Source organism: Sorex araneus, chromosome X, assembly GCF_027595985.1.
Source record: "Sorex araneus isolate mSorAra2 chromosome X, mSorAra2.pri, whole genome shotgun sequence".
Taxonomy (NCBI): domain Eukaryota; kingdom Metazoa; phylum Chordata; class Mammalia; order Eulipotyphla; family Soricidae; genus Sorex; species Sorex araneus.
In genome coordinates this window covers 46,829,198-46,973,376 of record NC_073313.1, presented here as the reverse complement: position 1 = coordinate 46,973,376, position 144,179 = coordinate 46,829,198, and the positions used below count along the sequence as shown (strand labels likewise).

General features: G+C 39.8%; 1 pseudogene; it reads left to right on the top strand.

Annotated features, from left to right (window-relative positions):
* Positions 1 to 31,755: 31,755 nt before the first annotated feature.
* On the top strand, positions 31,756 to 32,357 carry LOC129399568 (transcription initiation factor TFIID subunit 11-like; annotated as a pseudogene).
* Positions 32,358 to 144,179: the final 111,822 nt, after the last annotated feature.

Sequence of the window (144,179 nt, the reverse complement as noted above, 5' to 3'; positions counted from 1 at the left end):
TTACCCTGAACCTGCCAGAAGTAATTCCTGAGTGCAGAGTGAGGAGTTAATCCCGGAGCGTGCTGGCTGTAGTCCCAAAGCCAAATAAATAAATAAATAAATAAATAAATAAATAAATAAATAAATAAATAAATAAAAATACATAAGGGTTTCTTTTTCTACACACCCCCACTTGACTGCACTTGTTTCTGGCTTTCTTGGTATACATTGTTCTCTCAGGTATGAGGTGATATCTTGTCATTTTGATTTGTACTTGTCTGATAATAATTGATGAGGAGTATTTTTCTCATGTGCTTGTGACCATTCATATATCTTTTTTAGTCAAGTGTCTACACAGCTCTTTTCCCCTTTTATCTTGTTCCAGAGATCCAACCGAGGATCTCACACATGGAAGGCTTTTGCTTTACGGCTCAGCAATACCCCCAGTTCTTTCTTCCTAATTTTAGATGGGATTGTTCGTTTTCATGTTGTCAATTCCTTATGTATCTTGGGTGTTTGCCAGATGCATAGTGTGTGAATATTTCCTTCCAATTTAGTAGACTATCTATTGGCTCCCCCTCCCCTTCTCTTCCCTTGTTGTGATGACCTGGGGTTATACACCCCTGGCAGTGGCACTCACACATTTTCTGTTGTTTGCTTGCTTGGGGTTGCACATTTGGCTGTGGAGCTGACACACTCTGTTAAGATACTTGCCTGGAGTTGCACGTCTTCTGGTGATTGTGCATTATGATTGTACTGCTCACCAGGAGTCACTATAGTGCTCACACACATGCTTGCCAGGGAACACACATCCTGGCTACAGAACTCAAACATGTGTGGAGCTCACTGAGGATAACATCTTTAGTTGCACCCCCCTCCCCCCAACACACACATGACGGTGGTGTATCTGGAAGTCATCTGAAATGCAGATGATCACAAGCAGCAGACTCCCGGCACAGAAAGCAGAGTAGTAAGGACTTCACTCAGCACAATATGGCAGCAGTGAGGATTGAACTCACAGCCTTATGCTTCCAAGGCTCGAAGCCACTGAACTACACTCTGGGTTCCTGTCTCTCTCTTTCACTGGTAGTTTCTCTCATGGTGCTTGTTAGTTTGATGTAATTCCGTTTGTTTACTTTTGCTTTTGTTACCCTTATCTTTGGAACTGGAAGGTATCATGGAAGCCAATACCATACTGTAGCGTTTTCCTTCGGTGTATTTTGTAGTTTGGTATCTCACATGCAAGTTTTTCCATGTATTTTGAGCTAGCTTTTGTGTTATGTACTATGATATGGTGATTCAGTTTTATCATTTTGCATGTGTTTGTCTAATTTCCTGACACTAGTTATTGAAGAGAAATTTTCTTCACTTTTTGGACTCTTTTGTTGTAAATTAATACATATACGTGAGAATTTAAAGCTGAGTTTTCATTTCTGTTTGTCTATTTTTATTCTACCACCACATTGGTTTGATTGCTATGGATTTTTTTTTAGCATAGTTAGAAGTCAGGGACTGTAATCTCTCCATTCTTCTTTTTTCTCTAGTTTGTTTTGGCTATTGAGTATCTTTTGTATTTCTATGTGAAATTCAGTATAGTTCTATTTCCTTGGAGAATGCTGTTTGTTTGTTTGTTTGTTTGTTTTTAATAGGAATTGCATTGAACATGTATATGTACTACTTTGGGCAGGATGAACATTTTAACAAGGTGACTTCATCTAATCCATGAGCATTGAATATCTCTTCATCTCCTTGGTTTTTTCATATTTCTGTTAAAACTAATTATGAGGGCTGGAACGCTTGTACAGCAGGTACTTGCATGCAACTGACCTGGGTTTGATCCCCGACCTCCCAAATATATGGTCTCCTGAACCAGACTAGGAGTGATCCCTGAGTGCAGATCTAGGAGTAAGTCCCAAGCACCACTGGATGTGACCCCAAAACAAACAAAAAAAACCCCATAAAAACTATCTTTTCAAATAAAAACTTAGAAAACAAAATATACACAGTTAGGGTCTACAAAAAATCTGAGTGAAGGGGAGAGCCAAACATACATGTGTGGAAAGGATGATTATGATCTGAGTGTATCTTCCTTTGCACTACAGGACCAGAGAAAGGAATCTTTTCCCTGGCCTAATTGTGTAACAGATTCCTTTTATTTTTAATGTGGGAGTACTGATATTTATTCAGCCACTGATTAAGCTGGTTGAATTGGGCATGAACTCCACATTACTTTTTAAAAATTTTTTTAAATTGAATATTCGTCAAATAGACCATTACAAAGCTCTTCATAATTGGGTTTCAGTCATACAATGATGCAGCACCACTGTATATCTCCCACTACCAATGTCCCTGCTTCCCTACCACCATTCCCTAACTCCCCCTAACCCCCAGCCACCCTCTATGGGAGGCACTTTCCTTCTTGCTCTCTCTCTCCCTTTCTTTTTGTGCTTTATGGTTTGCAATACAGGTGCTAAGAGGTCATGGTGTTTGTTCAGAGCATTCAGTACTTTTATCGGGACAGTAAGGCTGGAGTAACTTTTCAATTTGGGTGGCAGCTTTGAGGTGTGGATATAACTGCTGAGTTTTCTGGAAATACAAGGAGGTGGGGGGAGGTTGCCCATCTCGACCCCAAGAAAGCCTGGAGATTTCAGTCACGAAACCCACATACCCAAATTTTTGGCAGATTATATCTTGGTGAAGTACATCCTGAGACAGTGGAGTCAGGCCAGGGGTATGGTGGCTATTTTGAATTACGGCTGCTGGGGCCTCTGCTTGGGCGGGCATCAGGCCAACCCACTCCCCCTCCGGATTTATCCCAGTCTGTTCATCCATGTGCAGTTCCGAGATTAACTGCAGCTTTGGATCTCTTTTGAGATTTATTTATGGGTCTCTGAAATAAGGCCAATAAATGAGCTTATATAGCTGAGCCAGAGGTGGTTTGTGGGCGTGACTCCCATATACCTAACTTTTGGCCATTTAATTTCTTGGTAAACTTGGCCCCAAGTTGTTGGGGTCTGGGCAAAGGCACAGCAGCAATTTTTGGGGTATCAGGAAGCCTGAAGTCACCATCAGCCTGCTGATGCACTCGCCCTGTAACAGATTCTTGATGTGTGCTAAAACTTCTTGAGGACAAGTTCATGTCAATTACTATGCCCCTCAACAAATAAATATTTGGGGGGCATAAATTATGAATAATGCGAGAGGATCAACTTAGGTTTGATAAGGCCTTATCAATCAAAACATAAGATTAATTAGTCACATGCAGGTCTGTGTGCTGCTGCTAAATCAATAAAAATCAAGTGATCCTGAAATGGAAATGCAAAGGGACCAGAGCTGAAAGCAAACAAAAAAAACAAGATCAAATAAAGTTTTGTCTGTCTCAAATACCAAATGGTAGTTGTAACATTGGAGAGATAGTACCGGAATAAGGCACTTGCCTTTCACCTGGCCAACAAGGGCTTGATTCCCGGCACCACACAAGAGTGACATAGTAAAGTAGGTAAGGTGCTTGCTTTTCCTGTTGCTTACCCAGTTTCAATCCCTGGCACCCCACATGATCCCCAAGCCCTCCAGGAGTGATCCCTAAGCATAGAGCTATCAGTAAGTCCTTAACCTCCACACTGGGTCTGCCCCTTATGCCCCCCGCCCCATGCCAAAGAATGATCCCTGAGCAAAGACCAAGGAGCAATCTTTGAACACAGCTGGGTGTGGCCCTTCCAATAAAAAAATCCCCAAACTAAATTATAGTTGCAAAGAAGTGGGACCAAAACATGTACAAAAAAGCTCTTTTTGGATTTTGCTTCATGCTCCTGACCAAATTTTCTTATACAAGAATTTCACTTGGTCATCTCCTTGATATTTATGTCTCAACTGAAGTATCATTTCACTCATTCATTCAGCAACTGGTAAAAATAGAAGACAACCAAAGAGAAAGAAAGGTCGGTTCGGGCCGGAGTGATAGTACAGTGGGTAGGGCATTTGCCTTGCATGCGGCTGACTCGGGTTCAATCCCTGGCATCCCATATGGTCCCCCCAGCACTACAAGGAGTAATTCCTGAGTGCAGAGCCAGGAGTAACCACTGAGAATTGCTGGGTGTGACCCAAAAAGAAAGAAAAAAGGTTGGTGAGACTGACTATAAGCAAATAATTAAGTATCACAGGTTGAGTTTTCTGGGATATTAGCTTAGAGATATGCCAGATCAAAACTAAATTTGAGACATTAGAATGAACTGTTTCATAAACTGTTGGCAAGAAAACATGTGCAATCCATTTCAGCTAGGTTTCAGGTTGGTAAGTGTATATTTTATAGTAAAAAGAGGAAGTAATTTCTGATGGCAGGTGGGATTTGGGTAAAGGGGAATGATTCTAATTGGTTTTCAGGTACATCGAGTAGCCCTTGTTTGGAGGCCTTTGGAGATGTTTCAAAAGAGGAAGCACTCTTTAGTGTTAAGGGCAGAGGGTTTTCTGTGGCTTGCCACTTCCTGGAACAAGTGGCGATACATGTTGATTCTTCTGCAGTTAAATTGTCAAAATGGTACTTTTGGTGGGATGTTGTTACCAAGTCAGGCAGTTCCTCAGATGGAGGCTCAAATATATATATAAATTGCTCATTAGGACTGGAGCGATAGCACAGTGGTTAGGGCATTTGCTTGCACATGGCCGACCCGGGTTTTATTCTTCCGTCCCTCTTGGAGAGCCTGGCAAGCTATTGAGAGTATCCCACCCGCACGGCAGAGCTTGGCAAGCTACCCGTGGTGTACTTGATATGCCCCAAATAGTAACAAGTCTCACAATGGAGGCGTTACTGGTGCTCGCTCGAGCAAATTGATGAACAACAGGAAGACAGTGCTACAGTGCTCATTATGGAACATCCTTGGGATTAACCTTTGTGGGAGATGGAACAGCAAGCAGACATGGGCAGAGGAGGAGCCATAGTGTTTATAAAGGCCTTGAGCAACATTCTGTGTTTCTGTCGAATCAAAATGGCCCTCCAGAGTTGTCCTGAGTTGTTGGAATCTTTGTATTTCAATAGCAATTAGCCATTTGATGTAACTAAATTAACTCGGGCATCAATGTTTTTTAAATTTTAATTCTTCTGGGTTGCCTCTTTATCTGCAAATGTGGGAAAGGCTTTGCATATTACTCTGAATGAAATGGGCTGTGATTGCAGACTTTTGAACAAAATGTCTGACTCTTACAGGGAAATGATTTGCTGTACTTTAAAAGAACTATTCTGGCAGCAGTGCAGTCACCTGCAGGGATGCAAGGAGGGAAACGGGAAGCTGCTGAAAAAGCAGTCTGAAGGAAACCAGGATGGCACAGAGCAGGTGGGAGCAGAGGAGATGACTGATGGAGAGACTGATTCTGGATACATTTGAGAAGAACCACTGAGATTGGCTGTATTTTAAATGTGTGGTTCGAGAGGAATCTTGGAATACTTTAATATTTGGTGTTACTAGGTGGCATTTTTTATTTTACCAAGAAGGGAAACACTGAGAGGACCAGATTAGGGATAGGAAGAAAGGATTTTAGTTTGGAACATATTGAATTTGACATGACAATTAGATGTTCAAATAAAGACCTTGAATTGGTTGGCAGATGAACAGTTTGGAAATCATGAAAAGATTTGGAGGTGAAAATTCAGGAATTTTTCCTACAGGGTTAGCACCAGGAGGTTGGTGAATCTTGAGTCTTTTCATCATCCAGTTTTCATAATGACTTAGTTTCCTCATTACAGATGACCAATAAAGCTTCCCTTTCGTTTTTATATATGAACTCTTTCTTGTTTGTTTGACTGGGGGCCACACCCAGTGGTACTCAGGCCTTACTTCTGATTCTGGGTTCAGGTTCACTCATAGTGGTGCTTCATGAACCCTTTGAGGTGCCAGGGATTGAATTCAGGTCTGACGCTTGAGAGGCAAGTACCTTCCTCAGTGTACTATATAATTCTGGCCCTTGAACTTATGATTTTAAGCATAGCTAATGTTTTCACGCTATACAATTAGACTTCATATGGTGATATTGATGTTCAAATCTTTGGCAAGTGTGAGTTTCAGTCAGTTGGACTAGCTTTCCAATAAGTTATTGAATATCCAGTAAGCTCTGCTAGCTTTCGTACTTTCTAGTATGACAAGAGATTTCAAACTTTTCTTGTACATTTTCTATTCTAGACCTAGAATAGCCATTTCTTGAAGGAGTCCTTGTCTTTTTAGTATAAAATAGTATTTAGGGGTACGGGAGGGTGGAGAGATATTATAGCAGGTGGGCAGGACATATGCTTTGCATACAACCTACCTGAGTTCGATCCCTGAGCATTGTGGGGTGTGGCCCCCAAACCAAAAAATAAATAAATAAAATAGTATTTGTATTCTACAATCTTGGGACATTCATTGTTATCCAATTAGTCATTGCTTTTAAGCCTTTTCAATGTCAGAGCTTGGAACTAGATTTTTTTCCTACAGAGATAAATTACAGCTTGTGTGGGTATGCAGCACTTCAATATTAAATTCAGGACGGCAGGGCTTTACTTAAATACTTTTGCTATTAAGTCTGTATATCAGCTTATTCTCTCCAACTACACATTTTAGTTCTTGATTTTATCAACATAGTACATGAGACAGCCTCAGAATACCAACACAACACTACCACAAACATTATTGCTGAAAAGAGTTAAGATAGTTTTGAATTTTCTTTTGCATTTATATTCCACCAGGGATGCACAAACCAATTATTGTACTTAAAAAGTAAGTTGAAATAATTATTCTCTATGTGGTTTTTCTGCCAATTTGATAGATAATTTGGTTCATTTCTTTCATGCAGTTTTTTAGGGATTTTTTCCTTTAATTTTGTTTTCTAATTGGGTAAAATAAATGACTTCAATCAAATAGACACAACAAAATACATTCAGAGAAGAAAAGCTTTTATTCTCATTCCTCTGATTTTCTTTGCAATTAAAAAAGTGTTTCTTTTTTGCTTATCCTTCCATTTAAAACCAAAAAGCTAATATCTAGTGAACAGTCACTTATTGCTTTTATTCCAGGTTACCTTTTTAGGATGCTTGTACAGCCTAATGGGGCCTTGGAAAATAGAGATTAAATCTCTTTGGGGAGTATGATTTACTGCATATTATAAAAAATTCAGGTTCCTTAAGCCCAGGGTTCCTTTCCTGTAATGTAACCACTACATGTGCAACCATTACACGATCCACTGTACATCACCATTTAGAAACTGGGATTTGGGGATTGACTCAAACACCAATACTGGATCAGAAGTTCCCAAATTTACTTGACCAATCAACCCTTTTTCAGATTAAAAAAAAAAATCTCTGAGCTTGCCCTTGGAAATCTACTTTCTTTATGTGAACAAACAGAATCCCCACCACCCCCACCCAATTGCACCCACAGCTGCTATTACTGTGTCCTCCTCCTCCCTACCCTCAGGGGGGGTGGGGCACGGTACAACCACTTTTGGGAAACACAGCTCTAACTAGAACTGTTTCGAAGAGTAATAAATTCCTTTTTATCTTCTCTGTAATCAGAGGTTTTTTATTGCATGTCAAAGGATGGGGTGATGGTGACTTACATCTGGGAGTCCTCAGAGGCTATTTTCTGCTTGGTGCTTGGGGATTGTCCAGAAGTGCAATTGCCCAGAGGTGCTTAGGGATTGACCATGTGGTTTTGGGATCTAACCCAGGCCTCCTGCGTACACAGCAAGCATTCTAGCCATTTGAGCTATCTCCCCATCTCTGTGATTTTAAGTAAAGAAATGACTTGAATTTACAGCCACACAGTCTTGTGCTCTTTAAAAGGACCACTCTGACTTTACTGTAGACCTTAGCTTTTTTTTATTATTATTTTTACTATAATACTGTGGTTTACTAAAGTTGTTCATAACACAGTTGTTTCAGACACTGAATGTTCTAACACCACTTTCACCACTAGTGTGACCTTCCCTCCCACAATGTCCCCAGTCTCCCATCCTCTGACCAGCCTGCCCCTTTGCAGGGACAAACAAATTGACTCCACATTGTTGTTACAACACAAAGGTAAATGGAATTATCAAAACTCAGATCAATAAGTCAATTTGTGATAGTTGTTTTATCTCACCATGAGGCTACTAAAGTCATTATCTGAATATTTGCTGATACTGGTTAGTGCTAGTTGAGCCTTCTGTGTTATTGTTTAGGTTCATTGAGTTTGGTGGTCTTCTATGCAGCTTTCCCATCAGATTTGCTGCGATCCTACTGGTCTGACAGCGCTAAAGTTTTGTGGCCACACCGTCCAGGATCTAGAATGTTTTGGTGGCTTGACAGTTTGGTGAGGTTCAGTTGTGTTTCTGGGTTGTTTGCATGTCAGGGTATTGGGTGTGGCTGTAGGCTGCTATGCCTCAGGCAGAAAGGGGAATCTGCTGGCCCCCATTCCAAGAAAGTCCCAGAATTGTCAGCCTGAACCAGTCTGCCTGGGAAAATTTGGCACATCATGTTCTCTTTGAGATTAGTTAAATCCTAGCTTTTTTGGGGGGGGGAGTCACACCTAGCGATGCACAGGGGTTACTCTGGGCTCTGCACTCAGGAATTATTCCTGGCAGTGCTCAGGGGACCATATGGGATGCTGGGATTTGAACCCAGGTCAGCCGCGTGCAAGGCAAACGCCCTACCCGCCATGCTATCGCTCCAGCCCCTGTTTATGTTTTTATATCATACCCAGGATGTTCAGGGCTTATCCCTGGCTCTGTGCTCAGGGATCAGTCCTAGTGGTGTTTGGGGGACCATATGTGGTGCTGGGGATCAAATAGAGGTTGGATCGGTATAAGGTACCCATGTATTATCTCTCCAGCCCTGACCCTAGTTTCTTAAACTGAGGGTCATGACCCCATATGTGGTTACTGAATGTGGGAGTTGTGAAACACTTGGCAACATTAAAAGGTTCCTGGACATGCAATGCGCCAAAATTAGTTCAAAATTAACTCTCTAATAAATCCAAGGTGTTTCTGGCAGTGCTCACCCATGTTGTGATTCTCAGACAAAAAGGGGTTGAGAGTGGAAAAAGCTTAGGAAGGCATAGGCAATTAGCTGTAGTGATGCGAGGATGACTGTTGAAAAAGAGAGGAAACTGGGGGCAGAGACTCATTAGCATGGACCTACGTGGGAGTAGGGGCAGTAATGAGAAGAGCATTGATTCTGAATGCATTTGACACTCCTGAATTCTAATTACTAGGTGTATGAGATAAGAACTGTAACATTTAGATCATTTAAAACTTGTTTTACACTTAAGTTCATCACCTTCTTCAGTAGGTCTGAAATGGCACAAAAAAGCGAAGCAGTGTGAAGCATTTTTTTCCAATCTTAGTCTACAGACATCCAGTCTTTTCTCCAAAGAAACCAGTCATGAGTTAGTTAAATTGCTAAAAGAAATACACAATGGAATGACTAGACTGAAAAATCTTGTTTCCTGTCAGAATCCATCAAACTGTGCAGTCTAGCTTGTTAGATTGCAAGTAGGATGCAATCTCAGACCCTTCATAGTTCTTGACAATTCATTTTGTTGCATTTTTCATATTTTTGTGTTTTCCTTTACCTATTTCTTAGACACATGTTCTATAGGCACCTTTCTCATTAGGTATAAAGTACAGAACATTTAAAAGCCAGGGACTAGGTGATATCTAAGAACTGAATACATACCAAAAAAGAGGCCCATAGGTCAGAGTGATAGTACAAAGGGAAGGGCACTTTCCTTGCATACTTCAATACCCAGCACCACATATATGTTCCCTGAGCTCTGCTGAATAAAAGGAAAGCTGAGGGATAAACTCTGGGATAGTCTAATATTTGGAGATTGGAAAGGAAATTACCAGAGAAGACTGAGAAGAAATAGGCAGCGAGGTAGCTCGAGTGTTGGCCTAGTTTCTAGTAGCTCTCTTTGGAAGCACTTTTGGGCTAGGGCCATAGTGCAGCGGGTGGAGCACTTGCCTTTCATGTGGATGAACCTGGGTTCCATCTCTGGTGTCCATATGGTCCCCAGGAGAGATTCCTGAATGCAGAGCCAGGAGTAACCCCTGAACACCACTAAGGGTGACTCCCCACCACCCCCCCCAACCACCACCACCACCACCAAAAAAAAAAAAGAAGGAAGCACTTCTGAAAAACTCTAAAAGAGCATACTACAAACCAAGTTGCTCTGTATTTATCACTTGTATTTAAATATCTCATAGCATTTTCAGCCATCTGAAATGACTTTTACGTTTGTTTATTTAACTGCCACATTAGATCGTTTACTCCATTTATCTCAAGGGTTAGCACTATATCCTCAGGCTGACACACAGCAGGCTTCTACCAAGTAGGTGCAAAGTGAGTGAAGGTTTGAATGTACACACAGATGAAAGAATGGGTCCACCCCAGACTAAATTTACTTGGACAGACTCTTAGATGAGTCTTTTCCAAATTTGTTTTACACAGGGCAACTTGTAGTGAGAATCCAGCACAAAATAGAATTAGTCAGGTTTGATCATGTACAGTTCAAAGAATTTAAGGTTTCCGTCATTTCATTAGAGACAGGGCTCTTATTTTTGAGATCTCATAGCTCTTGTTTCTGAGCTCATAATCTGAAAAGGGTAAATTATGTGTGTATGTGCGTGCATTTTAAAAAGGAGATAAAGGATAATCCAAGTAATTAGGAATATTTGGGAAAATTACCAGAAAAATTATGGACCCATTAATTTTGTGGCATTTGAGAAAACAAAAATCAGTGTGGGGCTGGCATTATGAGCCCGTGGTGAGCATGTGTGCCAGATTGATTCTGTTCTCTGCTATGAGTGCCATGTCATGCTGATCCTGAGGAAGCAGAAGATGTAATCTATTCAGACTTCATTAAGGCTTGCATGTTTTCCAGTGTGCTTTTCTAATCAACAACGTAGACAGATAAGGTCTGTATCTACAGTGTTCCAAGAGACTTTTCTATTTGCCAAACATGTAGAAGAAACTCAATCATTTAATAGCCTTCAGAGAGAATAGAAATTAGGGAAGAGAGTGGTAGAGAAAATGGTGGTTTCATAAGGAAAAGGTCAACAAAGTCAAGGGAAGTGAAGGTCAGCTGATGCAGGTTTACCAGTTATCACAGGAAAGAAAATACTGTTCTCTCCATATGCTACTTGGACAAATACAATAGATGATGTTGGTCTTGTATTAGAGTTTTGATAGCAGATTTAATAAACATCAGGTTTAATAAGTAAATGCATTTTTATTTTATGCTTTGGTCTTAGGAATTGAACCCAAGTCCTCAAACATTTGAGGAATATACTTTATTGCTGAACTGCATCCACAGTGATAAATACATTTTATAAGTAAGAGATTTTGTTTCTAACTGATACTACCTTTAAAAAAGTGCTCTATTTTTTGTTTTGGGCCCACACTCAACTGTGCTCAGGGGCTTATTCTTGTTTCTGTGCTCAGGGATCACTCTTGGTAGCGCTTGCAGGGAACCATATGGGGTGCCAGGGATCAAACCCAGGTCAGTTCCTTGCAAGGCAAGCACCCTACCACAGTACTATCACCCAGCCCTCAGTATAAATTTTCGTATAAAACATAAGTTGGATTTAATAGTGGACACATATAGCAAATGCTATACAACTAAGTTGTATAGCTTTCTGCAAATTATTCAGAAGTGATTGAAAATACCTAAGAGGGAACTGGAGCTATAATGTTGTGGGTAGGACACTTGCCTTGCATTCGGCAGGCCTGGGTTCGATCCCCACCTTCCCATATGGTCCCCCAAGCACTGCCAGGAGTAATTCCTGAGTGCTGAGCCAGGAGTAACCCCTATGTAACGCTGGGTGTGACCCAAAAAAGAAAAAAACCTAAGAGACATTTAAAATAGGTTTTAAGTTTAAAAACTGTAAGAAATTAGAAAACATCTTACAGAAAAGCTGTAACTTATGTAAACTACTTAATCACTAAATACCTTGACCAGTAGGTCTCCCATTGAGTATATTAAGCAGACATAATTTGCCTATTTAAATGTCTCCAGTTTGAACTCATGTTTTGGAGACCTAACTGTTCTTTCTCATGATAACATTGCGATTGCTACATCATACATCTGTGTGAAATCTCCTAGTGACACTTTGGAATTGTTTTTAGTTAAGTAATTTTAGATATAGCATTATTACTGTGGATGCAATTTTTGGGTATTAAGTTATCAGTTTGAGGAAATAAATTTTGAGGATGTGTGGGAGGAATAAACACATTTTGTAAATTGTTATAATAAAGCTCATGGCTGACTTTTGACTGGTAGAAGTTCTAAGTATTGCTGATAAAAATCAGTAATGGACACAAAAGAGAATTACAAAACAGCTAAATGTGGGAGCAAGACTGGAAAAATAGTACAGGAGGGAAGATGTTTGCCTTGTCAACCCAGGTTCTATCTCCAGCTTCTCATATGTTCCCCCAAGCTCTGTCAGGAGTAATTCCTGAGTGCAGAGCCAGGAGTAAACCCTGAACATCACTGGGTGTTACCCCAAGACAAAACAACAACAACAACAGCGACAACAAAAATTATGTGAACTTAGCAAAGGAAGGTTTCAGTATACATTTTGTCTTTTTCAAATGAACTTAACAGAATAAATTACAGTTTGAGTGGAAGAGTCTATCTTTGTTGTTTCATATCTGGTTGCTGCTGTTTCCATTCCTTTGTTGAGCCTACATGAAATTCTAAGAGGTATACATTGAACACTTCTGTTTCATGGCCAAGACAGGATCCCAGGTCATGCATGGATACTGACAACTGATTTGTCTGTTTTCTTCTGTCTTTTCTCCATGACTATATCTACTGATTCATCTCGATTTATAAGCAAAACCTGTAAAATCTATAAGAATGATTGCTTTGTGGTGTTGTCAGGAATAGAATGAAAATATTGCTGTTGTTCTGGGTGAAGAAAATTAAGTTTTGTATCCTCAATTTCAAGCTAAATAAAATGTAAATTTTGTTTTATTTTAAAATCCATCAATGTTAACACTATTGTGACCATGTTACTTAAACTACAATAACAATAAAATAAAGAGATGCACTGAAAAGTCTTCTCAACCTAATTCCAGTCATTCAATCCCTTCATGGTTTGGTACAGAGATGGCCAAGTCCAAGAATCACACCATGAATAACTGGTCCTCAAAATGGCATAGAAATGGCAGGTAGAAACCCTGATCACAGAGACATGAATTTTTATTTTTATATCCAGCACATGAAAGAAATCACTCTGTGTCTGTCCCTCTCCTTCTCACTAGCTTCATTCAGCATCATACTCTATAGATTCATCCAACTAGTAACAAATTGCATGATTTCATCTTTTCTTAGAGCTGAGTAGTAGTTTATTATGTATATGTTCCAAAGTTTCTTTATCCATAGATCTGTTATTTTTTTAAATTTATTTTTCAATTTTTTTAATTGAATCACTGTGAGGTACAGTTACAGACTTACAAACTTTTGCGCTTACGTTTCAGTCATACAATGAGTACCAATCCCTCCACCAGTGCCCATTCTCCACCACCAATGAAACCAGTATCACTCCCACTACCCCCACCCCATCCCCCCCCACCTAACCCCGCCTCTGTGGCAGGGCATTCCCTTTTGATCTTTCTCCTTTTGGGTGTTGTGGTTCGCAATAGAGGTATTGAGTGGCCTTCATGTTCGGTCTGTAGTCTACTGTGAGCACTCCTCTCCCATCCTGAGCAGGCTCTTCAAGCACCCTTCACTTGGTGGTCCCTTCTCTATCTGAGCTGCCTTTTCCCCCAGAATATGAGGCTGGCTTCCAAGCCGTGGAACAATCCTCCTGATACTCATCTCTACTATTCTTGGGTGTAAGTCTCGCATTCTGTTACTTTATATTCCACAAATGAGTTCAGTACTTCTATGTCTGCCCCTCTCTTTCTGACTCATTTCACTTAGCATGATACTCTCCACGTTGATCCACTTACATGCAAATTTCATGACTTCATCTTTTCTAACAGCTGCGTAGTATTCCATTGTCTAGATGTTCCAGTTTCTTTAACCTGCCATCTGTTCTCGGGCACTCGGGTTTTTTCCAGATTCTGGCTATTGTAAACAGTGCTACAATGAACATACAAGTGCAGGTGTCATTTCTACTGTACTTTTTTGCAGCCCTGGGATATATTCCTAGAAGTGGTATTGCTGGGTCAAATGGGAGCTCAATTTCTAATTTTTTGAGAAGCATCCATACTGTTTTCCAAAAGGGCTAAGCCAGTCGGCATTCCCACCAGCAGTGAAGGAGAGTTTGATTTCCAGTGCTGTTCATGTACAGAGAACTAGGTTTCCACACGTCTGCTGTTTGGGACCCACCACAATAGAGAATGTGATCTTAAGTCCATAGCAGCCAGGTACAGGGAAGCACCACAACTAAAATATAGTGTGTGTCACACCTGATAGACACAACCATCACAGTACCACAGCCAGGTAGTGTGTGACTCCTGGAGATCAAAACAACAGAGGGAAGGGAAAAGGGGAAAGAACCAAAAACCAAAAAATCAACACATGCACACAAATATATTTTATGATGTGATCAGAGTGATAATTAGTTACCAAAATATCCATTACATCAAGTTATAGGTAGAATGTGGTTGTTGCATCAAATACCAAATTTCCAAATCCTCTTTTATCTAGAGTGGTTGAATGACCAATTATTGTTAGTCAAACAGGAGTGGAATTGACACTTGCCAAGTGCATGCTGGCATAAAATCTGCAAAATCATCTCTCTCTTTTTTCCCCTGTTCATTCAAATTATTTATCTTTTTTATTGAATCACTGTGAGCTACACTTAAAAAGCTTTCATGTTTGAGTTTCAGACATACAATGATTGAACACACATCCTTCCACCAATGTACATTTTCCAAATCAATGTCCCCAGTATCACTCCTGCCACCCCCACCCCATCGCCTGCCTCTGGCAGACAATTTCCTTCTTACTTGCTCTCTGCTTTGGCCTCTCAGTATCTGTATTGCAAATCATCTCTCTTTCCTTCCTAAACTGAACCACTGAGTATAAAACTTTTATTGTACTTCCTTTTATTGAACTTTCTTCTCTTGTAACTTTTAGTTTCCTCTTTAAACATAATTCTGTACACATAAAACAAAATTGGGAGCTCATTGTATACACAGACTTGATTGCTCATTAAGCCTTATAATCTCACTTCTCTTCCTTGTTATCAGATGCTTCTGGAAAGCTTGACTCTCAAGCTTGCCACTGTGGTCTGTAACAACACAATGTTGGACACAGGGGAAGACTCTAATAAATGTTAGCAATGAATAATAAAACAAAGAAGCCCTAGAATGATAAGGCAGGAATGGAAAAGTTACAAAGTTTACCCACCTACTCCTCTGACACCTGCAATCTGAATGAAGCTGCCTCCACTTTTGTCTATATCTGTGATAATTTCCTAAGGGTAAAGTCCTATAGGTAAAATTAGTGGGACCACAAATAAAAGCATGTTTAAGATTCTTCACACAAACTGTCAAATTGCTTTCTGGAGAGATTGTGTCATTTTGTAATCTTCACAATTACCTTATAAAACAGGGACTACTGTTTTTATTTATTTGATCTTTATTATTTTTTATAGTTGATTTTCTGGAAGCACATCACATATATGAAAAAGATCACACATCATCAAGTAAACAGATCGCTGACTTTTTTCTTTGCTACTTGAATATTCCTGTAAGCCTCACCCTGATTAACAAAGACAATACTGTCATTATGCTTGTTCCTTATAACTACGCACTTGCCATTATCACTCCCACAAGACAAACTACTAGCCTGATCTCTAACTTCATAGGTTAATTCCTTTGTTTGAAAATTTGTTTGTTTGTTTGGAGGGTCACACTCAGCAGTGCTCAGGACTTATTCCTGGCTGTGCTGGGAGGTGGAAGGAGCACTTTGGGGGTGCCATATTGAGCCAAGATTATCCATGTTCAAGACAAGCACCTTAACCTGTTCTACTATATTTCCGGCCCTAATTCTATTTTTAATTAAATTAATGGACAGCAATTAAATGCACTAGGATGAATAAAATTGATAAACTCCTGGGGAAGGCTTCTCATATTAAAAAAGGAAGCAAATATGAAATCAATCAATATCAAGAATGGGAAAAGGAACATCACTACAAATCCCACAAAATAGAGGTAGCAAAAGAATGCTAGTAAAACATTCAATGTAATGGCATGGCATATCAGATTAAATGATGGAGTCTTAAATTACAATAAAAATAACTTTATTTGTGTGGTGCCAGTGGTCAAACCCAGCTCTTGTGCATTTAAAGCATGTGGTTTACTGCTGGGTCACCCCTTCAACCCTTAAAAATCATTTTTTAAAGGACAGTAAAATGCTACCACTGAAAAATGAGTAATATTGAACTACCTACTATATTTTTTCAAGAAACAATGTAGCACTATAGCACTGTAGCACTGTCGTCCCATTGTTCATCAATTTACTCGAGCAGGCACCAGTAATGTCTCCATTGTGAGACTTGTTGTTACTGTTTTTGGCATATTGAATACGCCACGGGGAGCTTGTCAGGCTCTGCTGTGCAGGCAGGATACTCTCAGTAGCTTGCCGGGCTCTCCAAGAGGGACAGAGGAATCGAACCCGGGTTGGCCATGTGCAAGGCAAACACCCTATCCGCTGTGCTATCTCTCTAGTCCCAAGAAGGAATAGAATAGAAAAAATATTATCTGAAATACAATCCTAAACTATTCAGCAAAGAATTAGGACAATATCATCTACTCACAAAAGAAAATTAATGATGACCAACCTTGATTTGAACCTAATGTTGAATAGCTAAAAAAAAAACCCTGCAAACATTTATTACAACTGTATTCAATGATGGAATGGAAAAATATGCTAATAATAATAAATGAATTTATATGAAATCTCAACCAAAAAGTACATTTAAAGAGAACAAAATATAAATTTTAGAAGTGAACAATATGATATCTGAAATTTTAAAATTCTCTAAGCTTGTCAGAATGAATACAAAAAGGAAAGAATCAATGTATTTGAAAACAGTGAGTTTCCACTATTAATCTCCTCTCCTATATTTTATGTTTTTTAGATAGTTTACTACTTGCAAGTGGGCTTCCTTTACCTTTCATTAAAATCTTGTAAGTGTTTCTTGGAAAGTCAGGTCAATAGCTGTTTACTCCTTTAACTGTCTGAAAATACTTTACTCTTTAAAATCCAAGTTACAATGTAGCTAGGAAGGGTATTTGTGGTTAGTGTTTTCCATTTAAGGCATTGCATACATACATCATGCAACTCTCTTCTAATCTGGAGTTTCTGTGGAGAAAACTGCTCATAGTTTTTTAGAAGTTCCCTTATTATTCTTTGCTTCTTTCTTTTATGATTCTATCTTTGTGTTTTTAGGAATCTATCTTTGTCTTCGATTTTTTTTTACCACTTTCATTTTAATGTGTCTTGGTCTGTATGTGTGCTTTGATTTATTTTGTTTGGAAGTCCTTGAGCTTTCTTAGATCTGGGTATCAAACTTTTTTCCAGCTTGGGAATGTTTTGGCTATTTTATCAAACAAGATTTCTAACCCATTCTTTCTTCTTCTTCTGGAACCCTTGTCTTGTGCATGTTTTTCCTCTTGATTATGTCATTGATTAGCTCTAATGTTATCTTCATTTAAATTTTTAAAACATTTTTCTAATCTTTTTGGATTGTTTTCAGCTTTGAGCACACTGCTTTGATTTTGACTTTCTACATTATGCTGTTAAGCCCCTGTATTGTATTTTATGTGTTTGTATTTCATTCATTTTTATAGATAGTTCACGGGGCCATCAGTCAGGGCTATACCTGTCAATTTGGAGGGTGGGGACAGGGCCTTGTGGTTTCAGAGCTCAAATTTAGGATCCTACTTGTGCCAGGCATGTGCTCTGTCAATCGAGCTGTCTCCCTGGTCCTGTACTGTATATTGGTTTGTTTTGGGGGTTCACACCACATAGTGCTCAGGGCTTGCTCTTGGCTCTGTGCTCAGGACCTCTCCTAGTGGGGCTCGGGGTACCATATGGGATACTGGGAATTAAACCCTGATCAGCCACTTGGAAAGCAAATGCCTTACTTGTTGTGTTATCACTCTATTTCTTTCTGTATTTTAAGTTCAGTTAATATATTCTTTAGCCCTATGATTTCTGTTTGAACTTTCCTCAAATTTCCTCTCTCACTTTTTTATGCACTCTTTTGTTGATATTCTCTTCCACTGATCTCCTCACTTCATTTTTCTTTTGGGTCACTCCTGGAAATGCACAGGGGTTACTCCTGGCTCTGCACTCAGGAATCACCACTGGCAGTGCTCAGAAGACCATATGGGATGCTGGGAATCAAACCCGGGTCAGCCGAGTGCAAGGCAAACACCCTACCTGCTGTACTATTGCTCCAGCCCCAAGATCTCCTTACTTCAGTGAGCATCATTAAGACTGTAGCTTTAAAGTCTTCTTTGGGTAGCTTACATAGTTGTATAGTTTTAGGAGATTTTTTTCAGGTTTTTTTTTTCTTGATCCATTGGTATCAGTGAATTTCTCTGTTCCAATCCATCTGGGTACTCTCCTTCTCTCACTTAGTATGCGAGTTTTGTTTCTTGTAGTTTCAGGTGGATTTCCCTGTACAATAATTCAAAATACTTTGGTATAGCTTTGCTATGATTATGGAAGGAGGTAAATACAAGTTTTCCTTATTTCACCACCCTGACACTTAATCAATTATTCCCATTTAATAGATCAGCTAACTAATGCTTGGAGATTATGAAACTTGTTCCAAATCACTGCAAATGCCTGAAGTCAAATATAAAGTTATTAATCTATTTTTAATGTACATTGGGGCTCACATTTCCCTCTCAAAATGAACACCAGAATTGCAAAACTACTGGTCAACTTTCAGTGTCATAAAAGACCAAAATCCAAGGAAAAACAAGTAAGAATCTAGCCTACTAGAGAAGACTAAAGACACATGTAATGTGTGATCCTTGATTAGAAACTGGATTTAAATATAGCTCTAAGGGACATTCTCACCAAAGTTGAAGAAATTTAAATATGAATTAGACAACAATGTCATACCAATGTTGAATTTTGCAGCACAAACAATCACATGGTGGTTATACCAGAGAATGTTTTTAATGTTTCAAGTTACATATTGATACAATAGAATTAAAGTGCTATCTCTGCCAGAAACTCCCAAATGATTTGGAAAGAGAAGAAACTAGAAAAGAAAAGAAGAAGCAAAGAGAAAAAAAGTTAAAAAAATTAATATATGGTGAATGAGAGAGAGGTATAGAGGGAGAAAATAAATGTCCAATGTATAATGGAACTTGGTAAAGTGTATGCAGGTATTCATTTACTTGTTTTTGCAACTCTTCTGAAGGTTTGAAATTTTACATAATAATATGCTGCTAAATTCAAAAAAGTAAACCCACACATGATATTGATATTGGATCATTGAAGTAATTTTCTTCAGTCAGATTTCTTTTCTTTCTAAAGCTTTTGGGAAAAATGCCTAGAAGAGAGCCCAATAACCTTTAGACTCAAGGGACGATAAAGAGACTTCCCCACAGAGCTAATTTTTAGTCTGTTAAATGATCGCTGCTGACTCATTTGCTTGTGGTCTCTGGATTTTGTAGTTTAGTCCTGTGATTATCGTTGTCTTGGTAATTAACAATTTCTTGCATAATCAGAGCTGGATTTTGTGAGTCTCTTTTCTCTATCCCAGGGGGCAATTATAACTCATCCCTCGGAGGACCATAAGTGTAAGCACCAAGGAGTGAGAAAGAATAGGATTCTTTTCTATAATTTTATCCTTTTTATTATAACAGCTAGTAGAATCTGTCATAATAAATAGTTTGAGAGGAAATTAAAATCTTAAGATGCAGCGCGTGTTTCTGATACACTTTATTTTCCAACCTAAAATATGCTCTCTAAACTATGCATAAACTATGCATATTCATTGACAACCATTGAGATGTAGATTCTATAATAGAAAATTCTATTCACAATTATATAAAGATACACACTACATTTTCCTTTTTGAGGGAGAAAATATTTTAAAACTCAACATTAAAAACCTAACTGTTTAAAAATGAATGTCATTTCCCTTTTCTTTTATCTAAATAAACAGATTTAATTTTTTAATGCTAACATTATCAAATTTCTGCAATACTAATAATGTTAGTAGAAAAAGAGTTGGAACACCCAAATTTCTTGATGAATACTTTAGTGTAAACACATTTCTGGGGTCTGGAAGGAGGCATAAGTCTCCATGAATGCATCTTGTTTCTAGGTGACTTCTACTTAAGAATAATACTGAAATTAAGATGTAAAAGCCTGATGGGGCTGGAGCGATAGCACAGCGGATAGGGCATTTGCCTTGCACGAGGCCGACTCAGGTTCGATTCCCAGCATCCCATATGGTCTCCTGAGCACCGCCAGGAGTAATTTCTGAGTGTAAAGCTAGGAGTAATCCCTGTGCATTGCCAGTTGTGATCCCCACCCAAGAAAAAAGATGTAAAAGCCTGAGTAACGGGTGTACCTTTAATATTTTTATTCTGTTTCTGTCTCTGCAGTTATCTTTGAGAAAATACAAACCTCTTAGAAGGTAGATTATTTAGATCAGTGTAATGTATCTTTCTAGCAACACCCCTTGCAGATTTGAATGTGAGAAACAAGGAATCAACATTCACTTGGTATGAAATATTTGTGAAAAAACTTAATCAAAAGTCTTACAAACTTTGAGTTGAATTAGCATGTACATAAATTGGGATGTGGGGCTGAATAGTTGGAATCCCAGAGTTGCCAAAATTGCAACATATTTTTAAGGTTTGGGTTTATTACATCAGATTTATATTTTTATTTTGAAATAGCTTAAGTTTCTAGATGAGTTTTATTTATAATAAAATTGTGTGAAAAACTTGAGTACATCCTTGACCCAGATTTATCAGTTGTTAATATTTTGTAATGCTTGCTCTATCACTTCAATCAATTTATCTTTTACTCTGTTCACATATATAAATCTTTCTGTCAATTTAAGATTCCAGGGTAGGGTTTTCCCTATATGTAATATTAAGTATATATGCCCATATATAATATATAATGAATCTATATATAATGCATTCTATTGTCCAATCTTTAGGTCTCTGTTTAGTAGAGTATCTCTCAATTTAGGTTTGTATATGTTCTCATACTTGGTTTCATGTTGTGCATATTCGTCCAAAGCATCAGGGAAATGATGCATTCTTTTTTTTCTCTGTTTTTGTTGATATGTTCTTAGTACATGAGATCAGGGAGTCAATTCAGTCCCATTACTGATGATTTTAAAATGTATTATTAGGTTAAAGAAACCCCTATGTGTCTCCATAGTAGAAATATCAATTTTTCTATTTAATACATTAATGTCGAAATACTACTTAATATAACAACCATGGGAATAGCAGAGATGGAAAATAGTGTGAAGTTAAGGGTCTGGTACAAAAGCAGTAAAGGCAATTCTGCTATTTCCAATAAAATTTAGAAATATTATTATTGGTTGGCTTTTGTAATATTATTCTAATACTAATGAAGCCTTGTGTTTGCCTCACATTGAATTGTATTATATGATTATTTGTCCTAAGAATTTTTGTCAACAAGCTTAATTTTATGTCTAGTCTTACCCTTGTTAAGATACTCTGTAGATAACGAATAGTTTGTATCAATTATAATTACATTTTATATGTTTATTTTATATATTTAATTTGGGCTATCACAACATTTATGTTTTTTCAATAAGCAAAGTAATTGAGTGTCTCTTTTTAATGTTTACCTGAGAAATCTTGAAAGCCTAAGCAAACATGATGTTAGCCATAGACACTCAGAACATCTTAAAAAGAATGGATGGAGAAAAATGCTTCTATCCGTCAGTGTTGAAAAATTTTTATTCCCTAAATGATCTCACACAAGCCAGGCAACCATCCAAAGATGATAAGCAATTATTAGTAATAGCAAGAAGCATCTCTGTGGGCCCAGGCCACCCACAGCCCACACTGCACATCATTAGGGCGCCCCTGATGTATTTCTTTGAGGTTTCTTTTCCCTGACCACATCAAAGTGTGAGGCAGAATACAGTGATTTAAAAAGATAGACACAGTCAATGTACTGACCCCTGAAATTAGCTGCCTGCAAAACTGGCAGCTTCTTGTTTTGGAAACCCTTCTTAACAATTCTGTCTCTTAATTTCTGTCTGGTTGAAATTGCATTTCAATGGATTCTGACTATGTTGGAGTGGAGAGTAGAAAACTGCCCCCTTGGATAATGAGATTAGAATATTAAACTTCTCTTTGTTTCAGGATTTCAAATCAGCATCATTTGAAAATAGCAGTACATATTATCATCCTCTCCACACACAAAAATGACAATATATAGAGTTCTTGAGTTAGAATTCATTTTTCACTTTTATCAGACCATTGATCCCCTTTTCTTCTTAAAACATGGGAAAGATAATGCAAAACATCCACAACCTTCTAAAGGACTTGTCCGAGAGGTGAGTTGGGAATTTAAGTAAAATTGTGCCCCATTTTATCTGGTCTGTGGTAATGCAATAATTGTTTTAGAGGTTTTGTTTTTTTTTAAATTTAGGCCCTGTGATTCACAAACCTGTCAACGATAAAATTTTAGATATACAACGATCCACTGCCAATCACATCACCCATGTGAGCCTCCTTCCACAAATGTCCCCAGGTTCCCTCCTACCCAGCACACCCCCTCAGTAGACACATTTTAAAGTTTAACTATTGTAATTTGGCTGCCTGTATTCCTTCTCATGCTTTTCATGTGATTCCCTCCTGTAGCGGCAGGTGACTCAAACCTCTGACTTTTCCTCCTGCTACACCTCTCCTTAGCTTCAGCCTTGGGAGTATTTTCTGCTTTTAAGGACTAAATGTGATAAGTTTGGGGCCCACTTAGCAATCCAGAATAATCAGCCAATTTTAACTCCATAGTCACATCTGCAAAGTTGCACAAGTCCCAGGGAATGAGGTGGGACATCTTTGGGAGGTCTTTTTTTTTTTCTGGACTACACCAGTCAGTAAAAACAAACCAGACTAGATTGAGGCTTTATCATGAATTTGGAATTTTAAAACACATATAAGGGCTGTTTTCTTGAAGTTGTACATAGTACCTAGGGTAAAGCATGGTATTTGGTGCACTTTTCCTATTTAGCAGGTGAAAACAGGTGTTTGGGGACTTGGAAGAGGAACAATACAGTCTAACAAACATGGATTAGTTAATCAAGAACTTCAGGCTAAAGATAAGGATGAACTTCCCTGATCACAACAGAGTGGTGACCTTCTGGGAAAGACCTAAAAGCCTCTTGTTTTCTTTGCTGATCTCCACAAGAGCAAAACGGCATCAGTAAATCTTCTGTGAATGTAGGCAAATGGAAAACGAAGTTAGATAGTCTCTAGTTACTTCTACTTGCTAGTTTTCGGTTGAAATGTTAAAACATTTAGCATGACATTAATAGCTATAAATTTTCATGATCATTTTAGTTCAGGTGAATATAACAGCCAATTAGCATTTACTGGAATGGTATTATAAATAAAGTCAAAGAAGATCTTCACTGAAGAGAAGAAAATAACTTGAAGTTTTTTTCCTGAAAAAAAAAACATAAAGAAAAAAGGTCTGTTAAAAACAAGCTTTTTACAGGCCAGGGAGATAGCTCAATGGGTGGAGTACATAGTTTGCATGTGGAAGGCCAGGCTTGAATCCCTGGCATCACATGGTTCCCAAGCCCCCTCCCCCCCGCTCCGGGAATGATCTCCTATCGCCCAGCTTTGAATAACCCCTGAGCACTTCTAGGTGTTACCCAAAAACAGAGGTGGGGGGTTGAGGGAGAGGGAGTGGAAGAGGGAGAAAGATCTGGAAAGAGGGAAATTGGGGGCATTGGTGATGGGAAATGTATAGTGGTGAAAGGACAGGTGTTGGAACATTGTATGACTGAAACTTAATCATGAACTACTTTATAACTGTTTATCTCCTGGTGATTTAATTAGAAAATTTTAAAAAAGACTTCTAGGACCTAAATAAATAGTACAGGGGCTAAGGTGCTTGCCTTACTTGTAGCAGAACTTGGTTCAATCTCTGGCATCATATATGGTCCCCCAACTCTCTCAGGAGTGATCCTTGAGCACAGAAGATAAGGCCCAAGCACTGCCCAGCGTGGTTCAAAATGCAGGGGAAAAAAATTCTAACTTTGTTATCAGCTAAAGGCTGTAAGATCCTTTTAAATATTTAAAATTGTTTTGCAGTGCCAGAGATTAAACTAAGGACTTCCACATTTAGATTTCTTTAATACTCTAAACTTGTTGACAGAAAATCCAGCCTTAAAGACATAAGTAAAACCAGTAGACTGCTAAATAAAACACATACAAGGGCTAATAGTTTATTTTATTTAAAATTCTTTTTTGGTGAATCAAGAAAGTTTTTGTTGAATTTTTAAAATTTTACTGAAATTGTTTAGAAAGATCTGGAGAGGGAGAGAGGGAGAGAGAGAGAGAGACAGAGACAGAGACAGAGACAGAGAGACAGAGAGAAGGAGGGAGAAGTACATGTTACGAGTCAAAACACAGGGTTCAGAATGGAAACAGACAAGCGAAGAAACAGAGACAAGTTAGGGAGGTAAATGTTCAAGAGAGAATATGGGCTTGAAGAGCAAGCCAAGTACTTTTACTTAATACACATTTAATACCATGTAAGAATATATATGAAAACATATATCAGAATGGCAACAGTGACTATCTCTGAGTGGTAAGATTATCAGCATTTAATTTTTTTTCTTTGTGGTTTTCTTTGAGTTCTTAAATTTTCTTCCTTGGGCATATGTTACTTCCATAATTAGGTAGAACTATATAAAAATCAGGCAGCAAAAAAAAATATCAAACTCATGATGAGAAGAGTGTGAGAGGGGAACCATTCAAAAATACAATTCTTCATGCTCTTATATATCTTTAGTGTACTGGATACTTTCTCACTCTTTTTCTTTATTTATTTTGGTGTTTGACCCCTGCCCAGCGATGCTCAAGGGTTATTTCTAGCTCTGTATTTAGGAATTACTTCTGCTGGTCATCAGGGATGCTAAAGATCTAAGCCAATGCAGCCTCATGCAAGGCAAACACCCTGTATCAAGGCAAAAACCGCTGTACCATCGGTCCGACCACTATTTTTCTCACTCTTGGATGCTGTGCACCTTTTGAATTGCTTCCCGTATCTAGGGATTTCCCTGAGTCAAATTCTCACTTCCTCAAGGTAGAAAGACAATGGCTTATTTTCCCATCTTGCCATGCAACTAAGGCACACACCTTTGATCTAGACTCATTTTGAACAGAAACAGAAAAAGAAGTGAAACTACTGTTCAGAAGCCAGTGACTTCCTTCTTCAGAGACTGAAATCCGAATGGGCTTGGTGGTATAGGGCCGTCAGGTCCCCAGATACACAGTCCTAAGATATGGTTTGGATCTTGTCAAACCTCCATGTTTGAGTCTTCAGGTGTTTTTTTTTTAAGAGTCTGTGAGTTGCTTAACATTCTTTTATAAGTTCCATTTCTACTTAAACTACCTAGAATGAGTTTTGCTCACACCAAATAACCCAGAATGTTATAAATTGAATTGTTTTTCTCCCTATGAATACGTTGAAGTTCTAACAATCCAATCAATACTTGAGTTTGTGACATGACCTTTAAAGAGGTAATTCAGTTAACATGATCCATTAGGATAGATGCTTAGAATCCCTATAAAAATAGAAAGAGACACCAGGGGTACAAAAGAAAGACCATGTGAGAACACAGAGATAAAGTAGAGCCATCTGCAAGCCAAGGGATCGATCTCAGAAGAAGCCACTTCTGCAGAGACCTTGATTTTGGACTCTCTATATAAACACACATTTCTGGGTTTGTTTTGTTTTGTTTTGTTTTTTGAACCTGACCCAGCAGTGCTCAAGGCTAATTCCTGACTCTGTGCTCAGGGATCATTGCTGGCTCTTGGCAGTGTTTAGGGGTTCAAACCCTGGGTTAGCTATGTGCAAGTCAAGCACCCTATCCTCTGTACTAACTTTTAAGCCCCCAATTTCCTGTTGTCGAAATCACCCAATTTGAGGTATTTTGTTATGACAGCCCAAGCAAATATATACACTAAAAAACAAGGACCAATTAATAAATGAAAGTACCCCAATCTACACTTCAATTCATGCTTTCACATTGGCAATAGTCACAGAGACTAAAGCTGGGTTGGGAAAGGCTGTGAAAAACCGCAATCAGAGGTCAATGGAAATATGGGGTTGACTGGCTAGTGCCAGGAAAGCTAAAATTCAGAAGCCAGAGAGCAATTAAAGCACATGCAGACAATCCTTGGTCAAAAACCAAAGGAGTCTGCAAGAGACAGAGGCAAGAGGGACTGCAGAGATAGTACAATAGGTAAGGCTCTTGCCTTGGACACCGCTCACCTGAATTTGATCCCCAGCACCCCATAAGGTACCTGGAGCACTGCCAGGAGTGATTCCAGAGTGCAGAGTCAGGAGTAAAGTTCTGAGCATAGCCCCCAAATCAAACCAAAGCAAACCAAACAAAAAGCCCAAAACCCCAAAACCAAACAACAACAAAAAGAGACAAAATGCAAAATACCTGTCCAAGGGTCAGTGTGATGGCTCTCAGTGAGGACAAGAGTGGCTGGAAGGCAAGTAACAAAAAAAGGATATCAACTACAAAGAAAATTAATTTAGACAAACTTGTTTTCCTTTTGTTTTAAATAGCAGGTTCTAAGAAAATTATAAGCATATTATAGAGCATTCAAATATATAAGGGAAATGTATATGTGCATAAAAGTAAATCTCATCAACAAGCCTCATACATAAAGAGAAGCACTATTCAAGTTTCCTTCTAGTCAGTTTTCTATATATTGTAGATTCCAAAACATTCGACATTGAAATAAAATAAATTATGACTGAGGCCAGAGCATTAGTACAGCAGGTAAGACACTTGCCTTGTATATGGCCTAACTTGGTTTGATCCCTGACACCCCATATAGTTTCCCGATTACTTCCAGGAGTGATCTTGGAGTGCAGAACCAGGGGTAATACCTGAGCACTGATGGATGTGGCAAAAAAATCATGACTTGCTTGTATGATGCAGTGCATTCCTATTGTACAATTATTTATTTAATATAGTAAGAGAAAAACCCATGTCTGAGTGTTCAAGTGTTCATATTTTCCCCCATGTTATTTAAACACCGTGGTTTACAAGGTTGCTTATGATAATTTGTTATAGGCATTCTATATTCCAAACACCAATCCCAACACTACTATTATCTTCCCTTCATCATTATCTTCACTTTTCCAACCACCCCTCAGCCTTCCCCCATAGCAGACCCACAATAATTTATTTCATATTACTTGTCACAACTAAATAGCTAATGAAATGATAAAAAATATTCTTGCAGAAGAAAATTTGTGAAAATTGTTGTATTTCACTATGCAGGTATTAAGTCTTTGTCGAAGGGTTTACTAAACTGTTGTTTCAAGTTAAGCCTTTTGTGTTAATGTTTCTGTTAGTGGAGATTGGTTGGCTTCTATATTACATCCTATCTAATCTTCTATGCTACTACTCAGATGTCAGTGTTACAGAATTTGGGAATGTCACATTCACTACCACATGCTCCAGAAAATCCAGAATATTTAACTGGCAGTCCACGATGGCAGCTTTGGGGCATGAGCATAGCTTCGAGGGCTCCTGGAAGTATAGGGGTCTGAGTGTTCTTATATGAGCCTCAGCTTTGTCTGATCAAGATGGCAAACAGAAGGAGAATATGACTCAACAAATTTGGTGGGGAGTACTTGAACCTGAAAATAAGAGTATGTCCTATAAATAAAATTAATATGCATCAACTTCATTTAAGAAGTCTTGTTATTTATTCACTGCCTGCATTTGGAAAAAACAAGTCTCAAATTTTAGAATCCATAATTTAGATTTTAAAAACAATCTTATTTGGGGCTAAAGCGATAGTACAGCGGGTAGGGCATTTTCCTTGTATGCAGCCCACCTGAGTTTGATCGCTTGAACCCCATGTCTTCCTCTGAGCCCTCCAGGAGTGATCTGTGAGCATAACAGAGCTAGGAGTAAGCTCTAAGCATTGCCAGGTGTGGCCCAAAAAGCAAAAAGCAAAACAAAACAAATTTTGTTAGATTGCATCATGACTTGTTGAGTTTAGAAATTCAACAATAACTCTGCCTCCAGCTTTCTTAAGCTTAGAGCTAAAATAGCCTGAACATTTTCAGAAAATTACTACAAATAACTTGCAAACCATTTGAATCTGTCTCCCCCACCCCCTTTTTTTTTTTTTTTTTTTTTTTTTTTTGCTTTTTGGGTCACACCTGGCGATGCACAGGGGTCACTCCTGGCTCTGCACTCAGGAATTACCCTGGCCGTGCTCAGAGGACCATATGGGATGCTGGGATTTGAACCCGGGTCGGCCGCGTGCAAGGCAAACGCCCTACCCGCTGTGCTATCTCTCCAGCCCCCCCCACCCCCTTTTTGCCATCAAATTGGTCAATTTCTGAGCAGCAAAGAGGAAAGAGGGAAAAGATGTATTGGCAGCAACCAATGCTGCCCTGAGATCAACAATGCTTTTTAAATCCAGGGCTATTTGGTAGGAGAGATGAGGCATTGCAGCCTTATATAACAGTTAACTAACGTTTTTCAAACCCTAGGGGAATAGAGTGTGCTTTCGTTGATTTTCATTTCTGTTTTAAGCACAGAGTTATAATTCTTCATTGTGCTGGGCCAGTAAGGAAAACTGGTAACTTCACTAACCAAATCTAAATTTGCATCCCAAATAAACATTTTAAATCACACTCAAGCAAATTGGAAGCACTTATCTTCTGGCAAAGCTGGGTTCCATATATTTTAGAAGGTGGTTATAACTCTCTACATTTGGGATTGAACTTGTCGACATTTCTATGGTCACACCCTGATGAGATCCTTTTTGTTTGGTATGGTTTTGGAACCACACTAAATTGGGATCAGTGCCAGGGCGCAAACCCACTCCTTCTGCACCCAGCCAGTTAAGCATTCTCTCTGGGCCTTGATGAGAGCCTTTTTGATTTTCACTTCAGACTAAGTAATCACCGGTCTGAGGTGTGTGTTTAATTAGGGTAAGATAGACATTAAGATATCATTATATCATTTTATTTTTTTTTGTTTGGGGGCCACATCCGTCAGTGCTCAGGGATTATGCTTAATTCTGTTCTCAGGAGTGACCACTGGTGGTGATCAGGAGGACCATACGTGGTGCCAGAAATTGAATTGGAGTCAGCTCATGTAAGGCAAGCCTCTTTAGCCCTGTGCTAACCTCTGGTTTCTTTTAAAAAATCATTTTATTTTTATTTTTATTTATTTATTTTGTTTGCTTTTTGGGTCACACCCGGCGATGCACAGGGGCTACTTCTGGCTTTGCACTCAGGAATTACTCCTGGCAGTGCTCAGGGGACCATATGGGATGCTGGGATTCGAACCCGGGTTGGCCGAGTGCAAGGCAAACGCCCTACCCGCTATGCTATCACTCCAGCCCCTTAACAAATCATTTTAAACTGGCATTTATTTCATTCATATTGCTGTGCAATCCAAAGTACCATCCATCTCCAAAACATTTGCATCATTCCAATGGAATTTCCAGACTAATTATGCTTATTATATATTAACTCCTCCAGCCACCCTCCCTCTAGTTCTTGGCAACCACCATACTACTTTCTGTCTCTACTTAACTACTTCATATACTTCACACAAGTGGACTCATGTGCTATTTGCTCTTTTATACTTAGCTTCTTTTAATTGGCAAATGTGTTTAAAGATGTGTTCATATTGTATTATGTACCAGTGTTTCAGTGTTCAAGGCTGAATATTTTACTGATTGTGTCTGCCATATTTTGTTTAACCGTTTATCATTTTTTCTTTGTTTCCTTTGGGCCACACATGGCAGTGTTCATGGGTTACTCTTGGTTTTGTGCTCAGATGTAATCTCTGGTAGTGCTTTGGGAATTATATGTAGTCAAGGAATAGAACTTGAGAAAGCCTCATGCAAGACAGGCACGTTATCTATTCATGTACTATCTATCCATGTATCATTTGTCATTTGATTGTTTTTTTGTTTGGAATGCTCAGGGGTTACTCCTGGATCTGTGCTCAGAAATTACTCGTGGTGGGCTTAGGATGGCTGGGATAGAACCAGGGTCGACCGCATGCAAGCAAGTGACCTACTCACTGTACTATCTCTCCAGCCCACTCCCACCTATTGAGTTCTGTGAACAATACTGTTTTATTGGGGGAGAGGGGAGGACATATGGTGATGCTTAGAGGTTACTCCTGGCTCTGTACTTGGGAATTATTCCTAGAATCGTTGGGGGACCATACGGGGCCTCAGGAATCAAACTCCAATTGGCCATGTGCAAGCCAAGCACTTTGCCCACTGTACTATCATTTGTTTGTATGTTTATGGACATACTCAGCAGTGCTCAGGGCTTGCTCTTGGCTCTGCGCTCAGACATCACTCCCAGAGGACTCAGAAGATCATATGGAGTATCAATAATTGAACTGGGTTTGATTGTGTGCATGAAATGCTCTACCTGATGTACTATCTCTCTGATCCCTGTGAATAATGCTGTTATGGTATATAAACATAGGTGTACAAAATTTTCTTTCAAGTATATACCAACAGTAGAATTGTTGAATATAATGACAATCCTGTCTATTTTGGGGGGAACTGCCATATTCTATTCCACAGTGGTTGCATTATTTTATATTCCCACTAGCAGTGTGCAAGGGTTCCAATCTCTTCACATGTGTTTTATAGCATACACATTTGCATCACCAAACAATCATTTTTATTGACACAAGATTTAAAAAAATTATTCCCCCGGGCTGGAGCAATAGCATAGTGGGTAGGGCGTTTGCCTTGCAGGCGGCCAACCCGGGTTTGATTCCCAGCATCCCATATGGACCCTGAGCACCGCCAGGAGTAATTCCTGAGTGCAAAGTCAGGAGTAATCCCTGTGCATTGCCGGGTGTGACCCAAAAGGCAAAAAAAAAAAAAATTCCCCCCTGAAACCCCATTTTCCTTGTAGCATTATTTGCAATACCTAAGACATGAAAACAATCTAAGTGGCCATTGATTGATAATTAGATAAAGGAATTGTGGTGTAATGACCAAAGATAATAATAAAACCGAGTTTATCTGAGAGAGGTAGAAGGGTGGGTGGGAGGGACCTTTGGGGCAGTGATGGAGGGAATCAGGCACTCTGGTGGTGGGAGTGGTGTTGGATAATATATGCATAAAAGTATTATTAATAATATTATAAATTACAACACTTCAACAAAAATGGGGAAAAAAGAAATTGTGGTTTATATAGATTCATAATGTTCAGGGAGCCCTGCCATCTGTGATGACATGGGTGGATCTTGAAAACATGCCAAGTGAAATAAATCAGACAAATATAAATATAATGTAATCTCACTTTATATGTGAAAACTTTAACACACACACACACACACACACGCATGAAACTCAGAGGTCCAGAGAACATATTGGTGGGCATCCGAAGCCAGAGATGGGAGAGCATGTGGGTGTGGGAGAAATGGGTGGAAAGAATCAAACGGTATTTTTATAATGTTATAAAAATATTGTAGGGATGTGAGTGCTGTGAGTTGTCCCCTCTTCCTCTCTCAGCGATGGAAAGGAAGTGCAAATCTCCTGCGAAAAATGGTGAAGACACAGGGGAATCCGGTTAGGCTGACATGGACAGAATTCCAGAGACGGTGATTCACAAGCTGTGGTACAGGAAGGCAAACTCAAGAGTCAGAACGTCTCAGATTTACCGGCAGTTGAAAGGGATTCATTATTTATGCCTGTGGCCAAACACTGAAAATAGGAAGGAAGGAAGGATGGATGGAGGGAAAGAAGGAAGGCAGAAAGGCAGGAAGGAGAAGCAGAAAGTTGATGAAGACAATGAAGATGCAAGTCCTGGTTTCTTTTGTTTGTTTGTTTTGTTCTTAGGACCAGCAGAACCACTATGAGATGTATCACCCCATGGTCAGGCAACCATTAAGAGGCTAATTCAGCCCATCACCAGCACCTCTGTGTCTCAGAACGCTGTGATTGTGATGTCTGGTATTTTCAAGGTTTTCAGTGCAGAGGTAACTGGAGAAAGAAGCACTGGATGTGTGTGAAAAATGGGGAGTAATGGCACTCCTGCAACCCAATGACGTGCAGGAGGCTGTTGTGAGTCAAAAGGCAGATCCCCAACCCGAAATACAAAATAATCATCTTTTAGCCAAAGCCTAGAAAGGCCTGAAGAGTTCAGTTACAGGCTTCCTATTGTATGAGATTTTCTGTGCTGGTGCTACAACCCTCCAAGGAATTCTACCATGTTTTAATGCCTCTCAAAACTTGGATGTTTACTACCACATCTAGAAGACATGCAGCTTGTTTGATATTTGGATATACTAAATGTTGTAAACTTTGGGGCATTTTGAGGTTCTATTTCTTGACTTGATGGAAGAAGCACAGTGCAAGGGCTTTAACCACCTTCTGGACAAGAGAGAAAAAACCATTGCCAAGAAAGCATTGACAGATTCACTATGAAACTTTAAGTTCCCACGACTTGGGTTTCTTACGTCTGGTTTGAGGTAGGATCAACCACTAGAAACTTTTGACTTTGTGATACTCAACCATGAAAAATACAGTGGTAGCAGGAGTAGTAGAATAGTTTATCCCAGTAAGATTTTAAGATTCCTCCTGTGTATTTTGGTAAGTGATAATTAAGCTCTTTTGTAACTCGTAAATAATAATAATAATAATAATAATAATAATAATAATAATAATAAAGATATTGTGGTGATATGATGTGTAGTATGGGGACTATAATAATACTGTATCATGTAGTTTAAAGTTGCTGAGTGCAGATCATGAAGGTTTCCATAATTTGTAAGTATGGAGGTAGACATTAACCTAATGTACTTTGTACTATATTCATATATTGATTCATGTTGTACACCTGGAACAAACAGGGGGTTGTATATAATTTAAACCTCATTTTTTTCCATATGGGGGAGTTTGAGGGTGGGGGTGGGGGGAAACACACCTGATGGTGTTCAGGGGCTATTACTGACTCTATGCTTAGGACTGATCAATGTGCTCAAGGAAATATATGTGATGTTAGGGATCGAACCAGGGTCAGCTGCATGCAAAGCAAATATCTTACTGTCTGTACTCTTTCTCCAATCTTCAGTACTTAAGAACACTAAGAAAGTGGTTCTCAAACACTGGATGGCTAGGAGTTATCTAAGGAATGTGTTAAAATGCAGATTACTGGTCTCTCCCAAAGATTCTCCATGAGTCTTTTTAATGGTGTCCAGGAATCTACATTTTCATCTAAGTAACTCCAGATGGTCCTGAGTGAGATAAGTCCATGGGCTACACTTTGAAAGAGACTGAGATAAAAGGACTAAATTCAGAAGTAAACTCCTCAGAAGTCAAAGCTTGAATATTTGCCTCTGTTCAAATACAGTCTGCTCTATAAGTTTTTGGTCTGGGCTTGAGTGATTGTGTGTAGCCATTGTTAAGAAAATTGATTACAGAGCTTCAGGAAACAGTGCCTTATAGAAGCTACTCCCGGACCTCTTCAGCTGTCTACATCTTAATCATCTTTGACATTTTCTCCCATTTATGCCTTTTGGTATTTCCCCAGTTGCCAACATTAAGCCAGCATATCTTTTATAATTAGAAAAACAATTCTCAAATCGTTAAACCAAATAAAAATTCTTTAAAGGTTCAAATGTTTTCTCTGTGAAGTCTTTTTCAGCAACCCCTGTCCATCCTCCTAAGACATATCAATCAATGTGAGTCCATAACTAACTGACATTTAGTTGATAACTCTCTAAGAGACGCTACATTTCTCATTGAATGGCAGTGATTGTATTTACTAGAAACGTCAGAAAAGAACCCTGATGACTGTTTCAAATAAGGCCTCCTGGGTGATGGGATTTGCCAGGGAGGCCAGGACAGTGCATTGAATTTAGAGACAATGAGATTGGGGACTGGTAGATTATTGGAGACTCAAATACTAATTTATTAAATTATAGTATAACTAGAATATATTTTTATTATAGAATCCTTACTACAGAGTATAGTAGCAACAAGTAAAGAACCATTTATGACTTGATGGACACATTGTGGAAAAGAGCACAGCTGTTTTCCTTGCAGAAAAGTAGTCAAATGAGGAGACCTAGTAAGTCTACCACTGAATAATTCTTGGTTGAACTTGGGAATGAGGCCACAGGAAGTCACAGTTAAAATGGCTGCTGTCATGAAGCTCCTGTCACCTAAGAGACCCATTTATTTCCCAGAGTCTTAGTTGCCACTTCTAGAGTTTATTTATTTATTTATTCATTTTTTTTATTAATTCACTGTGAGGTACAGTAACAAAAATCTCATGTTTGAAATTTGATCATACAGTCAACCACCCATCCTTTCCACCACCCAAATCCCCACATACCCCACCATTCCACACCCCCGCTGCCTTTATGCCAGATAACTTGCAAAATATTCTTTCTCTACTTTAGTTACCTTAGATATTTCAGGACCAGTCCTACCACCCCTCATACCTGCCAAAAATGCAGTGCTAGAAAATATGCTTTGTGTTGCTTGTTATGGGTATAATATAATGATGGGTATAATATAATGTCGCTCAAGGAATTCTAAGTTTTTAATAATTAGGGTTTGAAGAAATCACTGCAGCAAGTTGCTCAGTTCCGAGATTATTCTTTGTGTCTCTAGATCGTGGCCACGTGGGAACTTAAGTAGACGGTGGGCGGATGTGACATCATCTTGGCATCCCATGGGGCAGGGGAAAGGACGGCCCACTCCTCCCCAGTTCCGGGAGACTTGGGATTTGCCATCACTGCGAACTCGTACCTGGTGCTTCTTGCTGGCTTCTAGAAAATGGCGCCCGCTGGAGCTCTTAGGGGACAGGCGGAGGGACAACACCCGCCCCTGTCTGGAGCAGCTCAGTGGAGAAGGCCTTCTGCAAAATCTAGGGCCATCTCTGCCGCAAGTAGCTCAGGGCCAAGATTCATCTCTGTGTCCATTTCTAGAATTTATTGACCAGAGGCAGAAGGATAGCTCATCTCTGGTCCATCCGGTGATCCACAGACTTGTCCTTTTACTTGATTCCACACTCCATTTAGAATATTCCCTTTCTATTAATACATCATTCAGTTCAGACCACAGAAGCAAGCAGGTTAGCCACATTCCTCAGAGGCTTTCTGAGGATACTTCCTCATTGTTCAATATGCATGGACTCCCTGAGCAAGAAAAGAGTGAGCTGTTTAGTACAGAGACAAGATCTGGGCTAAGAGGTAATGCAAGATACTGCAAGAATCTGCATAAAATACCAGATACTATTTCCAGGAAAAAAAGCCCTACAGTGAGTATGACAGAAACTAGATTCTGAGCCAGAAGGTGAAGGTGATAAGGTGAAGGAAGACTGAGAAATTCCCTGAGTAGTCCCAGTTTGCATGATCCAAGGTCAGGGATGCAGAGACTCTTCTTAGAATTCTCAGATTTAGTCTCTTGGATATTGTCTCCCAATAAGGGCAGAGACAGAGAACTCACAGCCTGTCTCAGGCCAGATTATGTTATTGCATTTCACTCATAGTTTCCAACTGTCTACCTACAGCTAATTTGTAAAGGATATATTGGGCATGGTGGTTTAGACATATGGCTAAACTCACCAATTTTTTTCTTTTTGGGTCACACCCAGCGATGCTCAGGCATTACTTTTGGCTCTGCACTCAGGAATTACTCCTGGCGGTGCTTGGGGGACCATATGGGATGCTTTGAATTGAACCCGGGTCGATCACGTGCAAGGCAAACACCCTACCCACTGTGCTATCACTCCAGCCCCTAAACTCACCAATTTTTACTCAGATTGACTTTCAGCTAAGCTTAGTAGCAAATCCTGAAATCATGTTATTGGTCGGTGTAGAAGTTACTTTTATGTCTGACCATCCTGTCTCATGAGTCCTATTTGTCTGTTACCACAACCAAAATAAGCATCTTAATGAAATGAAAAGTTCAATAAATGTGGTGACTGAGTCTGGAGATATGACTTAAGTGGTAGAATACATGTATGTGCAATGCCCTGGGTTTGATCCTTTTTTTAAATTAATAGTTTATTTTTAATTAGTGAATCAACGTGAGGGTACAGTTACAGATTTATACATTTTTGTGCTCATGTTTCTCCCTTACAAAGTTTGATAACCCATCCCTTCACCAGTGCCCATTCTCCCCCACCAGTAAACCCAACATCCCTCCCCACCTCCCCAGTCCCGTCTCCCCCCACCCCACACTGCCACTATGGCAGGGTATTCCCTTTTGTTCTCTCTCTCTCTGATTAGGTGTTGTGGTTTGCAATAAAGGTGTTGAGTGGCCATTGTGTTCAGTCTCTAGTCTATATTCGGCCCGCATCATCTTTCCCCCACATGACCACTAACCACATTTTACTTGGTGTTCCCTTCTCTGAGTTGCCCAGAATGAGAGACCAGCTTCCAAGCAATGGAGACAACCTCCTGGTACTTATTTCTACTATTCTTGGGTGTTAGTCTTATAGTCTATTATTCTATATTCCACAGATGAGTGCAATCTTTCTATGTCTGTGTCTCTCTTTCTGACTCATTTCACTTAGCATAATACTTTCCATGCTGATCCACTTATATGCAAACGTCATGACCTCATTCTTTCTAACAGCTGCATAGTATTCCATTGTATAGATGTACCAGAGTTTCTTCAACCAGTCATCTGTTCTAGGGCACTCGGGTTTTGATCCTTGATGCCACATAGCATGGCCTTCCCCAGGACCACTGGCTGTGGCTTCTTCTCTCCAAAACTGGGAATAGAAGAAAAAGTCAATGGCATTACTATTCATCCCTCACTCAGTTCCCATAGCACACTCATATCATCATGATATACCAGAGGAATTGGGGGATCTAAATATTGCACGAATTCTGTTAGCCATAGTGAGTAACAATCCACAGAAACGGAAATGGATAGGTCTGAGTGTGCTATGGGAACTGAGTGAGGGATAAATAGTAATGCCATGTAGGGTGCTTGCCTGTCATGCAGCCAACCTGGGTTCAATTCCTCCTCTCGGAGAGCCTGCCAAGCTACTGAGAGTATCCCGCCTGCACAGCACAGCCTGGCGAGCTATCTGTGGAGTATTCAATATGCCAAAAACAGTAACAAGTCTCACAATGGAGACGTTACTGGTGCCCGCTCGAACAAATAGATGAGCAATGGGATGACAGTGCTATACAGTGCAGTGCTACCATGACATACAACTCACTCATTTAAAGTATACAAGTGAATGTTTTATTTTTAATACATTCACACATGAGTGCAACTATCACCACAATAAGTATTAAAGCATTTTCATCACTTTAAATACATTCTCATCGACTTGGTACCCTTTGGCTATCGTCAGCCCCTGACCTCAGTCCTCTTAAGAGACCACTAATCCACTTTCTGCCTCTATAAGTTTGCCTATTTTGTATATTTTATGTGGTCTGTCGCTACACTGATCTTTTATTTAGCATAATATTTACAAATTAGTTCACATTGTAGTGTGTATTAGTACGGCGTTCCTTTATATGATTGAACAAAATTCCATTGACAGGACAGACTACATTTTGTTTAACAATTCATCAGCTGATGGTCATTTGGTCAGCCTTGGGCAATTATGAATGATGCTGCTATAAACACTTGTGTACAAGTTTTTGTGTGGTTATATATTTGCGTTCTCCTTGAGCACATAACTAGAAGTGAAGTTGTTGCATCCTATGTTTGTTGGACACGGAGCGGGGCAGGAGCAACTCCATCATGCCTGGTTCCTGGTTTAAGTTTTTTTTTACTTAATCCTTTTTGTTTTTCTTAAAACCCCACTTCTCCTCCCTGGCCATCTGTGAGGGGAGGACAACTGGGCTGAAAACTCGGCCTTTGCAAATAGTTTCATAACTGCTATTTACTGTCTATAGAAGCCACCCAGACACAAGCAGGGTGGGTAGCTGCCAGAATGTTCTGAAAACATGTCTAGATCACCTATCTGTAACTGCTTGTTTGTACTATTTGAAAGTATTTTTTTCTGAATTATGAAACTTGCATTTTCATTTCTGTTTTTGTTAAAATTCATAAGTGCAGGCTATGACGTAAGCACTGAGTATAAAATGTGTGGCTTTTCCCTTGTTCGGGGTCTTGGTAGGGCCTAAGTGCCTAGAGGCTTGACCCCAGAGAGCTGGCTTAATAAACTTCGCTTGTGTATTACATTACTGGCTGAACTCTTTGTGTGGATTGGGAGAGGGGGAAATTATCGATACCGGACCCTAACAATGTTATTTCTATGTTTTAATATTTTGAGAAATCACCGAACTGTTTAGCAAGGCAATGAAACCACTTTGCAATCTAACCACTTTATAATCTAACCAGTGGGATCACTGCTGGCAATTCTTTGGCCTGGCAGTGCTTGGGGACCATCAGGTATTATTACACTTGGTAATAGCACACTTGGTAGTGCTCTGGGAGCCATATAGGACCAGGGATTGAACTCAGGGCTTCACGTATGCAAAACATGTGCTTTACCACTATAATCAGATGGCTAGTCCTTCATTCTTTCTGGTGCTATTGCAAATTGAATTGTCTTCTCAGTTTTATTTTCAGATTGTTGATTAAAACTGTAGAAAATATATTGATTTTAGTATATTGATATAATGTCTTCAATTTGACTAAAATAATTTATTAGTTAAAACAAACCTTTAGTGGACAATATATAATTTTTTTCCTCAAGAGGTTAGCTGCGAATGCCTCCCTCTTTCCAATCTGATGCCTTTAATTTCTTTTCATTGCTTAACAGTCCTTGCTAGAACCTCAAGTCAATATTGAATAAAATTGGCTAGAGCAGATATCCTCATATTATTCCTTATGCTAGGAGAAAATCTGTCTTTCACCTATATAAATTCCTTTTATTTCTGTAAGCTGATATTAATATCTCCTCTTTCAAATCTATTTCTGGCAATGTGAGTTTTTATTTTATTCTTGGTCAATGTAGCCAACGGTTTGGCAGTTCTGTCAATCTTTTCAAAGAATTAGCTTTTGGTTTCATGATTTTATCTATTGCTTCTCTATTTTCTGTTTCATTAATTCCATCCTACTCTTCATGATTTCCTTCCTTCAGCTTGCTTTAGGTTTAGTATTTTTTTTTTAAAAAAAGCTTTTGATCATACTTTACAGTGCTGAAAGCTTACTCCTGACCAGACACCCAGGGATCACTCCTGGCATGCTATAGGATGCCAGGCATTGAACCTGGGTTAGCCACTTGCAAGACAAAAGTTGTACCCTCTGTACTATTGCTCTGGTTCCTAGTTTGCTCTTTTTTCCCCCTAACGTGTTTTTTTAAAATTTTTTAAAATTTTTATTGAGTCACTGTGAGATAGTTACAAGCTTTCATGTTTGGATTATAATCACACAATGATCAAACACCCATCTCTCCACCAGTGCACATTCCCCACCACCAATATTCCCAGTATACCCGCCCTTAGAAAGAAAAGAAAGAAAAAGGAAAGGAAAGGAAAGAAAGTCATCGACATCCCATTGTTCATCAGTTTGCTCAGGCGGGCACCAGTAATGTCTCCATTGTGAGATCTGAAAGTATTGTTATTAATTAAAAATGTAGATCATATTTATTTACATATTTATTTATTTTTGTGATGCTGAGAATTGAACCCTAGGGACCCACACATGCAAAGCTCATTCTTGCATGTGTGAGAACTGAGTTATATCCTTGGCCGTTACCATGTTTTAGAATATAAGCATTTATAGTTATAAACTTTTCTCTGAACATTATTTTTGTTGCATCTCATAAGTTTTGATATGTTGATCTGAATTTTCATTAATCCTAAAGTATCTTCTAATTTTTAAAAAATTCTTTTCTTGAACTTATAGACTTTCTAAGAGTGTAATGATCAAATCCTAGACCTTTGCTATTTATAACAGTTATTGATTTTAAGGGCTGGAGCAATAGCACAGTGAGTAGGGTGTTTGCCTTGCATGTGGCCGACCCAGGTTCGATTCCTCCATCCCTCTCGGAGAGCCCTGCAAACTACCAAGAGTATCATGCCTGCATGGATGAGCCTGGAAAGATACCCGTGACATATTCGATATGCCAAAAACAGTACAAGTCTCACAATGGAGACGTTACTGGTGCCCACTCAAGCAAATCGATGAACAACGGAATGACAGTGCTACAGTTTTATTGATTTCAGATTTCATTTATTGTGGCTAAAAAGCATACTTTATTATTTCTACCCTCTAACATATTTAGATTAGTATATTTAAGTTCATGACCTACCATATGATTTTTCCTGGAAAATATATCATTTGAACTTGAGAAAGAGTATATATTCTGTTATTGTTTAGTAGAGTATCATGTAGATATTGGTTAGGGAAGGCTAGTTTGTTGATAATGTTGTTTAAGTCTTTTATTTCCTCTTTATTCTTTTTTTCCAGCTATTTTAACCATTATGGAAAGTAGGATATTGAGGTCCTCAGCTATTATTATTGAATTTGTATTTTCCCCTTTACTTTTAGTTTTTTATTTTCTATTTGTTTGGTTTTGATTTTGGGGCCACACCCAGCTGTGCTCAGGGCTTACTCCTGGCTCTGCACTCAGGAATAATTTCTGGTGGTGGGCCGGGACCATATGGAATGCTGGAGATTGAACCCAGGCTGTTGCTATGCAAGGCAAACACTCTACCTTCTGTTCTATTATTCTGGTTCTTATGTTTTGGTGCAGGGAGGGGTGTTTTGGGTCACATCCTGCAATATTCAGGGGTTATTCCTGGCTCTGCATTTAGGAATTACTTTTAGAGATGTTCAGGGGACCATATGGAATACCCAAGATGGGATCCTGGTCAGCCGCATGAGAGGCAAGCACACTACCTGCTGTACTATTGCTCCAGATCCTCTAGTGCCTATTTTTATTAATTGGTTTTTGTTTGATTTTTGCTTTAGGGGTCATACCCAGCAGTGCTCAGGTCTTACTGTTGGCTCTTCACTCAGAGGTCATTCCTGGTGGGGCTTGGGGGACATTATAGAATGCTTGGGATGGAACCCAGGCTGGCCACATGCAAGGCAAATGCCCTACTTGGTGTACTATCACTCCAGCCCTTTTGTCAGTTTTTGATTTTTTTAATGCTCTGTTGTTAAGTGCATATGCATTCATAATTGTTAGTCTTTCTGATGAATTCACCTTTTTTCTATTAGAAAATGTCCCTTTTCTGAAATTGCAGAGAACTAAGATTATCAGAGAGTCAAGAGAGGACTGTGTAAAGAGGTATTGGTAGTTTGGTGGTGGGTGTGGCATATTAACAGATATTTTGAACAGGAAAATTGTACCCCTCTTAAAACATATGCACCAGTGACTGAGATCTCCAAGACCGCTCGGACCGGGACTGGGCCTCCTCCCCTAAGCTTCCTCAGTGTTCCAGTAGCTTGGCAGTCACACCCACAAACTGCCCCCAGCGCCATGTAATCACATCAATGGCCAAGATTGAGAGATTATAAACTAAAGCTCTGGGAAGAGAATGCCGCAGAATGTCCTGACCCCGCACCAGGCTGTCTTCACCAGGGTACCTTGGAGGGGGGCAGGTTGAGTTTCCTTCCCCACCCCAAGCAGAACCCTAGCAGCCAAAAACCTCCAGAATCCAACCTGTCGCCATTCTCCAGGCCACTCTCCACATGCTTGGACGACCTCACCCAAAAGGGAAAGAGCCTCACCCAAGACAGGATGAACCACACTCAAGAGTGGACCAGTAATAAAACCCACTTATGCAGGAACCTGTGACTGAAACCTCCAAGCCCACTCAGACCAGGACTGGGCCTCCTCCCCCAGCTCCCCAGTTTTCCATCTCATCAATGGCCAAGACCCAGAGACTATAAACTAAAGCTCCCAGAAGAGAGAGCTGCAGAATTCCCTGGACCTCTTACACTCTATCTCACTTATCAAAAGTAGCACACATTTGTTTGGTTTTAACATACTTGCTTGTATTCTCCTGTATTGGGGCTTAAATGGCTCCAGAATGAAATACAATCTTCACACATTTCCCTCTTATTGTGGTGGGAAGGTCCTCGGTGGTGGGATTGGTGTTTGAATATTATCTGTAATGAACTATTGTGAACTACTTTTATGAAAATAAAATATATATAAATGTCCAAAATAAATAAAATTAAAGCTATTTAAAAATAAATAAAACATATGCAGCCTTATAAATCAATATTTCCCCAATAAGAAATAGAAAATGTAAAAAGGAGGCCAGGATATGCCCTTAGGTCTAAAGTGCCTGCTTTGCAAGACTAAGGCTGCGAGTTTGATGCCCTGTGCTGCTTCATGCACCAAATGATATCCTGGCAGCTCCGGCTTTCGTGTCTGAGAGCTGTGCCTTCTGAGATCCTACCATGCAAGCAGTTTCTCGTCATAAAGCAGCCAAGTGTGTGTGAGCACAACTAAAAGGTTATGAGCAAGGAAAGCAGTTAAGAAGATGAGCAAGCACTGTGGCCAGGAGTATGCCTCTGGTCAGCTCATTCATGAGCACCACAGGAACCCCTAGCAAGCACTGCAACCAGAATGTACATGAGCACCATAACTTGAGTGCCACCCTGAGCAAGCACCCATGTAAACACTGTAAATAAAGAGTGCAGTCCCCAGCAAGCGCTGCTGTTGTGTGTGTGAGTCCACAACTAAATGTGCAAGCACTGGAAACAAGTTTGTGTGACCCTTTACCCACCGCTGCCATCAATGCAATAATATCAACAGAGGGAAGGGAAGGAAAGGGAAGAGAAGGGGATGAGAGGGGAAAGGAAAGGAAGGCAAGGGGAGGGGAAGCAAGGGGAAATTAAAACAAATGAGAAAAAAAGGTCTACTTATCTCTAATAACATTTTGGTTTTAAAGTCTGCTTTTTCCCACAGGTCTGGAAAGATAGTACAGGATATAAGATGCTTAACTTGGATGTGGATAGCCTGGGTTTAATCGCTAGCATAAGAGTCCCTAAGCACCTGCCGGGAGTAACCCCTGAACACAGTCGGGAAAGGTTCCTGAGCACTTCTGAGTATGGCCCAACCTTCCCCCACCCCTGACAAAAAACAAACAAGGAAGTGGTCAATGGATGGTCTTCTTTGAATATTCTTTTCCTGGCCTTTCTTCCTGATGGAGCTTCTCTTGGAGGTGGATCCAGCCTTCTCTAGGTCTCTTGGTGCCAGGAATATCTTATCAGGACTTAATTCCTGTGCTCACAGGTGAGCCCTTTTTCAGCTTCAAGGCTATTGGTTTTATTATTTCCCAGGAGTTCCATTGCCATGGGCCCTTTCCTATCCCTTTGCCCGTCTTACCTCTACTTAATCTAATAATGTTTTGGTTTTAAAGTCTGTTTTTTCAGTGCTAGAGAGACAGTACAGGATATAAGACGCTCACCTTGCATGTGGCTGCCCCTGATTTAATCCCTAGCATAAGATCTTCTAAGCACTCACCAGGAATAAGGCATGAACACAGTCAGAAAAAGTTCCTGAGCACCTGAGTGTGACCCAACCTTCCCCCACCAAAACCAAACAAGATACCCCAAACTAAGGGGATAGAACTAATATCAGCTGGATGCAAGGCCAGCGCCTTAACGCTTGTACTATCTCTCTGGAACATTGCTTATTTTAAGTAGCATGTTGGATTATTTTGTGAAATCTATTCTACAGCACCCCACCGCCACCCCTCTTCCGACCTACAAAGTCTCTGATATTGTTTTTATGGAATTCAGCCTTGAGAATATGCCCAAATTTATTCTGGGGTGTTAGTAGTTTTTGTAAAACTCTGAAGGGCTCTTCTTCATTGCACCCATCTGTTATTCTCCACTGACTGCCAGCTGATTGATTTATTATTTCCAACAGTTAGCAAATGAAGGATCCCACAGTAATGCACACATGCACTTGTCCTGGAGCACAAATTGCTATGTTGACCAATCTAATCAGATTCAGCATCCTTTGAAAGCTTTTGAGGTCAGTGCTTGACATTTCTTTTGATCCTAGTGCTACAGCAATAGAGGGAAAGGAGGGAAAGAGGGTGAGATTAGAATATTCATTGCAGCACTGTTCACAATAGCCAAAATCTGGAAACAACCCAAGTGCCCTAAAACAGATGACTGGTTAAAGAAACTTTGGTACATCTACACAATGGAATACTATACAGCTGTTAGGAGAGATGAGGTTATTAAATATGCTTATAAATGGATAATCCTCTCCATTGCCTTTCTGGAAGATATGATAGATCCATCGGGTTGTCGGAGGGCAGTCTTCAACTTCTACTCGGATCTCTTTGACAGCCATGTCTACCTGCCCACGTACCAAATTCCACAGGATGGATATGTAGTTCCCAACGTTCTCCCTTCTGAAATCCGACACGCCATTTCTTTGGTAAAGATGCATACAGCACCTGGTCCTGACAAGGTCAGATGCAAACACCTGAAGAATCTGCCACCAGTACTCATCAATACACTGGCTCGACATTGCTTTAAGGTAAACAGAAAGGACATTGCTTTAAGGTAAACTAAGTTCCCTGCGGCAAGGCTGAAAGAATAAACCCAATGTTATCCTACAGTGGGTGGTTATACAAAGAAAATTACAAAACACTACTTCAATAAATAAAAGAGGACACTAGGAAATGGAGACACATCCCCTGCTCATGTATTGGAGGATTAACATGGTCAAAATGGTAATACTCTCCCCAAAGTATATACAGATTTAATGTGGTCCCTATATGAATACCCATGAAATTCTTCAAAGAAATAGACATATTCTCCTGAAATTCATATGGCACAATAAACCGCCATGAATAGATAAATAGATAAAGCAAAAAGAAGAGGATGGCATCATCTTTCCCAACTTCAAACTGTACTACAAAGCAGTGGTAATTAAAACAACATGGTATTGGAATAGAAACAGGCCCACAGACCAATGGAACTGAGTTAAATATTCTGTCACAGACTCTCAAATATACTCACTTAATCTTTGATAAAGGAGCAAGAAATGGGAAGTGGAGCAAGGAAGTCCTCTTCAACAAGTGGTTCTGAGAAAGCTAGATAGCTATCTGAAAAAAAAAAAAAACTCTGACCTCTGTCTAGTGCCGGGCACAAAAGTCAGATCAAGATGGATTAAAGATCTCAATATCAGACCTGAATCCATAAGGTACATGGAGGCAAATGTAGGCAGAACCCTCCATGACATTGAAACTAAAGGCATCTTTAAGGATGAAACACCACTGACCAAGCAAGTAGAAACAAACATAAACAAATGAGACTACATTAAACTAAGAAGCTTCTGCCCCTCAAAAGAAACAGTGACTAAAATACAGGAAGCCCACAGAATGGGAAAAATTATTTGTCCAATACCCATCAGAAAAGGGGTTAATATCTAGGATATATAAGACATTAGTAGAATTATACAAGAAAAGAACCTCCAAATCCATCAAAAATGAGGAGAAGAAATGAACAGAAACTTCCTCAAAAAAGAAATACAAATAGCCAATCGGCACATGGGAAAATGCCCTACATCACTAATCGTCAGGGAGATGCAAATCAAAACAAGAATGAGATATCATCTCATACCACAGAAACTGGCACACACCAAAAAGAACAAGAACAACCAGTGCTGGCGCAGATGTGGGGAGAAAAGGACTCTCTTTCATGTTGGTGGGAATGCCAACAAACTGGTCCAGCCTTTCTGGAAAACAGTATGGACATTCCTTAAAAAAACTAGAAATTGAGCTTCCATATAACCCAGGAATACCACTTCTGGGACTATATCCCGGGGGTGCAGAAAAGCACAGTAGAAATGACATCTGCACCTATATGTTCATTACAGCACTGTTCACAATAGCCAGAATCTGGAAACAACCTGAGTGCCCAAGAACAGATGACTGGTTGAAGAAACTTTGGCATATCTACATAATGGATACTATGCAGCTGTTAGGAAAAATGAAGTCATGAAATTTGCTTCTAAGTGGATAGACATAGAGAGTATCGTGCTAAGTGAAATTAGTCAGAAAGAGAGGGATAGACATAGAATGACTGCACTCATTTGTAGAATATAAAATAACATAATATGAGACTAGACACCCAAGGACAGTGGAGACAAGGGCCAGGAATATTGCTCCACAGGTTGGAAGCCTGCCTCATGAACTGGGGGAGAAGGCAGATGGGATAGAGAAGGAATCACTAAGTCAATGATGTTTAGAGGGATCGCTCGGGTGGGATATGTGTGCTGAAAGTAAATGAAGAACCAAACATGATGGCCTCTCAGTACCTATACTGCAAATCATAATGCCCAGAAGTAGAGAGAGAGAGAGAGTAAGAGGGAAATTATCTGCCATAGAGGCAGGGGGAGGGGTGTGATGAGGGTGAATACTGGGGACATTGGTGGTGGAAAATGTACACTGGTGGAGGGAGGGTGTTCAATCATTGACTGAAACTCAAACATGAAATCTTTGTAACTGTATCTAATGGATATTTAATAAAAAATATGGCAAGAACATATTTCAGGCAATAAACTGATAACTTATATGATAAAAAAAACAGTGGCTGGGAACTATGGTGCCCTTTAACGACACCCCCCTTTAAGACCCAAGTTCCTGGGCCATTGGAATGATAATCATAGATATTTTCAGCCTCCTTCTTCCCAGTTGGAACTGCCTTGTAAAATGGGGCATAAGTGATTGGGCCTCAGTAGTCTCAGCAGTGATGCATCAACAACATAGGACCTCCACCCCACTAGAGAGGGCTGATGGAAGAAGGGAGTCCTTATCTCTTGGGTTTCCTTCTCTAGAATTTAGAAACAGATTGAAATAGGCAGGCAGGCAAATAGGAAAGGTCCCTTCCCCACCCATTCACCCCCATGGCAACAAGTTTTAGGGACAAAATGAAACCAACTAGCCCTAAGGCTGCCAGTACCTATTTTCTGGACACAGGATTTAATGACTTTATCTTTTCAGCGGGTAGGGCGTTTGCCTTGCAGGCGGCCGGCCCGGGGTTCAATTCCTCTGCCCCTCTTGGAGAGCCCGGCAAGCTACCGAGAGTATCTTGCCCACACAGCAGAGCCTGGCAAGCTCCCCATGGTATATTCAATATGTCAAAGACAGTAACAAGAAGTCTCACAATGGAGACGTTACTGGTGCCCGCTCGAGTGGATCAATGAGCAACGGGTTGACAGTGACAGTGACAGTGAGAGGAATTAAGGCCTGATAAGACCTTTACCTGACATCACTGCAGGCCCAGAGAAGGCTCAACCTCCACTCCATCCAAGAGAAGCTCCAGCAAGAACAAATGCCAGGAAAGGAATATCAAAGACCATCAACTACTCCCGACTCTACCCTCCCTAGCAACAGATTCTTACCTAAGTAGAAAGCTCCGTCTGGGCAGCTTGGGAGAAACCCTATAAAAGCCAACTTGGAACAAAGGAAGCATACACACGTGCTGCCTATGCCCATGTGGTGTCTGAGGACATGTGTCGCCCACATCTCCCCTCTTGAAATGTGTACTGTCATACTTTTGTGCTGGGATGTGTACTGGGGCTCTCTTCACTCTGGAAAAGCCAGCATTCTCTACTGAATGCATTACTCTTTCTCCCCTCCCCTTCCTCAGAACTTCTGAATAAAATTTATTGTACGTTACTACTGTCTACGCCTGAAATTCTTTTCTGAGAGAAAGGTGATGGACCCGAAAGGCCTGCGTAAGATCTATGACTGACTTTCTTTTCCTGAAAGGAGCAAGGTTTACAATTGACTCTTACCAATCCCAGATTTCCCCAGTTGTTCCTGGGGTAGCAGAGGTAGGTAGAGAGACAAAAAATGTAGATTCTGTACTTGGGGCTGCCATTTCTCTCCTCACTTCACATAAGTCACCTGGGGACCACCACAGGCATCATGATCATGGGGGGGGACAGTGATACAGGAGTGGTGATAGCAAATCTCTGTGTTCATCCATGGTTCCCAGGTACATTAATATTTTCAAGAATGAAAATATTAATGTACCTGGGATGCTCTGACTCAGTGTTAGAAAAAAAGGAAAGTTTATTGGAAAGCAAGCAGAAGAGAAAGAAACTTTCCAGCAGGGGAAGATCTTCGTTTAGGACTAAGTTAAAGTATGACTCATTTTGTGGGGGCTTTTATAGGAAAACTGGATCTTTGTACCTTTTAATCTAACAAAGTATCAGGTTTCTCATTTGTTTACCAGAGAAGTCTTGTTAATTTAGGGCCCATCTATGTTGTTAAGATAAGAATAACACCCCCTATGTAGTTAGGGCCTTTTAGGTTATTTATTTGACCATCTCCCTGGGTATTGTCCATTATCTTGTTCTTCTGTGAGTTTAAGAGCTGGTGCAGAATTTATGGTCTTGGGAAAGTGTAAACTACCCAGTTTCAGAGAGAGTCTAGGGATTTGCAGAGATGTCTAAAATGTAGACTTAAGTCAGCTAAAATGGAGTTGCAAGCAACAGTGGGCAAAAGGGAAACTGTGGCTTCCTCTTTCAACTGCATTAGAAAATTGCACATTTCTGTCCCTTCCAGAAATCTAGACCTCTGACCAAGAACTGAATTAGGAACTGTATTTTCATCTGCAGCTATCTAGAATGCAGTTTCCGTCTTCCTGAGCTGAGAGGCAGAGGAGAGAACAGACGATATATAGGTCTAATAAGTACCACAAGGGGCCAGAGAGGTAGTATAGCGGGTAGATATTTGTATCTCATATGGCCCCAGAGCACAGAGCCAGGAGCATCACTGGCTGTGGCCAAAAAATAAGTACCACAACACTATCTCTCTTTACCTAGTTTTAATAGATTCTCTTGAACATGTGTTTCTTCATTGATTGTATTGTAGGGTGATTACTAAAGCTCTGAATAATTAATAAATTAATAAATTAATTTTTGTTTGGAGGCCATACCTGACAGTGCTTAGGGCTTGCTTATTCCTGGCTCTGCGTTCAGAGACCATGCCTGGTGATGTTCAGGAGACTAAATGCTGTATCAAGGATTTCAGTAGCAGTCTGGTGCTGCATGCAAAGCAAATGTTTTGACCCTAGCCCTAACTCTTAAGCTCTATGAATTATTATTTTAAAATGTAAATTTTACCAGTTTTCTGAGGAAGACTCTGTGGAGCTCTTGACAATTTCATACTGGAAGTGGTAATCATTGCTTTTGATTTCTATATTTTATCAGTGATTACTGGTTTTATGTAGTTTTTCCTTTGGACAAAAGTCAAGGTAATGAATTGTATGAGGCTCAATTATCTTGATAGTCTAGCAGATTAGCACTGTGGTCCCGTTGTTCATCATTTTGCTCAAGCGGGCACCAGTAACGTCTCCATTATGAGACTTGTTACTGTTTTTGGCATATCGAATACACCACGGGTAGCTTGCCAGGCTCTGCTGTGTGTGCAGGATACTCTCAGTAGCTTGTCAGGCTCTCCGAGAGGGATGGAGGAATCGAACCCGGGTTGGCCGCATGCAAAGTAAACGCCCTACCGGCTGTGCTATCGCTCCAGTTCAGGGTGATATTAGAATTGTAAGATTATATCAGTAGTAATTATCAATCAAATACTTTAGACTAAGAATACAATTACAGATTATCATAAGGTGAAAGAGTTTAGTGTCAATCTAAATGGACCTGCAATTCCAAAAAAGGAACCAAAAGTTATTGGTAGGAACTGGGGGTGGCAGAGAAGCACTCCTGGCACTACTCAGAGGTCCATGCCCTGCCAGGATGGAGCCCGGCCTCCCACAGGTAGGTACTCAGCCAGAGAGCTCTCTCTGCTTCCGGGGAAACTTTTTAAAGGGTCTATCAGAACTAAGTTATTCTAGTCCACTAACAAATTGCTGCTGTAACAGGGTTGACACAAAATTGGTTTCCTACGGCTGGAGAGGTAATACAGTGGGCATGGTACTTGCCAGCATGTGGCCAACCCAGATTTGATCCCAGCACTACATATGGTCCCCCAAGCCTTGAGGAGTGATTTTCACGCACAAAGCCAGGAATAAGCCTTGAGCAAAACTGGGTGTTGGCCCCAAACCAAACAAAATTTTTAAGTGGTTTCTCAAAAGATCGTCATATTCTGAAACTGGTTTCAAGTACAATTCTCAGCAGTCACAAATCATGTCTTGGTTTAGTAAACATGTATTTTAATTAGACAAGAAGTCTAGTCCCTACACCAGGCTTCTGCAACATAAAAATTTCTGAGAGAAGAGGTATTCAGACCCATGTAAAATAAAACTTAAGAACCATGATTTCCAAGAGATGAGGAGTAATCTTAGTTATCAGTTAACTTTCTGTGACTTAGTCCACAAGTTTGTAGTAGAAATTTAATTTTTTAATTTCTTACTCTTCTTTCCAGACCATTCCCATGAAAATCTCTTTTTGGAAAAAAGTAAATAGAACTGGGGGAATTATTACTTCTATTTAAATTAAAAAATTTTTTTTAATTAGTGAATCACTGTGAGGTACAGTTACAAGCTTATGAACTTTTGTGTTTGCATTTTAGTCATACAGTGATTGTTTACCCATCCTTCCACCAGTGCCCATTCTCTTCCACCAGTGTTCCCAGTATCCCTCCCACCATCACCACCCCATCCCTCACCACCCCACCCTGCCTCTGTGGCAGGGCATTCCCCCTTGTTCGCTCTCATTTTGGGTGTTGTAGTTTGCAAAAGAGGTATTGAGTGGCCACCATGCTCGGTCTCTAGTCTACTTTCAGCACGCATCTTTCAACCCGAATGGGTCCTCCCAACATCCTCTACTTGGTGTTCCCTTTTCTATCTCAGCTGCCTTTTCCCACAGCATGTGAGGCCAGTTTCCAAGCTGTGATGCAAATCTCCTGGTCCTCATCTCTACTACTCTTGGGTGTTAGTCTCCCATTCTGTTTCTTTATATGCCACAGATGAGTGCAATATTTCTATGTCTGTCTCTCTCTTTCTGACTCATTTCACTTAACATGATATTTTCCATGTTGATCCACTTATATGCAAATTTCATGACTTCATCTTTTCTAACAGTTGCATAGTATTCCACTGTGTAGATGTACCAAGGTTTCTTTAACCAGTCATCTGTTTTGGGGCACTCTGGTTTTTTTTCAGATTTTGGCTATAGTGAACAGTGCTGCAATTAACATACAAATGCACATGTCATTTCTACTATAGCTTTTTGCATCTCCAGGATATATTCCCAGGAGTGGTATTTCAATTTTTATTCAGAAACAAAGCTGGTATTGCAAAACAAATCAAATAGCTTTATTCATTTTTTATAATGTAGGAGCACTGCTATTTATTCAGTCATCAAATAGCTTTTTTAAAAAAATTTTATTTTATCACCATGTGGAAAGTTACAAAGTTCTCAGGTTTATGTCTCAGTTATACCATATTCAAACACCATCCCTTCACCAGTGCCCATATTCCACCACCAAAATCCCCGTATACCCCCCGCCCCCCACCCCAACTGTATAACTGATGAATTTCACTTCATTTTCTCTTCACCTTGATTACATTCCATATTTCAACACAAAACTCACTATTGTTGTGGGAGTTATATCCCCAAACAAGATAACCCTATTAAGGAAGCATTTGATAATTAGTTTTCCATTAAAAGATTGTATGTTTTCAGGTTTTAGAAAAGGTCACGCAGCCGCGTTATTGGCTGCACGGCTCGGATGTGTCCCAGTCCCGAATCCCGGAGCCATGTTAGTTGCTGCTCAGTGTCGCCAGGGCTCCATCTGGAGAAGGTGTGCAGGCTGCACCTCCTCCTTCCGGTTCCCCGGTGTTGTTGGCCCCAATTCGGGTCCGGAGCATTTTCCGGGCCGCGTTGCTCACCAGAAAGCCTGTCAGCTTCTCTGTTGATTGTGGCAAGATGGCGCCGAGGGTGGGTCGAGGGCGTGACTTCCGGCGGCCGGGACCTCTTGGAGTTTGGGCTGGCGCCACCCCACTCCAGTGCCCCCCACGTGGCTCGGATGTGTCCCAGTCCCGAATCCCGGAGCCATGTTAGTTGCTGCTCAGTGTCGCCGGGGCTCCATCTGGAGAAGGTGTGCAGGCTGCACCTCCTCCTTCCGGCTCCCCGGTGTTGTTGGCCCCAATTCAGGTCCGGAGCATTTTCCGGGCCGCGTTGCTCACCAGAAAGCCTGGCTACTTCTCTCCATCAAATAGCTTTAAAAATCTAGCAGATTAAGTTAAAGAATTTCCATGAAAAGATTATAATGAATAGGTCAACAGGAAAAGAGACTATTACAGAAAACATTTTATCTGCTTGATTAACTTATTGTGTTAGAATGGGATACACTTGCCTTTTTTCTTTTTAATTATAACATGTATTTAAATGTTCAAGTATTTGCTTGAGTTGATTTCATCATAATTATGCCAAATGTACACATAAGGAAACAAACAACAGTCACTGGTTAAGCACAGAGGTTAAAAAAGTTTCTATCTTTTCAGGTCCTGTATAACAACCCAGTTTTACATTCTTTCCCTTACTTTTTACTTCCTTCTTTTTGAGATAAAACTTTAGAAATCAATTTCTATAATGGTTTGCATTATTCCAAAGTCTTGTAGAATGGCTAGCTTTGCAGATATATTTTTCAGGAAGAATTGTTAATTTAATAACAATGGTTCTCTCCAGCAGTGATAATGGCAGGGTATTCTTCCTGGACAATGAGTTGTGAATAGTTCACAATGGGGAACTGAGATTGAACTTGAAGGATTTACCTAGGCTAAAGGTTTATAAAACCTTGTGTTTACTCCTTATCAAAGATGATCAAAATGGCATTCTGTTTCAGTTCTCATTCCTCTTAGCAAACCTATTTTTGAGGTCTCTACATTACCAGCATGATTTTTTAAATCAAAGACTAGAAGAAAGGATACAGTTATCATTTACACACTTCTTTGGGAGTATTCTTCTACAGCAGAGGTCATGCATAAATTTATTACAAGTTACTTTTTGTCTAAGTTATTATTGACCATATGTTTAAAATAAATACCAAAGCATATATAGGTAGTTATTCATAGATATAGAATGCAAAAACTTCTCCAAGGCAAATTCTCTGAGATATATTATGGCAGAAATAGGGGAGAAATGAGGTTTTCTTTCCTTTTCTTTTCTTTTCTTTTCTTTTCTTTTCTTTTTCTTTCCTTAAATGTAGGAGTACTGCTATTTATTCAGCCACTGACTAAACTGACTGAAATAGGCATGAACTCCACATTCCTTTTTAAAAAAAAATTTTTTTTTACTGATAAAATCCATGAGATAGACCATTACAAAGCTGTTCATGATTGGGTTTCAATCATACAGTGATCCAACACCCATTCCTTCACCGGTGTACATTTCCCACCATCTATGTCCTCTGTTTCCTTCCCACCATCCCCCAATACTCCACCCCTCCACCTGCCTTTATGGCAGGTACTTTTCTTCTCTCTCTCTGTGTCTCTGTCTCTGTCTCTCTCCTTTTTCTCTTGTGCATTGTGGTTTGCAATACAGGTACTAAGAGGTCATCATGTTTGTTCAGGGATTTCAGTATTTTTATTGGGAAGGTAAGGCTGGAGTATGTCTTTAACTGGGCAGCTTTGAGGTGTAGATGTGACTGCTGAGACTTCCAGAAGTACAGGGAGGTGGAGGGAGGTAGCCCATCCCAAAACTGAAAACGCCTGAAGATTTCAGTCACAAAACCTGCATACCCGATTTTTAGCAGATTATATCTTGGTGAGGTCTGTTCCGAGACGGTGGAGTCCAGCCAGGGGCATTGCAAATATTTTGGATTGTGGAAGCAAACAGCTGTCACGGGCTCTGCTTGGACAGGCATCAGGCTAACCCTCCCTGCTCCAATTTATCTCAGTCTCTTCAGCCTTGCATGGGTCCAAGATTAACTGTGGCTTTTGATCTGTTTCTTGATTTATTTATAGATCTCTAAAGTAAGACCGGTAGAAGAGCTTACATGGTGGCGCTGGAGTTGGTTCATGGTGGTGACTGCAGAGTCTCCAGGAATATAAGGAAGTGGGGAGAGGTAGGTCATCCCAACTCCGAAAAAGCCTGGAAGTTTCAGTCACAAAACCCGCATATCCAAATTTTCAACATCTTTAATACCTTAATGTGGTCTGTTCTGAGACATGGAGAAGTCCAGCCGGAGACATGGTTGCAATTTTGGATTATGGAAGCAAGTGGCTGCTGGGGACTCTGCTTGGGCAGGCACGAGGCTAACATGCCCCCCTCCAATTTACCCTGGTCTGTTCAGCCTTGCATGGGTCCAAGATTAACTGCAGCTTTTGATCTCTTTTGAGATTTATTTATGGATCTCTGAAGCAAGGCCAAAGAATGAGCTTGTATAGCTGAACCAAGGGTGGTTTGTGGGCATAGCTTGCACATACCAAACTTCTGGCCATTTAATTTCTTGGGAAACTTGGTCCTGAGTTTTTGGGGTCCAGTCAGAGGCACAGCAGTAATTTGGGGGTATCAGGAAGCCTGAAGGCACTGTCAGGCTGCTGATGCACTTGCCCTGTGGGTACAGGTTGACCTGCTGGCAGCACTGCCCATCCAGAAATGAGATTTCCTTAATTAACTTTATTGTGGCAGAAATAAGGCAGCATAAAGTTTTCTATGCTGCATACTAAAAATTATATAAATGTTGATTTTACTCACTTTCCTGGGTAATAAAAATGCATGTGAAGGACAGGGCAGAAAGAAAGCCTTCATGCCACTTCCCTAGTTGTTAACTCTGTGATTTTAACTTTGATCCATCAAACTTGAGGGAATTTTCACCAGAGCCAATGCTTCGTCAAAAAATAAAGTATAACACATGATAAATAAACAGAGAAATCTCAGTGTGAAGTTGTTTTTTAAAAGTACTTCCCTCCTGGGAGCAAAGTCACTGGTGACATAGTTAGGAAACAAATGTCTCCAGAGACCTGCTGTTTCCTTGCAAAGATTTTTTTCTTTTAGGGTACAAAAATCACCCTATTAAACTGTATTTTCAAAATAAATCAGTACAAGTTTTAGTGTTTTAAAATTCGACTAAAATGACAACTGATTTCCTTTAGGCATGGCTTAGTTTGTTTCCGCCTTCGGTGCAATAAAAATTTTATTATTTGCAATGCAAGCACTCACACAAAGAATTATAGACACGCAGTTATATTTAAGTGAATTTTATTTAAGTATTGAAGGGTATGGAATTGTATTCATTGAAACATAATTAAAGTACAGAAGCATATAATAATAAGTGGGTGGAAGTATGTGCAATAATAATTCAAGGTAATCACTGTGTTATGATTGGGCGGCAGATTAGAGCAAACTATAATAAGGTCTCCATTTAATTAGAGTGGTTTAATTCTGAACTAGATTAGAGGTAAAGAGAAGTGCCAGTTCCTTGTCTTACCATAGAAACAGGTAAAAACTGGTGTTCTGAAAGGATTCTGATTTTAGTACAGAAGTGAAGTAAGATAATTCTAACCTTTCATGCCATCACTTAGTCATTTGTCCCTGTGCTGAGACAGTACAAATAATTTCAAAGTGGAGCACTCAAATATTTCCCAATCAAGCCCCATTTGTCCCTCTTGCTTTTGCTTTTCACTGAGAACATCAGGTCTGGTGAAATGGCCTTGGCATTGGTAACGCCATGAATATTTCCTAAGAACATATTTGTCAAGGCACCTGGTGTTGCTAAAACGTCACAAAATGAGATCCCTGGAGCAAGGGTGTTAAATTCAGTCAGATTCTTCAGACTTGCTCTGGGTCAGCTACTGTGCCCCTATATGAGGCTATATCCCACGATTCCCAGGAGTCCTAATTTTTTCTGCAGCTTTCAACCTTGCTACTGGGATCTGCAATGGCTGTCGGCATTCTCTTTCTTGTGTGAGAAAATGGCAATGTGTACTGAACTTTCAAAATCATGCCGGGACTGTTCTGACCCTTCCCACCTCCTGGTTAGGGCTCTGCACTGCCCTGAGGAGGCAGGTGGCCAATCCCATCCTCCTTTTTAATTCCTTTGCTAGACCTGCTTTCCAACCTCTGCTGCTCTGGGAGCCCTCAGGCCTCAAAACTCACTTCTCCCTCTACATTTCTCTGACTATGATTGTTTGTGGGAATTGTAAACTCGAAGGTCTGGTTCCATGACTGCTGAATGGGGTCAATCAATCAAGAGACAACATGCCTGGTAGAGAAAGGGCTTTATTAGTAGAAAGCCTGCAGGTTGGAAGATGTGCAGTGTTACAGCCAGGGAAACATTTCACCTGCATACTCACAAGAAGCAGCATAAATAAGAAGTTGGAAAGTCTATTTTTTAAAAAGTGATTTTAAGGGGACTAGGATGATAGTACAGTGGTCAGTGCACTTGCATTGCACATGGCAAACTCAGGTTCCTGAACTTGCCTTGCACATGGCAAACCCAGGTTCTATCCTGGGAACCTGTAGGGTCCCCTGAGCAATGCCAGGAGTGATAGATCCCTGAGCTCAGAGCCAGAAATAAACCTTGAGCACTACTGAGTATATGCCTTTCTCCCACCCCTAAAATAAGTGATTTCTTTTTATATGAGGGGCTCACACCTAGTGGTAATCTTGGAAGCCATCCACAGCAATGCCTGGGAGTCCATGAAGTGAGGGAGATTGAAACTGGGTCTCCAGCATGCAAAGCACATGCCCCAGCCTTTTGGTACTTGTCTCTGGCCCCCAGGAATGCCTAATTTTGGGAATAATAGATTAGACTGATGGGATGCCAAGGTAGTCAGTGAATTCCCTTGTGGATTGGTCCTTTGAGGAATGTTCCTACACACACACAGATGTGTGTATGTATATATATGTATGTATTTTAATATGTATACATCTATATATATTAAAATATTTATTTACATCAATAGCCAAGATCCAGAGACTATAAAATGCTTCTGGAAGAGAGTGATGCAGAGTCTCTTGCCCCTGTGCCTGGCTGTCTTCACCAGAGCCCCTTGGAGCAGGGTGGGTTGAGTTTTCCCACTCAAGCAGAGCCCTGGCAGCTGAAGACCTCTGGAACCCAAGCAGAGCCCCAAGCAGAGCCCCGGCAGCTGGAAGACCTCTGGAACCCAGCCACAACCATGCTCAAGGACCCTGTCCACACGTTCCACGCATGAAGGAACTGGCAAAGGAACCCAGGTGTGCGGGACCTGGGGCTAAGGTCTCCAAGCCTGCTCGGATCAGGACTGGACCTCCTCCACCCAGACCCCCAGTTTTCCAGTAGCTTGGAAGCCACACCCACAAACTGCCTCCGGTGCTGTGTAATCCCTTCAACGGCCAAGATCCAGAGACTATAAAACAACACTCCTGGAAGCACCCGGCCGCATTTGCGGCCACATGACCTCTTATAGCCTAGTTCTCCCTCTCAGAGAACCTGGAAAGGTACCGAGAACATCCTGCCCACACGGCAGAACCTGGCAAGCTCTCTATGGTGCATTCAATGTGCCAAATACAGTAACAATGATGGGTCTCATTCCCCTTACCCTGAAAGAGCCTCCCATGCTGGGAAGAACGAGTAAAGAGAGGCTGCTAAAATCTCAGGGCTAGGCCGAATGGAGACATTACTGGCGCCTGCTCAAGAACAGCGATGATCAATGAGATGACAGTGATACAGTGATATATTTCCCCCCTAAATCAAAGGAAGATTTCTGATAAAAGCTTCAGTCTTTGTGCTATCTTCTTGCATAGCTTTTTTCTTTTTTTGAAAGGACACAAAAATACATCTAGTACACTTTCAATAGCCCAAGCCCAGAGAAGTTTGCTGGATTTAATTTTAATTCCAGCTCTTATTTCCTTTTGGACTAGTTTCAGATTCACCAAGCAATTTGCAGTTAGATGCTCAGTAATATATCATATAATTATCTTCCCAATAATATTGTAAGCTCTCTGATAGCAGAATTCCTTGAAGGTTTTCTTTTCTCTTTCTTTTCTTTTTCTTTTTAATTGAAGCAACATGGCTCTGATAATATTTATGCTTTTGGTGTACAAAGTTACTGCACCTCTAAATCCACTTACAGGCCCACCACTGTTCTTAAAACATTCTAATCTGCTCCCATTCCTTTCTCCACACCCCCTTCATATGCATGCTTGGTAATCTTAGTTCTGTTGTCATAGTGCAAGGGCTTGTTTTCATTGGCTACTGTCCACTCTTTGCTTTGCTTCTTTGTGGTTTGGGGGCCACACCCTGCGGTGCTCAGGGCTTAATCCTGGTAGGGATTGGGGAAGCACATGGGGTGCAGAGGATTGAATCAGGTTGGTCTAGGGCAAAACAAGCAAGTGTCTTACCCACAATACTAGTTGCCTGGGCTCTGCTTTGTTTCTTTATAAATCCCATATGAGTGAGATCATCTGGCATTTGTCCTTCTCCCTCTGACATATTTCACTTAACATGACATCCATAGTTCCAGCTTTGTAGTGAAAGCAGGATTTCATCTTTTCTCAAAACCGAGTAGCAATTCATGTGTATAGAAACCAGAGTTTCTTTATTCACTTGTCTGTCATTGGACATTTGGGTTGATTCTAAAACCTGGCCATTGTAAATAGCACTGCATTGAACAAAGAGGTGTGTGTATCTTTTTGAATTAATGCTTTTGCGTTCTTAAGGTTTCAAGGAGTGGAATTGTTGGTTCATATGGGAGTTCTATTTTGAATCTTTTGAGAAATCTCTGTATAGTTTTCAATAGAGGCTGAACCAGATGACATTCCCACCAACAGTGAATGAGAATTCCTTTTTCATTGCCTCCCTGCTAGCACTGGTTGCTTTTGGTCTTCTGGCTATAGGTCATCCTTCCAGTGTGAGATGATATCATCAGTTCCCTGACGATAAGTGCTATTGAGTACTTTTCTTACAAAATGCTTTTAATATTTAAAATTGACACTTTTATTTACAGGTTAGAATCACATGGACAAGAAATATAATTCTATTGAGCACCTTTTCATTGCCTGTTTGCCATCTATATTTTTTCTTTCAGGAAATGTCTACTCATTTCCTCTCCCCAGTTTTATAGGGCTGTTGTTGTTGAATTTTGTAAGTATATATTGTGATTATTAGCCCTCTGTCAGATATGTGGTATGTGAGTATTTTCTCTCATTCTGTAGAGGTAAAGAAAGTTTAGTTTTAGCCAAAGTTACTTTAGCTGTGCAGAAACTTTAGTTTGATGTAAAAAATAAACAATTGTTTATTTTTGCTTTTGTTCTTTTCCAATGGAGTAGAATCATTGAAGACACTTCTGAAGTTGATTTCAATGGAGATTCACCTGTGATTTCCTCTATGTACTGCATGGATTCTAGTTTCATGCTGAGAACATTTTTTCCATTTGAATTAACTTAAGTGGATGGTGTGAGGTATGAATCCAATTTCATTTCTTTGCCCGAGTTTCCAACATTTTGTTGATGAGTCTTTTTCTTACTTAATGCACCTAGTTCCTTTGTCATTGATTAACTGTACATACATATAAGTGTTTGCTTTTAAGTTTTCAGTTATATTCCATTGGTCTAAAGTCTGTTTTTATTCTAGCACCAATTGTTTTGATCATTATAGCATAATAGTGTAGTTTAAAGTCAGGGAATGTAATGCCTCCCATCTTCTGTTTGTTCTTAAAATTGCTTTAGCTTTTCAGAGCTGTGTTGTTGTTGTTGTTGCTGTTGTTGTTGTTGCTGTTGTTGTTGTTGTTTTGGTTTGGGGGCCACACCTAGTGACTCAAGGCTTACTCCTAGCTCTGTGCTCAGGGATCATTCCTGGCAGGCTCAGGTGCTAGGGATCCAACCCAGGGTGGCCACTTACAAGGTATACAAGGCATACAAGTTTTTTTACCATTGGGTATTATGTTGGCTGTTGGTTTGTTGTAAATGACTTACTATCTTTCTTTGTGTTTGGTCCCCCAAAACAAACAATTCTTAGGGCTTACTCCTATCTCTGTGCTGTGGGATCACTTCTGGCAGGCTTGAGGGACATATGGGGTACAGGGGATCTGAACTTAGGCTGGCCAAGTGCAAGACAAACACCCCACCCACTGTACTATCTCTCCACCCATGGCTGTTACTATCTTAAGGTAAGTTTCTTCTTTCCCTAGTTTGTTGAGTTTTGTTCACAATTCGGGTTTTTTTTTTTTTTGCTTTTTGGGTCACACCCGGTGATGCACAGGGGTTACTCCTGACTCATGCACTCAGAAATTACTCCTGGCAGTGCTTGGGGGACCGTATGGGATGCTGGGAATTGAACCCTGGTTGGCTGCATGCAAGGCAAATGCCCTACCCGCTGTGCTATTGCTGTGCTATTGTTACAGCCCCACAAATGGGTGTTTTTTCAAAGCTTTTTCCTTTATCTATTGATATAATATTATTTTCATTCCTTTTGCTGATGTTGTGTTTCACATCAACACATTTATGTATGTTTAACAATCTATTTCACTTAACCATAATTTGGGCTCTGTTGAATGTATTGTTGAATCAATTTTATAAGATTTTGTTCAGGACTTTTTCATCAATGTTCATCAAAGATATTGGTCTGTACTTTTCTTTATTGGTAATATCTCTGCTTTTGGTATTAGGATAATACTGGCTTCATAGAAGTTGTTAGGAAGAATCCTAGTTTCTTTGATTCTCTAGAAGAGCTTGAGAAGTACAAGTTCTTTTGTTGTTGACGGTGTTGTTTGTTTTGGACCACACCTGACTATGCTCAAGGCTTAGTCCTGCCTCTGTGCTCAGAGCTCATTCCTGGTAGTCTCGAGGACAATATGGGGTGCTGGGTATAGAACCTGGGTTGGTTGTTTGCAAGCCAAGTACCTTACCCACTGTAGTATCTCTTTGGCTTCAAGAAATATAGACATTAAGTCACAATACCAAGCTGGTACCCATGGCTGTGAGGTTTTGTGGACCCAGATTGCCATTGAGGATATTGGTCACAGGTGTCCTGTAGCTTTATAGCACCAAGGTCTAGCTGGTTTTGGCTCTGCTCCAATGTTCACAGTTGCTGGCGTCTGGTGACTGATATGTTGTCAAAGTCCAGGCAGCCTGAACAGCACTTGAGGATTATGGTTACCAGTACCCAAACATTACTATTCAGTGACCTGGTATTTGTAGCTACTGGGTATTTGCCAGTATCCGACTGCTATTTTAGAACTGAGGTTCAGTAGACTGGGGTAGCAATCCACAGTATAATGCTGTGATTGTTTGGATAGGCATGTGGGATCAAATTTGAATGGGTTTTCACTGCTATGAGATAAGCTGTCTCTGCATGTCCCCGTTTCCCATAAGCCTGAGTCTGAAGTCCTTGGCTAACTCAGGAATGTCATGAGACTGGAGGGCAAGCACAATACACAGCTCAGCAGGACCAGTACAAGCACTTAGTTGCCTCTGGCTGCTTGGCTGGGAATGGTCTCTGAGGTGGGTGGGAACTATCTCTCTGCTGGAGGCAAACCCAGTCTATTAAACATATCAGGTAAGCAAGAGCCTGTAAGACAGAAGCAGCTTGGCCAAACCAGCTGACTCAGTCTCACCCGGCCCACATGTCTTTCCCAAGTACTCGCTCCTGGCAACAAGGCGTGTGCTCAGACCTATTGAACGAAGCAGTCTGCCAAGTGTTGGTGATAGAGAGCTGATGGCTGCCAGTTAGGCCCTCCCAATATAGGTGCTCTGGCACCTTGAGGAATTTCTTTTTTTTTTTTTTTTTTTTTTTTTGCTTTTTGGGTCACACCCGGCAATGCACAGGGGTCATTCCTGGCTCATGCACTCAGGAATTACCCCTGGCGGTGCTCAGGGGACCATATGGGATGCTGGGATTCGAACCCGGGTCGGCCGCGTGCAAGGCAAACGCCCTACCCGCTGTGCTATCGCTCCAGCCCCCCCTTGAGGAATTTCTTATCTGAAGCCTAGTCCCCCAAAGTTGATTATATTTAGCTCACAGCTAGCTAACCTTGGCTTCCGACAAGCACAAATTCCCTGATTGCTGCTGTCCAGGTCCTTTGAAACTGGTGCAATGGCATCTGTGGCTACCCAAAAACCACTACATGAGGCAACCTAATAGACCTTCCTAAACTCTACACAAGGTCCCTTCCAAGAGACTGTGTCATCTTCCATCTTCCTCCTGGTCATCTTCCAGACCTGCTTAAAGGTAGCACACAGGCATATGGGGAATGAGGACATATTTCATCTGGTAGACATATTTTATCTGGTAGCAGCAAAGACCCACTCAAATTTGGTCTTTCAGGTCTTTCCAAACAATCATAGTATCACCCTATGGATTGCTACACAGTCTATTGAATCTTGGACCTAAAATTGCTGCCAGGTACTTTAACCCTTTCACTTTGCATAGCATAATCACCTCAATTTTATCCAAATTGTTGCAGAAGGCACAACTTCATATTTTTTAAATTGCAGAATGGTAGTTCATTCAGTGTGTGTGCAATGATTTCTTTGTCTAGACATTCATTGTTGGGAAATTAGTTTGATTTCATGTTTTGGTCATTGTAAATAATGCTGACACAAATAAGAGGTACAAATATTCTTTTGAATTAGCAAGTTTTAGAATATTGTTTTAGGGTTGGGAATATCTTCTCTGAATTTGGATTGCATAATTTCTCTTTCCTATAATTCGTTTTGTTTAGAAATGCCATAGATTTTTATATTGATTTTGTATCCTGACACCTTACTGTAATCATTTACAATATCTAGTAGATTTTTATTTTTGTAGAAGCTATAGGATATTCGATGCTTTTTATCATGTTATATGCAAATAATAACAGTGTTGCTTAATCTTTTTCAATTTGGATTTCTTTTATATCTTTTTCCTGCCTAATCACTCTGGCTAGGACTTCCAAAACTTCAGTAGTAAAAAGTAATGGTGAGAGTGATCATTTTTGTCTTTCCTTCATTTTGTCTTGAACTTCAGGGTAATGATTGCAGGTTTTCAAATCATTGAACATGATTTGATTGTGTGTTTGTCATACACATTATACTAAGGTGTGTTTTTTCTATTCCCAGTTTATTCAGTGTTGTTATTGTTGTTGTTTTATTTTTATTTATTTATTTATTTATTTTTGCTTTTTGGGGTCACACCCGGCAATGCACAGAGTTTACTCCTGGCTCTGCACTCAGTAATTACTCCTGTCATTGCTCAGGGGACCATATGGGATGCTGGGAATCGAACCCGGGTTGGCCGCGTGCAAGGCAAACGCCCTACCCTCTGTGCTATCGCTCCAGTCCCTGTTGTTTTATTTTTAAATAGGGAATTTTCCAGTGATGCTCAGGGCCATAGGGCCACTCTTGGCAGTAGGTGACCTGGCACTCTGGGCCTGACTGTTTGTGCCTGGGTCCGCAATGTGGTGCTTGCTGGGCTGGGTGGTCATGTGGTGCTGGGGCCTTGAGCCTATAGAGGCAGCCCTTGTACTCTATTCTATTGAGCTATCTCCTGGGTCACTATGGAGAGATTTAAAAAATAGATATAGATGTAGAATTGATGTTGTAAAATACTTGATACAGCTTCTATTGGTATAATTATTTGTGATTCTTAGTTTTCCTTTTGTTGTTTTAATAATATATTACATTAATTGATTTGTATATATTGAACTGTCCTTCATCTTAGAGAAAATCCTACTTACTCATGACACATGATTTTTTCTATATATTTGCCAATATTTTACTGAGGACTTTTGCATCTATGTTCATCAGAAATATTTTTCTATAGCTTTCTTTGTTCTTTTTTCTTGCCCTTTCTGTTTTGAGGATAAGGCTAATTTTGGCCCCATAACATGTCTTTGGAAATGTTTCTTATTCTTTGACTTTTGGGAAAAGTTTCTAGATAGATATCTTTGAAATTTTTGTAGAATTCACTGGTGAAGACATTTGGTTCTAGAATTTTATTCTAGGATTCTTTTGATTATCTCTTGACTTCTTTAATCTATTTAAACTGTTTTTTCCTGGTTCACACTTAAAAGATTGTATGACTCTAAAACTTTCTCCATTTCTTCTAGATTGTTTCATTTGCTTGCATGATGGATCGTCCCTTGATCATTATATAGAGTCCCTCTTTGTCTCTTATTACTTTTTTGGCTCAAAATCTAATTTACTAGAAAGAATAATGGCAACCTTTCACTATGAGTCTACGTTTGTCTTTGGAGCTGATGTAAGTTTGTTGAATGCATAATATGAATAGACCCCTTTTTTTCAGAGTGGCATATGTTTTATTTGCTTTGATTAAAAAATTTTGTTTATGCCAACCACATGCATGTGATAATTTCCTGAAAAATGTATGAGCCTGAAAGTTACAATGTTAAGAAAAGGAGTGAGTTAATTCCTGGAAAACATTAAATATGGTGCCTGATTCATCTCCTCCTAAATTCCTTTGTTCTCTCTCCAAACTATATGTTACTAGATACACAATTCTAAGAAAATATAGCTTGAATGAGAAATAGAAATTAAAATAAACCAACTGAAATGCATTTAGCACATATCATTTTCAGGAGTTACTGATCACAAAAGAAGTTTTTTTGTGTGTGTAGGAAGCATATACAGCAAGGAAGAATAGAGTACATCCCAAACCACAACAGGAGGTCACTACAATTATACATTTGCATATATTAATAGAGCATACAAAGTATAGTATAATAATATCACAAAAAAGTGAACCCTGGAATTTTTAGAAAATAATCAGAAAAAAATGTTAAAGGAAAAATTCCTTAGGGGTCATTAGCATTGCTGGGAGAAAATAATCCTTCATTTTGGAAAAAGGTTTCACCTTATTTTATTCTGATTATATAATTGGTATGGAGGAAGTAAATTTATTAGGTTACTGCTTTTTAAAAAAATTTATTTATTTTTAATTAGTGAATCACCGTGAGGGTACAGTTACAGATTTATACACTTTTGTACTCATGCTTCCCTCATACAAAGTTCGGGAACCCATCCCTTCACCAGTGCCCATTCTCCACCACCAGTAAACCCAGCATCCCTCCCACCCTCCCCAATCCCATCTTCCCCGATCCCACCCTGCCACTGTGCAGGGCATTCCCTTCTGTTCTCTCTCTCTAATTAGCTGTTGTGGTTTGCAATAAAGGTGTTGAGTGGCCACTGTGCTCAGTCTCTAGCCCTCATTCAGCCCAAAACACCCTTCCCCCGCATGGCCTTCGACTACATTATAGTTGGTGATCCCTTCTCTGAGTTGCCCTTTCCCCAGAATGTGAGGCCAGCCGAATGGACCCCTTTTTTAATCAACAGGATCACTTTATGTCTTCTGACTGACATGTTTGGACCATTAACATTTAGGGTGATGATATGTAGGGTTTGATTACTGTTATTCTTTTTTCTGTTTCCACACACACACACCTGGCAGTGCTGGGGATCAAACTGGTCAGCTACATGAAAGCAAGCATTTTTACCCCTGTACTATCTCTCTGGCTTTATCTTTACTTTTATGGTTGCTTTATATTTCTAGTGCTTTCTCCCATGGATTTCTCTCTACCTTTCCATTTACCTTGGTTCTTTCGATTTCGTTAATTGCTCTTCTAGGAGTATTTGCTTCAGATTTTTCTTTTCTGGTTTTAATAAGGATTGTATTAGTATTTCTGTATCTGTCATTGTATTCGTATTTTGTGTGTTGGCATATACTTGTCTTTTGGCTAAACAGATTCTGCCCTCTTTTCTTCCTATTGGATACTTTGTTGTCTTGTTTTATTCTTTTTTTTTAAGTTTTTGGGTCACACCTGGCAATGCACAGGGGCTACTCCTGGCTCTTCACTCAGGAATTACCCCTGGAGGTGCTCAGGGGACCATATGGGATGCTGGGATTAGAACCCGGGTCGGCCACGTGCAAGGCAAACGCCCTACCCGCTGTGCTATCGCTCCAGCCCCTCGTTTTATTCTTGTTTATGCTTCTGATTCTCTATTATTGTTAATCAACATGCTAAACATTTTGTGCTCTTTTTTTGACCGTTCTGTTGTACAAGAAGGAAGACATCGGCAACTATCGCCCAATCTGCCTGCTGTCTGTCATCTACAAGTTGTTTACTTGTGTCATCCTGAATAGAATAGGCAGAACACTAGACGAAGGACAACCATGAGAGCAAGCCAGGTTCCGAAGGGGATTCAGCACGATAGACCATATCCACACAGTGACCAAACTCATTGAAGTTTTACAAGAGTTCAAGACGCTGCTCTGTCTAATGTTCATCGACTTAAAGAAGGCCTTCGATTCTACTGCGACTGAAAGTCATCGAAGCTCTAGCCAAATAGGGCATTCAAACTCAGTATATCAAAATCCTCCACGAGCTGTATTGTGGATTCACCACCAGGATCTCACCATTCTACAAGGAAGTGATCATTGATGTAAAGAGAGGGGTGTGGCAGGGTGATACCATTTCACCGAAACTCTTCAGTGCCACCCTCAAGAACATCATGCGATGACTGGAATGGGAAGGAATGGGATTGAAGATAGTTGGTTGGCAATTATACCACCTCCACTTCGCTGATGACATAGTTCTCATGACGCCAAATATTAGCCAAGCGGCACAAATGCTGGCCGACTTCGACCACGAGTGTGGAAAGGTCGGATTGCAGCTGAATCTCAACAAGACGATGCTCATGAGAAACAAACTAGTCCCTGAAGTTCCATTTGTTCTCAATGGAACAAACATCTCTGAATGCAGCAGCTATGTGTACCTGGGTCGAGAAATCAAAATGAGGAATGACTTGGCACCAGAACTGCGAGGGAGAGCAGCATGGAATGCCTTCAAGAACATCAAAGAAGTGGTTAAGAGGACAAAGAACCTCTGACTCCGGGCACATCTTTTCGATTCCACCGTCCTTCTTGCACTAACATAGCCTCAGAGACCTGGGCCCTACGCAAACAGGATGAGAACACTATTCGGGTATCCCAAAGAGGAATCGAAAGAGCTATGCTAGGAGTATCACATCTCACTCAAGTGAGAGAAGGAATCCGGAGTTCTGACCTCCGTCGACGGTCAAGAATCAGGGACGCTGTCTCGTTTGCCAAGGCATCAAAAATCAGATGGGCCAGTCATGTAACGCAATTAAGAGATGACCGCTGGACTAGAGCTGTTACCGACTGGATTCCACAGGACGTCAGAAGACCTCATGGCTGCCCACCAACTAGATGGTCAGATTTCTTTGTCAAATCCCTGAATGAGGCTCTTCCTGTTCCTGGAGCGAGCAGATATCATTGGGCTGCACTAGCACGCGACAGGGACGGATGGTGACATTACTGGCGCTCGCTTGAGCAAATCGAAGATCAATGGGACGACAAGTGATATAAGCGATATGCTTCTGATCCTCTATTATTGTTAATCAACATGCTAAATATCTTGTGTTCTTTTTTTTTCCTGTAAGAGAACTCTTTTCAAGATTTCTTTCAGTGAAGGTTGAATAGTAGTAAACTCCATTAGTTTCTGTTTATTTGTGAAAGACTGTATTTCCCACCATATTTGAATGACAAAATAAAAAATATTTGCTCTGATTTTGGGGCCACACCTGGCAGTACTCAGGACTCACTCTTGGCACTATGCTCAGGGATCACTCCTGGCTGTACTTAGGGGAACATATAAAGGGCCAGAGATCGAATCTGGGTTGGTCAAATGCAAAAAAAATAAGGCACTGTGATTTACAAAGTCGTTCATAATAAAGTTCCAAGTATCTACTATTCCAATACCAATCCCACCATCCATATCAAGTTCCATAAATGCTAACATTTTCATCTTCCCTTCATATTATTGTTATTGCTATACCCAAGGGTCACACACTTCCTTGTGGTACTTAGGCACACTTGGTTTCTGTGTTCACTAGATTGTATACTTGTTAGTGGTGCTTGAACATACTAGCTGTGGTGTTTGCTTGGATCACACACTTGGTTGTGGCATTATATGTGTTTGGTAGCTATGCTCACCAGTTTTGAAATCCGAGTGTGGTGCTTGCCCATCTGGTGTGATACTTGTAAGGGGTTGTAACACCTGTAAGGTTGTAGTCAGTATGTACAGGAAATTGCACACTTGTAGTGATGCTAGGGGTCACAATGACAGTGCTCATGACTGCACTTGGCAGTTTGAAGTGGTTCTGGGGATCGAATTCAGAGCCTCACACATGCAAGGCAGGTGCTATACCACTGAGTCACATTCCCAAGACTCTTGAATGATAATTTTTCAGTATAGTCTTAGCTGGAACTTTTTTATGTCTTTCAGATTATGAATGCGTCATTCCACTCTCTCCTAGTTTGTCAAGCTTTGCAGGGAAAAAAATCTGATGTTTTTTTGATGATTTTTGATGATTACCAAATGGGTAATCATTTGGGGTGACTTTGTTACATATTTTTCTTCTAATAACATATAATATTTTTCTTTATCATTGACTTTTTTAAATTGGGAAACACAATTTTATTTATTTATTTTTTTGCTTTTTGGGTCACACCTGGCGATGCACAGGGATTACTCCTGGCTCATGCACTCAGGAACTACTCCTGGCAGTGCTCAGGGCACCATATGGGATGCTGGGAATCGAACCCGGGTCGGCCGCGTGCAAGGCAAATGCCCTACCCGCTGTGCTATCGCTCCAGCCCCTATCATTGACTTTTGATAGTTTAACAATGATGTGTGGGGTTGGAGCGATAGTACAGCAGGTAGGGTGCTTGCCTATATACTGTCATTGATGACTACTCTGGAGACAGACTTCCCTCGATTTTCAGTGGGAAATGGAGAGGTCCTCAATCCACCATATTTTACCTGTTTGTACCAATTGCTGGTGTACAAACCTCTGACCAGCTTCAGGCAATGAGGCCACTCTGCCCCACCTCCAATGAAAGAGTTGATTGGTTCACTGGAGACTTGCAGGTTCCCAACGTTCTGACCCTTGGCCTACTTGGTCTATATTTAATTCCATTGTGGCTCCGCAGAAAATTTGCTATGCCAGCATTGAAGCTGTACCTTCAGCTCCCCTCCCCTTCTTATGTTATTGTTCAGGCTACAGTGTTTTGTAGCATTGTGATTGGTCGATTCAAGAAACTTAGAGAGGCAGGCACAAAGAGATTAATAGGAATAAGAGGCAACACTCCCACTCATATAGCTTCATGCCAGTCAGAATAAATAGGGCTTCTCTGCTGATTCAACATTAGAGGACTTCATGTCGCAGACATACAGGGGAAATTCAACAGCAACATTTTGCTGACATTTGGGCACTGGTTCGTGGTGAGCCCAGGTGGTGAATTTAATGTTCCCTTAAATTTAGTTGTGTTTCTACTTCACTGACCAAAATAAAGTGTTCAGAATTCATTACACAGTTTGCTTCCCTGATTTTTATATCCCACTTTCTTATTTCTTAATCAAGAGGCTTAGTACCACTCTCTGCTTCTGAATTTCTGCAACATTGCTTCAGCAATCTTCCTAGTTTCTGCTTTGCTCTGGCCATCTTGGACTTGAGATAGTGAGTTTTCAGTGAGAAGCTCACAGCTGATCTTGACAGCTGACCTTGACTAATTCAGAAAGTGCAGTATGTGGGGGAAGGAAAATTCAGTTTACAATTGCTACTGCTGAAGACACCTATTTACAAAACAACTTGAACAGATGCTTGAAAATCACTTGTCTTGGAGGAATGTTCTTCTTTAAAATGTTAATTATAGTTGGGGCTGGAGCAATAGCACAGCAGGTTAGGGCGTTTGCCTTGCACGCGGCTGACCCAGGTTCAATTCCCAGTATCCCATATGGTCCCCTGAGCACCGCCAGGAGTAATTCCTGAGCACAGAGCCAGGAGTAACCCCTGTGTATCGCCGGGTCACTGTCACTGTTACCCTGTTGCTCATCAATTTGTTCGAGCGGGCACCAGTAACATCTCTCATTGAGAGACTTATTGTTACTGTTTTTGGCATATCCAATACGCACGGGTAGCTTGCCAGGCTCTGCCGTGCGGGCTCAATACTCTCAGTAGCTTGCCGGACTCTCTGAGAGGGACAGAGGAATCGAACACGGCTTGGCCGCGTGAAAGGCGAAAGCCCAACCGCTGTGCTATCGCCGGGTGTGACCCAAAAAGAAAAAAAAAAAGATTTTTTTTAAATCCTTAAAAAAATTAATTATAGTTTAGGTAATATGAATACAAGTTTTAAAGTTTTTGGTGTTGCTGTTCAAGGTCATTGTACTCTCCTCCCCCCACCCCCCATCAAAGTGCCCATGAGTCCTTTGGAGGGTTTTTTAAATGTATTTGTTTATTTATGCTACCACTGTCCTTTGGAGGTTTATTTTTTTAAATTTGTTTATTTTTGCTACACCTGGTTTGCTCAGGCTTTACTCCTGGCTTTGAGATCAGGAATTACTCCTGTGAGGCGCAGGAGACAGTGTGGGATTCCTTGGATCAAACTTGGGCTAGTAACATGCAAGGCAAGAGCCTACTTGGTGTATTCTGGCCCTAAGGAGGACATTTCTTTGAGCTCATTCCACCCATTGAGAGAGAATTCTCTGCTGTCTCTGACATTTGACAGTAGGAACTCAGTTATTTTTAAAATCCCATTCATTGGAATGAAGGCAATATGATTGATAAAAAAAACAACTGATCATGTGGAAGAATTATTTTTAACATCCCATTCATTGGAAGAAAGGCGATATGATTGATAGAAAACCAAGCAGCTGGGCATTGGAAGAATTATTTTTCCTTTCCAGCACATATCTTTGAGGGGCTGTAGTCTTTTTATTTTTTAATTTTTTAAATTTTATTGGATCACGGTGAGTTACAAGCTTTCATGTTTGGGTTACAATCATACAATGATCAAACACCCATCCCTCCACCAGTGCACATTCCCCACCACCAATATCCCCGGTATATCCCCCTTTCCCACCCTCCCCCTGCCTCCATGGCAGACAATATTCACCATACTCTCTCTCTAATTTTGGGCATTATGGCTTGCAACACAGACACTGAGAGGTCATCATGTTTGATCCATTATCTACTTTTGGTGTCAGGATGGACGAGGGGTTCTGGTCTTAAGGCTAAAGAGCTAAGAAGCTGATTGCAATTAAACTCTTGAATGTTAGAAAAAGAATATGTAGGCTTTTTCTTTTGTCTTTTGGGTTACACCCAGCTGTTCTGAGGATTTACCCCTGCACCTGTGCTCAGGGATTACTGCCAGCAGGGTTCAGGGGACCCTACATGATGCCAAGGATTAAACTTGGGTCTGTTAATACCCTCTGTACTATCTCTCCAGCCCAGCAATCTCTTTTGACTGAAGTATGCACACAAAAGAGAGAGAGGCAAATTTCTGAGTTTGCTGTGAGTTTTATTTTTATATGCTAGACAAGGTGTTAAACTGATCTTTAGAATTTTGTATAGGCACCCAGTGTAGTCATATGGTGCATATCACATCTGGGGTGATTGCAAGCATCTTTACAGTGTGCTTGTGTGTGTATAAAATATTATATACTTTTATCTCTAAAATATCATAATCATCTTTGTACTTGGATTAGAAACACCAATGTTATAAAAATATTATATGAACATATCAAAAATCTAGAATCTTGATTTGTAGCTTTTGCATCTGATGATAGTCTCTCTTTTTCTTTCCATTTTTCTTCATTCCCTCTGCCCTACCCCTTTCCTTACTTGGTATTGATGCTGATGTTATTGTGATGAGCTGGCTGTGGTACTAACACATTATTAGCTGTGGTACTCAACAGAGGCCACATGTCATATTGTGATGCTCACACACTTGACCGCAGTGCTCACTGGTGTTTGTATTCCTCTAGTTGTGGTGTCTGTGCATATGCTCACCAGGACTCATGGTTGAAGAGCACAAGTTAAGTTGTGGTGCTCATTGAGAGTCATGGTGGTTCTTATACATATGCTCAGATGAGGTTGTGCTCTTGACCATGTAACTTGCACATCTTTTTGGCTGTGGGGCTCACAGTACTGTATGTTTAAGCTCTCAGGCTTAAATAGCAGAAATGCCAGGATCTCACTTGGCATATGTGGAATACTGGGGGTTCGGACATCTCACCACATGCCCCTGTGCCATTCCTACAGTCCCTCTGATGGTACTTGCTTTTTGTTGTTGAGAGTTTTGGGGGAGTGTTTAATAAAAACATATGGGAAACCCATGGGATGGCTTAATGGCATGAGATTGCATCAGAGAGATGGACATAGTACTATAGATGGAACATTTGCTTTGCATGTGGCTAACCTTGGTTGGATCTCCAACATCTCAATGGTTCCCTGAGCACTGCTAGGAGTAATTTCTGAGTACAGAGTCAGAAGTAACCTCTGAGCACTGTCAGGTGTGACTCAAAACCAACCAAACAAAAATGGTCAAAGGGTCTGCCTTGCAAATGGGAGGTTGCAAGTTTGGTGCTCAGTGTCACTCACTTGTGTCAAGCACAGTCTCTGTGGTCTGGATCCTGGGTGCTGCAACAGTGCATGATATTGTGAGCACCACAATGAGGTGTGTAGGAGCACCACAACTTAAGGAGTATAACCCCTGAAAAACAGCACAACCAAATGTGTGTATGTGTGATTCCTGGCCATTGCAACAGAATGAATGAAGAAGGAGACAGGGGAAAACATTTAGAAACCTAAGTTATTAGGTACTTCCTTGGTAAACATAATGCCTTTATGTAGGAAAAAAATCCTGCAATTTTAAGATAGTTCAAATGTTTTTTCTTCAATTACTGACATGGAAAACTTTGTTGAATAGGGAGCATTTTCTCCCAGAAACATCCTTTGGCATCCAGCAGAGGTATGTAGCCTGAGAGCAGATGTTCAAGGGCAGAGGACCTCAAAATACTGAGCTATCTTGAGCTTTCTTCTCTATGGGGAGGAGACATGCAATGGGCAGAGTTGCTGACAGCACTCCTACCCAGTGTTTGCTCAAGGGAAAAATGGAGTAGGAGCAATTGCCCAGAAACCAAAGTACTCTGCTAAGTTTCAAGAAGGTTGGTTTTAAAGAATTAGAACTTGTATACTGTTATTCATTGCAACATGTAGCACAGTATCTAGGCTACTGAATCGACCTAGGTGTCCAATGACAGATGAGTGGATAATGAAGATGTGGTGTATATACACAGTGGAACACTATACATCTGCAAGGAATGATGAAACCATGCAATTTGTTGCAACTTAGATAGAACTGGAGGATATCATGTTAAGTAAGTCAGAAAAAGGAGGACTAACACATATCTCACTTATCTGTGGTATGCGGAGTAACAGGATAAGGGAATGTAAGGTATTAAGGGAGGATTCCTAGCTCACTCTTAACTCTAGATATAGAAAGGAGAACGGGAATGAAAGGAATTGAGGGGGCAAGTAAGAAAAGACAGACAGGATGTAACAGGGCAGGGGGCAGGGGCCTTGGGTGGTGTAGACGTGAAGTATGCGTTTGTATACAAACCACAGAGCCAGAAACATTGAAAGCCAGAGACCCAAACCACAACAACCAAACTTAAAAATGTGCCTATCAAGGAGGCAGGTTGGGGACGGGGAAGGAACTGTGGGACACTGGTGGAGGGAAATGGACACTGGTGGTGGGATAGGAGTTGGAGCACTGCATGCCTGAAATTCAACTATGAATAATTTTGTAAATCATGGTGCCCTAATAATTTTTTTAAATAATTAGAGCTTGGTATAGTGGCTATGCCATAAAACTAAAATTTGAAAGCTATGGTTGGTGAGTGAAATAAACATATGAATACCTCAAAGGCCCAGCTGTCATTTCATTATTAAGGCTGAGTTGTGAAATTACCTGCTTCAGAAAAGTGTTAATTATGTGTTTCAAATATATATTTTGATTGAACTAACAGGAGGATTGCCCCATAGCTGGAAGCCTGCTTCATGAGCGAAGGGGAGAAGGCAGATAGAATAGAGAAGGGATCACTAAGAAAATGATGGCTGGAGGAATCAGCCGGGATGGGAGATGCATGCCCAAAGTAGATAATGGACCAAACATGATGACCTCTCAGTGTCTGTGTTGCAAGCCATAGTGCCCAAAAGTAGAGAGAGAGAGTATGGGGAATATTGTCTGCCATGGAGGCAGGGGGAGGGTGGGAAAGAGGGGGTATACCGGGGATATTGGTGGTGGGGAATGTGCACTGGTGGAGGGATGGGTGTTTGATCATTGTGAGATTGTAACCCAAACATGAAAACTTGTAACTATCTCACAGTGATTCAATAAAATTTTTTAAAAATGATATGTCTCAGGCATGTGTCATTTTTTAAAATATCTATGTATACTAAACCATGACTACCATGCATTTCACCCCCTTTCCATCTACCACCATGCAATTCACCCCCTTTCACCATTTCAACCAACTTCTCCATATGTCAGTTTTCTTTCAAATCTGGCTTGGTCTACTCTGTTCTATTCCTTGTGCCTCCTATTTGGATTCAGGCTCTCATTTCATGTCACTGCAATCAATGGGTGAGGGGGTTTGAATGTTTCCCTCATACAATCTAGACTGTGTATTATTCATGGGATTGTTTTAATTAAAAAGCCAGAAGCTATGTGGAAAATTGAAGGCAGCCAAGATGTCCAATAACAGGAAAATAGTTGGAGGTGCTATTGGTACTTGCGATGAAGTATTTATGGTGTAGTCGTTGAAAGCTGAGTTTTGGAGTTCTTCATGACTGGAAAGTGGTCTTGATGTCCAGTGGATGATAGAAATAACATAGCTATTAATAAACTTAATCAGGTTACCTGGATATGTGCATAAACTTGTGTCTGTCATATTTAGAAAGGTGATGAGGTACAGTCTCTTAGGAGAAAGAAATACCAACTAGTATAGTTTAGCCTTTCTCAGCTGAAATCTTGTAGAATAATTAAATCCCCAAGACATCATTGTATGTGATAAATTAATTTATTTCTGGTCTCTCTAGAAGGGAACTAGTTATGTTTCATCTTCGGAGATCTGAGAAAATGGTCACTTACATCATGTTTGTATGTTGTGATTTAGAAGTTTCCAACCACCAAGTACATACATTGAGTCCAGATAATGGGGACAAACAGTCCTTGACCTTTGTATCAAGTCACCTTTAGGCGGGAATCAGAAGCCCCTTCACTGGTCCCTCCCCTAGGGTCTTCATTGCCCCTGGGTCCAACATCTTCTTTGACTCCAGTTCCTAGTTCCTAAGTGCAATTGACTGTAAATTCAGGTGCTGGGATGAAGGAAAAGACACAGATCCAAGCATTAGGAAGAATATATATATTCTTTGGGTCAACTGTTTGCAAAGCAAGCACACTACCCTCTGTATTATCACTTTGCATCCTGGGAAGACGAATATATTTTTAAAAAATAATTACATAAGAGGAATAGAAACTGTGAAGGTATTCAAGACCTTAGAAATGGTGAGCGGGGAAATCAGGATGAAATGCAGAAAAGAGATTATTCATTATTTTATTTGTTCATCCAGTCATTATTCAACATACATTTACTAGGAGTCTATTAAGTGACAGGTAGATGCTATGTTGGGCACTGGAAATATAGTAACAAATAAATTAGATGTTATTTTATGCCTGTTGTCAAGAGATTTGCAGCCCAGTAAACAATAAGAGGAATAATGAGTTTCTGCAAATCCCAGAGGTAAATAATATGCATAAAAATTTTATAGATGACTAAAGAATATTAAATTAGTTGGAATCATATTGTTTAAGTCACACCTGCTAATCCAGGCACTCCTATTGACAGTGGCTGAAAACATATACGAGATCCAGAATCCTTGAGAAACTCTTCCATTGTGTGACCTTGACGCCCATAAGGACTTAGGGTGAGCAGATCAACTGTGTATTATTGTAAACTCAGCAGGTCAGACCACTTCTGGGGAAGATACATTTGGCCTGCTACAACTGCACTGGTAAACAGTGGAAGACACTTCTGTATCTTCCTAAAGGGACTTTCCTATGTCCCTGTCTGACTTCCGTAGCAGTTCGCATGGATGGCCTTGAGCTCCATGGCCTCCTCACTTTAAGCAATTTTTCCTAAGCTTGGTTAATCTTGATCAGCTCATGAGGCATCCAGAAATTTGGCAGAGGGTGATTGACAGGGGTTGTAGCTCAATAGCAGTGTAGGTTTTGCATACATATTACCTGGGTTGAATCCCTATCCAGATTTCAGAAATTTGGAGTTACACACACTCATCAAACAGATACTGGAGTTCATGAATCAGTGGTCACTCCTCTTGTCCTTTGGAAAAACAGACAAATCTTTGGTATATGATTTATCCATGTTTTCCAGTGACAATGAGTTTACTGTGGTAAACCAGTTCAACAAGGTATCCTTTAGATTTTTCTCCTGCCCTGTGTCACTCTCCTCACTCTCTCACTCTTGGTCCTGTTATCACTTTTCCAAACAAGCTACCTGAGACAAAGTCTTTGGTGTCCTTTAATGTCCTGGAAAGAAGTGGAAGGATTATTAGTTCATACTAACATATAAAGGTATAAGCAAAAGTCATTGAGGAAAGAGTCTATCAGCACTAAGCAGTGCCCCTTGGATTGTCTCATAAGGGAGCTATCTAAAGGGCTTGATCAAGGTTTCTAAGGAAAACTGGGATGACTGACTAGTAGTGTATCTTTACCCCTGGGGTTTCAGAAAGAACTAGGAGGTGATTATGCTGGGCTGTTGCCTATACTCTTGAACTGGGGTGACATGGGTCCCTTCCTCATATTCAGGTGAATACAATGCACAAGCAAAGTAAGAAAGCAATAACCTGGGCACTAGAATGAGTAACTGGGGCTAACCTTGTGAACATCAGCATGTAAATCACAAGAAGTGAGATAGCAAGAGGAGGAAAAGAAAACTTATGGGATTTGGGTGAGGTCTCTGAGAACCCTCAAGTCATCAAGGAGGGAAGGAAGTAGTTCTGGATTTCCACTAAATAAATTTTGAGTGTCTGGAACATGACCTTTAGTCTTCACTATAATTAACTTTGCCTCTTCCTTTGGGGGACATAAGCAAATGTCAGCTACATGGGGGAAAAAACCCCTCAAACTGAGGATGATCTCCCCAATGTCCCTTATTTATTTAAGGCCTGTCTCAGGATGAAGATGAACAGCATCTGCTTTACCACCTCTCCCTTTATGTCAGAGGTGCTTAACTCTGAGCAAAACATTTGTCATTTATAGCAAATAGGATATTTGTGTTTGCACAGAAATTGAGAGGAAATGTTTCTGTACAATGAAGATCAGAATGCAGACTGGCTGGCTGCAGGAGTGGGGGTTGGGAGGAGAGTAGATCAGCCTGCCTGGTGCTAGAATGCACATCACTATGAACAGTTATACAGAAGTTCACTCTCCTGACTCCAGGCATAGCAGCATACTCATCATGTTAGAAAGAGTCGAACCATTCCATATTCTGCTCATAGAGTAAATGGCATTATCCCTACAATGGAAGCCATGAGTTTCTTTCTTACACAATCAGTCAGTTCCTTGCCCATGAGGTGAAGGATTAGTTTCATTTCATTGACTTTTGTGTTTTCTCCCCCCCCCAAGTTAATAGGTTATCTATTTTTGGTTTTGACAATAATTCAAAGTAAAAACGTCAATTTGCTTTGCATCTTACAAATCAAGCATTTTGACTTTCAAATTATTTTCTGGGTTCAGTGTCTCAGAACCATAATAATTGACATGGTAATATGAAAAGTCATTTAGAACAAAAGTATGATGAGGCTCCTCTTTATCTGATACTAGAAATATCTTCCATAAATCTAACTTATTAAAACAATGAGTCTCTCATAATATCTATGCAATTTTCAAATAAGATGGTCATAAAATTGCTATAAAATATTAAAAGTCAATTCTCTGTTGATGATAATGATGCAAATATTGATGTAGTCTCGCTAAGATATACAAAACATATGCTGCCAAAATGTGTAAATGGTGATATTATTATAATTCTTCATATTATACATAAACAAGATTATGTGCTTTTATTTTAAAGAAGTTTTTTCTAGTTAAAATGTACTTTATGAGACTCATGTTCATATTTTCAATTTTTTTATGTTGGTGTTTCTAGATGATATATTTTCATGGTCATTTACTAATATATTTGCTCCTGAATACATATAAAAATATATATGTATATATATATGTATTCAAGAAACATGGAGGTGCCTTAGGGAGTTAAGATAAAACAAAGTGGTCTGAATGCTCAAAGTTCACAAATGTGAAATGAGTGTAGAGCATAGGATAGGAGAAGGGCTAACCAAAAATGGCACCTAGAAGAAAATAAATAAGAAATAAAATTACAACCATGGTGTTGTGAGAATAGAGAGAAAGGCAATTTTATTTCTATCTTGCTTACAAGACAGACTCTCATGAAAAATCTGGCAATTCATCCTTCTCAATGGAAATCACCACTGCAATCACCATCTTCTGGCATAAGACACTATCTTCTGAAAGATTGTCCAATTTCCTCCTAAAAGATGTGCCTGGAAGAGACCTTCATTACCATTTTATAGAGAAGTATTTAAAAGTTCTACCATGATAGAAACCTAGAGAATTTATGTGGATGTTTTTACAGAAAGCAAAAATAAGCTAAAATAATATGACTCGTTCATCAAAATTGTTCTTTTTTATTATAGGAGACACCAGCAATGTTGTGGGACACCCAACAGTGTTGGGGATATGGGGGAGTGACTACTCCCAGAAAGACAATAATCCAGCTGTGTTCAGAGTTTGAATCCTGGTGATGCTGGGGGGTCACCAGAGACTCCCCAGTGGTGCTTGGGGGCCACCAGGACAGCACCCAGCAGTGCCCAGTGAGGGAGGTGCAGTACTCGGTATGTGCACAACATCTCTGAGCCATATCCCCAGTCCCTTTTTGTTCTTTTTTTTTTCTAAAAGAATGTTTACCTCATGAATGTAAATGAGTATAAAGAGGATGCTCTTGGTGACTCTAGGGTACTTTAGGTAAACCAAAACTTTTGCATTATCCCTCAGGCTAGGTTCTCTGAAATTTTTACCACTGTAGCTTTGTCTAAGTCTTGGCTCTGAGAATACATCCAAATGTGCAACAGGTCATCTTATTCTCAGGAGAGCGTCCTTACTACCAGGGCTCTGGGGAGGATAGTCACTCACTAATCTCAGTTTCCTGTTTCAGATGTAACACTAAATAAGCACCTAGTCAGTATATGTAAGACACTTGATGTATTGCAGATCTGTCGGGCAGGGTTGCTAACTGGTTATAATGATCAAGATGGAGTGAAGTTAGATGTGGAGTTGACATTATAAGAAGTTTGAACTAGCAATATCTTGTTGTTCACTCTTTAGGTAGACAGAGATACCAACTGTGGTGGTTAAATGTTCCGACTTACTGCTGGACCAGTCTTGAATGTGAACTGGCCTAGAGTGACTCATTCCCTTTTCTTTTCCCTTGTGATTAATTTATTCTATACCTTTTTTTTGTTGAGGTATTGTGATTCACAATACTGTTAATGATCCTTTGATGCATAAATTGTTCCAACACCACACCCGTTACCAGAATGTCTGTTTGCCTCCACCAACATTCCAAGGATCCCTCCCATCTATCATCATCACCCCCAGTTCTGTAGACAAAATTCCTCAGTTCAGATGCTTTTGACCATTTGTTGTTCCCTTACTGTATTTCTTTATATTCCACCTCTAAGCGAGAACTTTATTCAAATGTAGAGGTCGTGACAACTACACACATAGATAAACAAACTCCTAAAGTTCCACAAAATTGTAAATCAATGATAAGTTGATAAAAATTTCAAAAACCATGTATATTTTTATGGATATATATAAAAAGAATAGAATTACTAATTTTCTACTAACAAATTTTTAAATTTACACAAAATAGATACATCGTACAAATACACAGGCTGTTTTCACTCGGGGTGTCCCAGAGGGATCCAGCCCTGGCAGCCAACCTCCACTACCCAACCACCGCCATGCTCCAGGCTGCTTTCTGGACATATTATAGCACACTTCCTACCCATTATCCATAATTACCACACCATATTTGATGGAGTTTATACAGTAGGCAACAAATCACAGAGAGTAATATATACATGTATATATGTATATGTACATATGTGTGTATATATATGTGTGTGTGTATATATATATATATATATATATATATATATATATACCTCTCAGAGATACTGGCAAGCTACTGAGAGTATCCCGCCAGCATGGGCAGAACTTGGCAAGCTACCCGTGGTGTATTCAATATGCCAAAAACAGTAATGATAGGTCTCATTCTCCTGATCCTGAAAGAGCCTTCAATCATTGGGAAAGACAAGTAAGGAGAGGCTGCTAAAAATCTCAGGGCTCAGAGGAATAGAGACGTTACTGGTGCCCACCCAAGTAAATCGATGAACAACAGGATGGCAGTGATACAGTGAGGAAAGGAGAATTTTTAAAATTTCAAGGAAAGGGGCTGGAGTGATAGCACAGCGGCTAGGGTGTTTACCTTGCACGCGGCCAACCCTGGTTCAATTCCTCCATCCTCTCAGAGAGCCCGGCAAGCTACCGAGAGTACCCCGCCCACACGGCACAGCCTGACAAGCTACCTGTGGCGTATTCGATACTCCGAAAACAGTAACAACAAGTCTCACATTGGAGACATTACTGGTGCCTGCTCAAGCAAATTGATGAACAACAGGATGACATTGCTACTGTGCTATAATTTGACACCTGTGCACACTACATTATGGTTGCCACCAAAAGTCTCCTTTCCATCCGTCACCAAACAATTGGACCCCTTGACCATTTTACCTATTTTCACTCTTCGTCTTTAGTAACCACCATTGTGCTCTCTGTACCTAAGAGCTTGTCTTTATTTTGGTTCCTCATTTACTTTGCTTAGAGTGGCTCCTGTTAAAGGAATTCAATGCAAGGAAAATAACATTGAGTAACAACTGACTTGGGCCTCAGTCCATTCTGTCAAAAGCTCAGCTACTTGAAATATCCCATGCCAGACAGGCCACATGGAGAGACCACAGAATTATTTACTTGGGGAATGGAGAGGCACACCCTTGATACTCAGGGGTTACACTTGGCTTTGAACTGAGGCATTACTCCCACTGGGCTTGGGATACCATATGAAATGCCAAGGAGTGGACCTGGGTCGGCTATGTGGAAGAAAGCACCCTACCCGGTGTACGATAGCTCTGCCCTCAAGACCACCTAGAGATAGAAAGAGATGCCTCAGGAACCCCAGCTATCTCAGTCCTTCGCATCCACCACCAGATACATGAATGTATGAGCTTTGAGGGGCTGCAGCGATAGCACAGCGGTTGGGCTTTCGCCTTTCACTTGGCCAACCCGTGTTGGATTCCTCCGCCCCTCTCAGAGAGCCTGGCAAGCTACTGAGAGTATGGAGCCCGCACGGCAGAGCCTGGCAAGCTACCTGTGCGTATTGGATATGCCAAAAACAGTAACAATAAGTCTCTCAATGAGAAATGTTACTGGTGCCCGCTCGAACAAATCGATGAGCAATGGGATGACAGTGAGCTTTGTGGTTCTAGTCTGAGAGTTCCAGTCATTCTTGCATTTGTCAAGTTGTATGGACCTTTAGGACACCCCAAGCGAGAGAAAGAGTCAGGCAAAGACTTGCCTCTCCTGAGCCTTGCTCAGACTCCAGATTTGTGAGGTGGGGGAGAAAGTAGTTGCTTTAAGTGATTACATTTTGGAGTGATTTCTCATGGAGTCAAAGTAACTGGAACACCTACTAATTTTGTCGTACTATCCTTTTTATTTTTCCTTGAATCAACCAACTGGACTGCTGTTAAGCATGGGTGTAAACGGAGCCAGACTTGCTATTTTTAGTAATTAAGTATCCAGCATGGGTTTTTATATCTGGAACCAGCAGGCCATAATCATTTCAATCTACCTTCATTTACTAACATGGAAGTAGACTGATTCCCCGCCCCCCCCATTTTTATTCTCTGTGGTAAAAGCAGACTGTGTGTTTAAATTCCATGTCTGCTTTTGTTGCGATCTTTCTACAAGAAAATGTTTTCATCAGGTTCCAGAATTCAGCATTACCCACTGTCAATTTTGAAATCAGAGCATTTAATAGTGATTTATCTACAGAAAAATCTCATCTGTAATTTTCTCTTTCCGTGGCAGGAAATTGTTGGGTCAGTGTATATTTTTATGGTAATTTCACCCTACATACTCATTTAGTGATTTAAGACGATGGGGGAGAAGGGGTTGTTTTTTACTTCTTGGAAATGGTTGGCTGAGTGAGGACTTAGACAAGTGGATATTTAAAAGTGAAGAGAATGCAATCTGTTAGAGATAATATGAGGAAAAGAAGCAAGGAAATACTTCCAGTTATTATAAAATCATAACTTTCAAAAACTCAGCAATCTAGATTATATCTGTGAACTGGACAAATGTAATGGGAATGAAAATGACAAGAGCCTAGAAATACCTGGGTAAGTGTTAGAAAGTGCTTATAGTTAATTTATAGTCAAGTTCCCCAGCTTTCACTCAGAAGCCATTTCTTTGCAAAGGTATACATTGTAGCTTCTGAATTTGCAAATACTTTACATATTATTATAGCATTTTTGGTTATCTGATTTCTCAAAGACTGGTAGAATAAAGCAATACACAAGGGAAGAGGTGCTTAAGGGGAAAGGGTACTACACACAGGCCCAGGGACTTCACAGTAGGATATAACATCCAAGAACAACAGACCAAAGCTTTAAAAGGACATCAGAAATCAAAACATGGTCTGATGCCCTTGACATTACCTCAGTGGCCCAGAAGAATGTCATTGGCAAATAATGGCTAAATTTTATTCCAGACATCTTTTAAACAAAAACTTAAAGCTGAAAAAAGACATGTCACTGTCACTGTCATCTCATTGTTTGTTGATTTACTTGAGTGGGCACCAGTAACGTCTCTATTACACGTCTATTAACGTCTCTATTACGTCTCTATTATATTTTAGGGACACTGTGGAAAATGATCTAAAGAAGATTTTTTTAGCACTTTCTGGCATAAAATTCATTTATTTTGAAAAATCACACGTGAAAATGTTTTCTCATATATTGGTAAAACTGGGACTTGTTGCATTATGAATGTTCATTCAAAATGACTGTGGAAGTCATGGTGATTAGTGAGTAGACCCAACGGTTAAATTTTTGTCCTTAATGAGACTGAAGGGCTATCTGTCCCTTTTACTTGGCCTCCTCCTTTCTTCTGGATACGAGACTCTGCTTTATTTTGAGAGGCGCTCTTTTACCCCTGGAGTTAAAGGGGAGGGGACTTGTCATCTCGCCAGCCCCACCTCTTTGACCATAATGATTGGCTAGAGGCGGCAGCTGACTAAATTGGCCTGATCTCTGGACACAGTGGTGGGACTTGGGGACGAGTTTGTGACCCAAGATGGGCTAGTATAATTTTAACTAGAACCAAGAAAGGAAGCCTAGGGCTGGAGAGATATAGTACATGGATTAAGGTACTTGACATGCTTGCAACCGACTCTGGTATGATTCAATTCCTGGAACCACAAATTGTACCCTGAGTACTGCCTATGATCTCTAGCACCACCAGGAATGATTTCTGAACAGAGCCAGAAGTAAGTCCTGAGTGCTGCCAGATGTGGCCCAAACCAACAAACAACAACAAAAAAGAAGCCCCTTACCTATTGGTTGGTGAAACTACTTGGATGCAAGGTCCAAAAATTCCAAAGACTTGATATACTGAATCATAGTAGATCTGAGACAATGTCGCAGAGGCAGAGAGAGAAACACAGGACCAAAAACCCAGGGGGAACACAATGGTTTTGAAGAACTTTTTTCTCAATCATTAAAGCCCCTGGAGCTATCACAATTTTGTCTTGTTTGCTTAGCAATCTTGATTCTAAGCGATACCCATGGTGTCTTTTTACCCACGGTGTCCTTTGAACCAAACCTTGTTTTGCGCAAGCAATTCCAGTTGGCTTTCTGTAATCTTCAGCTAAGACTCTGGCCAAGTGCAGGGCACTCTGGAAACTCAGTGGCCTCTGAACTGACCACTGCATTACTGCGGGTCTGACATGGATACCAAGAGGGGAAATATGAGAAGCAGCTCCTGTTTTTGCAACCAAGAAGGAGCTGGTATAGCTCAAGCCATGTGATTGAAAGGAGATACTGCTGCTTATTCAAGGTTGTAGTAGAAGTCCATGAAGTAATCTGCCTTAACAAATTACTCCTTTCTCAGCAAATCGAGTCAAATGCTCCGTCAACTACAGTTACTACACTACTTCCCCAACTGCCTGGCTGAAAATGCATTAACCAGATCACTTACCTTCTCAACTTCTCAACTAGGGGCCCTTTCAATTCTCACTTCCTGAACTGGTGCCAATTTCTTTTCATTTGTGTTGAGCCCACACCCTTTGGTGCTCAGGGGCTCTTCCCAGCTCTGTGCTTGGTGATCACTTCTGGCAATGCCTAGCTGCTCACGGCATGCTTTAAAAGCACGCAGCCTTGAGCTGACTTTTTAAGTCAGAGAGACTCCAGGCTCCTATTATGCACAACTTAGATGAGCTCTGACTAGAAGAGTAGTATATGGTCCTCATTGCTAAAGGCTCATCGCTAAGATAACAATTGCATACACAACACTAATAATAATGATGATATCTAACACTTAGTATTGTCCTCTGCTGTTTTAAATCTCCTGAGGAATTCTTTCATTTACTACTCTCAACTCTGTAAGAAAGGTACTGATAGCATTCCTCTTTCAGAAACGGGCAAAGTGAAACGTGGAGAGTTTAAGACACTTAGGATAGGTGGTGCTTTATATAAAATGGAGCTAAGATTTGGGCAGTGGGAGATAATTTGTATACATTAGAACCAGAATTGAAACTCAGGTAGTATGACTATAACTTTCTCTTGTGACTGCTGTGCTTCATTGCCTTTGGGCATTGGCTGGGTCACTTACTTGAAGCAACTCAGAGTACTGGTGTTATTAATGTTGGCCCTGTAGGTGGTCAGACAGATCTGATGATATTTCAATCACCATGCTTATATGGGAAGTTCTATCATTTTTTATTACTCCAACTCATGATCCTTATACATGTCTAGTGTCCTTAATTTCAGTTTGGATAATTGTAGTTAATTATAAATAGCCATTATCACTCTAAACTAGATGACCTTCAATAATAAAAACAGCAGCAATTATAATAACTAACATTTATGCAGCACAATTAAAATATATATTGTAGTTTAAATGCCATGGTACAATAGTGTTGACATTTACAGTTTGGATGTACAAAGTTACTGCACTTTCACCACCACCAAACATCCAAGTGCTTGGATCTGTACCACTGGCCTTGTGTCACTTCATGTCTGTCATGTCTTCTCCACCCAACCCTCTCCCTCTACTGCTTAGTAACCTTAGTTATGTAGTGAAAGTTGAAGGGTTTGTAACCATTTGGCACTGCCTGTTCTCTTGTTTTGTTTCTCTACAAACCACAAATGAATAAGAACATCCAATGGTTGTCCTTCTTCCCCTGACTTATTTACTTAACATAGTACTCCTTGTAGCAAACTAAGATTTCATCTTTCTTTATGGATGTATAATATTCCACTACGTATGGGTAAAGATATGTCACAACCTCTTTATTCATTCATCTGTGATGTTTCCAGATCATTTATATTGTACTTAGTTGTGCTTGGTTTTGGGGGCAATACTTGTTCATGCTTGGGGGCTGTCTCTAGCAGTGCTTGGAGGGCTATGAGTGCTGAGATAAAATAGGTTAACTGCATGCTAGGTGAATGCCTCAGCCCCTGTACTATCTGTTCAGCATGGTGTGTATATCACTGTCACTGTCACTGTCGTCCCTGATCTGAGGCTTGGAAATCTCAGCCACGGGTCCCGCATACCTGGGTTCCTTTGTCGGTTTCTTCATGGTTGAGGCTCATCTGAGTGTGTGGAGAGTGGCCTTGGGCATGGCCGTGGCTGGGTTCTGGAGGTTTTTGGCTGCCAGGGCTCCGGTGAAGACAGTCTGGCATGGGGGCAGGAGATTCTGCGTTGCTCTCTTCCGGGAGCTTTGTCTTATAGTCCCTGTATCTTGGCTGTTGATGAGATTCCATATATTTTTTAAGTTAATATTTTAGTGTTCTTTGGCTGGGGAGATTGCTTAACAGTCTGGAGCACGTGTTCTGCATTCAGGAATCCTGGGTTCAATCCCAGATACTACATGGTTCCCCAAGCACTGCCAGGAGCAAAACTTTAGCACTAAACTAGGAGGAACCCCTAAGCACTTCTGGATGTGCCCACCTCTAAAAAAATGAACCCATTTAGTATTCATAGGATATTGGTCAAGAAGTAGCATTACTGGGTCATATGGAATCTCTATTTCTACGTGTTTGAGAAGCTTCCACACTGCCTTTCCTAGAGACTAAATCAGACTACATTGCTACCAATGTCATGTATTAGAGTTCTTTTTTTTAACAACATCCCTGCCAGAAACACTGGTTGTTTCTAGTGATGCCAGAGAAGGCTTCAACCCACAACCCAGTAGTGTGTTGTCTTAAGGTGTTTAAGGGCCACTAGAGTCACACTTGGGAGAGTCATGGGGTGCTGGCCACCAAACTTAGTACCTCATATATGTCAGGCATATGCTCTATCACCAAGATATCTACCTGGCCCACATTTAACACTATCTAGTGAAGTAGGGTACCTTTACTCTTTGATTAATACCTAACCTCAATGTTATGAGATAGGCTATTAAGCCTATTTTGAAGATGAAAAAACAAGGCACCAATGAGTTAAATGACTTTCCCAGGTTTGTAAATGACTTTCCCAGTAATTGGTGATGCTGAGGTTCCAACTTAGCCATTATGACTTCACAGTCACTATTTCAGCTTTCAGCTCATGTTGCTTCTAGGTGTATCTGTTTGTCTATCAAATATCTATCTGACACATACTACCCATATTACTGAATTTTCTTTTTGTGGCTAGAGAACTGTATATCAATTTTCATAAAGTTGATTAGCCTGTATTTTTCTTCTTTGTACTCCTCATATTTTTATTATCAGCATCAAGATTATATTAACTTCATGAAATCAGCTGAGTAGCTTTCTCAAGCTTGCTAATTGTATTGTCCAGTTCTTCTGTATTCTTACCGGTATCTTGTAGTCTTTACTACTGTCTAACATGTCTGTAAAAATCTTCATTAGGATTTATTCCTACATATTTCAAAATAAAATCAATATAAAAAGGAATTCAAAGCAACTTCAAAGTTAAAATTACAGTGAAACAAACAAACTTAGAAGAATATAAAAACAGAAACATTACCCACAGAGAAAAAGATTTATTTTAGTGACCTGAATGCAGTACTCTACATTCCTTGTAAAATACATTATAAAAACAAATAAAAAGTCATAAGGTTTCCTCAGTTATTTATTTTAGAGGTACATTGACATTGCAATTTTGAAACCATATTTATTAAATAGGATAGAGCAGAATACATCACAGTCCATTTATTAAGAGTTGAAGCTTCAGTTAAGAAAATAGAGATACAGGGGCTGGAGTGATAACACAGTAGGTAGGGCGTTTGCCTTGCATGCCTTGCATGTGGCCGACCCGGGTTTGATTCCCAGCATCCCATATGGTCCCCTGAGCATTGCCAGGAGTAATTCCTGATTGCAGAGCCAGGAGTAACCCCTGCACATCGCCGGGTATGACACAAAAAGAAAAAAAATAGAGGTACAAATATAGTAATAAACAATTTAAGAAGAGCATATGAGAGTTGAGAAGATAGTTAAAGGCTTTTGAGAAAATGTTTTGCATGAGGAAACCCCATGTTGCACCCCTGGTACAGCATGGTCACCCAAGCACCAAATGTGGCCCTCCAAAACCAACAGCAAAAAGGAAAAACATTTGAGGCACAATACAAATTAAAAACATAAGCATTGAATTTTGTCTTTGTGAAATATAATTGTTAGATGTTTATTCCAGTTGGCAAACATTTTTAGTAAATGACTGGATAGAAAATATAGGCTTTGCAGGCCATACCTGCAAATATTTGCATAATTGTAACTATTGAACTCCACTGCTGTTGTGTGAAAGCAGCAGTATTGTGTGAGATATGTAAACAAATGAATGCTACCATGTTCCAGTAAAAATTTATTTAAAAGCAAGAAAGGTTGGATTTGGCTTAATGGGTAAAGTTTGCCATGTTTGCCCACTCTAGTCTAGAATCCATGAGACCATTCAGCAATGAGAATATTCAACTTCTATATCTTTGTTTTTGAATACAATCCTGTACTAAAAGAAGTCAATGCATCTTGAAGAGATAGCTGACTCCAGATCTAGGTCAAGACATGTTTGAAATAAATCTGAGTTGTCTTGTATCAAAAAGTTAAAAAAAAAGACAAGGAAAAGGAAAATCCTACAAGATGAATGGGATGAATGGAGTCATCTCAAAAGGATATTGGGACCATACTGATGAATTCCACTGAGAATTTTTTAAAATTTTTTATTAGTGAATCATCGTGAGGTACAGCTACAAGCTTACAAACTTTCATGTTTGTATTTCACTCATACAGTGATTGTTTACCCATCCCTCCACCAGTGCCCAGTGTTCTCAGTATCCCTCCCACCACCCCCACCCCATCCCCCACCACCCCACCCTGCCTCTGCGGCAGGGCATTCCCTTTTTGTTCTATCTCATTTTGGATATTGTCCCACTGAGAATTGGAATTGCAAACTGTTGTTAGTGATGATATGACTAATAACTAATTTATTATAAACAATGAAGTGTATAAATACATGTCTATAATGATAATAAAAAAGGAAATGAAAGGGAAAGAAAAAATTCTTTCCACCATTGAAGATAATTTTTCCATTAAGTTATTTTAAAATTTGTAATTAGAAAAAAGTAGCACTGTAGCACTGTCATCCATTGTTCATCAATTTGCTCAAGCGGGCACCAGTAACGTCTCCATTGTGAGACTTGTTGCTGTTTTTGGCATATCGAATACGCCACGGGTAGCTTGCCAGGATCTGCCGTGAGGGCAAGATACTCTCAGTAGCTTGCTGGGCTCTCCGAGAGGGATGGAGGAATCGAACCTGGATTGGCCGAATGCAAGGCAAATGCCCTACCCGTTGTGCTATTGTGCCAGCCCTTTATTTCATTTTTTTCAAAATTTTTGAAAGTTTTTTTCAGAACGTTTGGGAATTACTTCATTTTATTTTATTTTTTGTGGGCGGTGGGGGTTGTGGGGCAACACCTGATAGTGCTCAGGGCTCACACCTGGCTCTGTACTCAGGGATTGCTCCTGATAGTGCTCAGAAGACCGTTTGCAATGCCAGATATCATTATCAATACACGGCTTCTGCCATGTGAAAGACAAGGACCTTACTTGTTATACTATCTCTCCAGCTCCAGAGTTGCAATACTGCATTTATTATTACTTTTTTTTTTTTTTGCTTTTTGGGTCACACCCAGCAGTGCACAGAGGTTACTCCTGGTTCATGCACTCAGGAATTACTCCTGGCAGTGCTTGGGGGACCATATGGGATGCTGGGAATCGAACCCAGGTCGGCTGCATGCAAGGCAAACGCCCTACCAGTTATACTATCACTCCAGCCCCTATTATAACTATTATTATTATTATTGTTAGTTATTGGGCCACACCTGGCAGTGCTCAGGATTTCTGACTCTGCACTCAGGTATCACTCCTCCCTGGGCTTCTAGGAGGTGCCAGGGATCAAGCCTGGATAGGCGAGATACAAGGCAAACACCTACCTGTTGTACTATCTCTCCAAACCCAGAGTCACAGTATTTTATTCATTTATTTACTTAATTTTGGGTTTTGCTTTTTGGGTCACACCCAGCGATATACAGGGGTTACTCCTGGCTCTTGCACTCAGAAATTACTGCTGGCGGTGCTCAGGAGACCATATGGGATGCTGAGAATCAAACCCAAGTTGGCTGTGTGCAAGGCAAATGCCCTACCCACTGTGCTATCATTACAGCCCGAGTCACAGTATTTTAAATAGGGAAAATATTTTCACCTACTCTAAATGAGGAAAGAAGCTTTTTCACAGAAGAGTTACAATGGACACATATAGAAGCACTATAGCACTGTTGTCCTGTTGTTCACTGATTTGCTCGAGCAGGCACCAGTAAGGTCTCCATTGTGAGACTTGTTACTGTTTTTGGCATATCGAATACGCCAAGGGTAGCTTGCCAGGCTCTGCCGTGTGGGCGGGATACTCTCGGTAGCTTGCCGGGCTCTCCGAGAGGGACAGAGGAATCGAACCCCGGTCAGCCACTTGCAAGACAAACGCCCTACCCTCTGTGCTATCGCTCCAGTCCACATATGGTAGAAAAATCTGTTGTTCAAACCATAGTGACACATTGATTCAGGAAGAGATTTTCAAAGGATGATACAAGCATTCAATGTAAGTCTATTGGTAAAACAGGAGAGAAGCTTGGTACCAAGTTGTCAATTCAGAGATAAATTTGCTCAGTATAAAGGAAATAGTATATCTTTAGTGTGGAAAAATCTCTCAAATTTCACTGCAGCAGAAGAAGAATGGTCTGATATCATGTATTCTTAGTATGGTGCAATATGAAGAAAACAGTGTAATCTATAATCTATTACCTTCTTTCAGCCATTTACTTGGAAAATGAAGTCTAGGAAAATGAGTTAAACAACACAAAGAACAGTCAAATCCAGAATGATGTGCAGCATTTCACAAAACTGCAGAATTAATGTTGTCTCTTTCTTAAAACTCTATAGAATGCAAGTAAAAAAAGGTATGGAGAGGGACAGAAATGTGGCTCAGTAATAAAGTGCATGCCTCGTATGCATGAGATGTGGATTTGATCTCAAACACTGCAAAAAAAATTTTCCCTAGGAAATAAATGTTCTACAGAAAAGAGATTTTTAAGACAATACATTTAATAAACATTAGATGGGGTGGGGGGCAGTGCTAGGAATAGAATTCAATCTCTTATATACAAGGATAGACAATTTGTTTTAAAAAGAAGTTATATGAACATATTTCGATAATTTGGGATTTTTTAATTTGGACTACTTTATTTTTTATTTGGATTTCCTTATAGTAAATACTGTAAAGAAAGTATTAATTTTCTGAGGCATGAAAATCACATTATGTTGTTACAGAACGAAATGTCTTCTTGGGAGATACCTGTTTTATTCAGGAGTTAATATCATGATCCATCTAATGTATGTCGACAGCTGTATAGATGCTGGATAAAAAATATGGCAAAAATTTAATGACTCTTGAATCTAGATGTTAGATATATGTGTGTACATTATATTACTCTCTCCATTTTTCTGCATGTTTGCAAATTTCCAAAGCAAATATTAGAAGGTGAATTATTTTCTCCATTTAGGAATATAGCTTGCACTCAAAATTGCAGTTGGGTCAACCATTTTATAAACAAACTGGCTTTCATTTAAGTTGGCAGTATTCCAGTCTGGCTCTGTCAAGAGTTCATGTCCTAACCCCAGATCTGGGGAATATGAAATCACTCCCCTAATTATGGTATGGTATGTGGCACAGTTGGCCCTAAAACAGGGAGATTATCCCAGTGAGTATAATTTAATCACAAATCTCTTTAGAAGCAGAGAGTATTTTTCACTGACTAGAGGCAAAAGACTCAAAGCATGAGAAGGAGTTGATGCACTGATATTGGCTTTGAAGATAGAAAGGCTAGGAGCCAAGTAATGCAGATAGTCTCTTGGAACAGAAAGATCAGCCCCTAGGTGATGGCTAGGGGCTCTGCCGGTAATTTCAGTGAATGTGGAAAAGGAATCATCAAAGCCAAATACAGTCTGGCCATATTTCCTTATCTTTCTGAATTATATAAAATGTGTTCTCTAGTTTCTTTGTCTCTTTTAAGTGTGCTTGCCTGTGAAGGAATTTTCAGTTTCATTTTTCCAGTACAGGAAAACATATAGATACATACTTTATGTTAGCTTTTGGGCTACACCCAGTGGTGCTCAGAGCTTATTCCTGACTCTGCACTCAGGGATCTCTTCTGGGGGGGTTCTGGGGAGGGACCACATGGGGTGCTGAGGATCAAACCTGCAGGTCAGCTGCATGCAAGGCTGTACTATTGCCCCAGTCTCACATACTTATAAATTTCATGAAAAATAAACACTTGACAGGTTTTCGAAAAGCATAGAAGAAAATTTGGAGGAGTGGCATTGATGGGAATGGTAGAATAAGGCCCTTTGAAAATTTACTCCTGAAAATTGTGTAAGTAAGAAGATAAGAAGGGAAGTAACAGGAGCAGGGGTCAAGGGCCTCACCTGCATCAGTAATAGGGGGGAGTGATATAGCTATATATTCAAATCACGTAGCCAACAACAGTGAAAACATGAGATCCGAATGACAAAAACCAAATTTTAAAATGCAAGATGGTGGGAGGGAACTTGGGAACATGTAAGGGAGAAAGTTGACATTGGTGGTGGGATTGGGACTAGAATCTTATATGCCTAAAACACAATGATCAATAATTTTGTAAATCGTGGTTCCTTAATAAAATTTTAAAAAAATAGAAAGAAAAGAAAAAATAAAATAAAATTTGTTCCTTCAAGAGAAACTCTACCACCCTGCTGGTGGAAACCTAAGTTGTTACAGCCTCTATGGAGAGTGGTATGGAGATTCTTTGAAAAAATAAAAGTGCAAAATCCATCCTATCGATCAATACCTCTTCTAGGTATTAATCTGAAAGATAGGAAAACACTAATTTGAAAGGATATTTGCACATTTATATTCATAGCAGTATTATTCATGATAGCTAAAACACAGAATCAATCTAAGTGTCTATTGACTATAAGTGGATGAGGTAGGGGCTGGAGAGATAGTACAGCTGGTAGGGTACCCACCTTGCATGCACTGACCCAGGTTTAATCCCCAACACCACATATTTTTTCCAGGGTCCCATCACAAGTGATCCTTGAACATAGGAATAAGCTTTGAGTACAGCTGGGGTGTGGCCCCAAACCCATAAAAGAAAAAGAAGCTGAGGCATATGTATTCGATGCAGTACAACTCCACCATTGAAAATATGAAATCATGTCTTTTGGGACAAAACAGTTGTCCCAAATGCTATGTGAAAGTCAGAAAACAAAAAACAATTACTGCGTAGTCTCACTCATACATGAGAAATAAAGAGCCAAAGTAAATGAACTAGCAAAACACAACAAAAACAGTTCTCAGATTTGATGCTCAGTGAATGTGAATACACCAGGCAAAAATGGTGTAACTAACAGTTATTCTGGTTAGCTTACTTATTTTTTAAAATTGTGTTAGAGGTAGCATGTTTACAATAGTGTTTTCTGATTAAATTAAATTTTGTTGCTGTAGTTTAGGTAACCTGGCTACAATACTGTTAAAATTCATGAATATTGATGTATCAAGTTACTGAACTTTTACCACCACCAACGTGGTGGTAACTACAATAGTGTTAATATTAATGTTGTGCTACGCCAAGCTGCTGCTACACCACCACTACCAAAATGCTTTTATTTATTGCTGATTAATTTTCTCTCCCTTTACTTCTTTCTCCTCCCTTCACTCCCCTTCCTTCCCTTTCATTCCCTTCCTGTTCTGCACCCCACCCCTTTCCTCTCTCTTCCTTTTCCTTTCTTTCCCTTTTCTTCCCCAGTGGTAGACAAGGACACTTGGGCCAAACAAATGACTCAGGACACCTGGAAAACATGGGTGAAATAACAAAGTCTATGTAAAGATACTAGAGAGTTAAGTAGCTCTTCTTTTTTTTTTTTTGGAATTTTTTTTTTAAATTTTATTGAATCACCGTGAGATAGTTACAAACTTTCATGTTTGGGTTACAATCTCACAATGATCAAACACCCATCCCTCCACCAGTGCACATTCCCCACCACCAATATCCCGGATATAGCCCCCCCCATCCCCACCCTCCCCCTGCCTCTATGGCAGACAATATTCCCCATACTCTCTCTCTACTTTTGGGAATTATAGCTTGCAACACAGACACTGAGAGGTCATCATGTTTGGTTCATTATCTACTTTCAGCATGCATCTCCCATCCCAACTGGTTCCTCCAGGCATCATTTTCTTAGTGATCCTTTCTCTATTCCATCTGCCTTCTCCCCTCCGCTCATGAAGCAGTCTTCCAGAAGTAGCTATTCTTGCCCAGAATTTCTATGAGAAGGAATCATAGAAATTCTGGAAGAATTTCTGGAGGAAAATTCAAGAAGGAAGGTGAGAAGCTTAATTTCACTCTTCACAGCCTTGCTAAGCTAAAGAAACTGTCGAGAAAATAAGGAACATGAGGTCTCTACCCCAAAGGGCTACATTTTATAACCAAAAATAAATAGTCCTAAGAGCTATAAGCTCAGTCTGGAAATGATCTCAATCACCGAACTTAAATTAAGTAAATATCAGTGTGCTAATGCTTCTAGTCATCCCACAGTGTCAGCGTACCCAGATACCATACTACAGAAAATATAAATTTATGCAGGAAGAAAATATCCCTGCATTCAATTATTTCTACAAATAATTTTGTAAATATAATGTCCAACATTTGAGGAAAATGAGAGATATAAAAATGAAAGATGCCACAAATAAAAGCAGCAGAAATTACAAAAAAACTGCAAACAGACTCACATGGACAATTGATATTAGAAGAGTGAGACATAGATTTGAAAAATATTATCTTCCTTATATCCAGAAATAAAAGACAAAGAAATGAATAAAACAATCAAGAATTTGGAAGAGAACAGGCAGTTATTAAAAAAACAAATAAAATTCTAGGACTAAAAAAATATAAGAACCAAAACAGAATACAGTGGCTGGATGTGACTGATTAGAAGAACCAGGGAAGAATATGGGAAGAATCAGGGATAGGAACAGGAGTCAGTAAGCTAAAACCTCTGGGCTAAATCTGGCTTATGAACTGTTTTGTATGACCTATGTTGAGTGACATTTTTTTATTTTATTTTGGGTCACACCAGCTGTGTTTAGGACTTATCATTGACTCTACATCCAAGGATCACTCACTCGCCATACTATCACTCCAGCCCCAAGTGTGACACATTTTTGAAGGGTTAAATGAAAAAGAAAAAAGAAGATGTGACGGAGACTATATTTGACCTGCAAAGCCTAATAAATTTACTCTGGTCCCTTAGGAAAGTTTGCTAGGCCCTGAACCAGAAGACAGAACAGCAGAGAACACAGAGAGCTGTAGATACAGATGCCAGAATGAGATCCACAGCCAGTATTGTGCCCAGATGGTGAAGCTCAGTTACTCTGGCCCTACAGTTGAGCCCTTTCCAGATGTTTTGTCTATTCATTAATTCATCCACTTGAGTAAAAAGCCAGTTCGTTCCTACCATAGGGTTTAAGATCACAGACTCCTTGGATAGATCTGGGTTGGAATCCCAGCTTAGCCTCCTCACAGGGAGGCAAAGAATAGGAACAGAACCTGAGTGACTGCAACTTAGGAAAACCAAAAGAGATAATGCATATCAGCCACTAACTGCAGTGTCTGTATACAGCAAAAGAGCTCTCTATGTGCCAGGTGCTATTATTAATAGGGCTGTTCTCAGGCAGTGACTGTTCTCTGAACTGCCTCTGTGTCTCAAATGGACACTGTGATGGCTGGCAGGGAGTGAGGGGGTCAGGAAAGTAAGGGAGGGAAGGGAACATGGGAAATGAACATGGGAGGTGAAGAACCAGTGCATACTTTACACAGTTTTCCCCTCAAACTTTCCCCCACACATGAGCTACAATTAAAAGGGGTTGTCATCAGCAAAACTTATTTATGATAAATAAACTTATTTAACTTCAAATCCCAGCATGTTATCAATGGTCATGTAAAAGTAGCTGATGATACGTTAGGTGTGAAAAAATGATGAAAAATTGTGTGAAGTATGTCAAAACATACCTTTCAGAAAATTAAAAATTCAATTCATTTACATAGTTAACATGTATCAAAGATGTATTCAATTAATTAGTGAGGGCATAAGTGATAGCATATAGCTGTCTCAGGGAGCATTTAAGGCAGAGGGTGTTAATTAAAAAAGAATGTTAGAGTAGGGATTAGCTTGAAATAAAATGATTGAATAACTGATAAAGCAATAAAACTATAACCTTTGGCATTGTCTTTTTTACCAGACAGAAATAATCTACAAGTTAATACATAACCTCACAGTGTCTGAGCTTTAACCAAATAGCAAATAGTAAAGTCAAACATGGAAAATTATATTTCATCTAGAGAATGAAATAATTCTGCCATACAGTGCTGCTTCCTGTTTGACACTGAAAGGACATATGTCCTCCTCTTTGCCTTATCCCAATGGTTTGCATATTTTTGCCTGTCAAATTTTATGTGAACTATATAAAATATGTTATATCTTAAAGTAACAAGTCTCACAATGGAGACGTTACTGGTGCCCGCTCAAGCAAATTGATGAACAACAGGATGACAGTGCTACAGTGCTACAGTGCTATCTTAAAGTATTATTCACAGTTCTGACAAAATTCAAATCAAAGGATTTAATCAAGAAATGTTGGGGCTGGAGCGATAGCACAGTGGGTAGCCTTGCATGTGGCCAACCCGGGTTCGATTCCCAGCATCCCATATGGTCCCCCCAACACCGCCAGGAGTAATTTCTGAGTGCATGAGCCAGGAGTAATCCCTGTGCATCATTGGGTGTGACCCAAAAAGAAAAAAAAAGAAATGTTTAGAAAACAAACTTACAGAATTGTGGATAGATTTTAGAGAATCAAAAAGAGATGTCGAAATTTTGGGGCACTAATAACAGTACCCTTCCTACACTTAGGCCTGAAATGAAAGGACAGGGAAAATATGAGCAAATAAACACCAAACCTTCCCCTTTTCTGCCAATGTCTCCTATTTGCTCAACCCTACTGGAAGTAGGAAGGATTGCCCTTCCAATGTAAGAAGGATTACACTGGTCTTAACACAGAGACTAGCCTCTCTTGGAACCAGAGGAAGAGTAGTAGAAAATGGAGAGAAAAAGAATAATCAAACCCAAAATGTGACCTTGCTTGAATATGGCACATTTGCAAAGGTAATTTTTCTGGGGGGAGGGCCACACCTGGAGGTACTCAGGGCTTACTCCTGACTCTAGGGAATCACTCCTGGTGGGGTTTGGGAGACCAAATGATGTGCCTGGGATGGAACTCTAATCTGATGAGCACAAAGCAAGAGCACTACCCACTGTAATAGCTATCCAAGCTTAGTTTTGTTTTTAATTAAAGTAATTGGTAGGGGGTACAGAGGATGGAGTATGGCAACACTGGTGGAGGGAAGTTATCACTGGTGGTGAGACTGGTGTTGAACTATTATATGCCTAAAACTCAATTGTCAACAGCTTTGTAAATCACGGTCACTTAAGAAAATTTTAAGGGGCCAGAGCGATAGCACAGCGGGTAGGGCGTTTGCCTTGCACGCGGCCGACCCGGGTTCGATCCCCGGCATCCCATATGGTCCCCCAAGCACTGCCAGGAGTAATTCCTGAGTGCAAATCCAGAAGTAACCCCTGAGCATCTCTGGGTGTGACCCAAAATGAAAAAAAAATTAAAAATTATTTTAAATCATTTTTATATTATGCACCGTGATTGACAGTCATGTTCATGATAGGGTTTAATGGATACAGAGTTCCAACAGCACGTGGTCCACCAGAGTATCTGCTTCCCTCCACCATTGTCTCAGTGTCTCCCCCTCAATCTTCAGCCCTCCCACCTCCCCACGTTTGGCAAGCTCAATTCTATAGACTAGTTCTCAGGTTATGTTGCCTTACAAAGGTTAATATTGTTATTATTATTATTATTGCTATTATTATTATTAATTTGGTTTTTGAGCTGCACCCAGCAGTGCTCAGGGCTTATTCCTGACTCTGCCCTCAGGGATCACTCCTGGTTTGGCACAGAAGATCATATGTGGTGCTGGGGATCAAACCCAGGTTGTCTGTGTGCTAGGCAAGTGCCCAACCTGCTGTACTCTCTCTCCAGTTATAATTTATAAGGGTAAATTACGTTTACTCTTATAAAGACAATGTAAAATGAAGTCATTGGGGTGTACCTAATTCAATATGACTGGTGCCCTTATTAAAAGGAGGAAATTTGGAAACGTGGTCAGACACCAGTGGAACAAAAGCAATGCAAATACATGGGAAAAACATTCATTTATAAACCAACAAGAGAGACTTTCTTCTTTCTTCTGCCCTCAGAAGGAACCAACTTGGATGGCATCTTGATTTTGTGATACTGTGCTACAGCAATCCTAGAAATGGATCTGGGGAGTATTATGTCTGTGATAATGATATACAGATGTTTTCTATTTTGTGTTCATCAGAATGAATGAGCAAATAGTATTGTTGAAATCAACTGTAGAGCCATAGTCAGAGGAAACCACTCATGGGCAGTCTGAGGGGTATGCATGGCAGAAAGATGCATGCTCATGGGTAAAATATTGTTATTTGGATTCACTATTTGTATCCGTCATCCTGTTGCTCATCGATTTGTTCGAGCGGGCACCAGTAACGTCTCTCATTGAGAGACTTATTGTTACTGTGTTTGGCATATCCAATACGCACAGGTAGCTTGCCAGGCTCTCCGAGAGGGGCGGAGGAATCGAACTCAGGTCAGCTGCGTGAAAGGTGAACGCCCAACCGCTGTGCTATCGCTCCAGCCCCACTATTTGTATATCAAAGGAATATATTTCATCCCAGACTGAATCCCAGGCTTTCAGTTTTTTCACACAACTGATTTTTATTTTTTTGTCCTCTATAAAGCTACTCTACCACTGGTAAATTCCTTCGTATTTTGGGTAACTCTTCCTTCAGTGTGGAAGAGGAAGACAAGGTTTACTTTATTTTGGAGTGTTGTTCTTCACCAACTGAAAGAACACAAATTGAGTCCTCTCAAAATCTTTGCTAAAAGAATACCCTATTTAAGGCTTAAGGTCTCACATACTTTCTAAAGGTACAGCACCTACTTTATAGGTTCCTAGGATTTATTTCTTTTTTTTTTAATTTATTTTATTGAATCACCAAGTGGAAAGTTACAAAGTTCTCAGGCTTATATCTCAGTTACACAATGCTCAAACACCCATCCCTTAACCAGTGCCCATATTCCACCACCAATAAAAACAAAAACAAAAGCAAAAACAAAACAGACAAACAAACAAACAAAAGAAAAAAACAGTATACATCCCACCCCTCACCCCCCAACCCACCCCGTAGGTGAGTGATAATTTCACTTCCTTTTCTCTTTACCTTGATTACATTACAGATTTCAACACATAACTCACTATTGTTGTTAGAGTTTCAAAGCAGACTCACTATTATTGTTGGAATTTATCCCCTAAGAATACAGCTCTATTAATAGGGAAATATTTGATAATAAGATTTCCATTGATGAGAATGAAGAGATAAAATGTCGCGCGGCCGCAGTAGCAGCCGCGCGGTTTACAATTTCTGTATTATAGTAATTTAGTCCGCGAAGATTTAAGTTTGAAAATGAATCATTTCTCTTCCTGGAACAGCAGTAGCCAAAGTTAGTTCACAATCTCCATACATGGGTGCAAGCACTTGCTGGAACCCCAATTCCCAAAGCTGTCTCTGGTTCCCGCTTGTTCCACATCCACCGGCTCTGCAGGGGCATGGGCGCCCGGGCCGAAAACCCGGCCGGCCGGAGCCGAGCACGGGCCCCGACTCCCTAGGATTTATTTCTTAAAAAAAGAACCGAAAGCTCAACTTGGTCACCAGCCACTGTATTGATTCCTTATTCCTTACTGTATTGACACTCTCTAACACCTAATCTTCAATCCTCATTTTAGACTCTGAGCTGTAGACAGCTCTTAGCAGATCCTTCTAGATTGTCCCTCTGCTCCTCCACAGACCTATGTTCACTGTTCTCCTTTGCCTTCTTCTGAAACAGTGACTTCCTTGACGGTAGGAGGCATGGCTTATACCCACTTGCTTGGCACTGGTATATAATAACCAAATGCTTATTCAAATTTGAACTGTAACTTGGGTGACCTTTGAAGAGGGGGATAAGCAAGAGGATAGAAATAAGAGTCATAGTATTTCGGGAGATTGTAGTATGGTTTCTTTTATTATGTGGTTCTGGGGATCGAACTCAGGGCATCATACTAGTGAGTCAATGTGCGTTACTACTTGACTACACCCCTATAACTTTTTTTTAATATGCAAAAAGTAAATGAACTGCTCTTCATAGTCACCTAAAGGATTCCTGGGATTTCAATTAAAGAAGAAAATATCTGTAACCAAATCTAAGACTCAAATACCTTTAGGTCACAAATAATGCATGCCCTTACACTTTCCTACAGCTTGAACCTAGCACTTCCCTTATCCCAACAAGAACAGAATAAGGGCTGAATAAAAATACCACATTTGTCTAGAATTATTACATTTGTGAGACACACAAAAGAATCTCAGAATCAAGCAGCTCGCTGCAGAGATGCCTCCGGACTTTGCAATAGGTCGATTCCACCGGGCTACTCCAGATGGGAGCAAGTGCTGTCCCTCCACCTGCCCCCTAGGAATTCTGGGGGCCGCCATCTCCCAGAACCAATGAGAATCCCAGATATGTGGGAGCAGTAATGGCAAGTGCCAGGCCTCATGGCATAGGGGAGCAGCCGGTCCCTTTTGTCTCCCCGCCCTGATGGGACCCTGAGATGATGCCCACGAACTGTCTTTGGCTAAGCCCCTTAACGACCATGATCGAGACACACACAAAAGAATCTCAGAACCAAGCAATTCACTGCTGAGATCTCTCCAGGCCCTAATTATCTAAAGTTTTAGAATTCCTGGTGCATCTTATGCTAGTCATAATAAGCAATACAAAAAAATGTCTAGTATTGCTTATTTGGCAGGTTTGAGTGGTGGGAGGAAAATTCCAAATAATATTGGTGGGCCTGGTGTCGAAATATTGAAAGTAATCAAAGTAGAGAGAGAGTATTATGGAAATTGTCTGCCACACAGGTAGGGAAAGGGTGGGGGTGGGGTGGGGGATACTGGGGATTTTGGTGGCAGAAAATGTGCACTGGTGAAGGGATGGGTGTTTGATCATTGTATGTTTCATCATTGAAACTCAAACATGAAAGCTTTGTAACTGTATCTCCCAGTGATTCAATAAAAGAAATAAAAGAAAAAAAATAGAAAGAAAGCATCAGAAAAAGGGTTGATATCCAGTATACATAACCTGTTCACAAAGATCAACAAAAATAATCTCAAAGTCCCTTCAAGAACTGGAGAGAGGAAATGAACATACACTTCTCAGAGAAAGACAAACATATGACCACTAAGCACAGGAAAAAATACTCTGCATCACTTACTGATCTGGGTTTGATACCTGTCGCCCCACGTGGTCCCCTGAGCCCACGAGGAGTGATTCCTGAGCACTGCTGGGTGTGGTAGAAAAGCAAAAAAAATCCTGAGTCATGTGATAAAATTTTTCCTCCCCCCAATGTATGAAAATAAAGCAATTCTGTTAGTGGTAGCTTCTTCTTGTATAGCTTTTAGAGGTCAATTTGGGTGTGGCTGTGGGTCATACTTCTTAGTAATCACAACTTACTCTTGACTCTGTGCTCAGGGGTCACTCCTGGCAGGGCTCGGGAAACCATACTTGGTGTGAGGGATTGAACTGGGTCAGCCATGTGAAAGGCAAGTGCCTAAACTCCTGTAATATCTCTCTGGCCCTTAAGGTCAATTTTTCAAAAAGATTGAGGAAACTTCCCTTAGGAGTCCTTTTTTTTTTTTGGTCATCTAAGCATACTTATTTAGAAAGAAACCTTTGTAATGCTAAATGTATTAGAAATAATTCTATTAGACATCCAGCTCATAATTACATTAAATGTTTTAAATTCGTTCTTCGCTCAAAACATTCTAATACTCTCCTTGAATAAAATTATAAAGACATTTTATCATCACAATTGTGTTTTATTTATTATTTTGTTTTTGTTGAAGTATTATTGGAAATAACATATGTGTCTCATTATAGAGATTACTGGGATTTTTTGTTTTTTGTTTTTAGGGTGAAGGGGCATACCCAGCAGTGCTCGGGGCTTTCTGAGCTTATGGATCACTCCTGAAAGTGCTCAAGGGAACAAATGGGGTGCTGGGAGCTAAACTAAGTTGGGCGCATGCAAGGCGACTGTTCTACCTACTGTATTCTCTCTCTAGCACTGATAAAGACTACTTTTACTCAAAGCTATTTATAAGTAAAGTCAAAGTAAAATATATTAAATCACTGACTCTGGGCGTGTGGTTTGGGGTCACACAGGACATTGATCAGGGAATACTCCGGGCATAGTGCTTAAAATTTGCTCCCAGTGGTACTCAGGGAAATAGGCAGTGCTGGGTGCTTTAACCTGGGGTTCAAGTATTCAAAGCGTGTCTTCCATTTCTCTGAGCTATCTTCCAGTCTCAAATCACTTTATTATATAAGCAAGTCATTAATAACAAGCAGGTTATTTTTTTTTAAATTTTTAAATTTATTTATTTTTAATTAGAGAATCACCGTGAGGGTACAGTTACAGATTTATACACTTTTGTGCTTATACTTCCCTCATACAAAGTTCGGGAACCCATCCCTTCACCAGTGCCCATTCTCCACCACCCGTAAACCCAGCGTCCCTCCCACCCTCCCCAATCCCATCTCCCCGCCACCCCACCCTGCCACTGTGGCAAGGCATTCCCTTCTGTTCTCTCTCTCTAATTAGCTGTTGTGGTTTGCAATAAAGGTGTTGAGTGGCCGCTGTGCTCAGTCTCTAGCCCTCATTCAGCCCGCAACTCCCTTCCCCCACATGGCCTTCGACTACAATGTAGTTGGTGATCGCTTCTCTGAGTTGACCTTTCCCCGGAACGTGAGGCCAGCCTCGAAGCCATGGAGTCAACCTCCTGGTACTTATTTCTACAGTTCTTGGGTGTTAGTCTCCCACTCTGTTATTCTATATACCATAGATGAGTGCAATCTTTCTATGTCTGTCTCTCTCTTTCTGACTCATTTCACTCAGCATGAAACTTTTCATGCCCATCCACTTAACTACAAAATTCTTGACCTCCTTTTTTCTAACAGCTGCATAGTATTCCATTGTATAGATGTACCAAAGTTTCCTCAACCAGTCATCCGTTCTGGGGCATTCGGGTTTTTTCCAGATTCTGGCTATTGTAAACAGTGCTGCGATGAACATACATGTGCAGATGTTGTTTTGATTGTACTTTTTTGCCTCTCTGGGATATATTCCCAGCAGTGGTATTGCTGGGTCAAATGGGAATTCAATATCTAATTTTTTGAGAGTCGTCCAAATTGTTTTCCAGAAGGGCTGAACCAGTCGGCATTCCCACCAGCAGTGAAGAAGGGTCCCTTTCTCCCCACATCCTCTCCAACAGCGGTTGCTTTTGTTCTTTTGGATGTGTGCTAGTCTCTGTGGTGTGAGGTGGTATCTCATGGTTGTTTTGATCTGCATCTCTCTGATGATTAGTGATGCAGAGCACTTTTTCATGTGCCTTTTGGCCATTCGTATTTCTTCCTTGGTAAAGTTTCTGTTCATTTCTTCGCCCCATTTTTTGATGGGGTTGGATGTTTTCTTCTTGTAGAGTTCAACCAGTGCTTTATATACCATTGATATCAACCCCTTATCTGATGGGTATTGTGTAAATATCCTTTCCCATTCTGTGGATAGTCTTTGGATTCTGGTCACTGTATCTCTTGCGGTGCAGAAGCTTTTTAGTTTAATGTAGTCCCATTTGTTGATTTCTGTTTTTACTAGATTGCTTAGTTCCGTGTCACCTTTGAAGATACCTTTATCTTCAATATCGTGGAGGGTTTCGCCGACCTTGTCTTCAATGTACCTTATGGTTTGTGGTCTAATGTTGAGGTCTTTAATCCATTTTGATCTGACTTTTGTGCATGGTGTCAGGTCAAGGTCTAAACCCATTTTTTTGCATGTGGTTGTCCAGTTGTGCCAGCACCATTTGTTAAAGAGGCTTTCCTTGCTCCACTTCACATCTCTTGCTCCCTTATCAAAGATTAGATGGTCATACATTTGGGGTTGTGTGTAGGGATATTCCACCCTGTTCCATTGGTCTACAGCTCTGTCTTTGTTCCAGTACCATGCTGTTTTAATTGTTACTGCTTTGTAGTAAAGTTTGAGGTTGGGGATGGTGATGCCTCCCATCATCTTTTTCCCAAGAATTGTTTTAGCTATCCTTGGACGTTTGTTATTCCATATGAATTTTAGGATTGCTTGATCCATTTCTTTGAAGAGTGTCATGGGTATATTTATAGGGATCGCATTGAATCTGTATAATGCTTTAGGGAGTATTGCCATTTTGACAACATTGATTCTCCCTATCCACGAGCAGGGTATATGTTTCCATTTCCTCATGTCCTCTTTGATTTCATGGAGTAGCGTTATGTAGTTTTCTTTGTAAAGGTCTTTTACTTCCTTGGTTAAGCTGATTCCGAGGTACTTGATTTTCTGGGGCACGATTGTGAATGGGATTGCTTTTTTCATGTCCCTTTCCTCTGCCTCATTGTTTGCATATATGAAGGCCATGGATTTTTGGGTATTGATTTTGTAGCCTGCAACTTTACTGTATAAGTCTATTGTTTCTAAGAGTTTCTTAGTAGAGGTTTTAGGCTTCTCTAGATATAGTATCATGTCGTCTGCAAATAGTGAGAGTTTGATTTCTTCCCTTCCTATCTGGATGCCCTTAATCTCTTTTTCTTGTCTAATAGCTATCGCAAGTACTTCCAGTACTATATTGAAGAGGAGTGGTGAGAGTGGGCATCCTTGTCTTGTGCCTGATCTCAGAAGAAAGGCCCTTAGTTTTTCCCCGTTGAGGATAATGCTTGCCGTAGGCTTGTGATAGATGGCTTCGACTATCTTGAGGAAAGTTCCTCCAAACCCCATTTTGGCGAGGGTTTTCATCATGAAAGGATGTTGGATCTTGTCAAATGCTTTCTCTGCATCTATTGATATGATCATATGGTTTTTATCTTTGCTTTTGTTGATATGGTGGATTATGTTGATTGATTTCCGAATGTTAAACCATCCTTGCATCCCTGGGATGAATCCCACTTGGTCGTGATGTATGATCTTTTTGATGAGTTGTTGGATCCTATTTGCTAGTATTTTGTTGAGGATCTTCGCATCGGTGTTCATCAGGGAAATTGGTCTGTAATTTTCTTTCTTAGTGGTGTCTTTGTTTGCTTTTGGTATTAGGGAGATATGTGCTTCATAGAAACTGTTTGGGAGAGTTCCTGTTTTTTCAATTTCCTGGAAAAGTTTGAGGAAAACAGGCAATAGGTCTTCTTTAAATGTTTGGAAGAATTCGCCAGTGAAACCATCTGGGCCTGGGCTTTTGTTTTTGGGGAGGTTTTTGATTACAGTTTCAATTTCCTTAACATTGATGGGTCTATTCAGGTATTCCAGGTCTTCTTTCTTCAGTGTTGGTAGATTGTAGGAATCAAGGAATCCATCCATTTCTTTTAGGTTCTCCTTTTTTGTGGCGTAAAGACCTTCAAAGTAGTCTCTAATGATCTTTTGAATCTCACTGGTTTCTGTTATGATGTCCCCCTTTTCATTTCTGATTCGATTTATTAGAGTTTTCTCTCTTTCTTTCTTTGTGAGACTTGCTAGCGGTTTATCAATCTTATTTATTTTCTCAAAGAACCAACTCTTTGTTTCATTGATCTTTCGGATTGTTTTTTTGGTTTCGATGTCATTAATTTCTGCTCTAATTTTTATTATTTCTTTCCTTCGGTCTGGTTTGGGGTCCTTTTTCTGGTCCTTTTCTAGGGTCTTGAGTCGTGAAGTCAAGCTATCTATGTGGGTCCTTTCTTCCTTCCTGAGGAATGCTTGGAGAGCTATAAATTTTCCCCTTAACACGGCTTTAGCTGCGTCCCATAGGTTTTGGTAGCTCGTGTCTTCATTCTCATTTGTTTCTAAGTATCTTTTGATTTCTTCCTTGATTTCCTTCTTGACCCACTCATTGTTCAACATGGAATTGTTTAATCTCCAGGTGTTTGATTTGATTTTCCGTATTTGTGGGTGGTTAGCTTCTATCTTCAGCGCATCGTGGTCTGAAAAGATGGTTGATACAATTTCTATTTTTCCGATTCTATTGAGGTATGTTCTGGGGCCCAGTACATGGTCTATTTTTGAAAATGTTCCATGTGCACTGGAAAAGAATGTGTATTCTTTCTTTTTGGGGTGTAAGGCCCTGTATAGGTCTATTAGGCCTCTCTCTTCAATTTCTTCATTCAGAGTCAGTGTTTCCTTGTTGAGTTTTGTTCTTGTGGATCTATCTAGAGGCGATAAGGCCGTATTGAAGTCTCCGACTACAATTGTGCTGTTAGTGATGTCCTCTTTGAAGTCTGTTAGGAGTCGTTTTAAATATTTAGCCGGTCGTTTGTTAGGAGCATATACGTTTAAGAGTGTGATTTCTTCCTGTTGTACATATCCCTTGATAAACAGAAAATGACCTTCGCTGTCCCTTTTGATCTTTTTCATCCTGAAATCTATGTTGTCGGATACCAGGATGGCCACTCCAGCTTTTTTAAGGGGGTTGTTTGCTTGGAGGATTGTTTTCCATCCTTTGACTTTGAGTCTATGTTTACTCTGTTTGTTCAGGTGTGTTTCTTGCAGGCAACAGAATGTTGGGTTTAATTTCCGGATCCATTTAGCCACTCTGTGTCTCTTGATAGGTGCATTTAGGCCATTGACATTGAGAGAGATTATTGTGATGTGGTTTTGTGTCATCTTTCTGTGGGATTTGTTGTTCTTATGGGGCTCCTCCTTGTCTTACAGTAGCCCCTTTAGACCTTCTTTCAAGATTGGTTTTGAGTCTATGAAGTTCCTGAGCTGTTGTTTATCCGAGAAATAGTGTATGGTTCCTTCGAGTTTGAGTGAGAGTTTAGCTGGATAAAGTATTCTTGGTGAGGCATTCATTTCGTTGAGTTTTTTCACTATGTCCCACCATTGTCTTCGGGCTCGGAGGGTTTCTTCTGACAGATCGGCCGTAAATCTGAGGGGTGCTCCTTTGTATGTGATTTCCCTCTTTGACCTTGCTACTTGTAGAATTGTGTCTCTATCTACAGCATCTGCCATTCTGACTATGATATGCCTTGGAGTCTTTTTATTTGGGTCTCTTTTTGCTGGCACTCTTCGGACTTCTTGTATCTGGATGCCTGCCTTCTCCAGCTCTGGGAATTTCTTAGTAATGATGTCTTTGACTATGTTTTTTTCATTGGGGTTACTTCCCTGTGGTTCTGGTACTCCAATGATTCTTATGTTGTTCCTCTTGAAGTCATCCCCCAGGGCTCTGATTCGCTCTATAGCCATTTTGAGGTCTTTCGCCATTATTTGTTGCTGTCTGTAAGCTTTCTGCAGCTCATCCTCAAGCTCGCTGATTCTGTCTTCGGCTGTAGTCATTCTGCTATTGAGGGCATCTAGTGAGATTTTTATTTCATCTACCGATTCCTTTATTTGTGAGACTTCCGTTCGAAGGTTTGAAATTTCTGCTCTCATTTCTGCTCTCATTTCTTCCTGTATTTTCTTGGTAGACCGTTCCAGCGCTTCATTCATCTCCTCCCTTAATTTATTGGATGTCTGTTCCATATTTGCTTGGAGTAGGTCGACTCTCCTCCATATTTCCTCTCTGAATTGTTTATCTGAGAGGTCGTAGATGTTGGGAGACTCTTTTGAGGTTTCTAGTATCTTTTCTTCTCCCTCTCTTCGTGGAGGGGATTTTCGCTGCTTCTTCATATTGTCACGGAAGTGTAGAGTTGGAACCTTGTAGTTATTTATTCCTCTTCCTTTTTGTGGGAAGAAGGGGCTCCGATTGTGCTAAACTTCCCTTATTCACTGATAGCTTTTATACTGTCAGCCTAAGCTAATGGCTATTTTGCGTAAATGTTTGAGATCGCAAAAGTGAGTTTTCAAAGGAATACACAGTACTGATTGAGCTGAGGTAGCACAGAATAACTGCGGCCGCGTTAGCGTTGGCCGCTCTGAGAGGAGGCCACGCCCACTTTTAGACCACGCCCACTAAGACACAGGCCACGCCCCCAGTGTCTTCCTGTTGATGGGGGGGACGGGAGGGCGTGGCCGAGGGATGGTCCTCGTACCTGATGGACGTGCGCAGTTACAAGCCGGTTCGGGAGACGGGGTGCGCAGAGCGAGCAGGGAGTGACTTCTGAAGCTCGCGAGACGCAGACGGCAGCGGGAAGTGGGGGAAAGGGAAGCAGGTTATTTTTAAGAATATAATTTAAGAGTTATATTATATTAGCCTTCCTCAAAAAAAGAAAATATCATATGATCCAGTTGTTCCACTGCTGGATGCCCATTTAGGTACAGAAACACAAATTTGAAGTGACTCACTCATACCTCCATTTTCATAGCAGTATTATTCACAGCAACCAAGAGCTGCAAGCAGTCTAATTACCCATCAATATATAAATGGACAAAAATGCACACACAATGGAATACCAACCAGCTCTAAAGAAAATATGAAATCCTGCCATCTGCAGTAACATGGATGGATCCAGAGGATATCATGCCTAGCCAAATAAATCAAAGGGAGAATATAATCACAGCATGACCCCATTTATATGCAGCAGATGAGGAAACAAAACTAATGAATGAACAAAACAAGAACAAAGTCAATGTGATACTTTGGGGACCTTGTGTTGCCAGGGTTCAAACTGAGAATTGTGACATGCAAGGCATGTACTTTAATCCCTCTAATCCCTCTGGCTCTGCATTTTGTTTTTTAATCAAAATTCTCTCTGATCTGCTTTCTTTACCATAGGGGCATTTCAGAATACAGGTGGTGTGAGGTTTAAGTTGTAATAAGATCTAATTGCCCCATAAGGTTAAAATCATAATTCTCAGGCATATATAAAATAAATATTTAACAAATATATTACTCAATCCATTCATTAATGCAGAAACCAGTATCACTGCATCACTGTCATCCAGTTGCTCATCGATTTGCTCGAGTGGGCACCAGTAACATCTTCATTGTGAGACTTGTTACTGTTTTTGGCATATCCAGTACACTATGGGTAGCTTTCCAGGCTCTGCCCTGTGGGCGAGAAACTCTCGGTAGCTTGCTGGTCTCTCTTAGAGGGGCAGAGGGATCGAACCTGGGTTGGCCATGTGCAAGGCAAATGCCCTTTCCACTGTGCTCCAGTCCGCAGAAACCAGTAGTACACTAATATTGATTAAAGAATCTGTGAGAAATTCAGTATATATATATATGTATATATATGTAGCTCAATTTTTAAAAAGGTAGACTAAGGGATTGGAAACATAGTTCAGGGGTTAAAATGCTTGCCTTATATACAACCAACTTCCAGCACTGCATATTGTCTCTTGAGTTTCACAAGTAGTGATCCCTAAGGATAGAGCCCAGTGTAAGCCCTGAGCATGACTGGGTATGGCCCCAAACCTAAACAGAACAACAAAGAATATCCTTGTTGCATTTTTTATATCTTTACCCTGAATTATGGTTCTGCCAAAGAATGAGGGAATTGTAATGCATGGCAATATCACAAAAGGATTGAACTGTATTGTAAATTTAAACTATGTTAAAAATTATTAAAGCAGGTTTATACTAATGTAATTACTTTGTGTATTAGGCAAATATTTTGTGGAGCAAAATTAAACAGTAAATTCTGAACTATCTGAATCATATAAAAACATTTAAAATCATTGAGAAAGCTGAAAATACATTTTTTTGGTATCTGTTCTGTTTAAAATATCAGATACTTAGGAAACTTCAAAGCAAGATGCGCTTTCATATTATATTAAAAAGCTCTTTAAGCTCTTTTGGAAAACCTGCAATAATGAAGAACCCATAATAAGCTAACAAAAGACGTTTCTAATGAATTAGTCAATTCTAATACTCTTCAGAATTCCTCATAAGAGCATTTTTCTGGTTTTTTTTTCTGTGAAGCTTAGCCCTCTCCTCTCTTGACAACCTCTCCAAGATATTTTAAGATTTTTTAGGAGAGAAAATTTCATTTATTAAAGGCAGGATTGTGCTAAATTAAAATCGATCGTTGCAATAATTTCCTCTGATTTAATAGATACTAGCTGTTTCAAACAGGGTCATACAGACTGGATTTCATTTTTATTATGGAAAAGAGCCTGAATCATTTTTGTTGTGGTAGGATTTCAGAGGTTTATTTTCATGCTACAGTTTAAATGTAGTTGCAGTGTATTCTACTTTAAATCTTCTGAGAATTAGAATAGGAAACGAATTACATGCTTTTATTTTAAACTTCTATTACCACCTTCCCCTAATCTCCAAACTCTTACAATTATAATCAATGGAATTTGAAGTGATTTTAATTAAAAATTGACTTTTGACTTTTGTTTTTTTAAAAGGATGAGAGCAATAGTAAATTTAAGAGGAGGGCACTTGCCTCTTATGTGGCTGACCTGGGTTCAATACCTGGCACCACATATGGTCCGGGAGCCCTGCCAGGAGTGATCTCAGTGTTCAGAGTCAGGAGTAAGTCCTGAGCACATTTGGTGTGACCCCTACCCCTGCCTGCCAAAAATAGGACTTATTTGACCTATAAAATACAAACATGCAGGACACATTATTTTTTTGGGGGGGGGTCACACCCGGCAATGCTCAGGGGTTACTCCTGGCTCTGCACTCAGGAATTACTCCTGGCGGTGCTCGGGGGACCATATGGGATGCTAGGAATTGAACCCAGGTCGGCCACGTGCAAGGCAAACGCCCTCCCCACTGTGCTATCACTCCAGCCCCACAGGACACATTTTTGACTCCTTTGTTCATGCAGATCCTAGTTTAGTTTATTTATACACATGATAATAACCTACTGTCACTTATCCTACAAATATTTAAAAAAGTACTACATTTATTCCAGGCACAGTTCTAAGATTGAAATAATGTATAAGATAAAGTCCCTATCAAGAAATAATATATTCTAGTAGAAGAAAATGAATAATAAAAAAGTAAACAAGTTGATATTCTTTTCTAGTGATACCTACACAAGTGACTAGAAAGTATGTATTTTGTGTCTAGTTATCATAGTCCAATATATACAATATGTAATATTATATATACTATATATATTTTATTTATATATGTTATATATATAGTACCAACTAAATAACGAGAAAGTAGAACTTTGCTTTCCTGTAGGGAAAGAGGTAGTTTGATTGGAAAATCAAATGTAGTGTCAGGCTGGGAAAAAATGGCAAAGTTTCCTCCTCCTTTAGCCTGGATCATGGATCATTTTGAAGTTACAGAAGCCTGTTTGACAAACTCCCAGTTGAGATATAAATAAATACTTTCCAGTGAGGTTTTCATTCTAGGGACAGTAATGCAGAAGACCTGAAAGAAGTTTAATCATTGTGAGAACCTGGGTTCTTTCATTCATTTTTTTCCTTTGTGAGTGAAGGAGGTTGGGGCTGGGAGAAGAAAGGATGGTTTGAGAACACATCCAGAAGAATTCAGGGAGGTACTTGGGAACCCACTGCAGTGCCAGGGATTGAATTTGGGTCAGCTGGACCTACTGTTTCTCTGCCCTCAAAGCCCAAGATTTTAAGTGATAGACTCCATCTTCAAGGTTCTTCTTGGGTCCAGAGACATAGTTCAGAGGGTAGGGTACTTGTCTTGCACATGGCTGACCCGAGTTTTATCCCTGACACCACATATGATCCCTCGGAGCCCTCCAGGAGTGATATTTGAGTGCAGAGCCAGGAGGAACCCCTAAGCACAGTTGGGTGTGGCCCCCAAACAAATACAACCCAAGACTCTCCTCACTATGCTCTCTAATCCAAATTTATCATGTCATAGACTCTACTCAATACCTCCCTGTCAAGACCTTCCGAAAGTTACCCATTCCAGGCCTTAAAACCCTTTCACTATGTTTATTTCCATATTTGGTGGAACGCTTTAAGGGTGGCTTCTTTCTCACCCTAACAAGCCATTTTAGGACTGTTTCATCAACCTATGGTAACTGCTGATGGTTATACCAGGTTGAGTGGTAACCTCCAAAAAGCTATGTTCACCCCCCACACACACACTCTTCCCCTAACTTGTGCATATGACTTTATTTGAAAAAAGAATCTTTGCAGACCTAAGTAAGGTTCTCAAAATGAGATATTCAGATCTAGAGAGGACTTTTAACTCATTGATATGTGTACTTGTAAGAGAAAGACAGAAAAATACTAGAGACCCACAAGAGATGGTGCTGTCAACTTGGAATCAGGGATTGAAGTGATGCTTGTGATAGGTAAGGAATGCCAGCAATTGTTGGCAGCCACTGGAACCTAGGAGAGAGGCATAAAACAGATTCTCCTGAGTCTGCAGAAGAAACCAATTCTGCTGACATGTTAATTTCTGAGTTCTGGCCTCCAGACCCGTGAGAGAATAAATTTCTGTTTGTTTAAGCCATCTAATTGGGATAATTTGTTATAGCAGCCCTAAGGAACTAATATAGTGATTTTCTGGGGAGTTGACAGATTCAAGTAATGAATGCTGGAAGCATTTGCAGGGGAGTTGCCATCAGTAGGCGCTCAGTGCTGCTCTGCCTTGATGGTGAATGCAGGGATGGGAAAGCCAGGGATGAAGATGAGAATGTTTGTAACTGGGATGATATCGATCTGTGAAATAGCTGGCAAAGTCCAACATCTACTTTGCCACTAATGCCTTTGTTTTTCCTTTTTCCTTTTTTTTTTCTATTGAGCCACACCCAATGTACTAAGGGGTTACTCCTGGCTCTGTTCTCAACGTCATTCCTGGCAGGGTTGGGGGCAGCCTCTGCAGTGCTGGGGATTGAACCTTGGTTGGTTGAGTGCAAAGCAAGCATGCCTTACCTGATGTACTGTATTTCTCTGGCCCAATGTCACTGTTTTTTATACATTTCTGCTCACCATTTCTACTCCAGACAAAAGTAGCTAAGAACATCTTGGTAGCAGAGAAGACAACAGTAGGATGAACTATTGATCAGTGCTTCTCAGATTTTAATGTGCAACAGAATCCCGTGGGAACCTTGTTAAAGTGTAGATTCTGATTCAGCAGGTCTTGGTGAAGTCTGAGATACTGTACTTATTTCAAAATATTTTTAATTACATGAACTCAAAGAGTAGGCATGTAAAGAAGAATACTCTTTGTATGCATGTTTGGGAGGGTTGTTTTGAATTTTTAATTTCAGCTTTATTGAAGCTACAGATATAGTATAGTGGGTAGGGAGTTTGCCTTCACACAGCTGACAGGGGTTTGACCTCTGGCTCCCCACATGTTCACCCAAGCACACTAGGAGTGATCCCTGAGCACTGATAGGTAAGGAATAACCAAAATAACCAAAATAACCAAAAACATTTTTCCAGCTTTATTGAAGGATAACTAATAGATAATTTAATAAGATATTTATTGTGCCTTTTTTGTCACTTTGATATATATATCATGCACATTCTGAAAGGACTCTTCTATCTAGTTAATTAAGAAATCTGTTTCTAATATACTCATAGGTGATACCGATTCACTGGATTGAAGACTTCCAACTTGAGGAGAAAGGATTCAGATTAAGGTTCAAGAAGATTCTAGCAAAAGGAACAAATAATAATAAATGCTTTAGGCTTTGAGGATCCACAATTTTTGTTAAATTTTCTGTTAAAAGAAAATTCTCAGACAATATACTGAGATAGTAAGCTTCAATTTATGGATCCATGAATCAGACATCCATTCTAGCAGAGAGAAAGGAGCTCTGAGGATTTGGTCCGGCAAGAGATTTGGGGTTGGACTTCGGACCTCACCAGACAATGCTTTAGGGGCTATTCCTGGTTCTCTGCTCAGGAACGACCTTTAGCAGTGTCCAGGGGACAATACGTGGTGCCAGGGATTCAAACCAGGATCACAGCCTCATGCAAAGCATGGCTTTACCCCCATATGAGCTCTTCCACCTTAGGCAAGAGAATTTTATAAACCAAAGTGAACAGGAGGTGTGAGGTGGAGCAATAGTGCAGTGGAGAAGCTGTTTGCCTTGCACATGGCTGACCCGAGTTGTATAGCTGGCATACCATATGGTTCTCTGAGCACCACCAGCAGTAATTCCTGAGTGCTGAGCCAGTAGTAACCCCTGAGCATCATTGGGTATGACATAAAATGCAAAAAAAACCCGGGAAGGGCAAGGAAGTTATACTGAGGATTTATTGTGTGGAATAAGTGGAAGTCTTGGCTCTGAGTTAGGTAACTTGCGCAGTCCAGTGTTGATTGGTTGACTTACCAGCCTTTCCTTTTTTGAGAGAACTAAATATAGATACCTAATTAAGTTTTGTTTTGTTATCATGGGCTTAGCATGAATGACTCCATCTTGGAACTAATTTGGTTACTTTAAGCAAAATTTAATGACTTAAAACAACCCTCTTTGGGGGCCAGAGAGAATACTGCATGTATGGCACTTGCTTTGCATGCTACAAACCTGGGTTCGATCACCAGCATCTCATATGTTCCCCTAGGAAGTGCCAGGAGTGATTCCTGAATGCAGACCCAGGAGTAAGCTCCAAGCATCACTGGGTGTGGCCCAACCCCCTCCCAAAATAAAAACAAAATAAAAATAGTATAAAGCCCTCTCCCAAAAAAACCACTTATTTAGGGCCTGAGTGGTAGTACAAGAGGTAAGGCTTTGCATGTAGCTGTGACCCAGGTTTGAATGCCTGGTACTACATATGATCCCTAGAATACAACCAGAAGTCACTCCTGAACACAGTGCCAAGAATATCCTCTGGACACTACCTGGTGTGGCTCCCACCTCATATAAACAAACAAAATGCCTCACTTATTATGTCCTAGATCTTTACTCAGATGTCTACTGCAAGGCTAAGTTGGTTATTGTCTCATAAAACCAGAGTCAAGGTGATGGTAGGACTGTGCTTTTGGAGCCTTTAGTGGCAAAATCTTATTGCAAGCACATTTAGGTGCTGGCAAACCAGTTCTGTGTGACCAGATGAGGCCTCCCCTCCTCCAGGATCTGGTTGTCAGCTTCTCAGAACTCTTCCAGGCAGTCCAGATTTGTTGACTCATTGCCCCCTCCATCTTCAAACAGACAACAGCATATCAAATCCTCCTCACACTTTGAATCTCTCTGACTCTTCCTTCTGTCACATCTCTTCTGATCTAGTTGGAGAAATTTATTTGCATTTAAGAACTCATCTGACTAGTATCAGGTCCATCCACCAATCCAGTATCATCTCCTTATGTCAAAATCTGGAATCCTTAACTATAGCTGCAAAGTCCATTTTGCCATGCACAGTCATATACTCAAGGACTATGGGGATAAGGTTAGAGAAGGGGAGTATTATATTACACCCTTACCCCACAACGGAACAGATTGCTCTTGACAGAACTATTCAAGTGAAAGCAACATAGACATTATGTAAATGAGTAAATGGGATCATGTTCATTTGGACACAGAAATATGAATTTCACATAATTTTTTGTTGCTGTTTTTGGGCTACATCCTGCCAGGCTCAGGGTTTACTCCTGGTTCTGCACTCAGGGATCACTCCTGGTGGTCTTGGGGGACAATATGGGGCGCCAGGAATTGAACCCAGGTCAGTGGTATGCAAGGCAAAAGTCCTACTATTTCTCTAGCCCCCGTGTCACATAATTTATATGTCACAAATACTACTGTTTTTTTTATTTTCTCCACTAATTTAAATATTTTTAGCTTTTTCTGAGTTCAAGGACAGTAAAAAATCAGGTGGTAGTCTGGGTCTCTAAATTGTAGTTTGCCAGTCTCTAATCTAGATGCTAATTCTTGTTTCAGGTCAGTAGTCTGTAAAAGGTATAAGTATTTTCTCTCGAAAATACTTTCTCTAGACTTTGGCTACAAAAGTGAATGTTTCTTAAAGTGATCAAATGTTTGACCAAAGTTCTTGACTGTAGGAAAATACCAGATCACATTTGCAGAAAAATTTGCCTAGGAAAACTGGTTCTGTAAGAACAAAGGTACATTATATTTAAGAAAAAGAGCTTTTATAGGAAGAAATACAGATAAGCAGTTGTCCAGTTAACTGTATTCTGTTTTTAGATTAAATGATATCTTTAGGTGATCAGGCAAAAATAATAAAAAGCATAATCAGATCTCATTTTTCAGGAAGCTAGGAGATAACTCAAGGTGATGTGGGAGTTTTCTTGTTTTTCTTTTTTTTTCCTTTTTCATTGGTATTGGTGTGCCTGAAACATTGCAAATAGAATTTACAATTACAATGTTTTAATATATCAGACCCAAAAGACAAGATTTTGATATAAACTAAATTGGTGATATTATTAGGTATGTGGTAAAGTTCATTTGCTCATAGAAGCAAAGTGTCAAAATCATTATGCATTATGAAAATAACTACACAGGCTGAAGAGATAAGACAGAGGACAAAGCAAATGCCTTGTCTGTGGCTGACCCCAGTACAATCCCTTCACCACATGGCTCCCCCAAATTACCAGGTGTACCCTTGGATGCTACCCTGAGCAGGATGTGGTTCTGGAAGCCCCCAAGTACCACCAAGGTGGATCAGCTAAACCTTGGCAATGCAGAACTCAATCAACACCATATCCACTAACTCTCACAATGACCATTCCACCTGAGAATCCTCATAAGTGGCTCCAGTCTCTCTCAGCACCTTTTGAGGAGCTTCTCTTTAAAGGCAAAATAAATTGTTACCTTAGACAATTTTAAATTGCATATTGAGTGTTTGCCATGTGTGAAAGTAGAACTGGAACTTAGAATGTGATAACCCAATTTGTTAAGTTGATGTTAGAAAAAAATAAACTGATGGCATGATATAGCCATTCTAAATAATAAATTGTATGTCTTTGATCACATTATCCAGAAAGGAATCCTACGTCTTGGTTTCATGATTTATAGAGAAAATGATCATAGGAAAATCATTAAAGAAGTAGGATAAAGAGGGCACAGAAGGATAGATGTCAAACAAAGCCTCAGCCTTATCTTGTGGCAAGCTTTCGAACATAAATTTCACCTTCAAGTTTGTTGAGGTAAAGAGCTAGGATTTCATACTCTTGCATGAGTCAGTCATTGTTTAAATCTGCTGCAAGGGAATAAGGTCCTAGACATTTCTTGCTATCTCTATAAGAAAGCAAAGTAACACCCCAAAGGAAGGTCTCCAAAATGGGCCATCATAAGTACTAGACTTTATAAACAGAGCACACAGATTAGGTGGAGGGAGATGGAGGTCGCAGAAAAGGCAAAAGTAATCCAAGGAGATTTTTTATAGAGCATCAAGAGGTCTGAATCTTCTATGCATACATAACTATATGAAGGGTTGGTTTCTTAGAAAACAAATGTACTGTCTCTATCTCTCTTTCTCATATACGCACACACACACACACACACACACACACAAACCACTGAGGATGCCTTTTTGATACCTGGAGTTATTCCATTTCAAGGGAAAAAATCTTAAAATCTAGAAAGTGTCCTTCAAGTAGGGAGGAAAGTCACTGTCACTGTCATCCCGTTGCTCATAGATTTGTTCGAGCGGGCACCAGTAACGTCTCTCATTGAGAGACTTATTGTTACTGTTTTTGGCATATCCAATATGCATGGATAGCTTGCCAGGCTCTGCTGTGCGGGCACGATACTCTCGGTAGCTTGCTGGGATCTCCGAGAGGGTCGGAGGAATCGAACACGGGTTGGCCGCGTGAAAGGAGAAAGCCCAACCGCTGTGCTATCGCTCCAGCCCAGGGAGGAAAGTAAACACAGATTTTTGTATATTTTTAAAAACCATCCTCTGATGGTTTTTAAAACTTTGATTAATTTTACCTGACTAATTTTAATTAATTAATCAGGTATAATTGACATATAACATTATATTAGTTTCAGGTGTACAATGTAATAATTCGATATTTGCATACATTATAAAAGAGCTATAATGCAGCTAGTTAGCATCTATCACTATACAGAATAACTATTTTTATCTTCTGATGAGAACTTTTAAAATATCCTGAGTGCTTTTCAAGTATGCTATGCAGTATAATTTAGTCACTATGCTTTACATAACAGCCCCATGGCTAATTTATATTATAATTGTAGAGTTAGAGAGATAATACAGCAAGTAAGGATCTCGCCTTGCATGCACTGACCCAGGTTCAATCCCCAGTATCCCATATAGACCCCTGAGCACCAATATGAGTAGTTTCTCAGTGCAGAACCAGAAGTAACCCACGAGCATCACTGGGTGTGACCCAAGAACTAAAAAATTAAAAAAAATTAAAAATAACATTATTTCTGTGGATCCCATTAGGTTCCTTTTTGGGGGTAGAGGATACATTCATGTGATTTAAAGTCCTAAATGTACAAAGGGTATGTAGTGAAAGTTATTTTGCTAATCCTTGACCTCCATCTATCAAGACATTTCCTCTCACGCCTGCTTGTAGTTTATATGTGAACATATAAGCAAGTATGCATATAGACTTTCAACTCCCTCTTTTTCTACCAATTGAAAAGTGTATAAACCATACCACTAAAACACTGGTTGTGTTTTTAAAAATGAATATATTTTAGAGGGCTGGAGAGATAGCTCAACAGACTGAGCACTTGCAATGCATATTTGGCCTGTGAAAGACCAGGTTCTGTCCCTGACACTGTATGGTCTCCTGAACACCCCCAAAGAACAGAGCTGGGAGAAGTCCCTATGTATCACTGGGTATGGCCCCAAAGCAAAATGAGAAATATATTTTTAGCACTTTCCAACTTATACATAGACAACTTCCCCCTATTGCCTGTATGACTATTATTTTAATATCTGCATGACTTATATATTCCATAAATATATAAACATTTATTTAACCAATTTTCTATTGAAACTCATATTGCATTGTTAGAAATATTCTGCTTGCAGTGTTGCACCAATTAATCCTTGCTCAGATTATTTTCTATGAGTGTAAGTATATCTGTAGAAAAATTACCCAAAGTTTAATTGCTGATTAAAAGGAAATACATTTGGGGCTGGAGCGATAGCATAGTGGGTAGGGCATTTGCCTTACACGCGGCCGATCCGGGTTTGATTCCCAGCACCCCATATGGTCTCCTGAGCACTGCCAGGGGTCATTCCTGAGTGTAGAGCCAGGAGTGACTCCTGTGCATTGCCACGTATGACCCAAAAAGCAAAAGAAAAAAAGGAAATACATTTATAATTTTGATAGCCATTGCAAAATTATCTTCCAAAGAGGTTTTACAACAACTTGCTTTCTCCATTAGTACTTAAGCCTTCTATTTCCTTATGTCTTCATCAACACAGTATTACTAAAGTTTAAGAGCTTTACCAATTTCATAGGTAAAAGATTAGCTCTCCACGTGGTTTTAATTTAAACTTCTTTAATTTTTAAACAAAATTGAGCCTATTTTCATATTTTTCATATGACATGAAGATTCTTACTATGCTAAAAGACAAAAAGTTCCTGTTGATTTAAAGTGAAATCTCTGCTGGGAACTGGAAAGCTAAAATGAATCCAAACATCCGCCTTCCTAAAACATATCTTAGGGTTAGAAGGTCCCTTCATAGTTAGCTAATTTAGTCCTGATCTGATGCATGACCTCTCTGTCTTTGCCCAGCAGAGTTATTCAGAATAAGAGAGCTCATCGAATTGAAGGCGTATTTATGTGGCTCTATAATGTAGGAAAAAATTTTATATTACCCAAAATTCTCCTACAATTACTGCATGACAGTAATTACAGTATGTTCTTGTTAAAGTATGTTATTCTGAATGTAACACAAAGAAAAAACATTAGATTGAAATATAGGTAGAACAGCTAACTTTTCCCTCCATGAAAAATTAGTCTTTAAATTACAGTACATATTGTCCATCAAAAATAGAAATAGAACTCAAAGTTAAATGCCACCTATGTGGTATTCCTGCTCCCCAAAGTATAATCGAAATTATACATCAGAAAACCTAAGACAGTACAAGTTGAAAGATATTATAGGAAATAACTGGCTTGTACTAGTCCAAAATGTTATTATCATGAAAGCCAAAGAAAGGTTAAGAGACTGTTCTAAATGGAAAGGGACTACAGAATTTTGTCAATTAATTGCAATCTGTGATTCTGAATTGGATTCAGGGAATCCAAAGAAGAGAAGGAATGCCATCAGAGATATTATTGGAACAATTGGCAAAATCTGAATACAGATTGTATATCAGATAGTAATATTACATCAAAATAATATCTCTGATGAGAATAATTTATCTGTGAAGAATTAGGGAGCAAAGAATATAACTTAGTCTCAAGAAGTTCAGGACAAAAAGCAGAGAAAGAGAAAAAAAGAGAAAGAGGCAACGATTAAGCAAAATTGAATTAATTGCTGAATGTGGATGATGGGTGTTTGGGATTTAATTGTACAATTCTTGAAACTTTTCTGAGTGTATATGAAATTATTTCAATATATATTGAATAAAAATACTTTTGGAAGAGAGGCTTAAGTAAGATATCCTTCTATAAGAGTGACTAAAGTTTCTATTAACATGTTAATAACTGATATGGCCACACTACTGAAAAGTGGTGGGTGGCAACTGATTATATCCAGACCAATTACATATAATCACTTTGGAATTAGATGAAAAGAATTGGTGAGTTGTTTTTGAAAACCAGCCTCTGTAGTTTTCTCCTGAACTTGTTTGGATTATTTTAGCCCATAAAACCATAGGTTTTGTAGGTTTCATAATAGTAAAGGGGGAACGGTGATTATTTTTGTCCCGGTAGGGCAGTCTCTCTGCAAGTGGGTGAGATTGGTCTCTGGTAGGGGCTGTGCTGGAATAATCTAGAGAGATGGCAGTAGCCTCAGGTGCAATTGGGGGTTAGTTTCTCTTTATTCCTTAAAGAAAATAGATTTAGTGGGTGAAGAGAGGGGTGCAGTGGCCAGAGTAATATTTTTTAAGGGAGCAGTAGGTCAAATGAGTTTGAAAACCTCTGCTGTAAGCTTACAATTCCACCACAAAGGTGGTTGTGGATCAGGTGGAATTGTGTCAGAAGTGCTAAAAAGGAAAAAAAAAGAAAATGTGATGGTGCAAAGCCATATTTAGGAAGAGGCAATGGAAGAGGGAAAGAGAGCTGTGTATAGTTGCTATAATTAAATATAGGAGAATTGTGTCAAGATATATTTATGGGTGGGAGAATTGGCACCTAAAATAACCAAGCGAATGAAATGAGTTATTCGTCAGCTATTGCCCAAACTTCCTGTAAGACAAACCACTTTAAAATTCAGAGGCTTAAAATAATAATCATTTGTTTTCATCTCCTCCTCTGTGGGCTGTGGCAGGGTGGGGGTGGTGGGTCAGCTGCTGCAGGCTGGGCTCAGCTGGGGTTGACTTAAGGGTCAACTTCATGTGTCTTTCATCCCCCTTAAACAAGTCAGCTCCCCAGAGCTTATAATTGTTGTGGTGATGACTAAGAAAAAAAAAGAAGAAGAAGAAGTAGAAGAAGAAGAAAACAGCTCAGCTGTATGAGCACATTTCAGTCCTTTGCTTGCATCACTTTTACTAACATCCCTTGGTCAAATTGAATCACACGGCTGAGGTGAAAATGAAGGAGTGGTACAATAGACACCCTTCCTAGTGAGAGGAACAGCAAAGTTACATGCAAGGGATACATGGAGGGAGCATGAGATGGCAACCGTGTAATCTGCCACAGAAGGAATCTGTTAGCAAAAACAGAAAGGCTTTTTTTATTAGAAGGCATATTATTCCAATCATCTGTATTAGAAAATGTATACTTTATTTTTTCCTTTTTTACTATCACAATCACGAAATCCCGTTAATCACCGATTTCTCGGGCGGGCTCAGTAACCTCTCATTTTGTCCTTTCCCTGAGATCTTAGAATCGGCCCTCTCAATGATGTCGCACTGGGGCCTCTTTCAGGGTCAGGGGAATGAGATCCAGCTTGTTACTGGATTTAGCATATGAATACACCATGGGAAGCTTGCAAGGCTGTCCCATGTGGGCAGGAAACTCTCAGAAGCTTGCCAGTTTCTCCCAGAGGGAGAAGTAGGCTACAAGATATCTGGGAGCTTGCTTTTAAGTCTCTGGATGTTGGCCGTTGATGGGATTACACACACCTGGGTTCCTCTGCCAGTACCTTCATGCATGAGGACTGTCCGAAAATTATGGAGACCAGCATGGCTGTAGCTAGGTTCCGGTGGTCTTCGGCTGCCGGGAGCTCTGCTCGGGGTGGGGAGGGAAGCTGGAGCCCATCCCCTCCAAGGGGCCCCAGGGAAGACAGCCAGGCATGCGGGCAAGAGACTCTCTTCGGTCGAGGGTATACGAGTAGCTGCGCTCCCCTGCTAGAACCTCCAAACAAGCTTTTTTACTATGACCAGAAAAAAATTTTCTGGCCCATGGAAAAGATATTCTCCTTATCTGCCAGTTCTGCCCCTTCTGCTAAAAAAAAAAAACCTTCACATGAAAGGCATGACAAGAAGAAATACAGGTTTAGGAGACACTGAAATTCTAGTTCCACCATTAACTAGCTTTGTGACCTGGTGCTTTGATTTCTCTATCTGGAAAATGGGAGTTATGGTAATAGCACCTACCACATTGGTATAAAGACTGAATCATCTTAGAACAGTATTGGCACAAGATAGGATGATGTAACTATTTGTTACTGTGATCACCCTAATTTCGGGAGCCCAAGACTCAAGCCCATGTTGGTGGTGCTCCACTGAAAGATTTTAAAATTTGACATGATGCTGGGAGTAAAACCCAGAGCCTCATGCATGCAGTAATGCCTTATTATTTCCCCAATTCCTTTGTTTTGCTATTGCTGTTGTTATTATTACTCAGAGTTGCAGACCTTGTTACAGTGTACTGGAGATGCACTTTTTGTTGTGGTGCCAGGGATTACAAACAGTAGTACTTCTAAGATCACACCTGACATGTGGGTTGGTGCTAGGAATCGAATTCATGGCCGCATTCCTACAAGATAAGCTCTGTGCCACTGAGCCATCCTTGGGCCCTCATACTGGTTTGTTTTAAGTTCTAGTGATTCAAGCAATCCATAGTCCAATAAAAAAAAAGATGCTATTTGAATTTTACCAGCGTACAGGCATCAACTCAGTGAATAGACCTTGTTAATTCTTAATTAATTGACATTCATATGCTAATTCTGTGGATGAACAGTTAGCTGAGTTATAGTCATGGTTTTAATTTTATTTGACCTGCTCCATATCTGATAGCACAGTGGGTAGGGCATTTGCCTTGCACAAGGCCGACCCAGGTTCAATTCCTCCATCCCTCTCAGAAAGCCCAGCAAGCTACCGAGAGCCTGGCAAGCTACCCATGGCATATTCGATATGCCAAAAACAGTAATAAGTCTCACAATGGAGACATTATTGGTGCCTGCTCGAGCAAATCAATGAGCAACAGGATTACAGTGATACAGTGATTTAATTTTATTGCAAGTTTGAATATTATCCTCTTAATGCCTTTCTTTGACCCTGCTCCCTTCAGTTATGTTTTCTAATTTCATAAGCTAAAAAACACAGTGTTAAATGATACATAGCATGGAGGGCTTGCAAAGAGCTCAAAGATTGGGGTAGGAGCGATAGTACAGTGGGTAGAGTTTTTGCCTTGCAGTCGACCAACCCCGGTTCGATCCTTGGCCTCCCATATGGTCTCCTGAGCACTGCCAGGGGTAATTCCTGAGCATCACTGGGTGGGTCACCCAAAAACAAAACAATACAAAACAAAAAGAGCTGAAAGATGAAACATGGCAATCCTTTATTAATTCCAACTCCATTGACTCTGATATCCATTGTGATATTTTGAGACAGGGTTAATGAGCGGTTCTTGATGTTATTATAGGAGAAAGATACCACTCATTATGACCAGGTTAAATTTACACAGTTCAATATCTGAAAAAAGGAGGTAAAAAAAACAGAGACTTAAAAAGACAGAAAAGTCTTCAATCCTTAAATAAGATTTGACCCCATTTCCAAGTTGGGACATGCATATAACAGGAAGAATTGAGAAATAAAAATTGTAAACTACTCCATGGATAAGAAAAAGTGACTTAAATCTAAAACAAGAATGTTTATTAGCCAGTTGGTCCAAAGGAGAGTCATCAGGTTGGGGATTTGAGAACCAAGTCTGCCTCAGGACAGCAGGGTTTAACTTCTCTGACCTTATTTCTTATCACTAAAATGGGAATAATTTTCACCCTTCAGAACTATTGAAAGGATTTATTGGAATAATCTGTGTAAAGTCCCTGGCATTTTATGTGGTGAGAAGCCAGAGGCTCATTCCAATAATGCTATCAACTACTCAAATAAATTTTTGAAACTCATATTTTTGAAATGCCTTTTGGATTCCATTTGAGTAAACTGAAAAAGAAAAGCTGCATCACCCTAGAGTCACATTTCATTTTTGACACTAAAATATATTCTCCAGACTCATCGTTTGACCTACTTTTGAACATGGGTGGCTTTTGATTATTTCTGAAAGTGAAATCACCATTAGAAGATGAAAATAAATAACTATTTATTCAAGATATTTTACAGTCACATTTCATGATTTTGAAAGCAATTCTAAGCAAAACAAGAGTTCCAAAAATGTTTAAGCATTGAGTCTGGAAAGATGGTAAATGGGTGGTGGGGTGCTTGCACAAAGCCCACCCAGATTCAATCCCTGGCATTCCGTGCACAGCCAGGAGTAATTCCTGAAGCTGAGTCAGGAATAACCCCTAAGCATTTGAGGTGGGGCCCCCAAACAAACAAAAAAGTCTGAGCAGTTATCTCATTAAATCTTGGCATTGATTCCTTCCTAAAGCTTCCTAAACAGACAATCTGAAACATTCTTAGAAATGGATATTTTAATGGGTTTGTTTTAAAAATAACAGCAGCCATGATTTCATATTATCTTATTTAAGGTATAAACTTTGCTATGAACTGATCTATAGAACTAAACTTACCATGGTAGAGAGAACACTGTGAGGAGACTGGGTGGAGGGCAGTGTGGGGGCGTGGCCCTGAGATGATGGAGAAAGGAAATGGACACTGGAGATGCATAAAACCCTACTGTTGACAGTATTTGTAAACCACGGTGCCTAAAATAAATTTGTTTTTTTTAAAGGACAAACTCTGCTTGTATCAGAACCATTGGATTTTCAAGTTGCAAAAATGAAGTCATTTCCCTGAAATCACATTTGGTAAGAAATCAATTTCAATTTCCAAGCATAAAGAGGAATTTATAAAAGTGCAGTTGTTTCCTTTGGATCATTTGGTGCAGAGAAGAAATCAATTCTTAAAGTAGTTGCTAAGAAAGTTTTAGAAGTACTTAGAATCAAAATATATGGTCCAGAGAAATAACAGAGGAAGATATGCGGCACAAAGGAATAGCCATTGCATAGCCATCAAAAGGAGAATGTGATTATCAACAGTTAAAACTCAAAGCAAGAACAGACTTTCAAAAGAAGTCTAAGGATGTTTGACATTTAAAACAGCTCTACTAATTGGGCCTGAGCAATACCACAGCAGTTAGGGCACTTGCCTTGCATTCGGCTGACTCAGTTTGACCCTGGGAACCCCATATGGTCTCTCAAGCCCTCTGAGAGGAATCCCTGAGCACAGAGCCAGGAGTAAGTTCTGAACACCACTGAGTGTGGCCTAAAAACAAAATAAAGAAACAAAAAATAGAGTACAAATTCCATGATAGGAGGCTGGAGTGATAGTACAGCAGGTAGGGTGTTTGCCTTGCACACAGCCGACCCGGGTTCGATTCCCAGCATCCCATATGAGCACCGACCACCAGGAGTAATTCCTGAGTGAATGAGCCAGGAGTAACCCCTGTGCATCGCCAGGTGTGACCCAAAACCAAAAAACAAAAATTCCATGATAGTCAATTCAGTCATTTTGGGCATCTCAGCCACCTATACAACTCAGGATTGAGAAGGCAACTCAGGAGCAGGGAGTTTGGTTAGATGTTCGGGGCCCTGAGGCCCTTGATGTGTTTCTTTCCTGGCATTGAAAAAACAGTGTATAATTCAATGGTTTTTAGTATATTCACAGTGTTCAACCATTACCCACAACCTAAGTTGAGAATATCTCATTACTCCAAAAAGAAATTTTTTAGTACTTACTCTGATTCCTCTCAACATCCCTTGACCATCTCCTCAGCCCAAGGTAACCATTAATATAGTTTCTGTCTTTATACATTTTTACTTTTCTGGACATGATCAGGCTAGCTTACTTCACTAAGAATGATTTCAAGATGTATCAGTGGTGGATCAAGTATCAGTGCCTTTTTTTATAGACTAATAATATTCTATTATATGGACCACATCTTTATTCATTCCTCAGATGATAGACATGAGACATTGGTGGAGAGAAGTGGACACTGGTAAAGGGATCAATGTTGAAACGATGTATGCCTGAAATCCAGTCATGAATGACTTTGCAACGTCATGGTTACTAAATTAAAAAATTTAGGAAGGGGCTGGAGTGATAGCACAGCAGGTAGGGCGTTTGCCTTGCACACGGCTGACCTGGGTTCGATTCCCAGCATCCCATATGGTCCCCTGAGCACCGCCAGGGGTAGTTCCTGAGTGCAGAGCCAGGAGTGACCCCTGTGCATCGCTGGGTGTGACCCAAAAAGAAAAAAAATTTAGGAAAAATAAGGCTGATAGGAACAATTTTGTAAACATATTTGTGTGAACACATCTATATAGGAGTGGAATTTCTAGGTCATAGTGTAACTCTTTGTGTAATATTTTGAGGAACCACTAGATTTTCAATGTGACTGCACCATTTTACATCCTCACCAACAATGTATGAAGATGAATCAATTTCTTACCATTGTTTGTTTTTTGTATTAACTCAGAATTTCAAGACTGCTGACAAACAGATCTAAGCTCTTAAAATGGAAAGGATTAGAAAGAGATACAAGAAACATACCAGGTGATTTAGAGCTGCCAACAATGCCATGAGCCTGTTGCATGAAGAAGACTCAGAAACAATGCTAAAATAAAATTAAATATTAGAAGCAGTGTCATCTCCAACCTCTTCTTGTATACTTATTGGAAAAGGAAGATAAACTGTGTTTTTCTCTCCTGGGTAGCATTCATACTCATATTTAGAGACTTAAGGACAAAACTGAAAGGGTAAAGAGCTTAATGCAAGTAAATAATTGAGGATAATTATATTTGAGGGAGAAAATAGAGGATTCTTCATAATATTTATAAGTTTGATGTATTATCAAAATAAATGTTCAGTTTTGTCTCTTGCTTTGTCTCCTAGGAAATGCTAATTCCAGCCAATCTTGTAGTACCCACTGTTCCATTAACTGAGGACTTTGCAGTTCCTTTTATACACTCACCGCCCCCACCCCCACTCTGCATTCTGGTTCTTTGTCTTTTTTACACTTAATTATCTGAGTACATCATCCTTAATCCTCAATTACCTCTTAGGCACCTCTTGACATATATATTTTCCATTACAGTTATTAAGCTTTAAAATTTTTTAAAAATAACTTTAAACCTCCATCACCTCTAGAATGTTGTCTCAGCATTAAACTTGTATTAAATTCTCTAATTCATCAAACTCACTTGGGATTATGCTATGCGATTCCATGAGGGCTCCCCATTTCCTTTGTTGAATAATTTAATTCTGGAGCATATGTACAAATTCCTATGATGTCACAAAATGACAAAGCTTATAAATTTTTTTCAACATCTGAATCCTGAAAACAATCATCCTCTCCCATTGCCCCTTGAGAGAAAAAAAATACCAATTTTAAAATAGCAATACAAAATATCAGCCGTAAATAAATATTGACCATAAACTAAACGATAAAATAAACTGACATCTAATCAAATGTCTGACTCATCCTGTATGCAGCTCATTTCCCACTGGAACGCACACACGTGCTTCATTCACACACACAAATCCAACAAAACTTCATTGTTAATATCTGCTTCCAAGCAAACAAAACTTGTGCATGACAAAAAGTAGGAGTTGCTATCTTCACAAACTCCTGATACCTATTCTCAGGATTAGGAAGATAATATTCATCTCTTGAACCATGGTGAGATTTTATTTGTGGCTTTTGGGCTGCAGAAATTATGAGATGAAACAATAACCCAACACTATATACTTTTGTTTTATATAGCACCTTTCATCAAAGGAAGTTAAAGAAACTTACAAACATTACTCATTCTCCTTCATAAAATTTTTATTGAATTAGCAAGATAGTCTACCCAGCAAAAGTTAAAAGCAATAAAAACAACCATTTTTTATGTTATGATGTTTAAAACTTACATGAAATTATTCAGTCTCTCATTAGTTTCATCCTTCAGGAGATAAGGCAACAATGAACTGCTGAATGTATAAATAAAAAAGAATAATTCAGAGCTCATGTCACATTTGTCTTTCTCCTGTCTAGTTTTCTTTCTCCTGTCTAGTTTAGAACTTTAATTCTAAAGAAGGAAAAATTGGCAATACATTTCTTACTCTCTCTATCCTATGTGTACCTCATGTTTTACAATGACTCCACTAAGAAATCAAGTGGTTTCCAGCTGGGTTTGAGCTCTTGCAGAAAGTGCTGATGCAAATAGTCATGTTATGTGATGATTAAGGCCTAACCATTTGTTATTCAATCCTAATATTGCAAGTCAAGGTTTGCTTAGGTCATAGGTTAATGCATGTGCAGGGGAGGGGGAGATGGAATGGAGAATCTTTCCTTTAAATTTTTTTTCAATCGAGACACCATGATTTATAAAGTACTTTATAGTTGAGAATTAGACATACTATGTTCCATCACTGATTCAACATTAGTGGGAACTTTCCTCCACCAGTGTCCCCACATTCCTTCCCACCCACTCCCACCAGCCAAGCCTCAGCTTGCCTCCTTGATAAGCATATTTTTAAGTTTGTTTGTTGTGGCTTTGTTCTCCCATTTTCAGTGCTGTTGATTCTGCTCTGATATACAGCTATATCACTCCTCTATGCCTCACATGGTTATGCCTTTGCATTTATAAGAGCCTAGAGTCTCATGATCATATGATTACAAAAACACTTTCTTCGTTTCAGGCATAGGTTTGAAATTTAGTTCAACATCCAAACAAGTGAGGAATTTTCCCAACAAGCCACAAACAAAATATGGATTGGAGAAGTTAGTGAGATGGAGCATATGATGGCCACTCAGTGGGGGGAGGGGGGAGGGAGGAGGGGGGCATATTGGGGTTCTTAGTGGGGGAACAGGTGCACTGGTGAAGGGATGGGGGTTTGATCATTATATGACTGAAACTTAAACCTGAAAGCTTTGTAACTTTTGTCACGGTGATTCAATAAAATAAAAAAAAATTTAAATCTCAAATAACAATGGTGGGTCCGGTGTCAAAATATTGAATGCAATCAAAGTAGAGAGAGAGTAATGTGGAAATCATCTGCCACACAGGTAGGGGGAGGGTGTGGGATGGGGGGTATACTGAGGTTTTTGGTGGTAGAAAATGTGCACTGGTGAAGGAATGGGTGTTTCGGGTTTAACAAGACTTAAACCCAAAAGCGTTGTAACTGTTCTCATGGTGATTCCATAAATAAATTTTTAAAATAAATAAATAAAGGAATATTTAAGAAATTTCTAGTGTTCTAGTTGATATGTGATTTTAAGCCCTAACTCATGATATACCAAAATAGTTATTTTAGTGGGCAAGAAAGCAAAAAATGTCCCACTTACCATTTTTATAGTGTAAATAATAATTATTTACCACAGAAGAATAGATATTAACACTGGACTAAGTGACTTTATTTTGATAAAATAAAATAAAATAGATTAATAATTGTGCTTAATTTAAAGCACAATTCTTTCTTTTACTTTACCTTCCTTCTATTTCTAAAGAAAACTAGGATTCTAAAGTTGGTATCATTCAAATACTTATATGAATCTACTGAAAAGTAGTGTTGATGGCTATTATTTATCTACAATTACAGTGTTTTAATAAACACATATGAATGTTTACTTGGGTACATGTGGAAAGGTTGCTTCAGGATGAATATTTGAAAAGCTGGATTGTTGGATTTCGCTAAGTATTGTCAACTTGCTCTCTAAGTACCATATTAAAGTTCTTCAGATCTTCAACAACACTTAAGTACATTAAATATTTACCAATCTCTTTTTTTTGAAAAAAATTCACCACTTTCTTTAAACACCATGGTTTACAAAATTGTTCATGATGCATTGGTTACAGGCATTCAATATTCCAACCCCAATCCTACCACCACTGTGACCTTCCCTCCACCATTGTCCCATTTTCCCAACCACCCTTGAAACCTGCCCCCATAGTAGGCTCAAAATAATTTATTTTATATGCTTGTTACCACCACATAGCTAATGGAATTATCAAAAAATTCTTCAGTAAAGAAAATTTGTGAAAAGTGTTATATTTCACCATGGGAACATTGAGTCCTTGTCTGAGGATGTACTAAGTTGCTGTTGGTAATTGAGCCTTCTGTGTTAATGTTTTTGTCAATTGTACTTCGTTGGCTTCTACCTTACATTCCCATCCAATCCTGTGTGATCCTACTGGTATGTTAATATTGTAGATTTTGGAGATGTCTCCAGAAAATCCAGAAAATTTAGTTGGGCAGTAAGTTTACATGACTGTCCTGGTGGAATGTGTGAGTGGCAGCTGGGGCTTCTGGAAATATTAGGCAGGTGTGGGTTGGAGTGAGGTGGGGGAAGGTCACCCACCCAGACTCCAAGAGGGCCTTTTATCAATCTCTTATAAAAATTTCATTGTAAAATATTACATTCAAATTTAGTTGATTTTATAAGGATGGTTTATCTTTGAACACATTCCACATGCTTATTGTCCCTTTGAGTTTCTTCCTCTGTGAAACTTTCTTCCTCTATTCAAAGCGTTTTGAGGTGTTGTTTTAATAGTATGATTATCATTTTCTTATTGAGAGCGTAGAATTCTTTATATCACAGCTTCTTAAACTTTTTTCTAATCCGGATTCTTTTTGCTCAAAGAATTTTCATACCACCCTGGGTATATAAAATTGGTATCCTAGTAAAATATTTACTGATTATAAATCATAACTTTATTTTAAAATAAAATATTTATAATCCCCACAATTCAGTTATCCCATATGGGATCACAACCTACAATTTAAGAAGCCAGGCTTTATATGTTGAGATTTTCAGTCCTTTTTAATGAAATGTGTTAGGAAATATTCTTCCAGTCTGACTGGACATTTCTTTTAACATCATGTTTTCTCTCTCTGTCTCTGTCTCTCCCTCTCTGTGTCTCTCTCTATCTCTCCCTTTTTTTAAAGTTTTTACAGGGGTAATCAGACATATATACCACGCTAGAGAAAATAATGTAATAAATCCCTGAGTAACCGCCACCTAGCTTTAACAATGATTAATTCTTGCCCAATCTTGTTAGATTTATATCCAACCTGCTCTTTGGTCCTATCCCAAACTGCTGCTAATTACTCTTCTTGTTTCCTGTGTTCTTTTTGGGGGGAGTGTTGTGGTGGTGGTGGCTTGTTTGTTTCGGCAACACCTAGCAGGGCCAGGGCCACACCTGGTGGACACTCCTGGTTCTGTGCTTAGGGATCATTTCTGAGCACAAAAGGGTGCCAGGGACTAAACCTGAGTCAACCAGGGTTTGGTACTTGGCATCCCCTATGGTGCCTGTGCACTGCCAGGAATAATTCCTCAGTGCAGAGCCAGCAGTAACCCCTGAGCGTTGCTGGGTGTGGCCCCAAAAGAAAAAAACTTTTAAAAATCGCACACCTTGGTTTGTTGTATTGTTTTTGTGTCTTTTCTACAGATAAGTTTAAGATTTTTAATTCATTTATTTGGGTACTACGGGCTATACCTGCACTACTCAGGGCTTATGGGTGATCAAAAACAACTCATCTAAGATCTGATGTAGAGACTGGAAGCTTACCATGGTACTGAGATATGAATTGGGGGACAGGGAAGTTGTTGAGGCTGTGGAAGGCTCAGTCAGGAAGAGACCCAAGACAATGGTGGAGGGAAATGGACACTGTGGTTGGGACATTGTGTTGTACTATTATCTGCATGAAGCCCTACCATTTACAGTATTGTAAAAATGTAAAGTATAGTGATTAATATTTAAATTTTAGTTTTTTAAAATGCATGTAAAATTGGAGTGAACAAAGACAAACAAATCATACTGAAGCTATTAGGATTGGAAGTGTGCTATTTGATAAATGTTCACAATTGTTACTGATTAGACCCATGTAGCCAGTAACCACCAGCGCAATTAGGATACAGAACACTTCCATCCCCCATCTCAAAGTTCCCTTGGGTCTCTTTGTAGTTAATCCTCCTCTCACCTCAGCTCCAGGCAACCATTGATCTGTTTTCTGTCAGTATAGATTAAATTTGACAGTTGTAGACTTTTATTAAATGGGAGTTCAAGAATTGTACTCTTGTGTCTATTTTCACTCAGTCTAAGAATTTTGATATCTGTGTATGATATTGCATGTATCAATAGTTTATCCATTTTATTGCTGAGTAGTATTCCAGGACATGAGTATATCACATTTTGCTGAGCCACTCCCTGGTTAATGGATGCTTGCATGGTTTCCATTATTTGACAATTCTGAAAAGAACCACTATGTATGTTCATGTATAAAGTGTTGTATCAACATATTCCAGTTCATATATTAATTGCCTAGTATTAGGATTTCTTTCCCATTACAATATTGTGCCTATTTTTAAATGTGGGTTGTTTTTCTTTAATTTAGTTATAAGAGTTCTCTATGTGCTCTGCATATAAGCTATTGCTATATATGCTACTTGATAAATGTTCACAATTGTTACTGATTATACCCATGTAGCCAGTAAGCACAGCACAATTAGGATATAGAACATTTCCATCCCTGATCTTATGAATATATGAATATTGATATATTTGATATATGAATATATTCACTGTATCACTGTCATCCCATTGTTCGTCGATTTACTTGAGCGGGCACCGGTAACATCTATATTCCTCCCAGCCCTGAGATCTTAACAGTCTCTCCTTACTTGTCTTTCCCAACGATTGGAGGCTCTTTCAGGGTCAGGGGAATGAGACCTATCATTACTGTTCTTGACATATGGAATAAGACACAGGTAGCTTGCCAGGCTCTGCCTGTGCAGACAGGATACTCTCAGTAGCTTGCTGAGCTCTCCTAGAGGTATACATAAATAAATATATGTACATACACACATATATATTACTCTTTATGATTTGTTGCCTGCTGTCTGAATTCCATCAAATATGGTGTGTGGTAATTTTGGAAAGTGGGTAGGAAGTGTCTTATAATGTGTCACAGAAAGTGGCCTGGAGTGTGGTGGCGGTTGGGTAGTGGAGGTCAGCTGCTGGAGCTGGGTCCCTTGGGGTGGGGAGGGTTCTCACCCGCCCACCTCTGGGGCGCCCCGAGTGAATACAGCCTGGTGCAGAGTCCCATAAAGCTAATAGGCAGTAAAGCATACCGGTTACTTTGTGGCATTTTGGACACATCTCAGTGGTGCTCACCATTCTGGTGATTATTAGAGTGTTGGAATTTTACTACTTCCAAGCAAAAGTTTGACCTTTCTTTTTCTCCCCCCTACTACTGCTGAATTGAAGGCAGTGGAACCCACATATGTAACCTCCCTTTATTACTAGTAATCACAGTTAAATGGAATTGCCTACTGAGATGGGGGTAGGTGTTGGTAAATCTCTCATTTTCTCAACATTGTATAACACTTGATTCATGGGACCTCTGGATCATCTCAAAGAACTGGCAAAAGTCTTTCTATTCACAGTAAAGTCCATGCATATATTATATATGAATATTTTCTTAGTCTATGGATTGCCTTTTTATTTTCTAAAATGTGTTTCAAATAGCAAAAATCTTACATTTTGATGAAGTTCAAGGCTTTCTGTTCATGGTTAGTACTTTTGTGTGTCCTAAGACATCTTTCCTGGTCCAAGATACACAAATGTTCTCCTATGTTCTCTTCTAAATAGCTCACTGTTGAACTTTTACATTTATATCCATTATACAGAGTTTATTTTTATATGAAAGTGAACACTAAGGTCCATTTAAAAATATGAATACCTAGTTGTTCAGCATTTACTCAGTCCCCTTTCCCCAAAATCAATTGACCCAATGTGTGATTGGTTCCTAATCACACATTGGACTCCCAATTCTGTCCTATTAATAATAATGTCTGTCCTGAGTCCAGTGTCACACTGTTTTTATGAGTCTAGTTTTAGTGAAGTCTTATAAGCCTCCAAGTTTATCCTTTTCCAAAATTGTTTTGAGCATTCTTGGTCCTTTTCCATTTTCTTTTAATGAAATATAATCACTTGACAGTTTTTATTAAAGAACCTGCTGGAATTTTTTGAGTACATCAGATCAATAGAAAATTTGGGAAAGGGTAAGAATTTACATCTTGACAGCCCAGAATGTTCCAAATTATAGTCATTCTTATAGTCATTCCACATCTCTCTATTTTCAAAGTTTTAAATTTTTTAAATTTTTAAATTTTAAAATTTCTAACAACCATTTTTGATCATTTTCACGGTAGAAGTTTCATATATTTTGTTAAATTTACTCCACTCTCCACTTTATTGTTGCTATTTGTATTTTTAAAACATTTAAACTTCCAATATTTACTGACAGTGATCTCTGTTCTTAACTTTCTTTAAATTTCTTTGGTGTTAACTTGCTACCCCCTTCACCAGCTCCCCAGGCTTATGGTGTAAACTATGATCATTAAAAAACTTTTTGTCCCCTAAAATAATTCTGACACAACCCACAAATTTGATATTTTATTCTAATTTATTTAGAATTTCCTTTGGTTTCTTTGTTGATCTTTGAGTTTCTTAAAAATATGTTGTTTAGGGCTGGAGATATATACTACAACAAGTAGGATGCTTGCCTGGAGAGGGACTAACCTGAGTTTGATTCCCAGCATCTCATATGATCCCTCAGTCCTGCCAGGAATGATTCCTGAGTGCAGAGACAGGAGTAACCACTGAGCACCGCTGGGTGTGGCCAAAAAAACAAAAAAGCACTTTGTTTAATGTCCAATTATTTGGGAATTTTTTCATTTATCCTTCTATTGCTAATTTTATTTCATTATGGTCAGAGGACATATGCTATATAATATGAATAAATTTAAATTTGAGACTCTTTATGTATTGAAGACTACTCAATGTAAACTTTAAAAGAGTTTATATTCTTTTATTGTTGGGTAGAATGTCCTATAAATGTCAATTACGTCAAGTTGCTGAATGGTATTTAAGCCTTGTACATCCTTACTGATTTTCTGTCTACTTGATCTATTAATGATTGAGAGAAGTGTTGAAATATTGAATAATAACTGTGTATTTGAATATTTCTCCTTGCCATTTTTCTAAGTTCATGTTTCATCTCCTTTAAATTTTTACAGTTTAAAGCATATGCATTTAAGATTTATGTCTTCTTGATCACTATGAAGTGGATATCTTCATCTGTAAAAGCATTTTGAGAGGGCTTTGTTTTCAGCAAGAATCTAGTAAATTCTCAGTTTTATTGGAAAATGTCTTTATTTAATCTTCTTGGGGCAGGAAAAATAGTATAGAGGGCAAGGCGTTTTCCTTGCACGTAGCTGACCTGGGTTTGATCCTGGTTAAAACATATTGTCCCCTAAGCACTGCCAGGAGTGATCTTTCAGTGCAGAGGCAGGAGTAAGCCCTGAGCTCAGCCGGATATGGGCCCCAAACCAATCATCATCATCATCATCATCATCATCATCATCATCATCATCATCATCATCATCATCAATCTTCTTGCATTCCAACCTAATAGTTCTTGTCCTTCAATCCATAAATAAGTTAATCTGTCCTTCTCAGTCTTCTTACCTTGCTGTCATTTATTTTGAGTTTTTAATGTGTGTGCATGTGTGTGTGTGTGTGTGTCTTTGATTTTTATACCACACCCAGGTATTCTCTGGGCTTACTCCTGGCTCTGTGCTCAGGGATCACTCCTGGCATGGCTCAGGGGACCATATGAGATTCCAGGAATCCAATACAACCGAGTCTGCTGTGTGTGAAGCAAACACTTGACCAACTGACTATCTCTCTGGAACTTTTTGTTTTGTTTTGTTTTGTTTTTAATGTGCTCTGTTATTCTTCTATGATGACTTTTAAGATCTTCTATTTAGCTTTGGTATTTTTATGTTTCTATGCAATGTATCTAGGTTTGGGTTTATTTTTATTTTTTCTGGCTGGCATGCATATGCTTCTTAAAACAGATTTGTAACTTTAACAAATACCAAAAAATATAGTCATATGTCTGAAAATATTGATTCTCCATCCCACTTTCCTCACAATCTTTCTGTTCTCTCCTCAGGGAGCTCCTGTTAGAGATATATTTGACTATCTAATTCTATCCTTGATATCTCATAACTTCATGTATTCCATAATTCATATATTCTTGTTTTTCATCTTGGTGTGTTATATTTTGAATAACTACTTCATATGTATTACCCAAAGAGTTGGTAACTTTCTTCAGCAGTATTAAATCTGATTTTAAAATCTACTGGATTTTAAATTTCAAACTTTCTAATTTTTAAAATTTTAGAGTGGAGTGAAGGTACTAGGGACCAAACCCAGAGCTTATACATGTGACACATGCATTTTATCACTGAACTATATGCCTGGGAAAATTTCAACTGTGAGGTATTTTCTTGTTAGGAGATCAGTTTGTTTTGATATCTACTTGTTAATTTTAAAATAGTGACTTGCTTTTATGGACGGCAGTGCTGTCTTTATGTTTTGAATTACTCTAATCATACTCATTTTATCCTTTCATTAGGACATTTGTTCAAATATCTGAGGTAGAGGATATATATCTGCTGTCCATATGCTCATATGTGCTCATATGGAACTTTTTTCTTCTGATGTTTTGCATCTTGAAGTTTAAACTCAGTATCACTGGAGCTTTATCTGTGCAATTCTTTACAACTCAGACTGGAAATGTAAGCTTCCAAAGTGATTTTGCATTTAATTTTCTCAGGCAACACAGACTGGAAAGAATTTCTGTGGTAAGATATTTGGGGTGGGAGACCACAGCTGGCTGTGCTCAGGGCTTACTCCTGACTCTGTGCTCAGAGATCACATCTAATAGGGCTCATGGAATCAAAACACGGTGCAAAGGATTAAAGCCAGGTTGGCCATGAACAAGGCAAGTGCCTTAAAGCCTATACTATCTCACTGGCCCTTTATGGTAAGTTTTAATTTTAGAAGCTCCTAGATCATGAAGTTTGAGGCTATACATTTTTTCGGGGAAACATCTTTTTTTTTTCTGAATTTTATTGAATCTCCGTGAGATAGTTACAAGCTTTCATGTTTGAGTTACAATCAATGATCAAACACCCATCCCAACATCAGTGCACATTCCTCACCACCAATATCCTCAGTATACACCCCCTTTCCCACCCTTCCCCTGCCTCTATGGCAGACAATATTCCCCATACTCTCTCTCTACTTTTGGGCATAATGGCTTGCAACACAGATACTGAGAGGCCATCATGTTTGGTCCATTATCTACTTTCGGCACACATCTTCCATCCCGACTGATTCCTCCAGCCATCATTTTCTTAGTGACCCTTACTCTATTCCATCTACCTTCTCCCCTCTGCTCATGAAGCCAACTTCCAGCTATGGGGCAATCCTCCTGGCCCTTGTATCTACTGTCCTTGGGTGTCAACCTCATGTGATGTTATTCTATACTCCACAAATGATTGCAGTCCCTCTTTGTCTGTCCCTCTCTTTCTGACTCATTTCACTTAGCATGATCCTCTCTATGTCTATCCATTTATAAGCAAATTTCATGACTTCATCTCTTCTAACAGCTGCATAGTATTCCATTGTGTAGACGTTCCAAAGTTTCTTTAACCAGTCATCTGTTCTAGGGCACTTGGGTTGGGGAAACTTCTTTTTCTACCTGGATCTCAGACAGAGAAAAAAAACCAGACAAACAGAAAAAGGGAAAAAAAGACCTAGGGCAGGAAAGATAGTACAAAAGATAAGGCTCTTGTCTTGCAGGAAACCAACAAACTCACTAGATCCACCAGCACTACAGATCAGGGCCCCTGAGTGATCCAGGTGTCCCTTCCACCCATTCCCCAAAAGACTATTATGGACAGAGAGATAGTATAGCAGTAGATCACCCCATATGGTGCCCTGAGGCCTGAACACAGAGCCAGAAAAACTAGGAGTAAACTGTGAGCACCACTAGGTGTGGACCAAAAAAACAAACCAATCCAAACAAACAAACAAAGACCATTTTCACTTTGTGCCAGCATTTGAGTTTTTTTCCTTTTCTAACTTTATTGTTTTATCCTTTGAAGACCCTAGGTGTATGTGGAACATGAAAATTCTAATTATTTTATGCAAACAAAGCAATTCAGTGCCAGAGATAGTACACTGGTTAAAGTTCATGCGTTGCATGCCTTAGGTACGTGTTTGATCCCAGCATCCTTTCGTTCTGTGAACACAGTCAGGACCAACCCCTGAACACAGAAATGGGAGTAGTAGCCACTTCTGAGCACTCACAGCACACATTTGTAGACCAAAACCTCAAAAAAAAGTGAAACAATTCATCATGCAGTTAAACTGTCAATCAAGAAGGTTAAAAAACAGTTATAGACTATGACAAGCAAATTTACTTGCAAATCAGTGCTGAGAAGAGAAACAAAGGATTTTCATAAGAAAAATATTTGGAGGCCATGGATCTGGCTCAAGTGATTGAGCATATGTGAGCCCAAGCATGTGTAAGGCCAAGTTCAATTCCCCAGCACTGGTGCTCTCTAAGCACCACTAAGCTGAGACTGAATATTTAGGCTCACATCACAACAGGCTGAACACAGGGAGTGGCCCTAAATTTCCAGATCACCACTGGGCATGGCAAGGAAGGAAGGAAGGAAAGAATGAAAAAAAGAAGGAAGGAAGGAAGGAAGGAAGGAAGGAAGGAAGGAAGGAAGGAAGGAAGGAAGGAAGGAAGGAAGGAAGGAAGGAAGTTTGAACATAGAAACATAATTTTACATTCAAAAAATATGTTAATAAATTTAGAGTAAATATAAGTAAGGCCAAATAAGAAACCACTGCATATTTTAAAAGTGATCAGTTAGGAGAATATTAAAACATAATAGAACCATGATGCTGAACAATAATAGCATGCAAACTGCACATCATATCAAGAAAGATCATAGTAGAAAACTCAATAAGAATCAGTTTAAATCATTCAGAAAATCTCATTTTCTCATTAGCAAAAGATGCAGAGGCGGCATTTGTGTTGGCTAAATTAGGGACTTCTCTGTCATTGTAACTTATCTTCTCTATAGCCTTCTCCTCTCTTCTCTCTCCCTTTTTTCCCAGCCACACAGAGCAGTGCTCAGGGCTGACTCTTGGCTCTTTGTTCAGAGTAGTACATAGAGGTAAGGCACTTGCATGTGGCCTACTGGGGTACCACAGTAAAAAACAAGCCCTAAGCTCTACAGGGTATGACATATAAACAAACCAACAAGAAAATGGAAGAAATAGCCAAAAGATAAAAGTCATACAGGTGCCCATTGTCAGATATATAGACAACCAAATGTGGTATTTGTATATACTGGAATTTTATTCAGCCTTCAAAAGGAAGGAAATTCTGATACATAGTACAAGATAGATGAACATATGAGAAAACTTGAGTGCAATAAGTTAGTCATAAAAAGACAAATACACTATGATTCCAATGATAAGAGTAATCAAGTTATAGGAATGGAAAATAGAACATAGAATATGTTATGTTATGTTATGTTATGTTATGTTATGTTATGTTATGTTATGTTATGCAATAAAGTGAATATACTTAATAGTATCTAATTGTACATGTAAAAACTGGTGGTCAAATTTATGTTTTATTTCATCACAGTTAAAATATTTTTAGGACAGGGGAGATAGCTCAGAGGGTTAGAGCGAATACTTTGCATGCAGTCTGTCTTCAATTCCTGGTCCTCTGAGCATACAATAATTTGACACCAATCCTTCACCAATGTTCTTAGATTCCTTCCCCATCCCAAACCCCAGTCCACCCCTGCCCGGGATGTTACAAAGTTTCAGTGGTAGCTGCTTAGATCTCATGTTTTCTGTTCTGTCTCGAGAGTAGTGACCCCTGAGCACTGAAGCTGGACTAGTCCCTGAGCACCTCAGTGTATGGCTCTAAAGCCAAAAAATACATATCAAACAAAAATCACTTTTAATGGAAAAAAAGAAAAAATAATCTTGATTTCTATTTTGTATAGGCAATAAACATGGCACCAAACCAGAAAGGTGAAAAGGGTCTTTCCTTTAACCAGTCATCTGTTCTAGGGCACTTGGGTTGTTTCCAGATTTTGGCTATTGTGAACGGTGCTGCAATATATATATAGGTACAGATGTCATTTCTACTGTGCTTTTTTGCATCCTCAGGATATATTCCCAGAAAAGGTATTGCAGGGTCATATGGAAGCTCAATTTCTAGTTTTTGAAGGACTGTCCATATTGTTTTCCAGAAAGGCTGGACTAGTTGGCATTCCCACCAACAGTGAAAGAGTGTCCCTTTCCCCCGACATCCACGCCAGCACTAATTGCTTATGTTCTGTTGAATGTGTGCCAATCTCTGTGGTGTGAGATGATATCTCATTATTGTTTTGATTTGCATCTTCTTGATGACTAGCTATGTGGAGCATTTTCTCTTGTGCCTTTTGGCCATTTGTATTTCTTTTTTGAGGAAACTTCTGTTCATTTCTTCTCCCCATTTTTTGATGCAGTTGGAGGTTTTTTCTTATGCAATTCTACTAGTGTCTTGTATATTCTGGATATTAATCCCTTATCAGATGGTTATTGGGTAAGTATTCTTTCCCATTCTGTGGGCTCTTTCTGTATTTTGGTCACTGTTTCTTTTGAAGTGCAGAAGCTTCTTAGTTTAATGTAGTCCCATTTGTTTATGTTTGCTTCCACTTGCATGGTAAGTGCTGTTTCAACTGTTAGGAGAAATGAAGTCATGAAATTTGCTTATAAATGGATAAACATGGAGAGGATCATGCTAAGTGAAATGAGTCAGAAAGAGAGGGACAGACATAGAAAGACTGCACTCATTTGTGGAGCATAGAATAACATCACATGAGGCAGACACCTCATGTGTCGGTACGAGTGCAAGGTTCCATCCCAATCGAAAACCAGCAGGACTGTTCTGTTGTACAAGAAGGGAGACATCCACGACATTGGCAACTATTGCCCAATCTGCCTTTTATCCGTCGTCTACAAATTGTTCACTCGAGTCATCCTGAATATAATAGGAAGAACACTAGATGAAGGACAACCATGCGAGCAAGCTGGGTTCCGAAAAGGATTCAGCACCATCGACAATATCCACACAGTGAACAAACTAATTGAAGTTTCTCAAGAGTTCAAGATGCCGCTGTCTAACGTTCATTGATTTAAAGAAGGCCTTGGATTCTGTTGAAACTGAAGCGTCATTGAAGCCCTAGCCAAACAGGGTGTTCAAACTCAGTACATCAAGATCCTCCGCGAGCTGTATTACGGATTCACCACCAGGATCTCACCCTTCTACAAGGAAGTGACCATTAACATAAAGGGAGGGGTTCGGCAAGGCAACACCATTTCACCGAAACTCTTCAGTGCCACCCTCGAGAACATCATGTGATGACTGGAATGAGAAGGAATGGGAGTGAAGATAGATGGTCAACAACTACACCACCTCCGCTTCACTGATGAAATCATTCTCATAATGCCAAATATTAGCCAAGTGGCACAAATGCTGGCTGACTTCCACCGCGAGTGTGAAAAGGTTAGACTGCAGCTGAATCTCAGCAAAACGATGTTTATGAAAAACAAACTAGTCCCTGACGTTCCATTTGCTCTCAATGGAACGAACATCACCAAATGCAGCAGTTATGTGTACCTGGGTCGAGAACTCAACATGAGGAATGACTTGGCGCCAGAACTGCACAGGAGGAAGAAAGCAGCGTGGAGCGCCTTCAAGAGTGTTGAAGAAGCGGTTAAGGGGACAAAGAACCTCCGGCTCCGGGCACATCTTTTCAACTCCACTGTTCTTCCTGCACTAACATACGCCTCAGAGACCTGGGCCCTATGCAAACAGGATTAGAACGCTATTCGGGTATCCCAAAGAGGAATCAAAAGAGCCATGCTAGGAATATCACATTTCACTCAAGTGAGAGAAGGAATCCGGAGTTCTGACCTCCATCGACGGTCAAGAATCAGGGACTCTGTCTCATTTGCCAAAGCATCAAAAATCAGATGGGCGGACACAAAATGCGATTCAGAGACAACCGCTGGACTAGAGCTGTTACCGACTGGATTCCACAGGATGTCAAAAGACCGAGTGGCTGCCCACCACCGAGATGGTCAGACTTCTTTGTCAAAATCCTGAATGAATGATTTGAGGTTTTTCCTATTCCTGGAGCGAGCAGATACCATTGGGCTACACTAGCGCATGACAGGGACGAATGGAGACATTACTGGCGCCCGCTCAAGCAAATCGAAGATCAACAGGATGACAAGTGATACAAGTGAGGCTGACACCCAAGGACAGTAGATACAAGAGCCAGGAGGATTGCCCCATAGCTGGAAGCTTGCTTCATGAGCGGAGGGGAGAAGGCAGAAGGAATAGAGAAGAGATCACTAAGAAAATGATGGCTGAAGGAATCAGTCGAGATGGGAGATGTGTGCCAAAAGTAGATAACGGACCTCTCAGTGTATGTGTTGTAAGCAATAATGCCCAAAAGTAGAGAGAGAGTATGGGGAATATTTCTGCCATGGAGGCAGGGGGAGGGTGGGAAGCTGGTGTATACTGTGGATATTGGTGGTGAGGAATGTGCACTGGTGGAGGGATGGGTGTTTGATCATTGTGAGATTGTAACCCAAACTTGAAAGCTTGTAACTATCTCACAGTGATTCAATAAAATAAAAAAAAAAAGGGTCTTTCCTATGTGCCTTACTTGTCTACTGATCTTAGCTGTCCCAGACTATCTTCCCTTGGTTATCAAATTTTTCTTGTGCCGTCCATAGATAATCTATGACTCATTGTTTTGAAGATATCTGTGGTAGTTTTTTGTACATAAATATCATATTTTCACCATTTTCCTGGCAGTGGTCATGTACTTATTTCTAGCTTATTTTTTTTAATAATCTCATCTCTTAATGAAACAAACATTTATTATCACTGTATCACTGTCATCCCGTTGCTCATCGATTTGCTCGAGCAGGCACCAGTAATGTCTCCATTATGAGACTTGTTACTGTTTTCTGCATATCGAATATGCCACAGTGTAAGATGACATTACTTTGTCCTCTCCCCCCTAGCCATGAGTAGCTTGTCCTGGTTTTTCCCGGAGTTTAGGCTTACCCCAGTCTCACCCATCAAGGTGTTCCCAAATCTCTCCCATCCCTTTGTTTAGCTATAATCACTTCTCCATGCTCTCTTCCCCGAAAGAGTTAATCCGCGGCTTTCCCTTAATCTGACTCTGCTAATTTGTAAGGTCAGACCTTCCTAGGATACTGAATTTAGTTATATAAGTTAATATTGCCTTTTTCCTCTTTTTGTGCCTTTTGAATAATTTAAAGTTATGTCTGTTTTGTATAGACACAAGAAGACAATATTATGTTTTTATAACTTGGGACTTAATTGGCCTCGAATATTATTCCCTCCCGGGCATCTGCTTTCTCCACTTAAGCCTCAGTTGCCCTCAGTTCCTAGCACCCCAAAAGCAGGGTCCCGATGAGGGACGGGAAGGATCCAGGGCAAGCGGTGAGTTATGTGCTACCCTGGCATCAAGATGGGCCTGGCCAAAGTGCCTAATTCTTAACTATAAGTTAAGAGCTTGATCATAGACAAATGCTGTCATGATCCAAAAGTAATGATGAGACTAGGACCCTGCTAGGGATAGGAAAGACTGATCTGGCCTGAGCACTGTAGTCTGAGATTGAGATGGCCCCAGGA